This window comes from Leptidea sinapis, chromosome 42 (genome assembly GCF_905404315.1).
Source record: "Leptidea sinapis chromosome 42, ilLepSina1.1, whole genome shotgun sequence".
Classification (NCBI taxonomy): domain Eukaryota; kingdom Metazoa; phylum Arthropoda; class Insecta; order Lepidoptera; family Pieridae; genus Leptidea; species Leptidea sinapis.
The window spans coordinates 1,237,956-1,361,446 of NC_066306.1; the positions used below are offsets into that span (position 1 = coordinate 1,237,956).

At 35.6% G+C, this 123,491-nt stretch overlaps 7 protein-coding genes across 13 annotated transcripts; 5 read left to right on the forward strand and 2 right to left on the reverse strand.

The window, feature by feature from the left end:
• The first annotated feature begins 2,011 nt into the window (after positions 1–2,011).
• On the forward strand, positions 2,012–17,043 carry LOC126976689 (dynactin subunit 4). 2 transcript variants are annotated; one of them, XM_050825188.1, is made up of 8 exons: positions 2,012–2,247; positions 2,724–2,988; positions 6,886–7,040; positions 7,976–8,141; positions 10,744–10,927; positions 13,193–13,397; positions 14,866–15,008; positions 16,248–17,043. In XM_050825188.1, the coding sequence occupies exons 1-8, from the start codon at positions 2,119–2,121 to the stop codon at positions 16,459–16,461; spliced, it is 1,461 nt and encodes a 486-aa protein (XP_050681145.1). In that variant the 5' UTR covers positions 2,012–2,118; the 3' UTR covers positions 16,462–17,043. The 2 variants fall into 2 exon arrangements, with proteins under 2 accessions (XP_050681145.1, XP_050681146.1); XM_050825189.1 differs by having other exon boundaries at positions 6,892–7,040.
• A 4,828-nt stretch (positions 17,044–21,871) lies between these two features.
• On the reverse strand, positions 21,872–23,695 carry LOC126976690 (protoporphyrinogen oxidase). The gene has a single exon (XM_050825190.1). It carries the CDS (start codon positions 23,536–23,538, stop codon positions 22,117–22,119), a length of 1,422 nt encoding a protein of 473 aa, XP_050681147.1. The 5' UTR covers positions 23,539–23,695; the 3' UTR covers positions 21,872–22,116.
• Positions 23,696–23,789: 94 nt separating this feature from the next.
• LOC126976698 (uncharacterized) lies at positions 23,790–35,046 on the forward strand. 3 transcript variants are annotated; one of them, XM_050825208.1, is made up of 7 exons: positions 23,790–23,990; positions 28,162–28,211; positions 28,711–28,902; positions 29,807–29,940; positions 30,873–31,044; positions 33,075–33,219; positions 34,632–35,046. In XM_050825208.1, the coding sequence occupies exons 3-7, from the start codon at positions 28,774–28,776 to the stop codon at positions 34,715–34,717; spliced, it is 666 nt and encodes a 221-aa protein (XP_050681165.1). In that variant the 5' UTR covers positions 23,790–23,990; positions 28,162–28,211; positions 28,711–28,773; the 3' UTR covers positions 34,718–35,046. The 3 variants fall into 3 exon arrangements, with proteins under 3 accessions (XP_050681165.1, XP_050681164.1, XP_050681163.1); XM_050825207.1 differs by lacking the exon at positions 28,162–28,211; XM_050825206.1 differs by lacking the exon at positions 23,790–23,990 and having other exon boundaries at positions 27,961–28,211; positions 33,090–33,219.
• Positions 35,047–37,586: 2,540 nt separating this feature from the next.
• Positions 37,587–40,215, forward strand: LOC126976700 (uncharacterized). Its single transcript, XM_050825210.1, has 2 exons — positions 37,587–37,985; positions 39,773–40,215. Exons 1-2 carry the CDS (start codon positions 37,647–37,649, stop codon positions 40,187–40,189), a joined length of 756 nt encoding a protein of 251 aa, XP_050681167.1. The 5' UTR covers positions 37,587–37,646; the 3' UTR covers positions 40,190–40,215.
• Positions 40,216–41,194: 979 nt separating this feature from the next.
• On the reverse strand, positions 41,195–88,453 carry LOC126976681 (V-type proton ATPase 116 kDa subunit a 1). Of its 4 annotated transcripts, XM_050825157.1 has the most exons (19): positions 88,141–88,453; positions 85,997–86,176; positions 83,820–83,948; positions 82,124–82,212; positions 81,271–81,309; positions 62,632–62,758; positions 59,427–59,603; positions 58,713–58,925; positions 58,463–58,613; positions 57,313–57,452; positions 56,356–56,592; positions 55,374–55,486; positions 52,616–52,764; positions 51,429–51,565; positions 50,036–50,122; positions 48,301–48,417; positions 46,126–46,252; positions 44,459–44,591; positions 41,195–42,934 (listed from the first exon to the last, which is right to left on the reverse strand). In XM_050825157.1, exons 1-19 carry the CDS (start codon positions 88,255–88,257, stop codon positions 42,835–42,837), a joined length of 2,562 nt encoding a protein of 853 aa, XP_050681114.1. In that variant the 5' UTR covers positions 88,258–88,453; the 3' UTR covers positions 41,195–42,834. The 4 variants fall into 4 exon arrangements, with proteins under 4 accessions (XP_050681114.1, XP_050681115.1, XP_050681117.1 ...); XM_050825158.1 differs by lacking the exon at positions 81,271–81,309; XM_050825160.1 differs by lacking the exons at positions 81,271–81,309; positions 82,124–82,212 and adding an exon at positions 82,774–82,820.
• Positions 88,454–91,175: 2,722 nt separating this feature from the next.
• On the forward strand, positions 91,176–103,174 carry LOC126976691 (transmembrane protein 161B). Its single transcript, XM_050825192.1, has 9 exons — positions 91,176–91,335; positions 91,407–91,769; positions 92,473–92,552; positions 93,412–93,627; positions 94,697–94,813; positions 96,312–96,452; positions 98,823–98,997; positions 99,860–100,063; positions 100,291–103,174. The coding sequence occupies exons 1-9, from the start codon at positions 91,333–91,335 to the stop codon at positions 100,408–100,410; spliced, it is 1,419 nt and encodes a 472-aa protein (XP_050681149.1). The 5' UTR covers positions 91,176–91,332; the 3' UTR covers positions 100,411–103,174.
• A 6,152-nt stretch (positions 103,175–109,326) lies between these two features.
• On the forward strand, positions 109,327–112,723 carry LOC126976686 (heat shock 70 kDa protein cognate 4). Its single transcript, XM_050825184.1, has 3 exons — positions 109,327–109,492; positions 110,291–110,495; positions 110,887–112,723. The coding sequence occupies exons 2-3, from the start codon at positions 110,291–110,293 to the stop codon at positions 112,647–112,649; spliced, it is 1,968 nt and encodes a 655-aa protein (XP_050681141.1). The 5' UTR covers positions 109,327–109,492; the 3' UTR covers positions 112,650–112,723.
• Positions 112,724–123,491: the final 10,768 nt, after the last annotated feature.

Here is a 123,491-nt window from a genome sequence, read left to right on the forward strand (position 1 = left end):
AATAATATTAATAATGTTTTACTCATGTGTCAATAATAAACAAATCAAATGAAAGATCAAAAAATTTCTATTGAGCATGTTAATAAACTTACCTTGCTGCAATAAAGCAGTGCTATACAGGGTGAGCCCGACTAAAGTTCCCTTTTCCCTGGCAAATAGATTGTTGATGGCGAGGAGTATGTGAAATGTGAATATGTGATCGGATCGCCGCGCACGTCTCTTGCAATTTTAGTCGCCATATCCCATGAGTCAGTTCACGGAAGAGCATCGCGCGTTAGGTGTTCGGGAGTTTTCTAAAATGCTAAATCTTACATTACTGTGCGGCTTATGTTCAGAGATAAATTTAATTTACGGAGCATCCAGCAGTTTCCTATCAGTCAGTAAATTAAAAAATAGATACGATGAAACTGGTTCTACGCTACCAATAGTAGGTACCAAGATCGACTCCGTACCTACTTCACGTACACAGCAAGCGATTCAGTAGGTTAATCGATGTATTCAAGAATATCCGGAAATCTCAGAACGCGACGTTCGGCGGCTTTGTAGATTTCACGATGCAGTTTAAGACGAATTTTGATTTGAAGCTTCACCCTTATAAGATCCAGTTGGTCTAAAAACTTTATCATGATCACCTTACAAAAAAGACGTCATTTGCCACCTCAATGTTAGAGAGATTTTCCAACTTTGGGAACATCCTTTTCTCAGACGAAGTGTATTTTCATCTCAACGACAAATCTGTCAATTGAAAAATCTGTCAATAAACAGAATTGTCGTTATTGGAGCGCTGAACAGCCTTCGCGCAAGTATCGATAGCCAAAGAAAGTGACGGTGTTTTTTCGAAAATTCTCGAAGCTATGCAGTAACAGTTAATACAAATCGATATGTGGAAATGCTTTAAGAGTTTTTAAAGCCAACCCTTTCTGGGCTGCAAGAGTACAACTCCCTGACCTGGTTCCAGCAGGTTAGCGCTGCCTGCCACATCTAATGCCTGCATGGCCGTCGTATAGGAGATGTTCCCTGGTAAAGTCATCTCAAAAAGAGGTAACATCGAGTGGCCACCACGAAGCCCAGATCTGTCCCCACCAGCTTTCTTTTTATAGGGATTCCTCTCGGTATGGGTATACCACACAGGTCTATTCTTGAACCAATTCCTATTCCTTATTAACGTTAATGATCTTCCTAATCTTAAAAAAAATATGTTAGTATATTGTTTGCAGATAACACTTTACCTACTCTTAATCAAGGTGAAATGAAACAAGTTTCGTATGACGACAAAACAATGCTACTCGTATACCTACCATTGTGTATTAAGAAAACCAAAAACATAGAATTTCCTCGCATACCTTACATGGATATGACATTGAAACGATGGAAGCTATTGTATTCTTGATTCCCTTACTCGCATTCCACATGATTATATAGTTAAAAATATAAGACATATAACTGACATTTGTGTGAAAATTATAATGTTGAATCAGAAACGAACACAAACTTGTTATGCCTACTACATGGTTGAGTTGAATAAGTACTCGTATGTATTTTGTTGGGAGATGGATATGCTTTACAACATGTTTTCAGAATGATAATCTACAAAACAAATATGTTCTGAAATAGATAAAAACATTGTTAAAAAACCTTTGTATCGTAAAGTATTACAACGCTAAAGACTTTCTAAAAATCTAAATGATACAATGGCAATCGAGCGTCCAGCCAAATTATATTAGATCATTTAAACGTCTAAATTATCTAATCCTCTAAATAAATAGAAAAAATATTTACATTAAGAGATATATCAAAAGGGGGAGTATGAAATCATTTTAAGAACCACGAATTATAAAATATAAACCTATAAAACATTTTTTCAATAGTTTCTACTTTTATAAACACTGAGCAAAGCTACAAAGGATTGGTCTCCTAACCATTTTGAAGAAAAATTTTGACATTCACTCATTGTCAAATCAAACATCAAAGTCAAAAATGGTCTAAACTCTAAACTCAAAAATTCAAAACTTCTCAGTTCTCACCATTCTTCAATTTGTTATTTAGGAAAACTCAAATTTAAAATTAATATAATTTTTTATGGTGAAGGTTTAAGTTCTTCAGTATATTATTTACATCATGGCTTATCTAGTTCAGCCAGATTATGTTAAATACATATGTACATGTGGGCAACAAAAACCAATAACAAATTTGTACTTTTGTCGTCATTGCTTGAAAATTCGGTGCAGTTTTTGTATTTCTCATGAGGTAAACTCGGACTTAAATCACTATGTAGCTATCAAATTGTGCAACTAACCAGATCTAAAAACATAAAAGGTCTCTCTTAGCTTGGCTACAGGGATCTATTTGACTAGTAATTCAAGTAGTTTCAGTGTCTTTAAACCATATCATAGTAGTGTTTTTATTTAAATAAGTTGCAGCATAATATTTTGAAATAATTTAACACAAAACCTTACAGCTGTAATGAATTTAAAATAAATAACTCACTATGTTTGAAAAGTTCTAATTTGATATGTCTGCTTATATTTAAAAGATTGGTACTGTACACATATGTGTCACATTGGTATATACCAATGTTATGTATATTTGATTAATTGTATCTATACATAAATACCAGCTTATTAAAGTAATTATGTAGTACTCATTCAAATTACTCAAAATAGGATTGAAAATCACTAATTGAATGTCTAAAAACCACCATAAAGTACATTTTTACATTTTAGGTTGATTCTCATTATTGTGCCAACTGCTTAGAGAATATGCCATCATCAGAAGCTAGACTAAAAAAGAACAGATGTGGTAGTTGTTTTGACTGCCCCAGCTGTTTTCATACACTATCCACTCGGGCAACTGTTGCCCAGCCGAGACAGGATCCCGCAGCAGGTGATGCCAAAGTGGAGAATAAACAGTCCAAGAAAATGTACTATTTGTTATGTTTTAATTGCCGGTGGACATCTAGAGATGTTGGAATACCAGATCAGCCAGTTGGTAAGTTATTAACAGTTTGAATGCATAAATAGTTATTATAATTTTTTTAATCTCTTTTAAGTCAATTGTGAAATAATATTTAAAAAATCTTACGGTTCTATTGAAGCATAATATAGATATATATTGTATTGTGCCTATTCAAAATATTCAACAATTCATAAACAAACAAAAAGAAACTAAACATATCAAAAAATTTCTTAATTTGTAATACAGCAGAAACATATTTTTAAAGTACCCTTTCACCCTGTTTTGTTTAGGATGCTGAAACCTATTTGACCTCAAAAACTCATGATCTTTAAAGCTGTTTTGGTCAGTTGGAGATAAGTAATTCATGTGCAAGTTTGTTCAGGTAGACTTCTAAGTGAGTACTTTATTTTGATTGTTATATCTTTCTTCCGATCAGAGTACTTGGCATACTGGTTGTTGGTAATGAACCATGGTGCTTTTACAATCCATTCAGAGTTGAGATATTTGGAGTATTTCAATATTTATTTTGTCTTTATTTATTTAATAATCATTTATTTAAATATGTCATTTGATTAAATCCATTTTCTTGGCTGGTTAATGGCCACTGTCTCAGAACAATATTATACTTAAACAGTAGTTATGCAATGTGTTTAATATTATTCAAACAACTACTGCTATAATTGAAAAACTTACCACAGAAACAACTTTCTGGACTCTCGTTTAAATGGTTATTAATGACAATTTTTTTTAATGTGTTGAGGATTACTACAATAGATTTAAGATCTGTAATGTGTACTGTATTCAACACGATAAATAAATTTCATTTTATGCTTAGCTGTGATGTGTGTCCTCCTATTTAGTTGATAGTCCAGGTGACTGAGTCCACTTGTGCAAAAGGCAGTAAGCCTCTAGCTAGGGTTAAAGTTGCCCTGTCCTCAATTAACACACATATAGTACTTCAGAAGAATAAGTCTGGGTGTTTAGGAGAAATTCTGTGAAATACATATTATTCAGCAAAATTATATACTTAAAAACGAAGAGAAAAAACCAATAAGTATTTTATAGTTTAAACTAATTAAAGTGATTGTTTAGGTACAATGATGTGAATTGTTAATAATTCCCACAGCTTAACCATTGAATATTGATAATTGAATTAATAGTATTATAACTTTCAGCTGACTTGGCCTATTGTTAGGTAACCATATTGTAATACCTTATTACAAAAATATCTATTGTTACTACTACCAGTAAGGAGGCTGGGTAGGTTGGGCGTGGTAACTACAATTTTTTAATCATTGTTAAGCAACCTTGAACACTATGAACAGTATTCGTTTTTGTAGGCATTGTTATCTAGGAGAGCAAATATTTCTGTTGTAACAACTGCATTGCAGAATATGTGGTATAACTTAAATGATGAGGAAATGATAGTATTAGGAGTGATAACTTGCCAGAATGCAACAAGTAGCCCAATAATTTTTAGGCTTCATTTAGTGCTCGACCGACAGTCAGCGCTGACGTCGATCGAGCGTAGCTTTAAGTGATTAACTGACAGCAAACTTGATGGCATGTGTACAATAGCAAAGAAAAATGAATCCATTTTAAATCTCTTTAATATGTGCGTAATACTTACGCAAACGATTACAGGATGAAATACGGAGAGGATGATATGTTTACCAAATTATTATAGAGCGGCAAATTGAAGGAGAAATTTATACAATACAACGTGAACCAGAAAGGGTATAACATCCCTTCAATGGTACGTTATTTGGGTCATATGCAATAGTATGGTGATGTTTAAGTTTTAATAAATAAATAAAAAAAAAGAAGAAGACTTCCCTACGAAATAAAAATATTATTTTTCAATTTCTTTTCTTAGACAACCCTAAATTTAAAGAGACTGCCAGTTTTAGGCGGGGCCTTTGTTTATAAACAGAATGAGATCACCTACTATTGGACTTAAACATGAACAATAATCTATGATTAAGGAGTATGCACACTACATGAAATGTGGCTTGTGTCTATGTTATTATTCATTCATTTTTTACTTCCTGTTATTGAAACAAATAAACAAAATAAGAAATTACATAACATTACACAGTTTCACGTCTGTATTCCTGAAGGGTTAGAGGTGTATTTTTTCCACCCACGTTTCACTATGTTTAATTCCCACGTAATACGGGGCGAGCATCTACATTTCGGAACTATGGGCTGCTAGTGAGAAATTTCCTACGAAAAACTCAATAACTGCCCCATTCCATACCCAGGCCGGGTACAAAACCCGGTCGATATCCATATTTGACAAAAAAAATCCGTGTAGAACAATTTCTTAATAGGAGTCTAATAGAATTATCTTTATTGGATAAAACATTTTTGAATTAAAATGTCAATACTCATTTGCCCAGTAATAAGAACAGCTACAGTGCCATTCAGACCAAACCATAATAATGCTTACACATTTTTGCTTCACGGCAGAAAAAGGTGCCGTTGTGGTACCCATAATCTACAATTACAAATTTGGAATTATTTTCAATGTAACTTGAAGAAAACTTCAAATAATTCTACATTGAAGTATGTGTATATGCCTTTAGAATAGACATTTACACACACACAGAGCAGTAAATATCGTGTTTCAAAGCACAATTCAAAGAGTATTAACGCAGACAGGCCGATCTTTTCAACCTAACATATTTAAAAAAACACAAAATATAAAAACACAGTTACAATTACACTAGATTTTATCTTTTAAACGTGTTTTATTTAAATTTGTAACACTCGCGGAAATCAGAGTACATACTAACATAACATAGTTTCATAATAAGATTAGAATTAAAAAAATCTTTATTGGGTAATACAAAACTACAGTAAATACAAATTTAGAAGTATTTTCAATGTCAGCTAAAGCAAATGCACATACAAAATAACTTTGTCTTCATGGCAAAATGAGAACACAAATTGCTTCACAGCTGCAATGAATCGTAGGCATTTTACTATTATCTGATATTATGTCACATCTACGTTTTTCATCTGTTTAAGGTCAAAGAGAGTTCAAAAAAACAGCTGATTAGGGTTGAGGGAATCATACTTTTTGCGAAAACTTAGCACTTTAAAAAATATTATAGTATTAAATTATAATGCTAATTAATTTCTGACTTCACATAGTCATTAGAGATGACCTAAGGAATGTCTGGTTCAAAGCATAGTATACCCATTTAGTTTCACCTTGTATATTCGAACATTCTAGAACACGAATTTTTGTTTACGATTTTTGATGACGATGTTACACACGCGCGTAGGGTCGGTCCCTCGGTCAGCATGGCATTGAACGCACTATATCGCAATAGGGCGTCAGCAGACCGACGAGCTCGACTGCGTTCATATGTTTTCATAGTTATAGCTACACTTGACCGACGTCAGCGCTGATCGTCGGTCGAGCACTAAATGCAGCCTTACTTGGAATAACTTATTCCTACCTAAACAATTGTTAATTTTTTAAAGTGATACCAACCACAAATTAAATTTGAAAACAAAATTTACGAACGTTGCGGGACTCGAACCCTCTTTCCACTGAGCCAACCGTTCGAGTGACGTATCGTTGATAAATATTGTATGTCTTGTTCAACTCTCAGGTTATAGCTTCTATGCCTATCTTCTACACAAAAGTCACAATGAACATTTTATGACAACAATACATGTGAGTGAAACAGCTTTATATTATACTCACTTTTAGTTCTTTTTCAATTTCTCAAGATTAATGTTGTTGTCATATGGACAATGCAGTGGATTTTTTTATTTTTATGATATAGAGCCCTAGCTGAGTACACATTGCATATTGTTTGTATAATTTGTTTGGTAGAGTAACCTTTTTACAGAATGTTCTCGCCCTTTGAACTTTTTTAATAAGGAATAATGCAAAATTTTAACTCTGTTCAGCAACAGGTGGATGGCCAGAGAGAGTGAATCCATTCAATAGCCGAGTGAACCAACTTCTGGATTTCTATAAGGCTGTGGTGCAACAGGAGAAGCAAGAGAAACTCGACAAGGAGAGGAAAAAGTATGCTATCAGAGGGAAATACATCACTCTCACGGTACTGCAGAATATCAGTTTATTGCTTATATTATTATTATTAAAGTCTTTATTGTTCAAACCCACATCTATTCTTAAAGATATACTAACCACACATATCCCTGGAGAGGAACCTTTAATTAATAAATATGGCAAGTAAAACCCATTTTCTATTTAATTCAGGGCTTCTTGGTGTTGGTACCGACTAATTTTGGACCATTCGGAGGTACTTCATCCTACAAACATACTACAAAGCTGTTGAATGAGCTTCCTTGTGCGGTGTTTCCGGGACAATATGACATGGGTACCTTGAAAAATGCGCGTACACCTTCCTTAAAGGCCGGCAACCTCCTGTGATACCTCTGGTGTTGCAAGATAATGTGGGTGATCACTTAACACCAGGTGACCAGTATGCTTGTTTGTCCTCCTTTTCCATAAAAAAGTGGGTTCACGATACATACCTGCACCTCATGGAATGGTTTTTGCATACATAGAATGGTGAAGAAAGTACATCCCTATGGGTGGCTTTCTTTTTTTTTATGAAAATAAGGGAATAGACGAGCAGGACGTTCAGCTGATGGTAATTGATACGCCTTGCCCATTACAATGCAGTGCCGCTCAGGATTCTTGAAAAATCCAAATTTTCTGAGCAGCACCTTAAGACATAAGATGTTAAGTCTCATTTGCCCAGTAATTTCACTATCTAACGCGCTCTTCAGACCTAAACACAGTAATGTTTACACATTACTGCTTCATGGCAGAAATAGGCGCACTTTTGGTAACTAAAATCTAGCCGGCATCCTGTGCAAAGGAGCCTCCCGCTAGTAAAATTAATGGTAAAAATTTCTGACATAGCTGCTTCAATGCCTCCCATCCATCCAAAAGCGACGCTATTGGACTCACTAAAAAGATTGATTGCCAATGTAAGCTTTTACTGAAATATATATTATTTGTTAGGATAAAACAGGTCTAACAATGGCAATGGCACGAAACATAGCTGGCCTGCCATCCAGTGAGGGTGCGCCATCCTCAGCCATAGCAAACTTTGTGCCCAGCCAGGCCAGTGCTGAGGTGGAAGGCCTGCCCGATGATTTCCACACTAGAGAAGTTAACCTGAATCTAAGTAAGTTATGAACACTTCTGGTCTGGCTTGACCTAGCTGGCTATATACCCCCTTATTCATAATGGTCCGCTAACTTTAAACAGCCGCTAAGGAGTGCTTTTTCTCATTCTGACTTAGGTCAATAGAAGAAGACAGAGTGAGAATTAGCAATGCTTTAAGTTAGCAGATTATTATGAATAAGGGGGTTAGTATATACAGTATGTATTTTAATTTTATACATAAATCCCCATCTTTTACACTTATTATTTATCTGGCCATAAAAAACATGCGGATAGAGCTAATTAACCGTAATGATAAAAATGTAAATTCTAAAATAAAAATACATTATTCGTCTAAATAAAAAAAAAATTCATATTATCATTTCGGAACATCCTGTAAGTAATCTAGTAGCCGCGTGCTAGCGCAAGAGGTGACACCTACTTAGTGCCTCTTTTTAGGACAATGAGGGATGAGACGAGCAGGACGTTCTGCTGATGGTAATTCATATGCCCTGCACATAACAATGCAGTGCCACCTTGATACGTCATAAGATGTTAAGTCTCATTTGCCCAGCAATACCAGGCTGAAAAATACTTACTTGCGACCACGTAACGGTGATAAAAAATTTATTCCTAAATAGATAACTTGTTTGAAATTTTCAATATCTCAACTGTTTTCTTTAATATTTAGATTTGGTTTCGTAGTACCTAAATGTTTGGTTCGCGTAACTTATAAAATAAGAGAATGATAAAACTAAAAATATATATGATGTACCTACATTAATTACCATGCAAACTTCCATCGAAAATTGGTTTGAACGAGATCTTGTTAGTATTTTTTTTAATACGTCTAAAATCGTATACCGCAATTTACCTTTCATTCAATCAAGTCAAATCTTAATATATATAAATTACGTGACACGTTGTTTGTCCGCGATGGACTCCTAAACTAATGAACGGATTTAAATGGGGATTACTTCATGGAGTGCAGTTTGGTCCAACTTGAGAGATAGGATAGTTTTTATTTAGATTTGGGACCCATAATTTTTTTTATTTTCAATATTTGTTTTGTATGGTCATTTTTTTGTAAATTTAGTGACGCACGGTTTGACAGTTCCGCTGTGAAACAACTTCATTATAACAACAGGGAGCATTTTTTACGAAATAATAATAATAATAATATTGACACACTTTTCACACAAATTATCTTGCCCCAAGTTAAGCGTATATCATTGTCTTGTAACCCATTACACAGGCTATATATAGCCTGTGTAATGGGTTATGGGTTACAAGACAATGATATATTTAATACAATATGCTTACTTAAACATACATCAATTCATATAAACATACATATAAATATAAGTACATAAATACATTTAAACATACATGACTCGGAAACAAACATCCTTATTCATCATATAAATGCTTGCACCTACCGGGATTCGAACCCGGGACCTCTAGCTTAGTAGGTAGGATCGCTAACCACTCGGCTATACAGGTCGTCAAATAATAAATAATTGATGTTTTGAAAAATTGGCAAATTCTTATAAAAAAGTATTTTTTTATTATCTACAGAACAACGTCTGTCGGGTCAGCTAGTATTATTATAATTTAAAGAACTTTCATTTTGTCTTACTTGCTGCTACGGAACCCTTCATGGTCGAGTCCGACCCGCACTTGGCCGCTTTTTCAGCCATCGCCTCCTCCCTGTTGTTGAGTGGGAGTGGATGTATTATGGCTCCCCGGTTATCTACTTGAGCAATCTCTTTTATTGAATATAATATTTTAAAAAGTGTTGTTATTAAGTAAGTTATTGAGATGTGGTAACGTAACCCGCGACATTAGGGTTGACTAATATATTCGTAATAGGCAGACGTCACAGGTACACAGATCGCATCACATTTTAGGTAATATGAATAATACTATGTTATTCAGTAATAGTCAAATAATAGTGAGCGAGCTTCTGCAATCTGCATGCAACTGCAACTATGAGATACATACACACAAGCAAACAAAACTAAAGATGAAAACTTAATCAACGTTCCACTTCTGTAATGGGCATACGTGAATAAAATAATGAAAGTATATAATATTTCATACTATGGAGATCAATATTGATACACATATTAATCGGCTCACTAATATTTTTGTCTAATATCCAGAAATAGGTACGGTATCATAATATGCGTAAACTAATATATTCAATAATATGATTAATATCACTGACGAGTTACAAAAGAAGGACTCCGCGCCGTGATATTAACAAGTGAAGCACCTTTATGCTAGTGTGTGCGGTTACGGGGGATACCAGGTACACAATTTTTTCTCCCTTAAATAATCATATATGGCCACAAATACTTTTATAGTATTGTTTTTACACTTTTTCACAACGCACGACGGCATTTTTAAAATATTTTATTGCGACGCTAACTGATCTGTCACAGAAGATGGAAAATCTCATAATGGCGGCCGATCGGCTTGTATTCGTGTAAGTGTGTGCATGGGGCTATGTATTTACACGTTTACCGGATTGTTTTTGTGCTTCACTGTTATGTAAGGTGACACGGAGTCCTTCTTTTTTTACTCGTCCGTGCCTAATATAACACCTGTATCCGCGACAGTAACCACCATGCCCCAACGTCTGGCGGCGCCGGAGTGGCAACCGGCGGATGTGGCGCGGCTGTATCCTCTGGCTCGGCCGCTCAGCGTCAAGAGGAGTCAGCGCTGCCGGCTGTGCGACCACAACCTGACCAAGCCCGAGTACAGCCCGAGCTCCATTAAGTTCAAGATTGAACTGCTGGCATAGTAAGTTGTCCATCTAAGGCCTTGCCTTGGTTTTCTTGCAAGGTAGGCATTGTAGATCTAACTAGTTGTAGTTGAGCTTTGAACTATGCAAAGAATTTGTTATGTTTTTAAAGTGATAACCCTTACTTCGGCGTTCCGTGCCGGAGCTCTAACCAACTGAGCTAACCGTTCGAGTGACGCATCGTCATAAAATCTTGCATGCTTTGTTCAACTCTCAGGTTGTGGCTTCATCTACAGCATAGTTTCTCAACTGGGTAGATTAAAAAATATAGTAAAAAGGCAAAAAAATACACGAAAATACTCTAGAAAAAAACATATTCTCAAAGTGGCAAAATAAGGTTGGGAAACTATAATCAACAGGATCTACGTTACAGTTGATAACCTGCTCAACCCCAATATTTGCATATTAGGAAATGGACTTGAGATGTCGCTCTTGTAAATGTCAACAATTTGTAATGTTAGATTTTAGTCGTGGGTTCGAGTCCCGCATTGTTCATAAAATTTTGTTTTTCAAATTTTATTTGTATGCAAAGAATGCTTACCGTAAGTATATAGTATCTAGCGTAAGGAAAAAAATTTATGAGTGGGTGCAGTTCAAAAGAAGTTTTGTTATAAAATAACGGAACCAAATTAAACTAAATTAACTTCAACACTAGTTCTATATTTATTTAGGTTTACAACGAGGTAGGTAGGTTATCTAGCAAGTGTCATAGATTAGTTTAGAAACTTAAGTAAATAAATATCTTTACTATAAAACCAATATACATATATCTACCCCTAAGTGCAACCCTTTTCACACTGCCTAATTGCCTATATAACATGCACGCCCCTGATCTAAGGCTAAAAAAGCATAAAAGGGATTTATTTTTCTCAAAATTTATTACTTTAGAATTCTTATTGATGTCATTTCTAACACTACCGACGATTAGGAAACAAATGACACTCTGTGAGAGAAGAAGTGGCTCAAGAACCTCTCCCAGCATTCTTTTTTGCGCTAGTAAAATGTACAATATTGTACTGACATTGTTATTGCTATAAAAAATCATAATCTAGTCCCAGGCTGTCCGATTACTTAGGTATTCAGCTATCGAGTACTGTAGGATTTATTACAGAGCCATTTTTTTTTATAAAACATTTAAATTTATTTATAGGTAATGCCTGAACAGTGGCTTGGACTTTATTATAAAAGTGTATACATTTACCCTTAAAGCTATTATGTATCTTAGGCCGCACTACGGTTTTTTTCCGAGAGCGGTCAACCGCCGAAGACGCACACACCACGATTATAAACCACGAACGACCCGCGATTTTTTCAATGTACAATTGCTCTTATACTGTATGTATCAGAAAAAAAAGAAAATTTTGCAAATATTGGATCCATGCACTAACAACTGTCGCAAAAAAGTATCGTATACAGCTCGTATTTTCTGTTTCGGTCAACTATGATTTTCTGGGGTAAACTTTCGTACTCTCGTTTGACCCTAGTGCGGCCTAGGCCTTATTCATTTTTTTTTCAAACTAAAATATTTTTATTCAAAATAGTATTTTAAAATCACTTATTAAACGTCAAAATATGAGAACCGCCACCACCTGAGAAGAACAAGTGCAAGAGACTCAACGGGCCTTTTTTTAATAAAATTGCTTTACAAACTAATTTGTTGATTAAGTACCTTGGCGAGGCGATTGCTCCATTCCCGATATTTGATATCATTTAGAAAGACATTTTTGCTATTAGTTAGCTTAATCACACGAACGTTTTTAACAATTGTTATGAATTTCTTTTGTTTTTTTTGGTATGATTTTTTAAATGCAATCTTTAGTGTTAATACTGCTAAGTTTTGTAAGTCTACACGCATAATGCAAATAAATTTTATTTAAAATTTGATCATGCTGCGAAAGAACATGTTGTTCTAGCAATTTATTTAGAATAATGATTAAGAACGTCAAGATAGTTACACAATTTTGTTAATTTAAAGGGGCACTTGTCTGAAATACGACACTCCGCCCTTTTTAAGGCTGGATATGCTGTTATAGAAACAGATTTTCACTGAACTCTTTGAATTGCGTGGCGTTGTATTCAAAGCGCGGTCAAAGCACAACTGAACGATAACACTGCCTAATAGAGGCATAAGCAGAGTTTTCCTTCAGACTATTTTCGAGAGTGATTGTGAGTCTAGCTGTTTGTTGTACGTTAATGCTTTCAATCGAACCGTCTCAGTGTGCAAAATTAGTGCCCTGAAACATAACCATATCTCTATTATGCAGTTACCATGTGCCAGAAGTGAAGATAATCTCGTGCGAGACGCTCAAGCCGGGCGCCACGTGTGCGCTACTGCTGAAGCTAAGCAACCCCACGGCGCACGAGATGCAGATCACTCTGGTGGACCCTGCGGAGGTACCGGAACACCAGGAGCGGGAGGAAGGGAGGACCATCGAGAAGTCCTTGGAAAAGTCGCTGTGTTTAGAAAAGGTGAGATGGTACATGATTTATTTGTTATGTATGATCACGCGATATTCCGCAACTATAACAAGTATCAAAAAACTTATTGATTTCGAAAGACATAGAGACAAGATATAGTACATTAAGATTCGCCTTAGCCACCGGGGTAAAATTAGCTACGGCGCTTTCAAACCGAAAAACGATAATGCTTGACTTGGTAGAGTTCATTAATTCATATCGAAGTCTGCGTATTCGTTTACATCCAACAACTATTTGTTTGCACCACAAAGCACCACTTAAGGCGAAGGGTAAACAGAAAACATGCAAACAAGGTGTTTTTAGACAAGTTTTGTGGTGAAAATATAGGATTTGGAGCTATGAACACTACTTTATCCTGTTACACATACCCTTAAGTCTTACTTGTAGGTTGCTAATGCTTGCTGTTAGTTAAAGTTACCACTCCAGAGCTATTATGAACTACCAGTTTTCTTTGCAGTTAAACATGTTTTTTCTTGGCATCATGCATTTGTTTAGTATACTACTATCATAAAAGTTGTTCTTATAGATTTTACTTTTTTATGTAGGTACATTTATTCAGATTAGTAATCAATAATGAGGATTGTAAGCAATTAAGCAGTTTGCGCCTGTTAAAATGTTACATTTTCGACCCAAGAATTTTGAAAATATTGGCTTTGTTACATAGGAGCCGTGAACTCATATCGATCAAGGTCGCCGGCATTTAGTGTCGCCTTAACAATTTATCTTTATGGAACTACAGGATTAAATTAAGAATGCTTTGTATACAAGATGTAATCGTTAAGTGTGACCAGGCGATTATTCCGTAACTATTGTTTGTGCGATACAATGACCGTTGAACTAATCTCATTCTAAATGTATGTGTGGGAGTGTTTAATATAAAAACTTTGGATACTTCTCGTTTGATTTAAAAAAAAAGTTATTGATGTTATTTTACGGATAATGTAATGTACTTTCGATATCAGTTTAAAGTTTTTTTGTTAGGTATCTGAAATCGTTTGGGAATAATCACCTGGTCACAATTAACTATTACATCCTGTATACAAAGATTTCTTAAATTTATCCTGCAGTTTCATAAAGAAAATATTGTTAATTGCACAAAAATTTGACTTCAATCAAGATTCCTTACTTAGATAGGTAATTTATACGTTTAGATAGTCTCTTGCTGTTCGAGCACCGATAAAAACAGGCCATGAATATTAGTTTAGTGTGCGTGACAAGGACTACGTCTTACAATCGCGATTTGTATGACACTTTGTGTTAGTGTGCGGGAATTGCTCACAATAAACGTTTAAACAACGTTTTTCGTAACGTCTAACGTCCTCTTTACGTTTTGTCATTCAAAATAAAACATAAAGAGAGAATAGAGTGGATAAATAAGATTAATTTAAGATAAGAAACATAGTAGTTAAAATATTGTATTGATGCAGTTCAACAATGTTCCTATTGCTTCAACACACAGGACATGTCGTGGCTGGAAGCCGTGTCACGTAAGGTAGACGTGACGTCACCGCTCAGCGTGACGCGACCCGACGTCACGCTCACGTTGGCTCAGCGGGACGACGCCGCCGAGTACGACGACGATGCACACACGCACTCAGACGAGTGAGTACACTCAGGGTTACTCTCGTTATTGTAGATTATGTTTCCTGTATGTATAAATATATAAATTAAATTTGTAACCAACATTTAAGAACGATGTGGGACTCGAATCAGCGCCTTTTAGGTTCCGTCCGGGCGTTCTTACTAACTGAGCCAACCGTTCGAGTGTACTTATAATGTATGAGGCGCGGGATCGGGTCCCGCATCGTTCATTAATTTTGATTACAAATTTAATTTATACAATTAATCCCAGAAGTGGGGTATTAAAAATAACAAGTTCTATACATACACACACACATAAAAATACAAATTTCTCTTTTGAACTTACCTCAGAACACTTCTGACCTTATATCCTTCTACCCCCCTTCTTTGAATCATTCTTCTTTTTCGTCAGTTAACTTTTATAAATATACAGGATGTCCCAAAGTTATGGGACATGAAGGGAAAGTACCTTAAATATCGAAGATAGGCTATTTTACTGAAAGAAGACTTTATGTTATTTTTAAAAGTTAGTAATCTTTGAATGGAGTCAAAGATTTTCTAAGAATTACTTGCCTCGTCGGGGAATCGAACCGACTTAAATTTAAAAAAAAACACCCCTACTCTTATGATGCCAATCGAAAGAATGGCCAAAAACTAATAACTCTTCTTAAGTAACATAGTATTTTAAAACTGAGACACCCTATATATATGGTATTTTGTCATAAATAAAGGTAAAAGAACGGTGCCTCTTAACACAGGCGATAAGCTTAATGGGAGACACCTGCTCTTAGTTGTAGTTATCTATTTCAAAAATGGAGGAGGTTTTCAATTCGTTGGTATTTAAGCTGGTGCGTCCCATTGTAATTTGGTCCAGATCTGACAATGGCATCCATGAGAAAAATATAAGTCTTAAATTTGCTATACATATGTATAGCAAAGTGGATGAACCGATTTCGATGATTCTTTTTTTATTGGAAAGGATATACTTCAAAGATATTTTGGTAAGGTTGTGATAACGGAATCCATGGCAAAGTAACGGAACTCTTCAATTAAGCGCTTACGTTCATTGCTGCATTGAAAAATTTAGTATATCTACATATTTAGACAAGTTGTTAGTTAGTGTGCTTCAAATTCACTAAAAATCAAAAATTAACAAAAAAACAACCGGCTTCAAAAACACTAAAACTTATAATACTTTCTTTAGGTGATTTTTGTTATATAAATAAACAAATTTTATTTAAATGTTTTTGTGACTTGCAGCGTGATACTGTGGCGCAAGTCCAACAAGCTGGCGCTGCGGCTGCAGGTGCAGGTAGCAGAGGGTGCAGTCGAGGGCCCGGGAGCTCGTCTGCCGCTGGCACTGCGCTACTCGTACCGGAACACCGTGCCGCCCGCCAGCGCCGCACCGCTCGTGCGAGACCACGTGCTGTACGTCACCGTGCTGCTCGACCTCGGACAAGTATACGCGGAGTAGAACACTGCCGCCCGTGTACATACCTCGTACATAGTTATAGCACACTACATATAGCAGCTAAGGTAGTATTGAAGCTACATACAGACGTTCCAAACAACGCACGCACACAGACGCTGTCTCAACAAGGTTAAGCGGACATTGCAGTGCTGTCATCATCGCGCGAGTCCTACCCGTGCCGCGTTGTCTGATTTGGTCCGGCCGAACCATCGCATTCGGTCCAGTACCGAATCATATTCGATAGTATGTTGCATTTTCCATCGCACTAAATTATTATTATTACCAATACCGTCCAATTGTCGACCGTACCAAATGCGACCATGTGTTTAAGGTATTACACTAATATTGAGACATCTACAATCATTTGTGGATTTTAAAATATTGGACAACCACCCAGTAATCCTTGAAATTAGTAATAATCCCGTTATATTTAAAATGTGGGATTAGCGCTTCCGGTTACTCGTAGCAATAACAACTTCGACTGACTGGTTCTCAGCAGCATTGATATGTATGTATAATACCTTATGTATGGTAAACAACTGCTTAATTGTATTTAATATATGGTTATTGAAGATCTCTCATAGTTGTAAAGTTTTTTATTGCAATGAAGTTCTTTATTGATTTTTTGTGAAGTTAAACAGTAATCCACCAGTTCCAGAAAACACAATTAAAGTTAATGTTTCGTTATATCACATACTATCTTTGACTGTCAAAATGAAAAAAGAAACTGACGGTATTATATGTAATGTAACATTAACTTTATAGATGGTTTCTGCAACTGGCGGTAAGTCACAAAAAATTGCAACAATAGCTGCAGTACATTCCAGAATCATTATATTAATTTGGTGATCAATACCTGAACACGAATTTATTGTGTCCATCCCTTTAATTGTAAGAAGTGACGAGAGGATCAATATGTATACCTCATGACACGCCCCGCCCATTATAATATGGTTGCACTAAAATGTTATAGTCTAAACACATACTCGGATTTGGTACGGCAGGACCATCGGACTTTCTGTTGGGCGACTCGCACCAATTGGTCTGGTGTCGTACTCGGTACGGCCCGGACGGTAATAATAATAATTTTGTGCGATGGTCAATGCGACATACTATCGAATATGAACCGCCTCCGATGGTTCGTCCGGACATGAGTCTCAGTAACCTTGTAATTTGATATTTAGTATTTGTTACGTGGGCCATCCATATATTACGACATAGGTTTATAACGGGGGGGAATCCACAACATGCATAACACAATTTATGGATGGCATAATAGATCGAATATAATCATAGGTATTATTAAACGTGTATGAATTTCACCGGCTCTGATTCTATTATTCAGAATGTCTGTAATCCGTATCCATTACATTTTTTTTTATAATGGAAAGGCATCACAGTGCAGTATAGCTGTGGATGTCTAAACAGGACCAGTCGCACAAACAGATTAAAATTAATAATTGCTACTTTTGAGTCATTTTCATTGGATGAAATAAAAATAAACAGAATTATTTCTCAGTTAATAAGACGTCGCAAGCCACGCGAAACGCTGTGACCTGACGACGGTAGGTATTGAAATTTCATTTCATGTACAGACAACAAATTATCCGATATATTATGCGACAAATTAATCCAAGGAAATATGCCAGTTTCATTTATTTAATTTAAATTATGAAATTATGTTATTTATAGTGTTTTTACCATAAGTATTACGAATTCAATTCTAATTTGTTATAAAAATATAAAGATTATTTATATTTTAAAAATGAAAATCATACTTTTATTATCTTTATGTCACGTGGCCGAAAACGCCAATCACCATTTTGTGACGTCACTATAGCATAAGCAATATTTTGATTAGGAACACACCAACGAAATGGACTATGAAAAGTCATTTCTACTTTTATAAAAATCATTATGGATTGCACTGCACATTTGACGTTTCTTTGTTTATGTTATTAGAACTTCACGATGATGGCGGCTCCCTTTTTGGCGCGACTATTTAGCGTTGAAATTTTAAACAGTTTTTCTTAGCATAAAGTGGAATTATTTTGAGGAAATAAAAATATTAGTTGGCTATCGAATCTTTACGATCATTTTAGAATATATTTTAAAAACATCGAAGAATAGCCTACTATTACTTTACCGCGCTCAACTGAAAATCTATTTTTAAAATACTCTCGATATTCAAGATAACGTGGTACCATTATAAAACTTAAACGGAGCACGCCGCACGAGTGGCGCAGCAGTCGCTTTAGACGATCATATTATCGCTCCGAATATTACTTATAGCCTAAACACATGCTCGGATTTGAAACGGCTGAACCAATCCGATGGGGTCGTTTAGCGGACCATATTCGATGGTATGTCGCATTGTCCATCGAACAAAACCATTACCATCCGGACCGTACCGAGTACGACGCTGGACCAATTGGTGCGAGGCTCCCACAGGTCCGTCCGATGGCGGTACCAAACCCGACCATGTGTTTAGGCTATAACAAAGACCGAATGCGGAGGGTAGCAGATGCGACGTAATAAAATGTAACGTATTGTAATGTGCGCAACCCATGGCAAACAAGGAAATTTTTCTCAGTAGAAACTTGTTGTGATGAACTGATAATGGAAATAAATGAGCAGTGTGCCTTAACCGTATGGGTACATGGTATAATATGTTATTTATTTAAAAAAATATTGTATTTTTTTTAATTTTGCATTTTTAGAATTTATCATATCTTAGTCAAATCATAGTAAAAATAGATTATCATTATATCTCTACTTATATGAATTCATCTGCTCAACCCCGCAGCATGATGTCATTACTCACAGAGCTGGTTTCTTCCACCAAACAGACCGATTTACTATCGACATTTTTTTTATGTCGGTAAAAAATGTAATCTAGTATGCTGACGCTACTGAAAGCTAGAGGCCAAGGAGAGGTGCCGCGCGGGGTGAGGGGAGAAGGCTTACTTTCCAACGAAGTACAAAAATATGGCGCTCGTGCTAAGTGTAATGCTGCTTTTTAACGTTTACGCTTCAATATAAAAATAACTTTTACGTATAATAAATTATCATAAGTAGTACTTAACGTGAACTGATGTTTAATATAAGTTTTTAGATTAACACAATAAGGTGCTCTCTGCTTATATATATGTAATAACTCCAATATTGAGCTCATTTGGCTGATATTTAATAATAATTAAGGTTGTTAGTCTAATAGGCCGCTAAATGAATCCAGTAATTGTATGAATACATTGGGTTAGAACTAGAGATGAAACAGTTATCCGGTAAATATCGGGTATCCAGCCTTGTTTGCGCTATCCGGCATGATACCGGATTGTAAAATTCAAAAACTACTCATTAGTTTACACAGGGCAAATCATACCACACAAGTTAAGGACACCGTTTTTTTATAATTGCCCGTAACAATGTTTGATTTATTAGATAATTAGTTTAGTACCTACTCAAAAATAACAAGTGGCAAATAGTGGTGAATGTATACCAAATTTTCCGCATTTCTTGACAAGATGCGACTCCGAATGGCTTCGTATACAAGACGAGCTTCTAAAAATAGCCTTTCGCTGTAGGCACATACTGCCAGGTGATGAAAGATAAATTCTAGGAAACTTTGACAATGCGGATACTGACTTAAATTAACTGACCACCAAATCTATAAGTCTTATGGCGATCGATTCGAGATGTCTTTAAGAAGTCAATTTCCTTAGCAATTGGATTGTGTTTTTTGTGATCGCGAAGATCACTACCAATATTATCATTTGCCACTTCATTCTAAAAATCCCAAAAAGTGACTTGAGCTTCACATGTGAAGTTGTATCTACTTTCATCATCTTTCATTCACTTAGCAACTGGCCAACTGGTGTTGAAGAAGTTCCTGAAGTCGTTACACTATAAAGAGCCGAATATCTGGCCAAATTACTATGTGTTTCATCTCTAGTTAGATCATCATTTTCTAACCTCGAACCAGTAATCGATTCTTGGCATTCACATTTAATGTTTCATAGGTATTGAATATGTTTAGGTAACCTTAATTTTTGGTGAGAGTATCTAGACCTAATTGCTTTTTTTTAGATATTTATGTGACCTATTGTGTCCCTTATCAAATAATAGTTATATTTTGTGCTTAAGGAATAATTTATATAAGGAATATTTATTTGTAGGTTAATAAAATAATCACGTTGCTTAAACTAAATTAAAGTTTCTTATTTTTGTTATAAGTCCTCCCATGTGCTCCCGTGTACAAGTGGGCACGGTAAGTGTATTTAGTTCCTATGCTACCGTGTCCACCGCAAGGCAGCCGCAAAAACCGCATAATGATACCTCGGCTAATATAAACACAAGTGGCTATAGCATCTCAAGTGGCCGCGCAGGGTTTGGCGCTAAAACAGCTGAGCTGGTGGCGTCATCTTTCTCATATTATAAAAGAGTGTAACATGAACTACCCCTTAGTTCATATTATAAGTACTTCTTAATAGAAGTGTGTCGGTGGCTCAAAGGTAAGTGTCATTGCCTCTAATCCGGGAGGTACCGGTTTGATCCCTGCCCACCACGAAGAAACCAATGTGTTTTTGTTTTTCTGAAATGCGTATGTTTATTCTATATACTTACAATATATATACAAAAAAAGCGTGCAAGAAAGAACCTCTGTAACGGGATCCAGTAAGACAGAAAAGGTAAGCGAATATATGTTATTATAACCGATTTTTTCGACAGGTTAACAGTCAGCCACACTTGGCATTAGCTTCTTAGTATATTATGTATTCTTTTACATGGCTGTCAGGTCTATACACTAGTATAATGTAAGTCTATGGTTTATTCCATGGTCTTTAAATGGTAAAAGAAACATGGTGAGTAAACCTAATAATAAGTGTGAAATTGACCAGCTGGCACTGGGCTTGAACCCAGGGTGTTCACGCGAAATAGGGGCATAGAAATCGAGTTGAAGGAGATAAGGAAGCCCCCTAAAATAGACCCCTTCATCTATATATACATATACTGGATCACAGAATCAGTTTACAACACTACCACAGTCACCTGGATTTTCTTTATATCATCTTTACTTCCAAACACTGTGTTAGCTAGTAAACTTTACCAACATTGAGTGGTCTGTTGTATTGAACAATGTTACAGTTGATAACCTGCTTAACCCCAATATTTGCAAATCTAAACAATTTTTTTAAGTGATAACCCTCACTACTGGGTTCAATTATTACACAAATAAAATTAGAAAACAAAATTTATGAATGATGTGGGACACCAACCCGCCACATGATGTTTTGTTTTCAAATTTAATTTGTGAAAGTGGTTTTGTTAAAAATACCACACAGAAGTTTAACAGTGTTTTCAGTTGGGCACTTTGATATCATGCTGAGAAAACATCAACCTAGCTAAACCAAACTTCTGCAATGTAAATTATTTATATTTTGTACATAATTATAATTTTACACTGTTTTCTATGTGGGGTATTATGATTAATAATGTAACAATGTAAAAAATTTATTACACTAAAACAGATCACAGTAGTAACATATGGCCCTTAAATATATATTATAATTTATGTCAAATAAACATTGATGTGTAAAACACAAATATATTCCAATCACCATAACACAGCCAGTCATACCTACTTAACAATGGCACATTTCATGTTGTACATACTTCACCAACTTGTGTTTTGGCAGAAAAAATAACATCATTAACACCAACACCATCATAACTGCTGCCAACCAGTGAAATGGGCAAGTTATTGTTCTCAATGTATTCTCTTATACTATCAACTCTGTCATAATGACCCACCACATACTGCGGGATGCATCTCTTCAAGATACTTACATTGTATGCAGTCGGTTTCTCATCTATTTTTAATATTGCTTTTATTTCTCTTAAAGCAACCTCTAATAACTTACTTTCAGCTGGATTTTCTCCAAATTTTTCATGGAACCATCTCCCGCCTAACATAACTGTCAGTACAGTACCCTTTTGATCTGGAATGCAACAAGAATCGAACACAACACCCAATATAGACCTATTCTCTATTGGTGGTACTAAGAACCCAAATGCTGGTGTTATAAGAGATTTGTCAGTATCAAAATATAAATTAACAATTCCAACAGTTACAAATGGAATTTCATTTAAATAAGTTGACAGTTTAGGGTGTTGTTTTTCAACCAATCTTGCTAATACATGAGCAGGCACTGTTGAGTATATGTGGTTTGCAGTTAGTACTTCTCCATTATCTTTCTTTAAGTTCACCACACTGGAATCAATAAATTCTATTTCTTTAACTGAAGTGTTAAAATGCATGGCCACATTATTATCAGTCAAATAATTCTTAAGTGTTAGTGGGAATGTCTCGAGTCCACCCTTTATAGTGTAGACACTCCACTTCTCTTCTTTAGCAGATTTAGCTAACTCTGTGAGTTCAAGCTCTTCAGTTAAATTACCTGTAAACATTGACTTCATCAATCCTTTCATGACTCCACCATGATTTTGTTCATGTTCAAATAAAGTTTTCATTAGAAATTTAACTGAAATCTCTTTTGCATCTCCAGCACAAATGCCACATATCATGGGAGATATGGCATAATCTGCCAATTCTTTACCAAATCTGCGCTCAACAAAATTGTAAATTGAATCATCTTTCATCTCTTTTTGTGGCTGTTTCCAGTCATTGAATGCTGCATAAATAAGTGGTTTAGAGAATGGTTCATTTCTCTGAAAGATACCTCTGAAGCTTGATGGAAGCATGTGTAAAGTATTATTAACATAAATCATTCTATTTTTAGCGGCAGGATGATCTGATCTGATAGGAGCTATGTGCTCACTAAGGCCTAGATCCTGCATCATATTCAAAGTATTAAGACCTGGCATACCTTTGGGACGAATAGTTCTAGGTCCCTGTTCAAATAAATAATCTTTAGTTCTTATTGTTTTAACCCATCCTCCACATTGGTTTGTAGCTTCTAATAAAAACAGTTTCACATTATTATTGTTACAGACATTATTTTTCAACAAATAATATCCAGTAGAAAGTCCCCCTAGACCACCACCTAATATTGCAGCCATTGCCGCTATGACAGACTCAAAAAAAGAACACTACCCTATTTATCGAAAGGCACAATTTTATAAAATATAAGTATGTTACATATTTGGTTCAATAATTGTCCATAAAATTCTAAAATCTAATTCATGATTTTTATAGCTTATTTCTTATCAATCAATCTAAATTCTAAGTTGATATTGTTTGACATTGACAGGGACAGCTACAGATGACAGAACACTTTCTCGGACAGTGGGGACAGCGTGAGACTGAGCTGCCTTAGACCACACGCGATATTACAAAAAATTGAATTGAATTGAGCTGTCTTAGCAGTTAGCAGTTTATCGCATTAAGTACATATTACATTACACAATCTGCAGAAAATCTGCCGCACGAAAATTGTAACAGTGAAGTTGGAAGCTCGTGATCACACATGACTAAATTGGATTCAATCTGAACGACGTCTTTAAGTGTTGAGGTAGAATTACAATGGTTCACACGTTTCGATCAGCTCATAGATGGCTTTAATCACCAATAATATTGTATGCTCTCTTTCATAGATATAATTAGTATTTTAATGCATATTTTATTTTTATTTATAAACAAAAATAGATCATAATGTTAAGTTACTAACATAATTTAATAGTAATTAATTTAACTACAGTTTTATAGGTTATATAGCCTCAAATTGTATTTGTTCTAACATTAGAACATAACTGCCCTTATGTCCCAAGGTTGGCGTAAATAGGCTCTGCGACACAATTTATACTAATGATGCTACTTACGAACTTACTATTTTTGAATATGTATGTTATTATGTTCTATAAAAATCTTTAAACTCTTTATATTATCCTCTATGTTAATACCTAAGTGTAATTGGTCAAAGGCCATTTTTATCAGCAATAAATGAATAAATATAATTTAATTAATCTTAATTAAATCTCGATAACTTTCTCGGAATAGGTTGGTTGAGCTTCCGGCTGATACGATGATGCAGATTTTCTTGATATGCTAGAAAGGTGAAACTGTTATGCATTTTTTCAACATACTAAAATATAATATATTATAAATCAGTCCTATTTCCAATCCTTAGTACGTATTTTAACATAAAAGTAGCTAACGTAATTAAGTAGATACTATATTACTTTGGGTGACAGGAAACATGAAATGTGAAGTTTAGGTGACATGTTAGAACCGTAATTAAAATTGAATTAATGGTAGGTAACCGTTTTATAATTTAAATTTATACTAATTGTACCTAAAAAAATAATCGTTATATATATAAGTAATAATAATTTATTTCTTTATATTAAGTATTTTTCAAATATTAAAACATAGCGCACTGGGTAATAAACTACCGCTTGAATAAATAACGATGAGATATTAAAAATATATTTTGGTAGGTACCGTTTACCGTACCTGCGTTATTTTTAAAATAAAATATAGTCTTCCAAACGGTCATTCCATATCGAAAACTAATTATTATCAGACTTTTTTTTATAGACAGGACATTTTTTACATTTCAATCAATTGCATTAAAACTTCTTTTCGCAAACTGCCACCTCTGCTAAATTTGTGTGTTCAATGTTGCGTACTCCGTGTCCTAGACATTACCTATTTGTACCTGTTATAGTGTACTCCGTAGACGTCCGTCCCGAACAAGGCGTGGTCGCCAACTTTGATCTAAATTGAAGCGGAGCGATTACCCATTTCCTAAGTAGATTCAATTTAGGAAAAAGTTCGGTCGGAGCCTACCAACATTACTAAATTGGAGCCAACATATTCTAACTTCAATTACATCTTTCGATTTCCTAAATAGATTTTCTGCAGATTGAATAATGTAATAATAATAAATTTTTATTTAAGGTAACAAGCATACATATTTAAAATTATAACGTTGACATCCGCATTAGTTTCTCGGACTGTGTCGAAGTTATCAGCGCCCAGACTCCAGACAATTTTGATTATGCTTATGCTATAATAAATGAAATACAATAAAAAAAGAATACTAAAACTAAGCGTGGGTGTGTGTGTGTGATGTGTGTTATGTGTGTGATGTGGCCAGGTGTAATCCAAGACTTTACCCTACGTTTTCTACTTGATACCATAATAGTACGAGAATTTAAGGAAATAACAGATGTTAGAATTTCCACTTGATCACTTGCAGATTTCTCAGCGTCCTCACTACATAATACTGCCGAGAAATCAGTATATTCTAGTGCTGTTACACAAGCAGGGATGTTAATGAACTTAGATAGTCGTGAAGAGTTTTTTTGAGTTTTCTGATGCCCAATACATAGAATAACAGGAGCATGATCAGTTATAAGAGAATTTAGTACTAAAGTAGTAGCCTTTACACTGTTCTAAAAACTAAAAGTAAAAACTACATCTTAAGAACAGTTTTAGCATAACATGGAAGATAATAATAATAATAATGTATTATGTTCTTTACACCTACCACCTGCAGGGCTGTTCCACTAAAAAACTGCAACGTGATGCCAAAAAAAGGTCTAGATAATATATTATCACAGAACACTTTGACTCTAACTTAATATCGGTATTCCACTAAGCAGACCTGTTGTAGTTATTTTGCAGGACCGCCAATAATAGATAAACTTTTTTGTACTTAGTTTACGTCTTCTTTTGTACTTACGCAAACTTAACAACTTTTTAAGTTGGTATTTCATAAATTACCTATAATATATAATTAACACATCTTGATCAGCAACATGTATACACATTACGGTAACTTTAAATAAACCTAATTTTATTTTCCGGTACGTACCTAATACAGTTTCTTCATGTTAAATCTCAGCAGTCTTTTCAAATAATCCTTCCATCTTGGAAATAGTTAGAAATATTGGGAGCTAGGTCGGGTGAATGTGGAAGAACGCTACTATCATTTCGAATTACAGCCATAGCAATGGCCTGCACCTGTGATGGAACAAAACAATTGTGCAAGTTTGTCTCGCCGTTTGTCACGATTTTCGTAACGTAGATTTTTATATTTGTTCTGTTCATCGAGCACTGGGTCCCCGACAATTCAAGCAGCTCTGTGTTGCGCCAGACCAGAGATGACAGCAATACTCCTTATGTGGCTAGACCTGCGCATATTAGAGCGCTAGAATGTGAGCCGGCTTGAAGTATAGGCTAGCTTCTTCACAGACAATTTGGCTTTGCCTTCCAGATGACCGCGGAGTTGGCAATCGCTTGAGATTTCGAGACCCAGTGTTCCGATACTAGGCAAGACTAAGGAAAGTGTTGTTGAAGTTTTTTTTCTTGGTAAACGCGCGGGTTTGAGTCCCGCAGACGAAGTAATCCCAGAAGTGTTATCACTATAAAAAAATATAACAAATTGTTTATAATGATACTTATAATGTATGTAATTCAAAAAATTCTTATGTTCATATTCAAGAATTTTAACTTTGAATAAAATTAATATATTTTTTAATATTATAATAATAGATTTTAATAATATATAACCGTTCCTTACATTTTCTTATTAATATACATAAGCTAAGCTATAGCTTTTCTCAGTTTAAAAAATTAAGATATTAAATAGTTCAACTTAAATTACTTTAAGTTATCACTTCTGTCAGGCGTACACGTTCTTTATTTTAATGAAAGAAAACAATAAAAAATCTATTTTCCTTTTTTTATCTTTAGATTTAATCTTCACATTTACTGACCAGTTTTCGAAATATAATAAAAATTTAACAGCAGGGGGTTCACCTACCTAGAATGTTTCCATGTGGAAGGAAGTGTAAAATAGGGTCGCAGTTGCGTTGTCGCGGGCTGATAATGAATTTCAATTTCATACCAATTGCACTCTCGCGTGTTCCACCCCTTTATCCGAAGATAAACCTATCGCACAGGAAAGACATGGAGCTGTCTGTATATTTTTAGATATTTGGAGCGTAAGCCAGGTACATCTATAAATGCAACAATATTGTCCTTATATAAAATGATAAATAATTATTATTTTTAATCAGATGCTGCTGTTACATTTTTAATATTAATAAAATAAAAGAATATATCACTATTTTGAATAACCGTTAATGTAAAAATAGTATTTCAAAATAAACACATTGGACAAAGTACATTCCCAAAGTACATTTCGTTTTGTACACTCTATTCTATATGAACAATTTATTTTTGAGAATGGAGCCTAGTATTTTGGGCGGGAGCTCAAGTTAACTTTAAAGTTGAAAAATTAACCTTCATCTAATGCATGAATAGAAATACCTTATAAATAGAGGATACTTATAAACCTACTTGTACCTACATTTTTTTAACAATGAAGTTTGTGTTTTGTAGGTATTACCTACAAAACAAAATTAATATTTATAATGTTTTCAGCTCTACATATTTTGTCTCCGCAAATTTTTACTGGGTATAAATAGAATGACAAAGCTTTTAGTCCTTTCAAACATTTGTCAGCTTAACCGAGATGACCGCGGAACGGTCTAAGCCTTGTGAACAAAGATGCAAAATAGTTGAGCAAAAAGTAAAACAAATTATGTGTAAAATCGAGCGTTTACAATTAGATAATAGCTACGTATCACAACTCAAACTCCCGAATAAAAAACTTTCAAATAATACGAAGAAAACTTTTAATCAGTTTTATTTTAAATCTTTACTTGTTTTAGTGGTTGCCATCAGTATACCTTGGATTTACCAACTAATACATTATAATGAAGTAAGTATAGTTGCTCTATAAAAATAAAAAATAAATTTAGAACTTTTAGTGTTAAAATGTGAAATTTCATAATGTTCAAAAACTAATAAATTTTTTTTTTTTTTTTTGAATATTTTCAATAATATAGTAATAAAACAAAAACACTATTTTAATAATGCTCAGTATATTGAACATTGAACTACTCACTAAATCCATTAAATTTCACTTACAAGATACACATCACTAATGTTGCACAATATGTCAGCTGTATAAGCATTTTGGTGACCGGAACTCACGAGATTTTACCCATCCAAAAAGTTTCCAACTATTTATTTTTATTTTTCAATTATTTATTTATCGCATGCGCCAGTCAATAGCATGTCGGTGACGCGAACCTAAAAAAAGGTGCCCAACGCGGCGCGAGTTTTCATTTCAAAACACCTGGACTGTATGGCCTAGCCTGACTAAGGCGCAATAATTTTATTGCCTATATTATTAATTTTCCTCGAATATGTTTCAGAAATGCCTAATTGAGTTGCCACCCTCAACCAAGTCCTTATTCCGACCTCCTGAAGACTGCAACATGTGTACGGGCGTCACCAACGTGACGCGACTTCAGAGTATCTCCCCTGAAGAGTTCGAGGAATACTTCGCGTATTCCACACAACCAGTCATCGTCACGGATGCTACTGCGGGATGGAAGGCGCTACAGGTCACATCCAAACTCCTTAGTTGACAAATCAACGCTTGAGTTATAGAAACTATGTTATAGTAGGGAATTTCCAAAGCAATTAAAATTGTTCTTAAGGTAGGTATGTCTAGATGTGTGTGACAGCTGTAAAGAAAAGGATTGTGTGGTATTATGGAACCACGGTAAAAGTGAAACTTTTTTTTTTTCACATTATAGACATTTAACTAAAAATTTTTGGAATAATATTCCATTAAGGGTATAAAAATCGCTTTATCAATCTTGATTTTATACTTTGAAAATTGGAATGTTAATGGGAAATAATAAAAGTAGACTAAGTCTCCAACTAATATTTTTATTGAACACTGTGTCTTAGCCCTGGTTAAAAATATTGATTGAAAATGATGAAATTTGAATACTGTTGAATACTTTCAATTCTTTTTCATGTATATATTGATATACAGTTTACATGACTGATTCCGAATACTTTTCAATCAATATTTTTAATCAGGGAGAGTAGGTACCACATACATAATACTTAACAAATTATTTAGATTATATACACATATTAATAAATAACTTCATTTACATTAAGCACTGACAAAAACAAACAAAATATCGTGGAGCACTGGCACAAATGAGTAATAGTCTGTATATACACTACACGGTCAGCTGCTGCGAACAATAGGCGCCGTCCGACCGTCACGCGACATGCAACACAGACGAAAAAGTTAGAGACGATGTAATAAAAGTTTCACTTTAAAACGTCAAATAATTGAGGTACACTGTTGACCTTGACAATCGTTGTCAACATTCTCATATAACTTAAACCTTAATCCAATTACCTAATTGGTGTAATAAAATCAATGAATAAAAAAATATGAAGATCCATTTATTCATTAAAATTATTTAAATATTATTATGACAGGAGTTCAGTTTCAAATTCTTCGTGGATTTCTACAGCAACGTGTCGTCGGGGCGAAGAATCAACGAGTGTTTCTACTTCCCTTACAAATCAGGTCTCAACTCTCTCGCTGAGGTTTTTTCCATGGATGAAGCGCGGTACGTAGGTACTCATAGCCCATGGCTAACCATACGACCACGAGTGTGATATATACAAGATAATTACTTATTTAACTATTATATATAATAATAGTTATTAAAACATTTATTTAATAGTGGAAGCACTAATCGCGAAGGTTGCTACTGAAAATCAGTGTTGGGTTGTAGGTAAGTATTTACTATGCTGAGTAGCAAACCTTTTTGGGAAAAAACACTGCAAACACCAGCTTATTATGTTGATTTTGAGTAAGCCTTACTTATTTAGATAGGTTTTTCAAATATTGCTTGCATTATATGTTGTTGTATTTTGTAAATATTTTCATATTAGTTGTAGGTATTTATAGTTTTTACCAAAAAATGATATACAAATTCAAATTAAAAAGACGACCAAGATTTCACCTGTTGGTAAGCGATACGCTCTGAACATTGTAATGCAGTGGCGCTCAGATTTCTTGATGAAACCCAAAATTCTTTGTGCAACCCAAAGTGGCATTGCAATTGCGCACGTCACTTTGAGACATAAGATGTTAAGTTAGCCAGTAATTTCACTAGCTGCGGCGCCCTTCAGACCAAAACACATTAATAAATACACATTACTGCTTCATGGCAGATAATTCGCTGTGATGCCCATCAATCCGGCCTTCTTTACTGGTAAAAGGGTCTTGGGCTCCAGAATTATTATCTTGAAAAGGCTATCCATTGCTTCAGTTCGTTATTTTTATGACAATATAGGACGAAGCGAGCAGGACGATCAGCTGATGGTAATTGATACGCTCTGCCCATTACAATGCAGTGCCACTCAGGATTTTTGAAAAACCCAAAAATCGTAACCTCGTAACCTTGAGACATAAGATATTCAGTCTCATTTGCTCATTTATTTCACTAGCTACGACGCCGAGCGAAACACAATAATGCTTACACATTACGTATAGAGCGAACCTGTCTGGTGAGCCGTGGTACGTCGGCTGGAGCTCCTGCTACGAGGAGGAGGTGCGGCGGCTGCGTCAGTTCTACAGCCGGCCGTACTTCCTGCCGCGCACCGCCGAGAGCGACATCGTGGACTGGATCTTCATGGGCGGCCCGGGCCAGGGCGCTCACATGCACGTACGTCCACATTCCGCGATGGGCGGCCGCTATGGGGACCTGTGCCTGAGTAGAGTTAGAGAAACACGGTTTAGCCAAAATCTTCAGTTTACTCAGAAATTAGAGTTAGGTTCTCGGCAATTTTCTACTGCAAAAATTAACCAATCGTAGCAGAATTTTCGAAACAAGATGAGAAGGAAATATTGTGTGTCAAACTGTTTTGATTTTTTCGCTTAGGTATTTTTGTCGGATTTGTACACAAGGCAATGCCGGATTAGCCACATAACAATTGTAGCAATTGCTACGGGCCCCGCGCAAAAGAGGGCCCCGCATGTCCCAATCATCTCACAATTTTTTGAGAGAAACTTATTAAGATATTGAATTTCTACATGTGGCAAAAACGTGAAACGTTACAACTTATCCTACTGAGACAAACCACGTCAGACACGCGGTAACTGACTAGTTCCAGTATAGATCAAGGGCTGATTGAAAGAATTTGCTACGAATATGTGATAAAGTCGTTTTAAGCACTTAACGTAACTACAGCGAGAGGATAATGGATATTATTTGAAAATAATTTTGCTCTAGGGTTAAAAACCAAGGATAAAAGACTCGAGAACGTTTGTATGGAAAAATGGCCGCTAGTATTTTCCACACACATTTTTTTATTATAAACGGGCAAGTGGCTCTTTTGATAAAAAGTGAAAACCAGCGGCCCATGGAATGGCATAGCAGGGTACAACAGAAGCGTCGCCAGCCTTTCATATCGCAGTAGGCTTAAGTTTCTCTCTATTAATAATAATAATAATCATTTATTTCAGGCATAACCCATAGAAAATACAATTAAAATTAAAATTAAATTACCACTAAATCAAATTATCTAACCATACAAAAAAATAAATTAAATTAATTACAATTACTAACTTATATTAAATAGCTTATTTTCTATTTTTATCAAGATGCATATCCATCCATCTTTTGAAAATATCGTTATTAAATATATACATTGTTAGAGACATTCATCAGAATTCCGTTGCTGAAGCGTCTCATTCGATCCCAAAAAGAAGCAATTCTTGTGCGAAATATTGCGAAGAAGTCGGGTACTCTCGCTCTCGCAAACATACTTGCAGCACTGCAATACCTTGGAAGTTTCATAAGAGCTCGATAGGAATCATTATATTGCACTCTTAGTGAACTTAAGGTCTTGTTTGAATAATTACACCTTAGTTGCCAGGTGTACATACACAGGCAATAAGTTTTAAATAGTGTTGTTTTCACGTCATTACTGCACTTTGCAAACCTTCGTGCTATCATGTTGCTACGTACCGAGAGCGCCCTTTGCTCCCTCTCAAAATATCGCAGTCGTCCTTCAGATATTCCGTTAAAATATGACCTAAATATTTAAATTGATTTACAATTTTTAAACTTTTCTCATTCAGATATACCTCCGGAATATTTTCTGGTCCCTTTCCAGATCTAAATACCATCAAACCGGTTTAGTAACATTATACTTCAATCCATGACTGTTAGCATAATTTTCACATATTGATATTAATTTACGTAACCCTTTGATCGACGGACTCAGCAAGACCATATCATTAGCATAACTTAAATTATTGATGCATACATTTCCCATGTGACAGCCTATTCTGGCCCACCTGAGTTTGACGATCAAATCGTTGATGTAAAGATTGAACAGATCAGGAGAAGTCAACCCTCCTTGTCGCACACCGCAATCTAGTCTGTAGCCACCAGATAGGGTGTCGCCCCATTTAACGTAGTTTATTTGGTTTCCGTACCAAAATTTTAATAAATTTATGATCTCTGTTGGAGCTTTCGTAGCAGAAAGCTTTTTCCAAAGAATGTCATAATTGACCAAGTCAAAGGCTTTACTTAGGTCAACAAAGCATGCATATACGTTCTGTATAATAGCTCACACAACTCTTTAGTGTAACGACAGCTGAATCCGTTGATCAATATTGATGAATCTTTGCAATTCCGGGTAAATTAGACGCTCCAGAACTTTACGTCTCTAAGTTGAATGGTAGCAGTGTATGTGTACCCAGGTGGACTCTGTGCGACACATGTCGTGGCAGGCCCAGGTGCGCGGCACCAAACAGTGGGAGCTGGCTCCGCCACCAGAGTGCCTGTATTCCTGTAGCTGGATCAAGTTTGTGGTGCAGCCCGGCGAAATATGTACGTATGACATCCAACTAATTGATACATTCTTTTTATCTTATAATCCTTTCAAAATTGTTTCATATTCGTCTGAATAGGAGGGTATAAAAATGGCATTGTTTACGATGTTTTAAGAGTCATATTTTCTTGTGTCGTTAGTTGATTGAAAAAAAGAAAACGTAGGGAGTAGGGATATAGCTTTAGCATAGCTAGATTTTGTGACAATAAATTACTGCTCTAGAAGCATTATTCGGGGAGAAAAAGGGAGAATATGTTTGTATGGAATAACGCTGTTAGCGTAGGTACCCTCTTAAATAATGAATTTCTACAATTACAAACTTTTATTAAAATTGGAAGCAATTGAGCTTCCTTTTGTCTCTGCATTGCACGCGGTTAAATGGTAGGCACCACAATAGATGTAAGATATACATACATATCTAGCGTATTATAAGTATTGTCGCGATCTGTGGCCTCTACTACTTACCTACTATGTTTAAACACTTGCAATATTGCGTAAATTACAAAAAAAAATCAAAATTTAAGACTTACTATCGTATAGACGGCCAGATAGCCAGTGACCAATATATTCAAAATACTAAGGAGCAACTTTCAAGTGTGGCTGACTGTTTAAGACTTCTGAATCAAAATCAATCACAGTGTATTCACTTTACTTTTCTATCTCTGTTATAGATCTCTTGCACGCATTGTTTGTCTATAAGCTAGTATATTTATTTTAATACTGTGGTTAAAAGCATTCACTCTCGCATAATTTAGAGTTCACGACCATAAGCTAGATATGTACCTACAAAGTACTATTTTCGCGCCTCAATAGGGCTTCTGGTAACCCAAGCGGCAGCTATTTCTATCAACGAATCAGCTATCCAACGCGGAAATGCTGCCAGTATTTTTTGTTTACGCTTTCCCGTAATGATAATTATGATTTAATGTAATTATAGCTAGATATTATATGAATCTAATCGGAGGAAGGATTTCCTCCGATTTATATGTTTCATCATCATCATCAGCCGGACGACGTCCACTGCTGGACAAAGGCCTCCATGACGATCGCTCCCATCGCGCTGCCCTCATCCAACGTATTCCGTCGATCTTGACCAGATTGTCGGTCCATCTTGCCTACCAAGACTACGTCTTACGGTACGTGCTCGCCATTCGAGGACTTTTCTGTCCCACCGGCCATCTGTCCATCGAACTATGTGCCCTGCCTGCCCTGACTGCCACTTCAGTTTCGTTATCATTATTTTTATATGTTTTATCTTTATACATAACTTATAATATAATTAAATTAGTCTGTATAGAACAGAACCGCTTTAAAACAAACAAAATCATATCTTAGTATAAAAAAATATGTGGACATTTTTACTGATAATACTGAAAACTATAATATGGTAATGGTTTCACCTATATTTCAGTGGTGGTGGATACCAACTGGTGGTACCACAAGACGAGCGTGCTGCCCGGAGACATCAGCATCACCATCGGAGCCGAGTACGACTGATTCCTGAACCACCACATTATAATGTGATTCATATAAGACTAATGACACATCGCGACACTATAATAGTCTGATTTCTAGCTGCAGCAGAGGGTTATTCGCGCTTTTTATAACGGTCCTAAAGAATAATTAAGAAATATTTTTTAATAAATAAACATCTTGACTGTTGCCTCTCCATATATTCTTGATAGTGTTATGTATTTTCATTGGCACATAAGTGAATTTGCTAGAAACCGTCATAACCATAATGTTAAAACCAGGAACAAACATAAACTTACTGTACTGTACAATTAGTATACTTACCTACTTGAAAATATAATATTAAATTAGAACCATTTGTTTTTATCCCTCCCCAAGCAAATGTCTTTTACAAAGATTTATTTAGCCGTTAGCTCGTTCCAGAACAGTTTCAAAATCGCGGAGGGGCCGCGCGGGCATATTTATACAAGTTACTGAGGGCTGCCATCTCTGAAATCTGGCAACCAGGACAAGTAGCGTGAAAACCCCGGATTTAACAGCTTAAAATCCGGACATGTCAACTGTATTTTGTTAAGTTATACCGTAAAATTAAAATAGTGTGAATTGTTGTAAATCTCTGCTATATTATATCAGCTAATTAATCAAAATGTTTTGTGGTATGTGTATTAGCTAGTAAGTAAATTTATGTTTTGTTAACTGTAATAAAGGCTTTATTATTAATATATTATTATTGTATATTTTCGAATTGACGTTTCACGTTACTCACCATTAGCTATTTCCACACTTTTCAACTTTCGTTTGGTAGGTACTTTCAATAATTGAATACTTACGTAACTAACGCTACGCTAATATAACCATACTTATATATTAGGTCCTTACATATGAAATTGGCGTTTTGTATGGGAGGAACAAAAAGTCGAATATTTTTAAATATAATATATTTAATTAATCAAAGTATGAACCAGTGTTTTCTATGCACTTTTGCCATCTCATAGGTAGTTCATTGATCCCTTTACTAAAAAAACCAGTCGGACGGGAATCAATAAAATCTGTGAAGGCGATTTGGACTGCCCCATCAGAGTTAATTTCTTTCCCTTGCAAGAAGTTATCCAAATTTCGAAAAAAATGGTAATCTGTTGGAGTAAGGTCCGGGGAGTACGGAGGATGTCTTAGACATTCCAATTGAAGCTCTTCTAATTTGGTAGCCGTCTGTTGTGCAGTGTGTGGTCTAGCGTTGTCGTGAAGTAGCAGTGGCGTGGAGCGATTGACCAGCCTAGGTTGTTTAGCCGCTAGCTTTTCCATCATGGTTTGCAATTGCTGACAATAGACATCAGCCGTAATAGTCTGGCCAGATTTGAGAAAACTGCAATGAACAATGCCGGCACTAGTCCACCAAACGCTAACAAGTAACTTTTTTGGGGTTAATTTTCGCTTGGGGCAGGATTTGGCTGGCTGGCCATGATCCAACAATTGCCCTGAGCGCTTCCGATTATCGTAAAGAACCCATTTTTCATCACAGGTAATGATTCGGTTTAAAATACCTTCATTATTGTGCCGGTTCAGTAATGTAACGCAGCAGTCGACGCGCGTTTGCCGGTTTGCTTCAGTCAATTCATGAGGTACCCACCTTTCAAACTTTTAAATCTTCCCGATTTGCTTCAAGTGAATAAAAACAGTTTTATCACTAACACCGCAGCCTGCAGCTAGCTCGGACGTGGTTTGCGATGGATCCGCTTCCACAATAGCCTTCAATACTTCATTATCAACTTGGGTCTCAGGCCGTCCACGGGGCTTGTTCTGCAGGTCGAAATTTCCATAACGAAAACGTTGGAACCAAAAACGAACTGTGTTTTCTTTTGCAACATGACCGCCATACACATCATTCACCCTTCGAGTCGCTTCCGCAGCACTAGTGCCACGGCGGAACTCGTACTCGTAAATAATGCGATACTTTAAGTTTTCCATTTTGTAAAATGAGTGACGCAAACAGAAAAAAACAGAAGAAAAAAACAAATGAATGACGGTCATCGAAGCACAAATACATGAGTAAATAGCTGTACAAATTTGAATTTGGAATTCCTTACCAAAGAGGAGACCATCGTGATTAAAGTGGCCAGTACGAAATACGCCAATTTCATATGTAAGGACCTAATATTTATTTCCGTAGTTATTGTTTATTTATTTATTTACAATTATATAAACTTGTAAACTAAGAATTTTACCCAAAGCGTTGTAAACGCGAGTCCCAGAAATTCAAATAAAATAAAATAAATAGATTTTAAATCAAAGGTAAAAAAACAATGATTAAATAAATAAATGTCAAGTTATAAGAAAATCAAATTATGTCCATAGCGCCAATACCAAATAAAAAATACCTAAGTCCAAAGTTTTTAGTCAAGTAATAAAATAAAACGTTAATAACATTAATGAATAATTCAAGTACTTACCATCTAACATCATATGCATGTTAACTATAAACTTTAGATCATTTAAACTATGAAAGTTGTGAAAACGTCGAAAAAAATAGACTTTAGAACTAACCTCTATTTTAAGCATTTCACACACACTAACACAAAGTGATGCAAAACACGAGAGTCGTAGTAGATAAACTAATATTCCTGGCATTTTTTTATCGGTTGTCTAACAGTAAGAGACTCTTTCTAGACGTATATATCAAGTTATTAACAATCGTTTCAAATTGTCAGCACGCTTGACGGGCGACGTGGTATAACGGATACTTACCTATATAGATATTACATACATTAGCTGTGTCGCTGTCGATACTGTGCCTTTTTGTGCTCATCAAGGGCATGCGTCATAGCGCAGTATACAGAACACGTGATGACGTGAGGCATGTCATTAGCGCATGCGCCATGACAGTCGAAAGCGAAGCGCGCGCTGTGATACCCGTTATCTGTGTCGATTTCTGTGCCACAAAGCGTTCAACAACAAGATGTCGGATACAGAGAAATATACAACATTAAAGTTTATTGAAGATTACAAAAGCTTTCCACAGCTTTGGGATCAAAAGAATAAACTTTACACAATTAAAGCAACGAGGCACGAATGTTTGCAGGCTCTGGCTAGTACATATAATATGGATATCGATGGAGTTAAAAAAAAGATTAAAAGTCTTCGCTCATATTTTTCCAAAGAGCATCAAAAAGTTATCAAGAAAAAAAGCGGCGCTGGATCCGATGAGATATATGTTTCACCCTGGTTTGCTTATAAACATCTCTTATTCACTGCTGACTCAGTGGCGCCAAGGGAATCTAGCTTTGAGGATGAAAAGGTATTTAAAAACACAATATATTTTGTCAAATCAATTTATTTCATTTTCCACACATTAAATGATATAAGTTATAAGTATTGGCTTTGAAACGGTATAGATGACTGTAACTTTGTTTGTTACGCTTTTACGCCGGAGCTACTCAACCGATTTTGATGAAATTTGGTACAGCGATAGACTAGAGCTTGGGAAAAGACATACTTAAGTCATTTTTACCCGGAAAAATCCATGGTTCCCGCGGGATTTGTGATGAGCTATAGCTATACCAATAGTATGTTTAGTATCCCATAACAATCTTCCTCGAAATAAGATTCATATAATATGTTCGGAACGGGAACCGGAACTGGATTAGGACATGAGATAATATCAAATTCCAGACTTGCTTATAATTTTTAAAAATCCTTTATCTACGCGGAAGAAGCAGCGTTCATAATTTTCTCTCGTATTTGGTTCGATGTATTGGTGACCTACAGAAAATCTTTGTGCCCTGTAACGACTGTCATCTGCCGTTATTGTTCTTCATTACTCGGTAATAATTTCTCCAGAGCTTACATCCTTATTATCAAAACAAACTGGAGGGAAATAATCACGTGTAGAATCTACCTGCATTAGTAGAATATTGTGTTTGTAATCACAACTCAAAACAATATCAATTACAGTAGGTACTGTCGACATTTAATTCAATGAGCTTACAAAATATTCTATCGCTACATATATTATAAAACAAAGTCCTCCGCTACGTCTGTCTGTTCGCGATAAACTCAAAAACTACTACATCGATTTTCATGCTGTTTTTTACCAGAGTAGTCCTCGAGGAAGGTTTTTAATTTTTTGTTGTAAGTATCTAAAAAAAAAATAAGCCATCTGGGAGGTTTTAACGAAAATGCTATCTCTACCCTCTGAGTTAAAACAAACAATGTTTGGTTGAATTGTCTTGAAATCATATATTGGTGAACAGAAAAGTCCGCAATGGCATATGCGTATTTCTTAAGGATGACATGCTATATCCATTTTAATACTTTAAAAAATTGGCACTAATAAAGTGGTATACAAATATCGTATTAGCTTTTAGGTAATACTAATAGCATATCATTGAATTCAATAATAATCGCATATCATTGCTATTATAATAAAATGATTCAGAAATATGTAAAAGGAAAATTTTCGAAACGAAGCGGAACTCGAGCTCGCGAACCTCCAGTGAGTTCCGAGTCCCGCATCGTTAAAAAAAATTGTTTTCAGTTTTATTTGTGTATTAATCCCAGAAGTGAGGGTTATCACTTTAGAACATAACAAATTGTTTATAAATATGTTGTGTATGTGTGTTTGACAAATAAACCCTTCTGAAGTTCAAACTTAATAATTAAATGAATTAGCTATGGTCTAATTTGGAGCACTTGGCGACCACTACTTTTATGTGGATAGTACGTGGATGCATCGTCAGCAACTAATACGTAAGACACAGACATCGTTCTACGCAATCGCTCAATATATGGTTAATTGTATTCGTTTTTCAATTTTCTTTGTTCGAATTAGATTAAAATACATTACCATCTTAAAAAAGGCCACGACAACCTCAAACATAATAATTAAAAAAAATTGCATCAATGATTGCGGACAATACCACGCTATGAGTGCCTTTGTAGGAAATTCGCCCACTGTATTTTCTGGTCTTTGAATGACAAAATAAGTTCCGTCGCTTGTCAAAATCATTCGCAATCACTTTCCATTGCTGCTCGTTTGCTGGTAACTGTAAAAACAAAACAAAAAACATTTATGTTGCGTTTCAGGAAGCGCAAACAGAAATATTCAATAGAGAAAGCTCAGCGACTTCGCAGTCTCCGTGTGTGTCTGAAGATGAGCATGGATATATCCTTACACCAATAAGGAACAAGAGAAATATTAAAAGTACAACGAATGACAATACAGAGGAGGAAGCTCACAAAATTATGAAGAAACCTAATGAAGAATTAACTCAAAAAGATGAATTCACTATTTATGGAGAATTGATAGCTCATAAAATCCGAAACCTTAACACACTAAATCGGCTATTAGCTCAACAGCGCATTAATAATATACTCTTTGATCTGGAAATGCAACAAATGACTACTTCAGCCACAGCGCAGAATGTTAATGCGATATTCAGTGATACCAAGATGCATAATGACTCACCGGCTAAGACAGAAATATTAGATATTTCTGAATAGATTTTAGTTAAAAAATATTATTGTTGTGCTGCTGTTATGTAATTATGTAATAAATAAAACTCTTACTTACTTTAATATAATCTTTTAGAACATTAATTATGGCTACATTCGGTGGACTGTATTCATTCCATTGGACTAACAGATGTATTAGATAGTTAGTGATCTCCTCTCCATCCAGCCTAGTGAGCAGGCGGTCCGAGGTTCGAGTCTCCTTCCGAGACGCTCCGCACTGATGAGCTACATTTTCGGCCTCCAAGGCCCCGCCCTGCTTCCCTGTAAAAGCCTTTAGAGCTATCAGCACAGAGGAGGTTTTTAATCGGTAGGGGTAAGTGATAAATGAAAATGATAAATTATGTCAAACAGTGGCCATGGAATAGAATTATGGAGTAAAATATATAATAAACAGACCACTGGACTGAATGGACCTGAAAATTTATTTGACTTTTATGTAACGTCATTTTGGGTAAATTTGAATTATTGCGGTTTAACTTTGAACAATGTTGTGAATGAAAAGTTGTGTTAAACGTAGAAGGGATCGCCGTAGCTACGATATTTAAACAGCAAAAGGTTGCCATGTATAAAATTAATAAATGATTTTAAAACTTTGTTCAAAGATAAACCGCAATTCAAATTAACCTAAACCACGCTAATTAATCTATCCATATGTACGGTAACAGTAATGCCATTTTCAAACTCTATAAGTTCTTTATTAATGCCCAAACATGCGTTAATATTACTGTTAATATAAAACTTTCGACGCCATATCTCTATAACACATTTTTTACATTTTTGCTTCCATACAAGGCTAGATAATTAAAGGCATTTTCTCAAAATTGATTTCTTAAGAATTCTTTTTGATGTTATTTCTAATATACTAGATACTCCTACTACTACCGCTTCGGAAACATATATAATGAGACAAGTTATTATTTATTCATCTTAAACGTACACCTTACGTCTGTATGAAAGAAAGTCCGTCTAATAAAGGTGTAAATAAAACAACAATGATCTACAAATAACCATATATTTCATCTGATTCTTATCTACACAGCGGGAACAAGGAACATTCACTGAATCTCTACTGGAACATCGTCTAACTGCATCAAGAGAGCTCGGTTATTTCAAATCAGATTAAGTACATTTCAACTTATAAAAATGTTATACAAAACAAATACAAATTAACTCTTTACATACTAGCCGCGCCTGTCTGAACCTGTCTTCACAACATCATTTTATTTTACTTTGTAACTTGAGTTTAGTCATTCAATTCAAATCAAGGTATTTTTCTATAATATAAGATGGCATTATAATAGCCTAGACACATGGTCGGATTTGGTGCGGCCGTACCATCGCACTATCCGGTGGGTGCCTCGCACCAATTGGTCCGGCGTCGTACTTCATACGGTCTGGGTGATAATATTAATTATAATAATAATGTTTATTTCAGACACATATCCATATTGCATAATTTTACAAAGTCACAATTACAATCAGTCAAAATTATTAAGAATTACAATTATTTATGAATATAATTTGAAATTATAATAAGAATAAGATATTAATTTGAAATTGATTTAAAAAAATAAATAAACATTCGATATCTACAGCTATTTATGGTTGTTATTCTGATGCATATCTAACCAATATTAAAAAATGGGATTGTTCAAGTACTCAGACAAAGTAGAAATCATTTTATTGCTAGAGGAGCGCATACGCGACCAAAAGGATTCTATCCGTAATCTAATAATTTTGTGAGATGGACAATGCGTCATACCATCAAATATGGTCCACTACCAGACCACGTCAGATGGTAAGGCCGTAACCAAATCCGATCATGTGTTTAGGCTATAATGAACAACATCACTGATAAATATTCCTTTCTCAAATTTATTAAAGTAGTTGTTAGTACAAAACCTTGAAAATATATCATACATCGTTGTCCTGAATATTATTCACACACTGTCTCCTGTAATGGCGGAAAACTTATTAAAGTAAAACAAATTATCAAGAATAAATCTACAAAATCTTCGAAATTTCAAAACTTAGAAAACTTAATAAATATTTAAATAAAATAAATTATACATCATATAAGTCTATAGAAAGATACAAGCTTTGACAAGATTCTTTAATATACAATATGTAGAACTGCTACGCTTTGTAAGATTACATTAACATCTACTACAATATTGATTATATTCTCTATAATTATTTAAGATTATCGACAGAAATATATTTATTTGTATCTAATTTCTAACGGCAACATTACAATACTTCTTAAACAGTAGAAAGCAGAATCGAGTAATTCATAAAGGAGTTTCAAACATCTAAATAGAAGAGGAATCTATATGTTATAATTCATAAATATTTTATAACCGACATCCGAACAAGTGATGAACTATCATGAAAAGTAATTTCCAAGATTTAGACTTGATTTTTTTGTTGATTTACCAGATTTACAGTTTTGGCAACACTTCATATCAAACATACAGCCGCCATGATGCTCTACAAAACAAATAACAGTAATGTGATGACCATATAACAATTATTGTGAATAAACATGTATCTATTTATACGAAGTTATAGTTCGAGCATAAGCTACTCAAAAGCGAAGTGTGTAAATGACAGACAGACAGATATGCACAAGTTTACTCGTCGGTCTGCGAGGCTGTGTCGAGGATGACCTCGAACGAGAACGGTTGGAACAGGTAACCTTCGCCGGCATAGAACTTGCTCTGGAACTCGACCCTGTTACAATATTTAACTTTAGTATCACATCTTATACCTGACCTAAGAGGGCTGGAAGGTATTTGTCAGTTACAACTCGGGCGAATCAACATGACACCTGGCTTAAATGTCGTTTATGCAAGTACAGTGTGCAAAAAAGTTTTTGTTTCCATTTAACTATCTAAACGTCTTATGCATATGCATAATATTAAAATACATAGATTTATCGGTTATATGTAGTAACTTGTAATTGTGATTTGATTTATATGGAAATAAAATATAAAATAAAATTCAAAAGTAATATTTTTACTATCACGCTGAATCGTAACTTTCGTCAATTTCGACTATTCCAGATACTATATCGAATAGCTATTTCAAGAAAAATCGTCCAAACGTAACAATGACAATTTTTTTTAAAAGTACTATTACACGCGTTGTAATCCTTTAAAAAGTATTTTATTTAAACAAAAACTTGTCATTATATCTAATAACAATAACATATAACACGAATAACTTAGTGTGTTAAAAATTAAACCGTTAAAATAAACTGTTACCCAGAAAATAATATTAACCATGTTAATATTAAATGCTAAAAAAGGAGTAAATTTCGCTTCAAATTTAATTATAATTATTTAAGTTAAGTGTGATCTGTGATCAGTGACATCTATTAAAAACCGATATCTCCTAGTAATATACTCGATAGAATGAGTGTTCGATTTGGAAATACTAAATATTTTATGAAAGTGACACTAGACACTTTAGTGATAAAATAGTACTTTATCTTCATTCTCCAAAGCCCAAATCAACGCACGCACAAATACACATATACATAATTTACATGTATACGATAGTTTATAACACGTTGTAGCTACATAGAGACTTGTCCAAAGATATTAGGTCCCAGGTATCGCTCGATAAACACGAAAAAACACCTAATAGACTGTAGTTACTAACATGTTGTGCTAATGTTAAAATAACAAATGGTGATATATAAGCGCATGCCTCGTGCATCCAATGCGTTCGGTGAAAGAACAACAGCTTACATAATGCCTAGACTGATTAATAAACTGCCACGTGACTTGACCGAGGCGTTGATTGAGACAAATTTAAAGAAGAATTTAAAAAAAAACTGTTTAAGACTGACCACCGATCAACTTATCATGCTACAATACTAACAATTATTTGTAACAGTTACTTTTACTTCTATATGTAAAATTTTAAGAAATCTGTATAGCTAAGTATGAATTCTAATGATTGTGAACTATTTTTTCCTTTGTTAATTTAACTCTGTTGGTGTAGACTAATTCAGCAATAATACAAACCTCAGTGGTTTTAATTGCTTTGAAACCTCCATGTAAATTTGTTTTTTAATAATAAATAAATTTAAAAAAACATCGCTGCAGTTATTTTCACTGCCAACAGTGTTATAATAGTTAACGTTTAAAGTTAATAATTTTAACGACAAACGGATCTCTTAGATTCGTAAAGTATACTTTACGAGAAGAGATGAGTAGTAGTAGCAGTATATATAAAGTGAGCATTTACCAGTGCAGACGCAACGTGTGCAGGAACGCGGAGAGTCCCTCCATGAGCACCAGGATGGACACGGAGATGGCTGCCCAGCCCGCGAACACCACGTACAGGAAGATGCCGCCCTGGTAGCCCCCGGACATCAGACCTGGTGGGAACAGCAGTCCAATTATGATACACCTTGTTGTATTGACAATTGACTGTATCCTATATCCTTATGCTATTCCTCGCTCGGCCAAAACCAAAAGCATATTAGTAATAATAATTCAAAAAAAATAATTATTTAGCGTTTCTTCGAGCCGTTTTCCCATATTGCGAGTTAAAAAATGTATTATCAAAATTGACTAATGATCAACAGATTTTCGAAAAGTTTATCATGTGCCTACTTGTAAGCAAGTCCATATTTGGACCTAGAAACAAATCAATATACATCGTTCTAATTATTAAAACATTATATATATTCTGTCGCCAGTCGCCATCCTAACTGAGCACTGTATTGTCGTCGCAATCATTTAATACGGAAAATTATATTACAATATATATCTCAATTGCATTTCGTTTACCAACCACATAGATAGGCAAATTCATAAAATATCAGAAACAAGTATAAACTCGTTAAGCCTACTTTTCGTTTGAGTCGATTCAGTCAGTTTTGTTGCATTAAGTATAAACCCCACAAAGATATACAATAAAAGGATTTGCAAATTTTAAAGACATAATAAGAATATTCGTATAGTAAAAATAATTGAAATAAATTACTTTACTGATACAAATTTAATTGTATTACATTTTGGCTGTTAAAGTTCCGCTAAATATCTTACGCCTGTTCAATTCAGGCTTAAGATATTTTGCTCAACCTTCAATTTAAATAAAAGTAAAGAAAAAGATACACGTCTCTTGAAAGGCTCGGTGGAGCAAAGACTATAAGCCAAAGACATTAATTTCCACTCGTTCCTGTCGCTCCATTTCTTATTCCTGCCTGCCTCGATTTCGTTTCCAATTCATTCCTGTACTTACCTATACCATCGCCTGTTCGATACCAATGTGTTTTCATGCTGAGTATTGAATTCATATATGTACGTTTATTCGACTATCTAACGGTAAAGAAATACATCGTGCGGAAATTCATAACTAATAATATGTGTGAATTTGACAACTGGCACTGGGCCAGTGTCATCCACTAAAACTGTATGCTCAAACGCCTTTTTCACGCAAAATAGGCGCGCAGTAGGCGAAAAATAGTCGGGTGAGTAGTTTTATTTTTGGTTTCTCACATCTGTGAGTATATATATATTCCAAATTTATTTGTGCTAAGTTGGTTAACGGCCGTTCCCAATATACTATCTACAGACAGAGGTAAATTACTACCTTCTACTGTCAGTAATTAGCTGTCAATAATCTGCAGCTGTCCCAATATACCCGATAAGTCATTCCTATCGCCTTATATTGGGACGCGTGAATTGCAATTTCCATACATACTTCTATCGCTGGTAAGCTATTCGTCCTCCCATTGACAGACAGCGTGTACGGTGATAAGGTGAGTTACCGTCGATAAGTTTATTGGGGCAGAAAAGTCAACAATAGTTACGATTTTTATCTCAAGTAGGCCACAACCGGAGATAGACTGAATATTGGGAACATTGGGGCCAAGAGTTTTGTCACAGTTTAAGAACGACACCCACCTTTCCTCAGCAGCATGTTCCAGGCGACCTCAGCGAGCTGCGCGTGCGCCAGTGACAGTGCCCACAGCCGCAGGTAGGAGGCCGTGTGGGACACACTGCCCAGCACGTACTCGATCGTGTGGATGGCCTGCGACAACACGAGCGTTACTGATGATGACACCTCACACGTATTTTGTGTTGAATACCAGTGAGAGGCTCCTTAGCACAGGATGCCGGCTAGATTATGGGTATGACACAGTAATTGGTCATTACTGTGTTTGAAGGGCACCGTAGCTGGTGAAATTACTGGGCAAATAAAAAAAATCCTTATTGGTTTTACCAAATTCTCCATAATAAACAGTGGCAAGAACCTCCTTTTAAGCATTTAAAGAATGCTTATGCCAGGAGGCTTCGCTCTTTCTTAGCCTTAAAATAGCATGCTTAGAGAACATAATAATATTATGAAAAGCGCGCGCATGTGTGTCTGTGTGTGTGATAGCGTATGTGTCGTAAGAGCAACTCAGTAAGTAAGCTAATCACTGAGTAAAGTCAATAGTAACATAACATGCGAATTTCACGACCATAAAGTAACACTAATCTTACGATTAACTGTCCCGTAACTAACTTGCCGCATCTTCCGCCAATTAGCACGGTTACTTGACAGTTGCATTATACATATTATGTGCCTACTATTATTATCAGTTGTTGTATTATGCATCTTTCAACGAATTTCAGAGGTGGCATAAAAATAAATTATTAGATATGGATTTATTCGATTTAATTGATCATCAATTGGACGAGTTAGATTATTCTTCCATGGAACAAATACCATGTATGCGTATATTTAAATTCGAAGATATCACCATATTTCTATTTAATAATACCAAAATATCTCTCTATATCCTCTCGTGTAAAGTATGCATGATATTCACACATTTACATGTTTAGTGGTTACTTACCACTAAATAACAAAAACTGTATTATATTATTTCCAGATGCTTTCTAGTTTCAAAGGTAAACAAACATCTGGAGCTAAACCGAGAAATGAACGCTCAACATTCAACAAAATCATAAATGACAATCTGCAATGACGTTTGACAAGTGATATTTGACGTAAAATTGAAAGAATATGACGTATGATAGATTCATTACTCACTTAACCAAACAGTAGTTACTCAAGACATAATTTTCGCTTGTGAAATTGGCAAAAGATACTCATAACATGTAGCTTCCAATTAACGTTAATTGAGAAGTTACTAATCACTGCTTTACTTGGACATGGTGAACGAGGCCCTTAACATCGTATGTCTCAAGTTGACTAGCGTAAAAGCAATGCCACTCACAATTTTGGGTTTTTCAAGGTTCCTGAGCGACACTGTATTGTAATGGACAGGGCGTACCAATTGCCATCAGCTGAATGTCCTGCTCGTCTCGTCCCTTATTGTCATTATAAAACATAACGAACAACCGCCAAAGAACAGTAATAAACGAAAGAGATACTCCAGACACGAGCTCCACACAAATACTAGCTGTTAAAAATGTAACACTAATGTACTGTTTTAAGATCTTTTGTGAGGAGAAAACAAATAGATATATTATTATTATTGTTATGATAATGCCTTCTCTGGGCACATTGTCAATTTAACCAAAGCACCACGTCTGAATGTGATGCTGCAGAGTGGATGGACAAGGATGAAACAAAACAATGAACATAATCATAATCTACTATTAATCTTAATAGTGATTTTCATTATTATAACACTAGAAATAAGGGATTGCTTGTAACTAATTCTAGTAGGTTTCATAAGATACACAATAGCTTTAACGGTAAATGTATACACTTTTATAATAAAGTCCCAGCCACTGTTCAGGCATTATCTATAAATATATTTAAATGTTTTATAAAAAAAATTGCTCTGTCGTAATTCCTATTACTCCACAGCTGAAAATCTGAAGTGATCGGACAGCCTGGGATTAGATTATGATTATTTTATAGCGATAGAAATGACTGTACAATATTGTACATTTTTATTGAAAAGAGCGAAAAAAAAAAGAATGCTGGCGGAGTTTCTTGCGCCGCTTCTTCTCTCTCAGAGCGCCATTTGTTTCCGAAGCGGTAGTAGTATCTTGTATATTAGAAATGACATCAAAAAGAATTCTAAAGGAATCAAGTTTGAGATAATAAATGCCTTTTACCTGATGTATGAACACCTCTGTGATCTCCTCGTCCTGGTGACCACCTGCGGGCACCACCGCTCCTCCAGCAGTGCCGTTCTCCGCCGCGCCTTCCAACGGCTGCTGGTGACCTTGAGCCTACAGAATCGATTAGTTATTAATATTACATTTCACATGGCAATATACATGGTCAGCTATTTGAGGTTATTTTTAAATTTAACAATAGAAATATCAATATTTATTTTACCATACGGTAAGCAAGTTATCAATTTACCAGCAGCATGCTATGATGGCCATTATTGTAGAAACAATTTCCCATACTGATCTCAAACTTACTGAATATCAGTTTTTGACACTTTGGAAGTGAAGTATTGATATTTTTGGGGTCTGCATTAGAAATTAGCATTCTTAATTAATGGTTGAGGGATGGAGGAGGGGGAAGGGGGAGGTATTTAAAGCCCCTCTTCAACCGTCAAAGTGCGGAAAGTAGTTATATCTTAATTGAACTTTTATTAATTTGACGTTATCATTATGTAAGTTACTTTAGAAAAGGGCGTGCAAGGTATTTGTGGATTGCCTTTGAACAATGATCATAATATTATATATAACAAGTTTTGAGACTAGTTCGGGTCTGTGAGTCTCCGGCGCTGCGGAAAGGGCATTTGGACGTTATTCCAGAAAAACGTTCCAAACCACAATCATGTCGAAATTGAGTTAAGAACACAAAACTGGTCACGTGATTCATATTAACGGACTGACCAAAAAAAAATGGCGGCCCTACTGTCACACTTTAAATGACGTCATGGCTTAGTAGCCCAGCCCACATGTATGGAATACACTAATACTTATTAAACTTTAAACACGAATTAAAATTTGATTTTTGTGACTTGGAACGTTTTTCACTTGGAACTACGTCCAATTGAAAGGGGGGGAAAACCTCCATAAAATAAAACCCTTACTAACTCCAAATTCGTGATGCGAATTTTTAGTGCTACCCTAGTATTGTTAATAGAGTGACATCTGAACTAAACATCATCTAGCTGTTAGTATAATAGTTATTTATGCAACTGTTGTGTAATAAGGGGTATTAAAACACGAATGTGGGTGATAATAGTATCACATGAGTGTTTTAATACCTAATTATCCACAGTTGCATACAAGACTAATATGAATATAGTATATTCATATTATAATATGAATCCTCTAAAAGATTCTGAAACAGGTTACTGCTAACAATAAAACAGCCAGCCCTAGTAGTAACCTAATATCATCCCTTACTGACTATATGCAAATAAACTAAGTATTAATGAAATAATTATTAATTTTAGTAGCAATTTACATTTTGTATAGTGCAATTATTAAAATTCACTTGAATATTATGTTATTTTGCAGTGTTTAGAATATCCGGCGGTGTGCTGTCAAAACTTGAATCGCTCATTTTTTCAAGAAAAATGGCGGAGACCTACTTTTTTTTACAGCGCGCCATGTTCTGGTAGTGTGGAACACGCGTAAACGAAAATGTTCTTTTTTTGAAATTCGTACAGATAGCACGCATCGAGCAATAAGAACGTGGCTGTTTGTTGAAACTTTTTATGCATGAAGGGATCGAAAAAAAAAACCAAGGAGTGTTGTTATGAAATTCAGTACAACATTACAACACTCATTTGGATGATGTTATGGTTAAACTGTTTCAGAATCTTTAATAGAGGATTTAAAGCATGGGTGTAGATAAAAGTTATAGTAAAAGTTGACTTACGGCGCGCTTCTTCTGTTCCTTCATCACGAAGTACGGCTTACCGAACAACATGACCGGCACGCAACACAGCGCCAGCAGCACGAATAACTGAAACAATCGGAAATATTATCATTTTAAATATAACTTTTATAAAGTTACAACTTTTAAGTTAAGGGGCAGTGCTACTACCCGGTACTAATACCGTCTTTGTGCTGCAGAAAGGGCTATTCCCGCTATTTATATCCTAGATCCTAGAGAATCATTAAGAAAAAAATTTAAAGAAATAAATATTTTGACAGTTGCATGACAATATATTCTTGAATTTTCTTTATGTTCAAAAGCACATTAAAGAGTTTGCTAGAAACTGCGACAGTCATAATGCCAACACGAGGAAGAAACCTAACCTAGTTATGCCTACTATTTGGTTAAGTCGAGTCAGTAAGTCTTGTATTGGGCGATGTATATGCTTTTACAACAAATTCGTAGAAAATGTACAAAACAAATGTGTTACGAAATTTAAAAGAATCGTTAAAAAACTTTTGTGTGGTAAACGCTACTATAAAATGATTTTCTTAATAATTATAATACACACTGGGAACGGAGCGAACGCCCTTAAGCTATTTCATTATAAATTTTATTATACACAAATTTTTATTTAAATAGCAATAGATACATCACGCTTAGCTAAGCGTAATGTACCTATAATTTATGAATCTTAATATATTTGTCCAACTAAATCTGGGCGGAGCTCTACGGTTGGTACATACAAAAAGATGACGTACTACGCAGCTAATTTAACTCAAACAGCGACCAGTCTCGTGGCACTCGATAGTTTTGTCTCTCCAAGATTGCTTAGCGACAGTGGATGTATGTGCGTCGATTCGAGCGTTTAAAAAATATTCAGCAATCCAAATACTTTGACTTTTGAGCACGAGACTCGGGCCTCAGTTTGGCGAGACAATATCTCTTGAGGATGCCTCTACACGAGAGTTGAAACACGTGTCAAATTATTTGAAGACAAATATTTGGGGAATTGATTCTAAAGAAAACTCAAAACATTTGAATAATTATGATTGATTTCCGCAAAGCAACGTCTGCTTCAATAAATTTTCAATATTCAGCAATATAGACTGGCTTAGAAAGCAACTTGGGTTAAAAATAAATTAAAGGAAGTTTTTATTAAAGACTTTTTCATTGATTCATTATTGTTAATTATTAGTTTATTTTTTCTAGACTTTTTCCGTGTTCTTTCTTTTCCATAATTGTAATAAGGTGCATAACAGTTAAATATTGTGTATAAGAGTGCCAGCTCGCCATCAAACTGGCTGTCCAGTAGAATTAATAAATAAAAAGAGTTAAAGTACTGTTATGTTACTGTATTGTGGTTGATATATCTATTTAGTTGTGTGTGTACCTTCTGTAGCCCCATCTGACCGGCGTACATGGTCTCGTCGCACTGCGGCCGCGAGTTCTCGTCCTTCTTGAACAGCATCATGTTGATGAAGGTGATAAGGATCGACGGCGCACAGAACGCGCTCGACTTGACGATCTCTGTGGACGACACATGATTAGGCTTGGGCTGCATAAAAGTCGCGACTTCGATATAGTTCGCAGCTCCTTAACGAACGAATTAGGTCGGTATTTTAGTTCGCTAGTTCCTTTCTCAATTCCAATACTAATCTTTCGCACCATCCGCCTTTTCCGGTAGTTTTTAAGAACGTCCCCAGGAGCCCTATTACGAAAATCGAAATACGAAGTTTCGGTTGACGGATCGTACGTTTTCCTATTACGAAAGTGTTTCGGATCCGAAGATTGATACGAAGTTCGCAATCAGACATTTTGTCTTTTGTTTACCTTATTCCCAAATTCACTTGACATTTACTTTTTCGTTGTTTGAGATTAATAAGGTAACTACAACTTCACTTTTATGGTTATGTCAATGGTTCCATATCGAAATCTGTCCGCATTTCGAATCCGAAGTGCTTTGGTAATACGATTTAATTTGAACTTAGTCGTTCTTTCGTTTCGGACGAAACTTCGCCTTTCGATTTTGGTAATAGACCTCCAGATGCGAACAAAAACTATTATAGTTAGTGAACATAATTAGATACCTACTGACTATGCCCAGAATATTTTGTATATCGAGCCTGTGCAAGATAATAATAAGCAGTATTGGAATTCGAAATAGGACGTAGCACAGACTACTAATATTATGTAGCATCCGTGAGATTGATAATGAACTAAAGAACTAAGGTCCGAGGGATTTGTGAACTAGTTATCGTAGTTCGCCTATGGGAGCGCTCTTTCGAACTAGTTCGTTCGCGAACTTCAAAAGTCTACACACGATACATGAATTTATACGTCTAGATAGTCTCTTGCTGTTACACAACCGATAAAAACAGGCCAGGTTTATTACTTCAGTATGCGTGACATCTTACACTCGCGATTTGTATGAAACTAAGTAGGCTTCTTTTTTTAATAAAAATATGAATACAATGTAAAATCTTACAATAAAGTTTTTATGTTACAAAAAAAAACATGGCAGAAGAAAGAAAACAAGATGAATCTTTATAGGGAGTAAGTAATGTTAAAGTGTCGTACCAGGATCCTGGCTGCCGAAAAAAGGTGGGGTTGAGCCGTAGGAGGTCCACTTGATGAACATAAGCAGCACCATGTAAAAGAACAGTAGTGTGAGGAACATGATCTGCGGGATGAACTCCACGTAGATGTTGATGCGGCGCTTGTAGTAGCTGGAAGACAAACGAACAAACCATTACATCTAATATATAAAATTCTCGTGTCATAATAATAATAATATTGACACACTTTTTACACAAATTATCTTGCCCCAAGTTAAGCATATATAGCCTGTGTTATGGGTTACAAGACAACGATATATTTAATACAATATACTTACTTAAACTTATATAAATTCATATAACATACATATAAACATACATAAATACATTTAAACATCCATGACTCGGAAACAAACATCCATATTCATCATATAAATGCTTGCACCTACCGGGTAGGTGCTTGTAGGTAGGATCGTTAACCACTCGGCTATACAGTTCGTCCATGGTGTTAAACTTTGAGTGCATATTGGGTAGGTTTTTTGACATTTTTTTTTAAATTTGTTTTATTATGAGTCAGCATTAAAAAATACAAACAACTTCAAATTTTCACCCATCTACGATCAACAGTTACTTTTGTATCGCTATTTTAATATCGGCAATACAACGTTTGCTGGGTCAGTTAGTCTTATATATAAAATTCTCGAGTCCCGGTGTTTGATACCAAACTCCTCCGAAACGGCTAAACTAATTTGCTCGAAAAATTGTATGTATATCGGGTAGGTCTGAGAATCGGCCAACATCTATTTTTCATACCCTTAAATGATATGGATCACCGACCCCTAAATATATTTTTAACAATTTTTTATTTTTATTTTATTATTCGGCACTGAAAAAATACATACAACTTCAAATTTTCACCCCTCTACGATCAACTCCTATTTTTGTATCGCGATTTTAAAATTATTCTATTCCATCCACAGATACGCAATAGAGTTGCAAGATGGCAATCGAATATAATGATTATTGTAGTACGATAAAATTTATGTACGATATATTTGGTAGGTCTGAGAATCTGGCTTCATCTATTTTTTATACCATAATATTTTAATTATTGATTTTTTTTTATTACTTTATTTGACAATACAACGTTTGCTGGATCAGCCAGTCTATATATACTATTGTGACGGGACCAAAATGAATTTGTATACTTAATCCCACGAATGAGGGATATCACTTAAAAATAACAAAATGTAATTTATGTACAACTTAAACAGACAACAGTCGTTTCACAGGGAATTAGTACTTATAACATTTAATCTATCTTCTTTTGAGATTTTATTATGATAGAAAGTAGAAACATCATAAGTGCCGAAATGAGAATAAAAAATTTTTTGTTAAAAAACACCCAAGCCGACGTCCCGGTGACGGTTACCGTTTTACGTTTTAATGCTAAACAGCGCAGTCATATTTTTAAACTAAGAAGTATTTTATTATGATAGAAACATTATAAGTGAGGAAATGTGACAATTTTTTTTTTTATTAAAATCACCCAAGCCGACGTCCCGGTGACGGTTACCGTTTTACGTTTTAATGCTAAACAGCGCAGTCATATTTTTAAACTAAGAAGTATTTTATTATGATAGAAACATTATAAGTGAGGAAATGTGACAATTTTTTTTTTTATTAAAATCACCCAAGCCGACGTCCCGGTGACGGTTACCGTTTTACGTTTTACTGCTAAACAGCGCAGTCATATTTTTAAACTTAGGAGTATTTTATTATGATAGAAACATTATAAGTGAGGAAATGTGACAATTTTTTTTTTATTAAATACACCCAAGCCGACGTCCCGGTGACGGTTACCGTTTTACGTTTTACTGCTAAACAGCGCAGTCATATTTTTAAACTAAGAAGTATTTTATTATGATAGAAACATTATAAGTGAGGAAATGTGACAATTTTTTTTTTATTAAAATCACCCAAGCCGACGTCCCGGTGACGGTTACCGTTTTACGTTTTACTGCTAAACAGCGCAGTCATATTTTTAAACTAAGAAGTATTTTATTATGATAGAAACATTATAAGTGAGGAAATGTGACAATTTTTTTTTTTATTAAAATCACCCAAGCCGACGTCCCGGTGACGGTTACCGTTTTACTGCTTAACAGCGCAGTCACATTATTATACTTAGAAGTAAATAGTTTCAACGATTTAATTAATATTATCACTGCTTATACTTTCTTATAACTGGTATTACGATGCGGTTAGGCCATGCCTCCTATGTCTATATTTTTAACAAGTGCGTATTGCCAGTGATGACAGATGGAACACAGACATGGTCGATAACTATGGGCCTTATGAGGAAGCTCATGGTCGCTCAGAGGACAATGGGCTATGCTCGGAGTTTTCTGCGAAATCGAATCAGAAATGAGGCGATCCGTTGGAGAACCAATTTCACCGACATAGCCCAGGTTACGAAACTTAATTGGCAGTGGGCAGGGCACATAGCTCGACGTTCAGGTGGCCGGTGGGGCAGTAAAGTCCTTGAATAGTGACCACGTACTGGAAGACGTAGTGTTGGTAGTCCGACGATCTGGTCGGAGATCGTGATCTGGAGAGAAGATCGCCGGAGTAGGTTGGATGAGGGCAACGCAGGACAAATCGTCATTGCGATTTTGGGGAAGGCCTATCAGCAGTGGACGTCTTCCGGCTGAAATGGAGGCCACGCAAGTGCAGTTCCAATCTATTTTGAACGCCTGTCCTATTCAAATGAAACTCACATATGGTTCCAGAGCGACAGGGAGACTCCGAACAACATATGGAACACTCCAATGATGATTGAAATCTTCATCTTGTACGCGTTCATGAATATTATCTTGTTCGCCTCCGCCAACTGTAACAATATTTCTTTTATTATTTTCGATTTATTACGGGCCCATCCATAATTAATTACGTCACGCGTTAAGGGGGATGTAGGGGGTCAATGAAGTGTGATATTGTGTGACGAGACGCATATGTTTTTGCCAGTAGGAAGGCTCCTTTGCACAGGATGCCGGCTAGATTATGGGTACCACAACGGCGCCTATTTCTGCCGTGAAGCAGTAATGTGTAAGCATTATTATCTTTTGGTCTGTAGGGCGCCGTAGCTAGTGTGAAGTTAGTGAAATTATTGGGCAAATGAGACATAACATTCTATGTATCAATTGCTATTGTAGTGCCGTTCAGAATTTTTTATTTTTTCAAGAATCCTGATCGGCCCCGCATTGTAATGGGCAGTATCAATTACCATCAGCTAAACCAGCTCGAAGAATAAACCAATCATAAGCAAAATGTCTATTTGTAAACATTTTGCACATTTTTGGTTTATACTCAGGTATAACTTTATACCAATTTTATTTGTAAGGCGGCTATACTATAAATTACTTTCTCTCGATAATAGAAGATATGACATTGACATGTCGGTGTTAAGGAAACCATGCGTAAGTGATATAAACTGTCCTCGATTGCTCTCGTAAGTCAGGTTTCTGATACCACGCCTCTTATTGCATCATGTATTTTCATCACCATCATCACACACCAACTTGGGTCGAGGAGTGGCACTAACTAATATGTCAATTCTCTGGCATTGATCTCTTCTTTCTTAATGATAGTACTGTTTGTCAATGTAGACGTATTAATTATCTAAGAATAATATAATATAAAATATACACAGTAACGATAAGGTATAGACGCCTCAAATACGGGCGTTACATGATTACTTACCTGCCAAACGGGATCAATGCCGAACGGATATGGTTTTTGTATGTAGTCCATGGAGTCCGGGTTGAGTTGCAGCAGCTTGTTCTCTTGCAGCGTGCTGACGTTGTAATTGTTGCGCCACGACGACCCGAATATGTTGAGGCTCTTGGAGAAGATGTCGTTGTAAATGAGGCCGGTGTACATGGAGAATAGGCCCATGAGCAGAATTATGTAGCGACCACCGAAGAATATGTTCCAGATCTGAAATATAAGCAAAATTGTGTTCACGAAACTAGCCCCACACACACACACACACGCCTGTTTCCCTTCGGGGTATGCAGAGACAACAGAATGCTAACTTCTATCCTTACAAATCTCGCGCGCTTCTTCTATATTCATTACTCTTTTCATACATGCTCGACGGTTCCTGTTGCTTCAGACCTTTCCTTTTTTCAAGACGTCCCCAATTTGGTCTACGAATGTCCTACGAGGTCTACCGCGACCGACTTGCTCGAACACACTTGCTTTATATATTTGATTTATCATTCTTTACTCATTCGTTCACTTAGAGACATCATAAATGTAAAGCTTCGGATACACTAGGGGAAAACGCAGAGACATGTGGCAGAACATGTTCCTCAACAACTATGTTGAATGTCCCGAGATAAATTGCAAAAAGAAAAGCAACGTTGCAGCGTCACGTAGATTTAAGCCATGTATTCACTAATGAACAATATCGTTAGACATGTCGCGGCCTATCGCGGGATATTTACGTGCGACTGTCTGGTGACTTGTCGACTCGCATTTCGCTCGTCCACAGTTGTGGTCCAAATGTCTGGTGCGGGCGACAAGGTTGTAGTATAAATATCGTCTAATGAAAACGGGGCTAAAGTGTTGCGGATCATGTTGAGGGACATTTTATCCCCTAGTGTGTTCCGGGCTTAAACGAGACAGTCAAAATTATTCAAACTTATGGCTCACCTCGCTGTCAATCTTCTTGGCCTGCAGCGGCTTCTCCTTGTAGCACATCCAGAAGCCGAAGACGGCCATGAGCGCGCCGTGGCCCAGGTCTCCGAACATCACGGCGAACAGGAACGGGAACGTGATTATTGTGTACGGCGCTGGAACACACGACCGTTATGTGCTGTGTACAGTATATCGGAGGTGCGTGACGTCACAACAGGTAGTGACGTGGCAAGCGGTACTTTGTGATTTTGAAAAATATGCAGCTTCGATTCAAACTAAACTTGTCTCTAAGGTTGAGATCTATAGAGTGTACTTAGACTTTGCTCAAGCTTTACTCAAGTAAACCTTAGCTGGGTGTAAGCTTGGCATAATCCGTGAGTTCATTTTTATAGAATTAGGAGAAAATTGACAGCTCAAATTATGGTAAGCTTAAGCTAAGACAGTCCAATGCATAAGTCAAGTTCGCGTTATCACAGTCGGTATTCTTCTTCTTCACATGCCTCTCCATTACCGGAGGTCAGTAGTCATTTTTTAAACTTCTCCGTATCTATGGCTAGGCGGAATAGTTCTTGGACTGTCTTGATGCCAGGCCACTCCCTCAAGTTTCTGAGCCAAGAATTCTTTCTTACACGGTCAGCATAGTTTTACGTAAGTAAAGTCTGAGCAAGGTTTAATTACGCTCTGTAGATCTTAGCCTATGACAGTGCCTATCCCTATCAACCTTGCGGGCATTATAAGGTGAAAATTACGAATCGGTTTCCCCTAATTGTTACCGCCGAATCCGTTGATTAAATACGTATTTTTTTATGAAAATATCAACACGAGCAGGACGTTCAGCTGATTGGTAATTGATATGCCGTGCCCATTACAATGCAGTGCCGCTCAGGATTCTTGAAAAACCCCAAAAATTCTGAGCGGCGCTACAACTGCGCTTGAGACCTTGAGACATAAGATGTTAAGTCTCATTTGCCCAGTAATTTCACTAGCTACGGCGCCCTTCAGACCGAAACACAGTAATGCTTCCATATTACTGCTTCACGGCAGAAATAGGCACCGTTCTGGTACTCATAATATAGCCGGCATCCTGTGCAATGGAGCTTCCTACTGGTAGTACTCCCAATTCCACGTATTAATACAGGGGAATCAAATGATGTATTAAACATACCTGGGTTAACCTCTCGGTAGGTGGCCACGCCGTACGCGTAGATGAGGTTCTGGAAGGCGACGGTGAACTTGTTGGTGCGGTTATAGGTGGGCGGGTCCTCCAGGGTCTCCATGCGGTTGAGGATCGGCGGCACGGAACTACCGCTACGTTCCTGGTCATCATAACATACGTCACATCAAATCCCGTTCCTCTCCGTTCTGAGGCATAGTATTTTTAATCCTATTTTGTATAAAATTATTTGAATACTCACGGTTCCCCTTCTTAAAGCCAGCTGTATGGTCTCCATGTCGAGCGCGGGAACCCAGCACTCCGCGATCAGACACTTCTGGGTGACGTCCAGGTTGAACAGGTTGAGCGTGTGGTAGATGGCCTTGATCTTGCGCACCTTCACGAACCAGTTCTTGATGTTCTTCGCAGCCGCCACCAGCACGCGGTGTCGGTGGTCCTGGGTCTGTCCAAGAACCTAACGGCAAAATACAATTAAATTAATTTGCATCGTTTCATTCATTTTTTTATGGCAATAAGGGACGAGACGAGCAGGACGTTCAGCTGATGGTAATTGAACACCCTGCCCATTACAATGCTGCTATTGATATTGATACTCGTCACATTGAGAGATGTTAAGTCTCATTTGCCCAGTAATTTCACTAGCTACGACGCCCTTCAGACCGAAACAATAATTCTTACACATTACAGCTTCACGGCAGTTGCCCTGGAGAAGCACAGCTCCAATTATTAATGGGCGATTTATTATTTTATACAACACCTTGTCGAAAGGTGCCATTCTATTGATGCAACAACTGGGTGAAGTAATATTACATAAACAACTGCGCGACGCCTGTCCCTTGACGTCACGCAGATGTTAATGTGACAAAGTTCTATCGCTGTGTCAACGCACCGGGATTACTTTTCAGTACGGGTACGTTTGCGTTATCGCCGATATATCAGAAAATAATCATCATACCGTGTTCAAGTCTTCAATTCTGGTCATAACGCCCATGGCCATCTCTCGCCTGTCAGCGGGTGCCTCCGGGCAAGGGTAGAGGGTTGCGCGGAAACCCTCGCATATCTTCTTAACTCTGGTCTTGAGCTGGTCTCCTTGGAAGAAGATTATGAACACCGACTTGTACACTTGATCAGACTGAAAAAGAGAATTGTACAGGGCTATTAATTTCCTTTTGCGTAGCACAAAACTAATCGCCGGAACAGTTAAATTTTAAGCACTGTTTTATTGCTATAAATATAAGGAGCTAAACATACACTCACACAACCTTATGAATGATAATAATGCTCCCATCTTCTCGAACGTTACGTCCTTTGTTACGTAGACTTACTGGTTTGATCTTTGAGGTCCTTTAGCTGCGAATTTGGTGCAATTACCTGTATCCAGGGTATAAGTATATAATGATAATCAAATTCACATCTATAGTTAAAATGTGACATGTGCTATTGTATAGCTCATAGTAAGGAAAGCTAAAATATATCGACGATATATGAAATATAATCGTCATTAAGGACAGATATTATGAATACCCAAAGACTTCAGAGGAAATCGTATGTCGGGCATTAGCCTACTTTGGGCTCTCTACGCAGAGCGAACTACAACGTTAACTTCCATTTCAGCCGGAAGACGCCCACTGCTGGACAAAGGCCTTCCTCAAAGATCGCCACGACAATTATTCCTGCACTGCCCTCGCCCAACTTACTCTGGCGATCTTGACTAGATCGTCAGTCAATCTTGTGGCCTCCTACAGCGTCAGCCTACCCACACTACATCTTCCGGTACGTGGTTGCCATTGGAGGACTTCACTGCCCCAACGGCCATCTGTCTGTGGAGCTATATGCCCTGACTACTGCCACTTCAGTTTCGCAACCATTTGGGCTATGTGGGTGACTTTGGCTCTCTTACGGACCTCCTAATTTCTGATTCGATCTCGCAGAGAAACTCCCGAGCATAGCCCTATAGGGCGTAGTAGGGGAAAGTTTGTATGTTTGGAAAGAGGAGTGTGAATCGAACGATTCAATGATGCAAAACAGGAGAGGTATATTAGAGAGTCAGGTTCTTCTATACCTTCAACTTGCCCATATTACCTATTCACGGCAGTATGGGATGAGAGTATTATGCAAGGGATAGTATGTGAGACGATCAAATATGCATGGCAAACCATTGGGCTTAAAAAAGGGCGCATAAAAAGAATTCTGGGAGAGATTCTTGCGCCGTCTCTTCTCTGCCAGAGCGCCGTTTATTTCCGAAGTGGTAAAAGTGAAAAAAAGAAATCTAAAGGAATCAATTTTGAAAGAACAAATGCCTTTATGGTTGTCCTTTGTTTAAGGGGTGTTTATTATGAATCATATGTGGACTTCTGTTAATGTGTTTCATTGTTTTTTGATCACAAGAACACTTACTTTCACCAGTTGTCGGCAAGACTGATAAAATTAATGTCAGATGTCGACGGCATGCTCACTCTTCAGATAAAGTTATACGTTTAATATTTAATACTGCATTACAATTATATAACAGTCGACTGAAATGAATTAATCACTTTATGTACTCGTGTACTTCAAATACAAGATAGTAACAATTATTTAGTGCGTGTCCGTTGACAATGGAGGATGACGCGCGTTGACGAAACAGTTACTTATAATGTTTAATCTTTTGTTTCGCTTTACTGTGACAATCAAATATTTTTGCTGTCACGTCGCCTTATTTCAACCGATTCAAAAAAAGGCGTGTAATTTATAACGCTACAAATATTATTTTATGCTTACATTAAGGATTGGTCCCCGCTGCGCTCCAACTAGAATACGGCACTACCTAAGACCAATAGCTTTTTTATTACGGCAACTATTAGATGCCGTTTGCGTGGCATCTTGACACTCAATGGCATCTTTCAAATTTTGTAACATACGCTTCGTGTTATTTTACATTGAAATTAATAAAATACAAAATACCTACTGATGATATTTGATCCCAGTGTCTTTCTTATTTCTTGTAGTATTATTTTTACAAAGTTTTACTACGCAACACGGCATTTTAGTTTCAATTATTAGCATACTGTAACAGAACATGTGTCACGTCAACCTCACACATTGTTCGAGACTGGCTCGAGTACGCCAACTTTGGCGTAGTATTAGTAGCCGCACTTTGCGACTACGCCTGCGGTGTCTAGTCGGAGCGCAGCGGAGACTAATCCTTATATGCAAATTATTGAGATATTAATCCACTGTTGAAAAGCAATATTGTTTATGTTATGAATATATTTATAAAAATCATTAATAAAAAAACATTCTCAGATGTTTCTTTTACTAATGATTTTTTAATATGAAACTCAATTAATATATATTTTTTAAATTATTATTCTAATTTTGAATAAAAAAGTTAATATCAAGGTCGATTTTCAACTATTATCTAATTGTATTGGCTCAATTATATTTATTCTTCAACAACAGACAATTACTTACTCATTAGAGATTTATTTTAAAATTTTATTTATTTATTTATTTATTTATATATAAGTTAATAATATATTTTATGCGCTTATTTTAACATAACATATTAGTTGCTATGTCTTTCTAGTGCGGCCGATCAACAACACACTTTCGTGTTATGTGTGATTGTACGTTGAACAGTCATGAGGAATTCTGCTTTTTTGTAGTATTCTATAGGTAATTTCTAATGATTACTTCTTCTAACAGTAACAATTGAACAATTTCAAAAAAATATCTAAACTTATTTTTTGAAAGCATTGTCACTATAATGTTAATGATTTTACAGCTTTTGAATGAATTTTTTTATGAAAATAAGGGACGAGACGAGCCGGACGTTCAGCTGATGGTAGTTCATACGCCCAGCCCATTGCAAAGCAGTGCCGCTCAGGATTCTTGAAAAACCCAAAAATTCTGAGCGGAACTACAATTGCGCTCGTCACCTTGAGACATACGATGTTAAGTCTCATTTGCCCAGTAATTTCTTGCTTACACATAACTTCTTCAGGGCAGAAGACACCGTTGTGGTACCTATAATCTAGCCGGCATCCTGTGCAAAGGAGCCTCCAACTGGTAGGAGTGGAATAATGTGAACGATATGATCCAGTCCAGCACAGGACTGGATTAACTCGTTGGATCACTGGACTAAATGAATGACTAAATGTGAGGTGGGCTTTACATACCGAGGAGGGGTCTTCGAGCGGCGTGTCGATCTCTGCCTGTCGTAGGAACACGTTGCCGCGGCACGCTCGCCACAGCATGCGTTCAAACGCGGGGATGCGCTCGCGCAGGATCACGCCCGCCACGAAGCTACACAAACACTAGTCTTAGAACACGCACTGCACGTTCTATTTATATGTATGTTATAATCCCCGCGCGTTAATAGCCTGCACACATGGGCGGATTTGGTCCTGATGAACCATCGGACGCGGTTTGGTAAGCGGACCATATTAGATGGGGCCAAGCCACAACACTTTTACAAAAATTTCATCAATACGCTAACCAACGTTTCAGTTTCTTCTTAGACATGGACCGAACTGCGCGTGTTCTACTTCAGCTAGCGTTAAGACGCATTAAAAACAAGAAACAGAAAAGAAGGTACTGGGTGCACCCATTACTGTAGATTTTACGCACCGCAATGTTGTGGCATGGTAAATTGCATTGTCCATTATATAAAACTATTATTATTACCGTCCGGCCCGTACCGAGTCCGACGCCGGACCAATTGGTGCGAAGTGCCCACCGCAACGCCCGATGGCCGGGCCGTACCAAATCCGTACAAGTGTTTCGGCTATATAAGTGACGTCAGATTCAGACAGACAATAGGCTTACAATATACCCGCGTATATACGACCGATCATGCGTGACCAATTTTAATTTGTCAATGTCAAACTCAATCAAAATTAGTTACAGTCATAATAGAATTGTTAACCGTTTGTGTCTTGCTGTTTATCTGTTAGAGAGCTTCTTCTCTCTTGCACGCTTCGCTCGTGTATACGCTAGTATTATAATTAAGTCTATGAGACAGACACTACAAAAATCACTAATCAAAAGTACCGTTCGCAAATAGAAGACTGTCTCCTGACGTCACGCAGCCGTTAGTGTGATAAGTTCGAAATAAAGTACCAACGCGAGAGGATTAGTCTTAGCAAAAGATTTAATTCGTAGTCCATAATATTATGATAATACTTCTTATGGACTATGGAGTTTCGTAATCTATAGAAACGTATTAATTGTCCTAATAGACTTTTATCATATTATGGGCTGCAAATTAACGCTTTTGATTTTTGCTAACCGTACACTGTAACAAGTAACAACAAATTTGAAGTATTAAAAAATATAGACAAATTGTTACTATTGTTAGTGTGAATATTCTAGTTTCGAGCACAACAGAACAAAGATTTATTAATATATAGTTTAACTTACGACAAATTTTGAAACATCTCGATTAATGAATTAACATTGTGCATTTGAGAAAAAAGAATAAATAGAATATAAAAAAGCATTATTTAAATCTCAACGTTAAGACTCCACTTGAGAAATATTTCTTTCGCACATTTCCAGCGAGCTACTGCAAACTATATACTGAAACACAATAAAAAAAAAAACAAATGTATCTAGTTTTGTATAAAAAAAAGAACAAAGCCGCGGTAAAAGTAGTTTAATTATTAAAATTACTTTGCTTCAAATAAGTTATAACTGTACGTATTTATAAGTAATTAATATTTGATGAAAATTTCGAATATTAATTAAATTCAATTTGAAAGTCCTATTGTAATCCAAGAATAAAATGAATGATCAAGAAGTAGTTAAATGAAATATGGAATGCTTTTTTTGTTTTTTTCCTAAATACATAAATAATTAATTTCAAGTAAATAATTTTAGTATATACAGACATACACAATCCATCATAATATATCCATTTAATCATAATATCAAACCACTTTTGTACGTTTGATCTGGTACGTAAGATATGCTCAGAAACCGCTTTACCAGAAACCTGACATAGGACACCATTAGCAATATTATTAGATATTAATTTTATTAACTACTAGCTGACCCATCAAACGTGGTATTTCCATATAAAGTAAAAAAAAAAACAATAATTAAAATGTATATAAAAAAAAGTAGATGACGACCCATTGTCAAACCTACCAAATATATCGTACTTACATAAAATTATCTTACAATTCTATTGAATAATATTAAAATCGCGATACAAAAATAGGTGTTGATTGTAGGAAATTTGACGTTGTATGTATTTTTTAAAGCTGAATCATAAAAAGAAATTAAAAAAAATATATTAAGGGCTGTGTAACCTTATCATTTTGGGGTATGGAAAATAGATGTTGGCCGATTTTCAGACCTACCCAACACAAATTTAAAAAAAAAATGGGACTAGCCCTTTCGGATGAGTTTGGGAACAAACTATTAAAAAAAGATATTGTATTGTTTATATTTCTACCTTTTATGGGTTAGTATTTTTCTTCGCCAAATCTTTCGTCATGTTTACGAATAGGGTCATTGTTTTAGTCGAATCACGTCTTCACGCTTGCACATTTCGTATTCAAAACCGAAAGTAAGTTGTGCAAGGTGTCGTACATATAGACTTTCGTATTGCTCATTTGCCGACCGACATCGTAGAGGCCATTTTGAGTTTCGCGCGCTCGAATTTAAAAACTAGCAGTTGAGGATGTAGTGTAAATTATTATATTATAACAAACACATAATAGTATAATAAACACCTACCCCCTTATTCATAATAGTCGGCTAACATAAAGCATTGCTAATTCTCACTCTGTCTTCTTCTATTGACCCTAAGTCAGAATGAGAAATAACACTCCTTAGTGGCTGTTTTAACCCTAGCCGTGTTAAACAGGTATGTATTTTATTTTACAAAATATGGCCATTTTACTCGTCGTTTCGACGAATGGTTAGGGTTTGTGTTATATTGGGATTAAAATATGTGCAATTTATTTTGCAGTTCATATGCTATGGCTGTAAGAGATGTACTATCTGATGAGGAAATGACGCGTTTGTTGCTAGAAAGATATTTCGGAAGATATTAGTATTACTGACAGTGAAGTAGAAGATAATTTGGAACATGATGATATGCAAAGTGACCTCCAAGACGACCCATCCGATTATGAAGAAGAAGAGTCTTCTGCAGCTGGTCAGTTGGATCAGGTCGTGTCAGAGCCAGAGTCACTGCCCGTTTCAGAAGTAACTTCCACTTAAGGAGGTTTCATGCTAACATTATCGCAAATTAACATCCGCAGCCGGAACCGTCATGTTTGGGCCACAAGCAAAGGGCGTACGTCAAGAAGAGCATTGGCAATGAATAAATAAAATGAAATTATTCGAGTTGGATAAACCACTATGACTCGTCGTGATATTATGAAGAAGTTACATTCACAACTTGTAGAACCCTGGCTGAAAATTAGATTGGAAATACGTACAATGCCAACGCACATATAGTAAAATGTTGAAGATTTGCTGGGTGCCAACAAGGTAGAAACCTCAACTGCAGCCCCATCTACATCTAGTACTCATCTTCTACCATCAAAACCACTAGAAATGAAGAGAAGGAAAAGTTTGTGGGCTTTGTTCTTATAAAAAAAGGCGTACGACCAAGAGCTACTGTTCTAATTGTAATACCGCAATTTGCTGAGAAGATAAAGTTGAATTTTGCGTAACTTGCAATGAAAAATTTAAGTGTTTTTTTTTAATAAAATAAAGACTTGATAATAATATGATTATAAATTTTTATTAAAGGCAACTGCGAAAATGCCATTTCTGTGAAAAATTCGCGTTTAACCAAAAAACTAATTGCCCACATTTTTTCTTAAAACTTAATACCTAATAATAAATAACTTTTAATACGATATACATATAAAAAACGACCATATATATTATTATAGGACATAACGGCAAAATTATTGGCACAATGAAAATTTTACACTTCAGAACTGATTATTCTCGAAATACCCACAAAGTCCGAGATAAACATGTTTCACATAAAACCAATTCATTGACTCATCACAGTAACACGATTATCGTAAAATTTACAGCAATTCAAACTCTATTAGAGCAATGATTCCACAAAAGCCTACATATTACTTAAACAAACACGCGTATTTATCACCAGCAAATAAAGACAAGTGTGTGTACTCGTGTTGCCGGGTGACATTGTCGCTCACTCCAACATTTTTGAGTAAAATAATGCAAATGGTTGCATTATAAAATGGTAAAGCGCGAGTCGGATTCTTGCCGGATAGATTTCGGTCTATCATACATTCGGTCTATTATTTTTAAATGAAACAGAATATTTTTTATAATTTACGATGCAGTTGTTTTCTAACTCGGCTCTGGGCTTATAATAATTATTATTATACTTGTCATTAGAATTTCATTTTATTTCCTACATTGATGTAGATATATAACATGTATTTATATAAAACTATATTATTAATATAAATATAAAAAATAGAGTCCGACTGGCATTTGTTCACGACAATTCCTCTGGCGGTTAGGACCGACTGAGGAACTTTCTTACGATGCTTGCCATTCCCAAAATACCTGCCTTCTGTGTCTAACCCTTAATCCAGTTATTTAGAGAGCCACTTGTGATAATGGTCGAGATTTTATTCTAGTATACCGTAGTGTCTGTGAGTAGAAGAAACAGTTACTTATTGTATTATATCCTCCCCATGTCCAGTAGCAGTTACTTATTGTATTATATCGTCCCTCTTTCCAGTCTTTTATACTGCGTTCAACGTGAATGCCGTCACTATAAACTCGCTCATGACTTTGATATCATCGTGTTAATTTAGCAATGCCAATCAATATGGTGTATGGCGGCAAGCAATAGCTCTAACGCTACTTTCTACATCAAGAAAACCAATGTAACCACATCACTTCCTGAGGTATGAGAGTATCAAGAGGTATGGTATGGTAAAATCGGGCTATTTTCCGCAACTCGACGACTGCGCGCCTTTTTTGCGTGTGTGGGAATATATTTGTTATTCCTGCCACCCCAATTCCTCCAGAAACCTTAGCAACCTCCTCTCCTTCCTAAAGACTTCTGGGAGTGTGTTTGGGGTACCAAGATGTTGAGCCCGGTAAATTTCAACACCTGGACAATGCAGAAGTTCATGTGCAGCAGTTTCCTCTGCCACCACGCAGTCCCTGCACAGGGGGCTGTCAGTTATGCCCATATTAAAAAGATGTTTATTATAGGGACCGTGCCCGGTAAGGGCCGCCGTTATCCGTCTAAGTTGGATTCATTGAGCTTAATAAGGCGATTTTCCATACTGGCATCAATGTTGGGGTATTCAATTCAAGAGGTAATTAATACAATAATAGTTTCGGTAACAAGACGACATACGATAAAGTAGCCGTAGTATAGCTAGCAACTTGTTTCCCGTCGGAGTGTAGTTCCCATAACACGGAAACATCTATATTTAGAGACTTGCCTTACGCACGTAGTGTCGACCTCGTAACCGTTCTATAATAGTAGTTATAGATAATCTTTTCAGGATGTTAACTACTCAAGTGCCAATCTAAAAGTGATAAAATCGCTTACAAGTGCTATCCGTTATGAAGTAATTTTCTTACGGTGGACAATCTTGAATTATGTCAGAACCTTGTCACAATAAGCCGGTCGTAAGCGGTACGGCATTACGAAAGACTGTAATAAAGGTTATAAGTATAGTAAGGTTCCACACAGTTATATTCGGATAAGGGTTCAATTTTTGCTTCTTTTACTATTAGTAGATAGAACACATGTTAAGGGAAAAGCAAGGAAAATGGACAAGGAAAATAACAGATTGGTATCCGAAGGATGGTAGTAGGAGAGGGCGACAAATAAAACGTTGAGGAGATGAAGTCAAATAGACGCCGGGCCTAAATGTATCCAAATAGCGAAAACAAAGAGGCAAACTGTTGAACGGAACGTCGATAATTTAGATTAAAGTTTGTATTTACTAAAATATATCGAATTTTATAATATTAAGCTTCTGGCTAACTTTATTTTAAGTTGAATAAAGATTAATGTGTACACTGTATAGACAACCCAGGTCATATAAGGCCACTGTAGTCCAAAGAAATGATCCAGATAATATCGAGCGTACATATATACAACGATTAGTAATCGAGTCTAAGGCTGAGACCTACATAGGGTACCAAGACTGCTCAAACTTTACTTACGTAAAACTTCGCTAAGTCTAAGCTTAGCATAATATTAAATTTCGTTTTATAATCATTTGACAGCTGTTAATATGCTGAGCTTAAGTGAATACAGCCCAATGCAAAAGTCAAGTTTGCGTTTTATCACAATCAGCTAAGTTTTGCGTAAGTAGAGTCTAAGCAAAGTCTTAAAACGCTCTATAGATCTAATCCTTAATCCATGATCAAGCTTTTTTGTCTCTTTTATAGACACATATGAAGAACGCGACAAAGCAAAATACTTGGTTACAGGTTACGAACTGAGACTTAAGTGCTACTAAATGTTACTACCACCGTTATTTTATTTTTCTGGCACAAATATAAGTCAAACACTCCACATAAATTAGGACCATCCAATTTCGCCCGATAGTAAAACTACATATTATGAAAACAGAACTAGGTTTGAAAAATCAATCATACTACATGGATAACAAAGAGTAGATACAATAATTTGGGCGCCTACCTATTCTAAAGAAGAATATATCATTGCTTTAAAAAATAAATTAAATAAAAAAATTAAACGACTGCTTTACATAACATTATGAAAATATATAGCTCTGTTCAAAATGAGACGAATAACGCGCGGGACGCATTTTAGAGTAATTCGCTCGCTCGCTTAGCCTCTCAAACTGACGCGACTTCCCGCCGCGTGTCATTTTTGGTTCTTCAGTGGAGAAACAGTGGACTACTCGCGTCAATTAGAACACGTCCATACAAGTTAGCTGACACAAACGGCGCGAGCGACTTCCGTCCCGAATCCCGCGCGTTATTCGCCTCAGTTTGAACAGAGCTTATAACGGCAGTCGGCAGATACTGGCAATACCAATAAACAATCAAATTTTATTTTTAAACATGAAGCTTACAACAAACTGATAGTTGGACTATTTGTAATTTTATTCTACTTAACATTTTTCCATTTGAACGGATTCTCATTTTTTTTTTAATTTTTGATGGTTGTATCCGTTGATTAAACAAGTGTACCAAATATATTATGATTATTATATTTAGATAAGCCAAATACCTTTAAACTAAATTCGAATAATCTTATCTGGACAACGTTAATGCGAAATCAGGGACGAAATTTTTCCATTTCAATTGGATATGATAAGCGTTAACACTAGTAATGAGAATGATATCTTTTACATTCAAAATATTTTGCTATTCTTACGAGGATGTAATAATTATTAACTAGTAGGTGAGGCGTAGGCGAAGTCGAGTTGCCTTACATGGGGCACACTAAAAGTTTTGCACTTCTAGCTAATCGAAACGTTTTAATCGGATTTTTTTAAAACGATGCAACCTCCGAAATATATAAAAAAAACAATTTGCGGGAAATAATTTGTCAATTGTTTTTTTATCACACATCAAATTCCATTTTACGTACGTTGCTGTTCTACCTACGCAACGAAAATGGAATTAAGACGAAAAGATTATAGAGCGATGATTTTTTATGATCTGAAAAGTTCTCGCCCTCCGCATGATTGTGCCGCTCGTCTTTAAAATGCTGTTGTGAGAGAAGCACCTTGCTTGAGCACTGTGAGGCGATTGTTTGCTGAATTTGAGAGAGGTCGGGATTCTTTACATGACGAATATCGTGACGGGCAGCCTTCAACTGCTGTCAACGACAATAATGTGGCTATGAGACATTTCGAGGACTAATGGGGATTGGAATGAGCCAAATTCAGAAAATACGCAAACCTTTAAGTGTGACCTACGTAATACACAGTAGTGGAGTTGCACTATATTTTAATTTATGGTGTAGCTTGTGGACACCACGGTGACGCAACCAGTCGCCGGTTAGAGTTACTCGCCTGGTGTCCGTGTCTGTATGGTCTCTAGTTTTCTAGCTTACGGACACCATTGTAGCGCGAATGGTTGCCCTTTCGTGGTGTCCCAGTGTAATATTTAGCCTTTATAGTCAGAATATAATAATAAAACATTACAAACCCAACAACCTTCCGCTGGAAAATACAATGAAAAAGGCGATTCTTATTAGATCACACACAATTAACGCTCGACATCAAAAATATAAAAAAACAAATTCATGGAAAACTTTATGCACGGACGCAAGCAAATACTATAGTTAATTGTAACCTTGATTTTTTACCTACGCTAGTGACATTTGTTTTGGTAGCGAACGATAAGGCTGTAGTTATTGGCCATCTTGTTATAACCAACCAAAAAAGGTGGCATTATTAAAAGGATTCCAAGGATACAATTAACATGCTGTTAAGGCTAACATCGTCAATTTGTTCTACTACTTAAAACGAAGAATTCTATCAAATAGTAGTAGGAATGCAAAAGAGGCCTTTAGGGAGTTACACAGAATCTATTATCCAGTACTTTTGTGAACATAAAAACGGTTGAACAGCTCATACAACAGACTGCTATGTTGCAATATAATAAAAGTCAGCGGCACTGTACAGATTTTCATAATTTAAGAATTTTTGAAGCCTCGCTAGCGAAATTGATAGGAGATTACTTAGTGCTGTTTTGTCTTATGGCTTTCTATGTTTAATAGCAAACTGGCGATCCGAGATTGATGTTCATCTAATTCCTGCTTTTGCTATTTTAATGCTCAATCTATGGATATTTCTGATCCCTTTTTCAATCTATCAACCATTCTAAAGTACAGAACGTTTTCTATATTGTATAGATGGAAATCAAGCTAGAGATATTGAAACGCATATTGATTATGGGCTGAAGGGTCTCAGGGTCTCTTAAAACGGTGCCATTAAAATTGACTTTCACAAGCGCACGAAGAAGCGAAGATAGTCTCGAAAGACTGGTTGTGAAGGTAGATGGTAAAAGACCGAAAGGCCGAGGTCCGAAGAGATGGTCGGATCAGATCCGAACATATGGATATCCCTGTCACCAGGCCACCGACCGTAACCGATGGAAGCGTGCTGTAGACAGTCTACGAAGTCATGATCCTCAGCAGTGAGGGGACGACGAAGAAGAAGAAAATAATTCTTAATAATCTTAAATAATAGAACGTTGCAATTGGTCGTTAGCAACCAACCAGTGCAACTTTATGCCAAAACCAAATACTCAACCTTAGATTAAGGATTGGTCTCCGCTGCGCTTCAAAAAGAGCAACTAGGCGTAGTCGTAAGTGCGGCAACTAATAGTACGATCAAGTGGGCGTACTAGAGCCAGTCTCGAACAATGTGTGATGTTGACGTGCCACATGTTCTGTTTAACTTTGCTAATATTGCGTAGTAAAGCAGCGGAGACCAATCGTTAATCAAAGTACTCAACATGACGACCTTAAACATTTACCACTTTTGAACGTTCATAAAATAGTGTATTTTATCAGTAACCATAAAACTATGACAGACAACGGAGTCATATACTTATCTATGTATTTAAAATCTTTTTGCGAAACGTTCAGTTGTTGCAAGCAAAACTCGACCGTGTGTCAATGAATAAACTAATACAATGGCGTACAGTAAAACGTTTACGTCTGTTTCTAATCACTCTACCTTGGGAATGAGTAAGCATTTTAAATATATAAAAAAAACGAGGAGAATCTGCTCTTCGATATGTATCTATACAATTAAGTACGTAGGTATCTATACTATTATTATAAGAAACTTTGATGTTTGTTAATCAATAGGTTAAGTGACAGCAAATAGGCAGGTTTTCCCAGTTTCCTGGATTTCCCCCCACAAACCATATGTATTAGTTTTAAGCATAATAAAGTTTTATCCCTCAACACGTAGATAGGGTTGTATTAATGTGTAGACAACGAATTTCAAGAAGTGTAGAGAATAAACTAGAAACAATTTTATAGTTTACATTAGTCATGGACAAACAGGAAAAACGAGGTTACTTGGATGTAAGGGTAGATGGCCGTAGATGGGAGAAAATTGGAAGTTGTATGTATTTTTAATGAATGATAATAAAATAAAATGCCAAAAAAAAATATTTAGATGTGCGTATTATCATTTAGGGATATAAAAAATAAATGTTGGCCGATTCTCAGGCCTACCCGATATACACACAAATTTTCAAACAAATTAGTTTAGCCGTTTCGGAGGAGTTTGGTAACAAACAACGGGACACGAGAATTTTATATAATATAAGACTAGCTGACCCAGCAAACGTTGTATTGCCATATAAAGTAATTAAAAAAAAATGCAACCGATTCTCAGACCTACCAAATATATCGTACTACAATTATTGTATTCGATTGCCATCTTGCAACCCTATTGCGGATCTGTGGATGGAATAGAATATTATAAAAATCGCGATACAAAAATAGGTGTTGATCGTAGAGGGTTGAAAATATAGGATTGTATGTATTTTTTTATGCTGTATCATAAAAAAATAAAAACAAAAAATTTAGTCCAATAATTAAAAAAAATGTTAAGGGTCAACAACCCTTATCACTTAGGGGTATGAAAAATAGATAGTAGCCGATTCTCAGACCTACTGAATATGCATATGAAGTTTGGTAAAAATCAGTAAAGCCGTTTCGGAGGAGTAAGGTAACTAACATTGTGACACGAGAATTTTATATATAAGAAGATTTTACCAGACAAGTCTCGTGCGCTCATGTTAGTATGATGGTTATGCTTCTTGGCTCTCTACCAATACCGTAACACACGTGAGACGTTTAAAACATGAATTAGTAATTTTTGTAAGTTTCAGTCCCGGTCGGTTGCGGTGTTCAGATAATATTAGAATATTTACGTAACATGACGTTATTATATGACACGGATGCTGATAACACATTTATTTGTTTACTAGCTGATGCCCGCGACTACGTCCGCGTAGATTAAGGGGTTTAAAAAATAATCAGCAAGTTTGGTATTGAAGATTATCTCATGTCCTATTCCGGTGCCACTTCCCGTTTTCACTCCCGATCCCAACATATTATATGGATCTTATTTCGAGGAAGATTGGTATGGGAAACTAAACCTACTATTGGTATATTTATAGCTCATCGAATTGAATTTCAGTTTTTCAGAAATCCCGCGGGAACAATTGATTTATGCCTATGGGCAGGACATACATTTTATCCCGGACATATCCTTTCCCACGCTCTAGTCTATCGCTGTACCAAATTTCATCGAAATCAGTTCAGTAGCTCCAGCGTAAAAGCGTAACAAACAAACTTACATTCACATTTATAATATTAGTAGAGATTGACTGGTTTTACCGTTGCCGTTACTATTGTGATATTCAAAGAAGCTCGAGATATCTAATTTGTTAATACCAATAGTTTCAATTTCATTAATTATAATGACATCACTGCAAAAAATTATAATATAGTTATTTTTCATATGGTTAATATCAATAAAATTTAAAACCGACTTCATTGAAATGTTAAGATCTTAGTTATGTTAGTTAAATATTAGAAGTAAATTATTAGAGTGAAACTTTTATTACATCGTCTCAAACTTTTTCGTCTGTGTGTTGCATGTCGCGTGACGGTCGGACGGCGCCTATAGTTCGCAGCAGCTAACCGTGTAGTGTATATATAGACTATTAGGTACGCATTTGTGCCAGTGCTCCACGTTATTTTGTTTTTATCAGTGTTTAATGTAAATATTCTTCCAAATTTTTTTAGATAAATGTGTATAATGTGAAAAAAAGTTTCACTTTTACCGTGGTTTCATAAAACCACACAATCTATTTTGTATTATTGTATAATTATATTTATAAATCTTTTTTTTAAATATAGAAATGTAATTGAGTCAATTTTCATCACCATTTTTGTTTAACTCTTTATTTCTTTAATTTTTAATTATGTTTAATTGTTCACCATTGTTATTCTTATCGCACTATTGTAAAGGTTGTTTACACCTGTAAAGACATGTCGTATTGTACTATCCCTTGTGTACTTGCTAAAATTTAAATTGTATAATGATGTGTTGCTGGTGTAACTATCTAAATAAAAAATGAAAATCCTTCAGTTTCCACAAACTCCGTCATACATTTTGTAAATACTAAAAACCCACGTTTGTTTTGGGAACAGATTGAAAAGGAAATTAATTTTGATAGGAGTGATAAAAAAAATATGCACACAAAAACTACCTATAAAAATTTTACTTCAGAGAGTAAATATTATAACAGTTAGAAACTAGAAATATTTTGCTCACTAAAGAATAATGCTAAACACCAACGGCCGCTTTCTAAATTTGATTTCAAATGAATTTGAATTTTTTTTAGAATCCAGATTATATGGCCCTCAGTCGATCCTGAATTTCAAAATAATTGCCTAGTCGATTCCATATTATATTCAAATAATTTTGAAGTGAAAACTTCTTTATTGGGGGCGTTGTACACTTTTCTTACGATGGGTATAAAACTTTAAACTCGCATCAGGGCACGTGATCTTATCGAATTTTCGTAGGACTGTCGTTGAAATTATGGATGAAAGTTGATTTTTCTGAGAGATAAACTTTTTAATCTAAGGCAATTGTAATAGTTCTGAAGTGTTAATTTTTTTCTGTAATATAAATTGTCACTTATGTGTACGATAGCGCAATAAATGAATATTGTGTTTCACCACATAATTGCTTAAAGTACTTTATACTGATAAATTGACCAACCAACCAACCGATTCGAAAAAGAATGCTTCAGACCTGAAAAAACGGGCGCGAAAAACTCAGCGGGCTTCTTTTTGTTATAGAATAGAAAGCACTAAATGCTCAATATGTTAAGTTCATATAAATAAGTACGTAATCTTATATATGGATTTAAAGAGTTCAAAATCCAGTCTTCTAGACTTCTAAAAACAAACGTATCACTGTTTTATAAACTGGTGAATAAAAACTTTTTATTATAATTATAGCGTACGAAGAACGAAGCTGATTTGTATCGGTTTCTGAGAATATCGGCACCGACTAAACAGAGGTGATGATGTCATATATATATTCCTTTAAAATAGTATCTTTAAGAAAAGACACAAAAAACATTCCATATTTCTATTAATATTATGCTGTAGTGCTATTCATTCGGATATTTATAATATCTAGTATACGTTAAACATCGTTGACTGAAACGTTAACAATTAAAAACCGGTCTTTTATTAGGCTGCATTTACGGCCATTCCCAATATTCAGTCTATCTCCGGTTTTACGGCCTACTTGAGATAAAAAATCGTAACTATCGCTTTTCTCTCCCCATAAACTTATCGACGGTAATTCATCCGTACACGCTGTCTGTGAATGGGACGACGTATAGCTTACCAGAGATAGAAGTTTGTATGGAAATTGACACAGTGAACTGCGATAAGAATGACTTATCGGGTATATTGGGACAGCTTTCATATTATTGACAGCAAATTACTGACAGTAGAAGGTAGTAATTTATCTCTATCTGTAGATAGTATATTGGGCGCGGCCGTTAGTGCTCGACCGACGGTCGCTAAGGTACGGCACATTTTAAGTTCTTTTCATATTAATTAAAATAGTGCAGATATTTTACTTTTTTCTGTGCCGAATGTTCGGCATTTCAACCTAAATCGGCCGAATTCCGAGATGTAAATGTTAAAAGTTCGGCATATCCCTTTTTATTAATGGATGATAATTATAAATGATGATACTTTGTATAGGACATACTCCTTATTGTGTAGTTATTAGTTAAAGTATACTTTAACAGCTACAAACCATCTAATTACCTACTACATTGTAGTATCTTAAGTGACAACAGAAGCGTGATCCCCTAAGTACGGTAACCATAACAATATTTTAAAGGCCGGCTTCACACTCGACCGCCCGGCGCGAAAGTTGCGAACTGCGAGGACGGAGGGTTTCACGGATTCACGCTCGCGCTTCGCGACGTTCCCGCGCGTTTCCAAGTACAAAGCGTTCTAACCTTCGCTAAAATAATATGCACTACTAAGGTAACGGTCTTAAAAGCGGCAAGAGAATTTGGGCCACGAAGTTATACTACACAAAAAAGAACGGATATTCATTTTAAAAATACCAATAAATTGTGATTGTGAATATTCAGTAGATACATTATCGTATCTTTTTATGTATTAGTTTATTTAAACAAAACATTCACATCGTTAAAGCAGCTTTCGTAAGAAACGTTTTCGTTCGACCGGTTTTTTTTTCTGAATTTGCACCTCGATCAGCCACGAAAATTATTCATTCTCTTGTCACTCACAAATAATTTGGCTTTTTATTGATCAAAATCGATTCAGTAGATCCAGAGATTAGTCCTCCTTCAGCCTCACAAATTTTACCTCTTTACAATATCGATATAGATAGAGAAGAGTTTGAAACATAACATTCGCATGGAATTGGTTGTTAGGTTGCGAAAACGTAGCTAATGCGATTATTTTCGCAAAAAGTTCACGCCTGAATCGTGGCCGTGATTCACGGACAAGTGTAGAACCGGCATAACACAAACAGCTAGACGAGACGTCATTCCAATTTCCTGCTAGTTGGTGAGAGTTTCTCGTTGAGTCATCATTCTTTCCATTAGCATCAATTGCTCTCATTGTACTAATGATTTCAACGGAGTTTTAATTGAATTTGGATTTTTGAAATGAAAAGAAAAACAGGTGCAGCGGACGGACTGTTTCGCTAACATGTTTTTTTTTATATTGGCGCAGCAGACCCGGCTTAAGATGCCGGTAGAACTTGTAAGCCTCGAGGTTATTGTATGCAATCGACTAGGTTCTAAAAGACTCGCCCGGTGCAGATTCAGTGTTGAGACTTTTGTTTAGCATTTCTTTACAGGGCTAGACGGCAAAAGTGATACTAGCCATTAGCACAACACAAGTAAGAGAACAGTGGTCTCCTTGAAATTGACGACGCAGACGGCGCGGCGCAGCTAAGCTGACGTCACTAAGATGGCGTCCTGTCCCCATGCCAACGCGCGTTCGTATATTAAAAGCAGTTATGAGCAGATAATACCGTATACGCTAAATCAAAATATACTGGTTCAATTACTAATACTCATATTATAATTGAATGATAATGGACGCACTGGAAGATATGTTTTTATTCTTAGAGATATTTTTGACATTCATAAGTGTCATTTGCGTGACCTACTTGAATAAACTGATTTTGATTTGATTTGAGATAAAATTCAACAATTATTTTTTAATTCAGCCCCCGATACAAACCCCGGGGATCAAACGTAGTGCTACGTTACGTTCACTATAAGGATTCTTTTACACTAGTGATCTGTTGGTATCTTTATGAAACCATTATCCTTTATTGTTATCATAATACAAGTTCAGTAGAATCGGTCCGTATTTGTTTACAAACTAGTCCCGTTACACTGCGTACGTTTACCTCGGTCACGTTCAACGTGTTGTCAAATTTGCAACTGTCATTTCGTGCCAAACGATCTTTCAAGGTTGTGGCACATCAAAATTTGAAATGAGTTCGATTCACTCAAATCAAATAATTTAGATCCTTCATTCAATACTTCGTTTAAATCGTTAATTTATATTGATAACATAATAATGACAATTATTGCTTATATTGAGGCCAAAACAATGATATCGAGAGAATTTTCAAATTCAAATTTCTTTATTTCTAGAATTCCCTCGAAAGAACTATGGCGTACATGTTGGTATTGACGTGTTACTTATAAGCTGCCTGCACCATAGATCAGGATTACGAACGAACGGGAAAAAAGCCTGTATAATTCACGTTTAATCAAAATGGTACGTGTCTTAGGAACAGTTCACAGTACTTTGAAATTAAAAGTACTCGAGCAAGGCCACTCTTATCAAGGACGATCTTGATAAGTAAAAAAGAACACACCCCATACTTTTTCCTATTCAAGCTTTTTTTTCTCACGCACTCGTCTTAAGGCGAGGTCCAGCTTTAGGTCGGTCAATTTTGGTGTGAAATATCACTTCTATATATACGTGTTTCATCAAAGAGATTTAAACAAAACACTTTTAAAGAATTAAAACGCGTGTAATTGTAACTGTTTTTATATTAGATTATTGCATAAAAGTAACATTTTTGTTTTAATTAACCCGACGTTTCAAGACTTTTCATAGTTGTCATTATCAAGTTTAGCGCCATTTATTGTCTGGGAAGTGGTATTTGCTGTAGACAGATGGTTTTTGGTAAAAAGTGTTTTATTTAATTGTGTAACACTCGTGTAATCAAAGAAAATACTAGCATCATAGATATTTATAAAACAAACACGGTTTCAGGACAGCAGCACGTTGTCGCTTCATAAATCCGAGTGTCGTCTGTTTATCAAGAGCTGATACAACAACAAACAAGTCTTTAATATATTACTATAATCTCGCTCACGTTATCTGCCGCTCTATACCGAGTCTATAATCTGCTAACATAAATGAGTCATCGTGCTAAATCACTGCGATGTATTTGGCGCATCTCCTCTGCATCGTAGACTTCGTTTTTTGAAGTTAAACTTCTTTAGGCGCGTTATGAAAAAATGATGAGACTGAAATTTTAAGATGCGCGCGCATCACTGTAACATAAAAGTTTCTGACGTTTGCGTCATTCGTTTTTTTTTTTTGGTGTCTTCGTCCATTATAAGAACAGGCAAAGGGTTCAAGTCCATACAGCCGTATTCATATTATTTAATAATTAATTGTCAAAGCCATCTTTGCAAGATTTTTACAATATTGTTCCTTCTAAAAACGTACAATAGCACGAGGAATAAATCATTTTAATGATTATTGCTTCGTTAGGCCAAAGAAGTATAGCTTCTTGCGTGCATACACACACACTTATTTTTGTTAGTTTTTCTTAATGCAGACTGTACCATCGGAATGTTGGTTACGTTTCCATTAACATACTGATGTGTTTGAAGTTATTTACATACGACATTTATAAAATAGTGTGCGTGGAAATGAGCTTCTAAGTTCGTGACTCTTAGTCTGAGATGTATAGAGCGTACTTAGACTTTGCTCAGACTTTACTTACGTAATACTTAGCTGAGTGTGATAATGCGCGAACGAACAAACGAATTTTGCATTGGGCTGTCTTAGCTTTAGCTCAACATAACTATAGCTGTCAAATGCCTATGAAAACGAAATCTAAGATTATGGTTAGGTTACACTCGGCTAAGTTTTACGTAAGTAAAGTCTGAGCAAAGCCTTAGTACGCTCTATAGATACGGATACCACACGACTGACGTAGATCTATAACGTGAACTGATGGTAAGGGTCATGCTATAAATATTAAGTAGATAATATTTAAATTAAATATTTTCAAAATAAATCTTTACTTGATGTGCTCAAAATAATGCATTAAATTAGGAATTTAATTATAAGTAGAGGAATGTATACTGTATAATCTGTGTTAAAGTCTCAACCAATTTTCAATTTATTATGTAAAACACAAAATTGTTTTCATTCAATATACCTAATACAATTAACCTTTTACGAAGTAATTTTCTTATGTTATAAGTTACACCACGATTCAATTTATTCGAAAACTAACCAGTAAAAACCAGTTATGTCTTACGAGGATAACGGCTAGTTAAATAACAAACTGCACTTTAAATTTTTTGAAGTATCTCGCATACAATAAGTACTAATATACTCTTGAAACTTCACAGTTTGGAAGTGCCCGAAACTGGAAAATTTAAATCCGAATTCGATTCGCTGCTAGTCAGTATCGAGTGAATCGATTTCGATGACGGCGACGTCGTCGTTACGAATGATACAAATAAGGCTATTGTCTCTAACAATGCCGCGACGATCCACCTATAATACAATAATGAAGTGAAAACCATTATCAACTGTATACACGATCGATCCAAGGTTGGAATGTAAACGTTTCAGCCATTCTGCACAACGGAACAATTCGTTCTGGTCAGCGCGCGGATATCGATATACCCGTAAACCGAATGAATAGCACAATATAGATAGTAATAATTATACGAAAGATAGAAGATCTGATCACAATTTAGGAGAACTTACCTCATAACCAATCGACACATCTAATAACACCAAAGGAGTAATAAGAGCATTGTCGTCTTCTAAGGAAGAGGCTTCGACTTTAAAGCTTGTTAATAAGAAACACGTGAATACTGTAAAGCTAAGTTAATTTTGATCAGATCTACATCCACGTGGATACATATATTAATCTAATTCACTCGTACCAAGACGCTGTTAGAATCGATTCTGTAATATCCGTAATCACAACATTCTTTATAAACAATGCCTAGATAGCTCGCGTTGCATTGGAAATAATTAAAATCGGATTCAGCCACAGTATAAAGAATGTTGGAGTACGTAAGGAGTAAAGTCCAGCATTTACAAAGATTGCACCTATTCCAGTATCTATTCTTGAAGTCCAAACAACCTTTATGATACACATTAACCAACGTATCCAATAAACATTGAGATGAGAGAGTTAGTAAGCGCAATGCATCCTTTTTTAAATCAATAGTATTAAATCTACGTTAGTAATCTTATAATACTTGAGCATAGGCCAAAACTTAGTTTCAATATGTCATTCCTTAAAGTCATTAAGGAGATATTGGTAAACCAAGACAGGGCCAGTAGCTACAGTCGTCTAAGAATAAGGAACGAAACAGATGATAAACTCTTACAAGTACAAGCAATGTCACAGAACCAAAACCCATAAACCCAACTACATTAAAATACTATGTACACTACTAACCAGGGCAGGAATTCCAAGGACTCTTGTTTGTCCCGATAACTAGGGAATAAATCAAGCACATTTAGTTTCAGCTTTAATGTTACAGATAAGTACTATAATCTATCAATATTAGTGTATTGTAAATTGGCATTTATTCATGGCATGCGATTTCTTTACTTTATGAATACAAAAGTCAATTTCTTAAATTTGAAGTTAAAGCTAGTTTATATCACTGAAGATTGTGTCCATGGTTGTAATTTTGACGCACGTAAGTCTAATCCGTTACGCCAATTTGTTTGTTTAGCGCGTGTAACAACTGTGTTTACATATCCGATAGCAAATAATAAAGAAGTCAAATGTGCTAACACCACATGATGGATATTTTCGTGACGAGGCGGACGTGCGTCTAAATCAATACCTTCGGACGTCAGATATAGATTAGTTTGACTAGTTATCTGTGCATTACAACTGAAATGTGTCTTCGATACTCCCAGGCCTTATTTATATCAAAGTTGATCACATTTTCGCAACATTATTTCGCTTTAAGAAGGAAATCAGTAATACTAAAACCGATAATGGAGTGAATAATGGAGTAGATTTACGCAAATATATACCAAAGTCCGATAATTTTCTATCTCAGGTGGGACAACAAAAACTAGTTTGAAACCGGGTTCCCGAATGGGCTTAAATATATCCCTCCAGTATCAGCAATGATGACACTATACAGCACAACAAATTAGGGCAGTTAATTACTCTAACGCATCACAAATTACGTAAGACAGAGCAAACAGAGTTCAGTTGTAAGCAGCGAGTGGATATCTCAGTAGGTCAATGGCACGTAGCTGAAGGAGTACTGTCTGTACACCATACATACCCTAGCTGCACTTGTCCCATGTGCTTACTCGGATCGTCGGATATGAGCGCGCGCGTCATCGACTCTGTCGTATTCGAACTGCCCTCGTGCTAGCGGACAAACAAACATGTAGACAGACATACATCACCCAAGAGACACGTGAAAGCAACACGACAAACATCCAACATTTTATGGCATTTAATGCTTGTTGTAGGAAAAAATAGCTCCGACACGTCTGCAATTGTCTTGTGGTTAGAACGGGGTTATGTGAAGCGTGTTCTCTCGTGATATGTTCGACGGCGTGTAACAAACTTTATCTAACCCTCTGTGTACTGTGTTACTAAACTAAAAACATAATATGAATAGAAGAAATCATAAAGCATGCACATGAAAATACTGAAAGCGTGATGAATGCGGAACCTACTGAAGACAGAGTCCTCATTTGGCGCGTGACGTGGACTTCAAAAATAAATTATGTTCGGAATATTTGGTTAGTCAAACTCACTCAGGCAGCAATTGATTAGCATTCGATAGGACGGCTATGTAAGCCTTGGGTATTAGATTTTTCTAGGTATCTCCTGTTTCTACTTGAAGCTATCATAAATCCATCACACAAAAGTTAAAGTGTTATGCTATTGGTATACTATAAACCGGCTGTCTCCAATGCTTGCCTGAGTGGTGAGCGGTAGACTCCCGAATCAGCGTCACAGTACAAGCGCTGCAAAAATAATATATCTCATGGACTTGCGTTGACCTCTCGATTGAAGTCGACGAGTCAAGGCAGATCGGAGATGTCAGAATTAATCGGCATACCCCAATTTGAGCGCTTGCCCTCCCGCCATGAGACCCTCCTCCCCAAGCAGTGTCACCTGTTCCTCCTCCCGCGACGGGTCCGCCATCTTGTGGACACAGCCGCCAAAATGGCGACAACATCAGAATGCGTCCACAACCATTGTCACATTTACAGTTCATGGCTACACGTGCTTATTGTATTCAAGCTTTCAATTCAGTAACCAATCGAATGCTCAAGGTCTGCAGTAAATGTGACAACGGCATGGAATTAACATCTTAATAAGAGCATGGTAACCAATTAGCTTTTCTGAATGATAGAACGATTACAGAGTATAGACCCACGACCTTCATAGTAATAGGGGTGTTATCAATCACTGTGCAAATTTTAGTACACAATTAGAACTCTCCTGACAAACATCTTCATTCGAATACAAGTAAAATACAATCAGTTACAGATAAGGTAAGCATGAAACATCGATTGAAAGAAATATTTATTAAAAAAAAAAAAAACGATGAGGAAAACAAAAAACAAAGTATTACAACTGTATTGGGGCTAGTTTTTTCTACAACAACCATTCACACAGCACGATCATCCATTTGATGCAATGCAAGGCCAATTATGGCAGAATTTTACGTAATCCAATCGGCAAACACTAATATGACATGATGTTAATTTTTGTTTGATTACTTGATGACGTTGAAACGAGTAAAACCACCATAATTAATTGGTTTAGCTTTGCGTCTTACGACAGCGATCACAAGATCATCGTTAGCGGATAGCCTTATCGCAACAACAAATAAATTTATAAGTGCACTTACAGTTGTTAAGTAAGTACACGCAATACAATCATTAATTCGGATTATCATTAAATGCCAAGATGATTCATATATCGGAGCATTATGTGTGAGTGGTGAGCTGACTTACCTCGTCGAAGAACACTTGTGTTTTTCTCAGGATATGTTTCAACTCGGTCAGCTCCAGGAAGTTTCTTTTCAACGCCTCCGCATTCTGGTTGACTTCGCGGAGTTCATTCTCGAGTTTCTCGAACGTAGCCTAAACACGTTACTTATGGAATCAAACAATTTAGCTAATGGTTTACTTATACTGTATACGCATCACATGGATCTATAATCTTCCCCAGAAGCAGTATTTTTTAGTGAATTAAGGGAAGAGACGAGCAGGACGTTCAGTTGATGGTAATTCAGACGCCCTGCCCATTACAATGCCGCTCAGGATTCTTGATAAACCCACAAATTCTGAGCGGTGCTACAATTGCGCTCGTCACCTTGAGACATAGGATGTTGTCTCATTTGCCCAGTAATTTCACTAGCTATGGCGCCCGTCAGACCGAAACACAGTAATATTTACACATTACTGCATCACGGCAGAAATAGCCGCCGTTATGGTACCCATTATCTAGCCGGCCTGTACAAAGGAGCCTCCCACTGGTATGAGTTATTGTCAAGGATTTAGGATAATTCTTGATGATATTAAAACGGAGCTATATTAAATTTAATGAATCTTCTAAATCTCTTTATTATCTAGTATTTTAAAGTAAAACTTTTATTAGATCACCTTAAATTATTTCGTCGATCTATCGCATGTCACATTACAGCCGCGGAGTTGGGGTGAAGTTGAATCATTAATTTACCTTACATTCAAGTTAGGTTGGTCGAGTGGTCTAACGCGTTAGATTTAAGCTCGGAAGGACGTGGGTTCGTTTTTTATTACATTAAATTTTTATTTTATGATTAAGTAAAAATTAATATTATTTTTTTTTCTTACGATTATTATAATGCTATTAAAGTTATTTTGATAAAAAAAGTTTAACTTGTCGTGGTTTCATCAAATCACACATGGTGGTGATCACTTGCCATATGGTAACCCGTATGCTCGTTAAAAAATAAAGCATTTTCGGCCCGGCTGTTACCTCAATATACATATATGCAATTTCTGATAAGGTTTGGTAAGTCCGTAAGTTACGCTCCAGAAAACTCTATTAGGTATATCTCATATTACGAAATATCACAATTGTGTCGTATTCTCGTGGGAGAAAGATAAGGGGCAACTGGAGGTTTCCATTTAATAAAAGCTCTTAATCTTTTATCTCAATTATCTTATTGAGTCAAAGTCTTGATGAGAGTATCAGATTCAGTTCATTGTGTAAGTAGGCCACTTAAATACCACTTTAACGTGTCTTACGTCCAAATACGAAACTGAACCATATGCGTGGCTCGATATAATGAGATTTAGATTATTATTTCACTATAATATAATAATATATAATATTGACACACTTTTCACACAAATTATTTTGCTCCAAGTTAAGCATAATATATTATAGCCTGGGTTATGGGTTATAAGATAATGATATATTTAATACAATATACTTACTTAAACATACATAAATACATTTAAACATTCATGACTCGGAAACAAACATCTATATTGATCATATAAATGCTTGCACCTACCAGGATTCGAACCCGGGACCTCTAGCTTAGTAGGTAGGATCGCTAACCACTCGGCTGTAAAGGTCGTCAAAACTATAGAACCCAAAGATACCGGACAGCATACTGCATTTCCTATACTCCACTAACAGTGTAACGTGTGTGTTAGTGAAATGTTGTCCATTTCGGAACACTTTCCGAAGAGCTGTTTGAGCATATGTTTGCCGCCGAATTCCACCACAACACGCCACAAATTAGGATACCATGCCCACCATCTAGAAGATGTCTGGCGTTCCTTCACAATGAGGTTATCCTGAAACTTTCTCCCACATGCAACCAAGCTGCAGAATGAGCTTCCTTGAGCTGGAAACACAGGACGATACGACTTAGGTACCTCCAAAAAAAGCACGTACACATTTCTAAAAGGCCCGCAACCCTCCTGTCGTTCCTCTGACGTTGCAGGGCTATGTGGAATTCCGACTTATAGTTATTAAGTATAAATGTACGTTTTAGAAGAAATATAATTGCGAAGTCTCGAAAAACAATTTGCCAAAGTATAACTAAGAGGAAGATACGCGCGTGTATCATCACTCACTCACCAAGGGAAACCAACCTTACATCTAATAGTTAAGTGATTTAGTTTCATCTCACCTCAAGATCTATCATCTCTCGGGGCTGTGGTGCTTCTGGACACTCCCCGGGTATCTCCAACATTGGGATGCCATCACGTCTGATCTCCTTCTCCAGATACCGCAGCTTCCTCTCCATTTCATCGCAGCGACGAACTTCGTTGACGAATTTGCGTTGGAATGCATTTACGTCGGGATTTAACTATTCAGAAAAAAAAATGTAAATTTTTGATACATTTTGATGCAGCTCAATGTTTATTGTGCACTTTATTTGTGGTGAAAACCACCTGTGTTCAAGCCCTTCAAAGCTTGGGCCATTGTGAGTTAAAAAGTTTAAAACACTAATAAGTTTGGAAATCTTTACAGGTGTGTCTAGGTTTTCTCACCATTCACCATAAGGATGTCAAATAAATATATGAATTGGAAAAGGAAGACCAAAAACACATTAGTATGTGCGGGGATAAAATCATTGCTGAAACAATAGGGCCCTTGAAATAATTGTTATGACAATATTGATATAACGGAATAATATTAAACAAAATATACTTTTTTACCTACTATAACTTTCTGAGGCTAGCAGTGAATGAGTTCATTTCAATAACAGCTTTCTACTATATCCTATACAAATTATTTTCAAGCTTTTTGGGCAGAATTGAGAAGATAGGGGTGAGCACATTACTCCATGTGTGTTATGTGTTTGTAATGTTTCACACACTGCTAGCCTTAGAAGGGTTGAATTTAATTCATTAACACTTATCTCTATATACCTGTTTTAACCCTACTCAACATGCATGGGGTACAGCCCTGATATACAATTAGCTAAGCTGTATTTGATCTTAAAATACATATGTTGTATTTTAGCAGGTAACATGTTAATTAAGTATGGAATGGTCAAACAGACCAATAAATCAGTTAAACATATTATACAATTACACCCTTCAAAGAACTGTTTATTCAGTTAAGGAGAAAAAGAAAAATGTTATATAACTCAGATTATCAAATAAGTGCTGATAAAAAATCAATCAATTATTGATTAAATAATATAATATGTGCAATCTTATCCTTAATTGTGATAATGAAACTGCTTAGCAATTCAAAATCATGTGATTCAATAGTATAATATTATAGTGTTAATTCCGCCAATATTTGTTTTTAAAACAGTTTGACACATGTTTCGCCTCTACACGAGGCATCCTCAGGACGTGTTGTCTCGCCAAAATCTCGTGCCAGATTTGAGTCGAATTGTTTTAAAAGAAATATTGGCGGAATTAACACTAAAGAAAACTTAAATCACTTGTATAATTATGGATTTCCGCAAAGTAACACCTAATTCAATAAATTTTGTACATTAAGCAAGTCATAATAAATTTGGTTTTCCTACATTTGAAATTAGAACAAGCTTCCTACATTTTAAATATTGTAACACAACCAAGTAAAACAAGTGTGCTTGAAATATCTAATTTACACCCAACTTTCTCTATCAATTTATTTTTTGAGAATAGCTTTAGCTTTATCTGTACAGAATAGTTAACATAATATATGGGTAAAATTATAGTACAACTTTTTCTAGTAAATAGGAGGTGTGTTATATTAATTGGACATAGTTAAGTAGAAAGGACTAAAACCACACAAAGGCACTTTAAGGAGTTATAGGCATTTTAAGTTTCAGCTCTAAATAATCTTCCATATAAATATCAAAAAAAAAACAGTTTGTGTGTTTCAGGAGTATGAAGGCAAACCTAACTCTATTTTGAGTAAAGTGTGGTTCGAGTCCTTTCTGAGTATTTCTATGTTGGGGAAACTATAAAAAAGGTACACCTCATGATTTAAAAGCAGGTGATTCTACCATCTAGTGAGGAGTATCCCTACCCTGCTCTTCTGTTGTTGGTTGGAGTCTATAGTTATTCCATACACTAACACCATTACTAATAAGGTACAATTGTAATTAAATTACATCAAGTGAAAGTAAGGGCTTTGGCTAAGAGTTATGAGAGATTATTACTTTATCATACATTAAAAGGTGCTATTTGATTTGAATTTCATATCTCATTACACAGATCAAATTATGTATAAAATTAATGCTTTGTGTGTGTTTAAAACGAAGCACATAGTAATCCTTATCAAATTTAGGTCGAGATAGTAAATGAAAAGGGGCGTTGTACTTACGTCGCGAAACTGAACAAGCCCTAGTTCTCCGAGTTCAGACACGCATGCATAGGCAGCTTCACTTTGCAAGAAGAGCTGACACAAAGTCATTTCCTCACTACGAAATAAGGAACCCATCTTCGACGGATTTAAGCAACACTTCACCTGATATTAAACTTATTGACGGCTGCTCCGTCGCATCCGTAATCGAACGGAATACAATGGAGGCGTAAGCCGTGACCGATTGACTATAAATCAATAACGTTACAGTAATCTCCGTGCGCGGCTATTGAAGAACACTACGACTTCTTTGAGCCTGCGCACTGCGATAAAAGTCGACTGTCGATAAGAATTTGACTTCTTCGTTTGTCAGTTGTCAACTTGTCAGCAACATTTTTTATTGGCACGGGATATAAGGCCATACACCAACATTTTACTAATAATAAAGTAACAACATTATTTTTCCTATAGAATTTGTATTTTGGTTCTAAAGTGAAACTTTTATTACATCGTCGCAAACTTTTTCGTCTGTGTGTTGCATGTCACGTGACGGTCAGGCGGCGCCTATTGTTCGTAGCAGCTGACCGTGTAGTGTATAGACTATCATTACTCATTTGTGCCAGTACTCCACGCTATTTTGTTTGTTTATTGATTAAAACATAATTTATTATATATAATTTCGATACATATGCTTATATTAGTAATTATGTGGAAATAAGTTTCACTTTCATCATGGTTTCATAAAACCACACAATTGCTATTTTTGATAAACCAAGTGTAAGTAAAATAATGAGAATGAATTTGAACAGTGCCCCAATGACGTTCTATACATATGGACATATCATTCGCAGTCTGATAACGAAACGGCAAAAGTGTGCTTAAAAACAATGTAAGCATACTTTTCTCCTTAGTCGTGACTCGTGTGTCAACTGTGTGTCAATCAACAAGCCTGCGTGTGCTATAAAAAGTGCTTAAATAATACATTAACGAATCAAAAAAAAGGTGGTGTGACTTATCTTCGGTAAGGTCATTTTATTTATATAAGACTGATATGCAAAAAGCGTAAGAAATTAATAAATAAATCGAATATTTTCATCAAATATGGTACAATTATTGACAAGTCCCCCAGTCAAGACCCGCTTGTCAGAATGGGACAGATGAAAGTATACAGTCAGAAATGAAAACAATAGAGTTGCTCTTTTTAACCTACTTCAAAAGGGGAGGATGTTCTCAATTCGTCGACATGTTTTTTTAAGTTTGTTACCTCAGAACTTTCTGATATGGGTGATGGGGTTTCTGGTAAGGGTGCGATCTGTGGCAGAACTGTCTGTTATAAAATTGCAATGCGCTTCCGTTCATTGCTGCATTGTAAAAGTTAGTAGATCGACACAAATTTAGACAAATTATTAGTTAGTGTAGTTCAGATTCACTAAAAATCTAGAATTAAAAAAAACAACCGATGTCAAAAACACTATTCCAAAACAATAAATATAATATGTAAATACTAAAAAGTATAAAAATATTTGCATATTTTTATACAATCTAATTAATAAATCTAATATATTGTTATTTTTGGAGTCCGTGTCAGCCAAGGTAGGTTTGTATATTAGTAATTACAAACATAGTTATCGGTGAGATGTGCTTGAGTCGCACACAGGACGTGAGGAGGCGAGAGGCCAGAGCGGCGGGAGGACACCGATTCAAAAATAACAATAATCGTTACTAGAATTTGATTTATTAATTAGATAAATACGCAATTATTCTTATACTTTTTAGTGCAGATTTTATCTATTGTTTTCGAATAGTATTTTTGGAAAGGGTTGTTTTTTTGTTAATTTAAAAGACTGATCAATGATTAGCAATATTGTATTTTGTGAAATGTGAACGGCTTACAAGAACATGAACACTCACATACTAGTGCTATTTACACATTATCATGGAAGTATGGTTACCTAGTTATAATTATTGATACTTATGTACATCGCAAATAATATGTTAAAGCTAATATTTTTCAGCTTTCCCGTTCACGAGACAATGAAAGAGAATTGGCGCCAGTTGGTAGCAATACAGAGATGTGAAGAAATTTACAAACCAAATAAGCATATTTATATTTCACAAGTAAAGGATTTTTTTTTTTTTGGATTTAAAATTATTTTATTATTTATTTACCTACATTTATAATTTGACAAAATCTTTCATACAAATATATTATGTTGATGTCCGCTTACACAGTACACTACACATACCAAAAACATACCCTTGAAAAGATATCTAAGTCTAAAAGGCAAATTTTATTTAATTCAAGGATAAGTTCCTTGTTACATTTAACCACTTTTACCTATTTATTTTATAGATATAAAAATATTATATTTGAGTATTAGTTTCTCTCATTATAGGTTAACTTAACTTATTAGATCGAAATCTCTTTAGAACGTAAATAAGTAACAAATATAAACACAAACCAATAAATAAACACTCAACCTTTCCCCTTTATATGTGTGATTTTTGATTAAAAACGTAAAAAACTTCCGACAGAACAGATCTTAATCGGAAAATAGGGACAGACTGAAGAACGTAAAACGTATAGCAAGTAGCAACCCTCTTTTTCGTCTAGGTTTAAAAAAAATCCTAACTGCTACTCCACTGATGTCACTGTCCAAATCGGGTTCTAAATTCAAAGTACGCAGCTGAAACTGAAATAGTGTTTACATTGCTGCCTATTGACCAATAATATTTTAAACAACTGGAGTAAACGCAGAAATGTATAAACATAGCTGTCGAAAGTTATGAAGGTGTCATTTGTGGCATGTGCCATATTTCAGCTTTGAATTTGTATGAGGTGCATTGTCTATATGTATAGAACGTCATTGCAGTGCCCACTTATTATTTTACTGGGCTTATTATTTTTATTTATTTATCAAGCATAGAATACTATTATACAATACCTTGCGTACCGAGACAAAAGACGGAAAATACTTGACTCAGTTACCACTCACTTACGAGATCATAAAATTAAAAAAAAAACGACTTATCTTTAGATTTCTGACTTTTCAAGTTTTGAGCTTTTTTTAAGTAATAGTTAATATAAAGTAACTATAAAATGTTACTGTTCTGTGATATAAATAATAAAAAGATGACATTGGGACTAGAATGAAAAATTCTTAAATATATGATATGTTTTGAAATATTAAATATAATTTTAACACTAGAGTCATGGTATGTTTAGTTATCTCAGTTTATAAATAACCTTACTGTTTTACGATATTTATAAATACCAATATTTTCAGGCGCTTCTTGGAGCTCAATTAGTTATTACACTTATTATGGTATCGTTAATACAAAAATTAAGCAGTTATTCATTTGCAAGATGGCTATTGTGCTCTCAGGGTCTTTACAGATATTTATACCCAGTCAATAGTGAATTAAAAACATTAGCCGGAGTTCCTAAAGATCGTCCAAAAAGCAAGAAAGGTGGCAAAAACGAGGTCAACGGTAAACCAGAAACATTTCACATACCACGAAACTTGGATATTCAGTTGGAAACTGCTCCAGTCACTGCCTTGGATGTGGTGCATCTTAGATTTTATACAGAATACATATGGATAGTTGATTTTTCTCTATACACATGCATTGTTTATATTATGTCAGAGGTAATGGACTATTATTATTTGCATGGTCTTATAATTTGTTTCAATAGCTTTCTGTTACATTCACTCAAATCATTGTAATTATAAACAATCTATTAATACACATTGACAGAATGCTGTGCAAGCGCCAATATCATGTCTATCTGAGGCAAACTATGCAATTAGAGTTTCCCAGAACAGATAGGTGAATCGGTAAATTAAATTTTGTACAGAACAGAACCAGTGTAGGTAGATGGTACCATCATGATTTTAAGTATTGTACTTGTTAGAAAAAGAACAGATTCAATACAGAGAAGACAAATATTGTATGACTGTAAGGTACAAATAATTGATTAGACACAGTTTTAGATTTAATATCATTCATAATTTTTCTATTTTGGAATGTAGTAATAAAAGCATGTGTGTTTTAGTAGGTTAGGGGGACCAGTGGGAAGCTGTGTGTGTGTAAACATTACTGTGTTTGAACTGAAGGGTGCCAAAGCTAGTGAAATTACTGGGCAAATGAGACTTAACATCTTATGTCTCAAGGTGACAAGCGCAATTTTTTGGGTTTTTCAAGAATCCTGAGCGGCACTGCATTGTACTGGGTGGAGAGTATCAATCAAACCATCAGCTGAAAAAACAATACTTAAAAACACTTAGTGTGATGGGCTCATTATAAAACCATTGTTAATATAAGAAATATATATATATATATTAATTTCAGCTCTATACATATGTATTTCCACTGAAGGATGAGTTCAATTTGAGCATGGTCTGGTGTCTACTAGTGGTGCTATTTTCATTGTATCCTTTTCAACAGCTTTGCCATATGGTACAGACAACATCAGTGTTCGCAACCTAAGGCCAGGCAGCTATTATACCAGGGCCATAAAATAATCATAGATTTGCATATATGGATTAAAATTATTGTACCCACCAGGAAAATGACTTTAATACAATAAAAATCATATAATGTGATATATAATGAGAATAATCGAAGCAAATTACATTGAAATACAATATATTTAAATTTTTACTATAAGTACTCTGTGGATGATATCGATATCAATCGATTATTGGCAGACAGTAACAGCAACCAATAGAAGGATTACGCCATAAAGCAGCATCGTTTGGACGCAACATGTGTTATTGATATAGCATTTGATAGAGTTCAACACAAAACTGCTCGAATTGTTGGTGTCTAGTGCTATTTCGATGGCTAGATGACTTGGCATTGCATAGAGACATTATTTAAATGTGTATCTTCTACCACATTTATCATAAGGAGTGTATCAAAGAGCTATGTAACCTGATTCCTTCCACCAAATTCCACCTTCCCATGACACATCACAAATAAAGATTTCAAATCTTTAGAGTTGATTCAGAGATACACAAAATATAGCTGTACTATCGGTAATATAATATACTTACTTAAACATACACTTAAACATCTATGGTTCGGAAACAAACATCTATATTCATCATATAATTGTTACACTCTACAGTTCATCAAATAATATAATTTAATATTGAATAGTTTTAGATAACTTGTACATGCACAATTTTGCCTTCATATTAAAAATAACAATATTTTCAAATGGATGCAATCAACAGCTCCATAATAATCCCAGAGAATTCAAATAACTCCTTAACTTATATACAGTAAGATATTGTTATCATTAACAAAGCAGTATTTTATAAGTGAAGAGTCAATTGGAGAGAGGTCGACATGTATTGTGTCATTCTGTGTATTCCTGCTCATCGCCATGATGGTGCTTATTGTAGATGATAAAAATTTGGAGTTGGGAGTTGATCCAGCATATGATAGCTTCTATGAGAATGCTTCAAAGTTTTTGGAGAATCAAGGATTGAGCTCCGTGTAAGTTTGATCTTTATTATGTCATGATTGCTTGATAGTTGTAAATAATGCATGTTAAGCTGGATTCTATTACAAATACCCTAGCCATTTGTGAAAAAATTTAGTCGCCATGAGCTTCACCAAGTTGTAAGAAGAATAAGAACATCCCAGCGCAATGGATGTTGTAAATGTGACTTAGAGCCTTATTTATGTGGAGGAGTGATGCTGCCGTCTTATGATGACAGAAAAATGGCACAAATTTAACCAGATTAGCACCAGACTCGCACCAAAAACAGCCGTGAAGTAATGGTTCAGTGCCACAATTTCATAAAAGCTAACATCAAGATCCTGCGCCCACACCCCCCTTCCCTCCACTACAATAAGACAGTGGTCCACTCAGAATTTTTACCCCAGGAGGGTACTAACTACCTGTGCTGACTTCAGATCCCCAAAGTCACCAAGTGACTTTAAATTTTTTTCGGATCCTACCCCCCAGGGTGCATAATTTGTTTCTCTTCTAAAACTCCTCATGATTGTGTCGTTTTATTGGCTGATGAGATACTACAGGGCATGGATATATTAATTCCAAGCTCTGTAGTACCGAAACTAATGTCAAATGAATGTATAAATAATATAAGCAGCAGAAGTTGATTAATCTTTCATAAACACAGTTAAATATATTCAAATATTTCTTAGTATGTAATTTCATAGAGCTGTTACTACTTTTACCAGTTTTTAGGTTTAAAAATATTATTATGTAGTGGATACTTAAGAATACCACTCTTATATATCTACTACATAATAGTCAGCAAAAAATATATTATAGTCAATGAAGATTGGATATGTCCATAGCATACAGTCCACAATCAGATATAGGCAGGTTATTAACAGTACCATGAATAAATGATCTTGTATGACGGGGTTACGTAATGAGAGTGGAAGAAGCCAGTAAAGTATATCAGAAATATGGCAGATAGAGTTCAGTGATCTTAACTGTAGAAGACAGGGAATTAATGTTGGTGATGTTGATAAGATTAAGGGTTTTTCAGTGTTTCACAGCTTTTGCAGCCATATTTTATTATTGTTTTAGTGGACCAGCATCAAAGCTAATAATAAAATTATCATTGGCGGTATGGGCTGCTCTTATTGGAACACTATTTACATTTCCTGGATTCAGAGTAGCTCGTATGCATTGGGACTCTCTCAGGTGATTATTTTTAGCATATTTATAAAATTGCTGGTGTTTATTATATTTATGACTACCATAAAGCATTCGTGTAAGACCTCTCATCCAATTTATGGACGATGTGGGATCCGAATCCACGCCCCAGTGCTTTGACACTTAGTCAATTTATCTCTGTGATCTTCTATATGACAATACTATACTATACTATACTTCTCAATGACAATAATTGAATAATAGGAAATTGACTTGAGTTTCGATTATATAAGTACATATATAGAGTTGTTACTACTCTTCTTACTTATTAGTAAATTAATTTAAAAAATGGGAGTAAAGCTGCTCTTGCCACTGGCATGACAGATATTGTTAGCGTATTTATATTTGTATTTTTTATAAGATTAAGTGCGTTTAAGAAAGAAAATAATGGTTATTTTCAAAAAGTCCATAAAACACGTTTATGTGTTCCAGTCGTAACTTTAAAAAATATCTTGGATAGTTAAAAATAACGTGTGCACACGAAGTGAAACCTTCAAAAATTTTGGCTTCAAGATAATGAGACGAATGTAAAATTTCGGGAAGATGATAATTGGCAATTTTAGTAATGATCATAGTGATATAAAGTTTTACATTTTATTCGTATACTTATATTACAAAGATTTATTAAGTCTCAGAGCTGATATTTTCGATAAATGATACAAGAGGCATGGTAAGTAGGGTATGAAATAAATACTTTGGTCTTAATATGATCCATATACCTTTGGAATACTGCGTCAATTACTGTTTTTGATCTTGATGTTCATACAGTGCGACTGCAGCACATTTTCAATTTAAATTTGGCGTCCAAAAACTTAATCATCGCAATGGCTGTATCCAATGCAAAATTTACATTAAACCTCTAAACTACATATGAAGTCCTGGTATATGTTGCTAGGATGACACATGATTTCAAACGCTATGAAAGAGATTATTATTACCGCTACCATATTTATGTTCTGGTGTCTATGTAGTAATACGGCGAACGCATGACGTATAATAATATAATATATTAATGTATACTCGCGTCATACATAAGAAAATCTCTTCTTTAACCATGTTCGCCTGGTATCAATACACTGTATAATGCTTCCTATCTCATTCTCTCGCCGACTGAATCCTTTACATTTAACCTGCTTTAAAGTTACAACGAAAAAGAAGTTATACTTTAATAAAAAAGGCAATTTATTACGAAGAATGTAGAATCATTGTTTATGTTGGCAATGAAAAAGGTTTTTTTCCAGCGGCACTGATTAAGCGAGCCATTAGAAAATAGAAGCAAAATGCTTGGATTTTCTTAAGCACATATCACAGAGCAAGGACTTTTGAATAACAATTAAAAAACCTAATTAACACTTGAAATAAATTTTAATTTTGCAATTGCATGATTTTGTGCATTTAATTAATATAGGGGCACACGTAGAAATTGTGATTGTACCTAGTTCCACCAGATACTGATATTTTATTTGAATTTTGTGCAATGTTGCAGATATTATGGTGAAAACAAATTGAAGTATGTTTTGTTGAATGCCAATTTTGCAATGCCATTCGTTCTGGCTCTAATGTGGGTTCGTCCCGTCACAAGGCACTACCTGACTGTGCGAGTGTTTAGCGGAATGGAGGGACCTATGTGAGTTGCCTTTTTATGTTACTTCTGTAACCTCTATCAGTGACTCAGGACTTACTAGTTTATTATATTTTTTTTAAATGAAAATTGACACGCCCTGCCAATTACAATGCAGTGCCGCTCAGGATTCTTGAAAAACCCCAAAAATTCTGAGCGGCACTACAACTGCGATCGTCACCTTGAGACATTTACATTACATGTTAAGTGTCATTTGTCCAGTAATTTCACTAGCTACGGCGCCATTCAGACCGAAACACAATAATGCTTACACATTACTGCTTCACGGCCGAAATAGGCGCCGTTGTGGTACCCATAATCTAGCCGGCATCCTGTACAAAGGAGCCTCCCACTGGTGAATATTAGATATAAGAAAGTAGATTTGAGAACTGTCTAGTCTTTAAGTAGAAGGAAAATCTTTTCGTTTATTTGGTAAGTATATAACAATAATGTTTCTTTAATGGAAAAGAGGAACAAACGAGCGTACGGGTCACCTGATGTTAAGGGATCACTACCACCCACATTCTCTTGCAACACCAGAGGGATCACGAAGAGCGAGCTTTGAGGATGGTATACGCGCTTTTTTGAAGGTACCTATGTCGTATCATCCCGGAAGCACCGCACAAGGAAGTTCATTCCGCAGCTTTGTAGTACGTGGAAGAGAGCTCCTTGAAAATCTCACTGTGGGGGACACTCACAGATGTCGGGGATGACATCCTAATTTGTGGCGTGTCGTGCGCAGTTGGAATTCGGCGGCAGGAATCAAGTGAAAAAGCTCTTCGGAACACTCCCCGTGATGACCACGAATGCGGTGGAAGACACACAATGAATCGAAGTCTCTACGCAACGCCAAGTGATCCAGCTGTTCACAGAGCACTTATATATTATATTTATATTACACCCCAGAGTATTCCCTCGTATTGATGTGAATATAGGACAAGAATTACTTCATTTATTATGTACCATTATGCTGGCTAAAGAGTTTTATGAAAATAAAAATATAAATAAATATTAAATTCCTCACACATTAAAAATATACTACTTGTTTCTTTATGGTTTGATTTGTTAAATATTATTACGGACACAATATTTTCCAGCTACAATTTATTTACAAATTATGTAACAGCTTTTGAAATTATTTTAAATTTTAATAATTTTGGACCAAAATATAAGCAATAATTATTGTTTACTCATTTTTTCAATAATAAAGTAGAAAATAAGACATATGGTTCCATTAGAGGCCGATTTACAGCTGATGCAGAAGTAGTTAGTTCAGTTTCTGCCTGGGAAGAATCTATGAATGCATTAAGAGTTTTTTGTGACTTATCAATGGCGTTTGACTGTGTCGATCATGATAATCTTTAAAATAATTCAAATCACCATGATGTTCAAGATAAAGATTTGAATGTTATGTCATCATACTTAGAGAACAGAAGATAATCAGTTAATTTTTACGAAATGATAAGCACTGAAACAGCTATGCCTATGCGTACCACAGGGTTAAGTTTTAGGCCTTCTTCTATTCGTCATTTCTATAAAATATCTAACATATTACGTCATCAAAAACATGCGTTAATTGTTTTGTTTCTTCGTTTATTATTTAGTACTTACCAAAAAATGGATAACATATTATCAATAATGTGGTGAATAGAAATTAAATTAAATTCGTCATTTATGTCCCTCCAAATAAAATCAACGTAACCTCCAAATGTGGCAATAACTAAATGGGAGTGATCACTTGTCGACAACAGAGGTCACGCCTTTGGCGATTGATCTTGTAAAAAACAGATAAAGCTGATAACGAGGAAGAGAATGAAATTTTGAGATTAAAAGACTAAGTCCTCATTTTGCCAAAAAAAAAAGAAGACTGTTAACGTTGGAACATCAACCGTCCTGAAATTATAAATATCGGGACCCTCGGGTAAACTGTAACCCGCGTTATGTTAAGAGCGCAGACTAGAATCCTCTATTAAAGATTCTAAATCAGTTAGCTTATTGCCAACATTAAAACACCGAATGTGCTAATAACCATTACATCATCGAATCAAGTGTTGCAATGAAATTCAGTACAACATTATATCATCCGTTTTCATAATAACACTCCTTTGGATGATATTATGGTTACTAGGACTGTCTTTTTAATGTAAGCAGTAAGCTAACTTTTACAGAATCTTTTATAGAGGATTCATATTATGGGTGTAGATAAAGTCTTGTATGCACTGTTGATTATTAGGTATAAAAACACTCATGTGATACTATTATCACACTCGGCTTCGGCTCGTGTGATAAACCCACATTCGTGTTTTAATACCCCTTATTACACAACAGTTGCATAAATTACTATTAGTATATGGATATGTGAAAATATGTTTACAGAATGACATCCGACCAGTATGACTCTTTCCGTCTCATTCTGATAGTGGCGGCCATGGTACTGCGACTGGCACTGATGCCCCAACAGCTGCAGGCCTACCTCGACATGGCTCAGAGGAGGCTTGAGGAACAGAAGAAAGAGGCGGGCAGGATCACCAATGTTGAATTGCAGAAGAAGGTAAGGCTCTTGCTACATATTTCTCTCAGAGCTTGAAACAATCTTGTTATTTCTCTGGTCACTTCTCACAGAAGACAACTCATGATTAAGAAATATGGTTACAATAGAAATATTAAAACAAAACTGTTTAACTGTAAATCTAAATTAATTACAAATTAAATTCACAATTATTTTAACTTTATATTCTTTATTTCTATATTCAAATTCAAATATTTTTATTCAAAATAGGATATAAAATCACTTATTGAATACCAAAAACTACCACCCATTCAAAAAGCCATGCCTCAGACCTGAGAAGAATGGGCGCAACAAACTCAGTGGGCTACTTTTTTATATAAAAAGTAGCTGACCCGACAGACGTTGTTCTGTAAATAATAAAAAAAATGCTGTATTATAGGAATTTGCCAATAATATTTCAAAATATCAAGAATTATTTCGTAAAAAATGCTCCCTGATGTTATTATTAAATTGTTTCACAGCGGAACTGTCAAACCGTGCGTCACTAAATTCTTTCATAGAAAATATGTCCATACAAAACAAATATTGAAAATAAAAATAATTATGGGTCCCATATCGAAATAAAAGCTATCCTATCTCTTAAATTGGACCAAACTGCACTCCATGAAGTAATCCCCATTAAAATCCGTTCATAACAATATAAAATCGTACAATAAATTTTATTATTTAATAGCCTGTGGGCGGTTGCTGTATTCACAATCGGTGGTATCATTCAGAACAAATGATGATGAAGAATGAGAAATTAGTTTTTTAGTTTGTAGATCCTAAGCCCTGGGAGATTTGAGATTATTAAAAGAAGAAGCGATTATGAAATGTAGTATTGTAGTGAGTTTCACAATTTCAGATAGCATCAGTTTTCTACTACTTATGCGTGGTGGCGCTGCAGTACGTGTGCCCTGTGGTGATGCTGCTGTGTCTGGCGCTGATGTACAAGTCACTAGGCGGCTACAGCTGGGCGGGCGCTGCAGGCGACGTGTCGCAAGATGAACCCGCAGACATCTCCGACAATATGGAGCAGTTCGAGATGGCTTTGGAGAATCTAAAGATGGTGAGGTGTTTGCTTTTCATATATAGTGCATGTTCCCAAATAAAGATATACTTATATAAAGTTTACTTGACATACCAAGATTTATGAAGGTGTAGGTACAGTAGCCGTTGGGTTAGAGTATTGGAGGCGTATTCTCCAAAACGGCGTCTCGAATCTATATCGTCCATATATTTTGGTTGAAAAACTTATCTTAACTAAAATATACTCATACATGTGTGATCTGTTAGATTTTCAGCCGGGTGGTTTATCGTGGCGTGTTCGGCTTCGCAACCTGGTGGTGCTGCTGGTGCCAGTTCCTCACAACCTCGCTTGGCACCATGTACCAGACCTACTTCCGGCTGTCATGATCTGGAACTGAAACATATGTACCATAGCTTGACCGATACCGCTGCACCGGCATTCGAGGCAAGGCGGGGATTGGTAAGGAAAGAGCGTGAACTTACATAAGATTCATAGTGGCGGACATATCTTAAGATATTGATGTACGACATTTTGATGCTAAATAGATATCAAATTTTGTTATTGCTACAATAATAAGTGAATAAGTATGTAATGTTCTTCATATTAAAGTTCTGTTTCTTAAAATAATTTTGTGCAATGATATGGACATTTGACTCATCTCTGGGTATTCTCTCTTGTGTGTCAGACAGTCATACAATGAGCTTTGACTGCAGACTGACAGAACCCCCGCCTCACATATCTAAAGCTCGGTACAGCGGTTTCGGTCATAATTTAATTGACATTTATAAGACAGACACTAGATAGACAATGAGGAATATTAGAGAAGAATTAAAATTAATAAATAATAATATGAATGATTATTTTGGTCAATAACATATAAACTTATAAGGACAATATATATTGACTGGAGTAAATGCGGTAATGTATAGATATAGCGGTCAAAGCTTATTATCGTTATTTTTGTCATGTTCCATATTTTGAACTTGTTTTAAAATGATGTGTATTGTCTATATGTATAGAAAATCATTGATTTTGGTACTTTGGTTAATTGATTTAATAGTAAGACATTTTTATTTGAATTCATAGGTTCGAGGATCTTTGAAGTTTTTTCCCGATAATATAATTTATATCTTCCAATCACTCGTTAATGACTTAATCGCCCCGTGATCACGACGCGTGAAACAACTTGAATGATATATTCATTCAAAAATCCTTGAGTTTTTATTTCAATAGTGAAGTAATTATTAACTCAAATAATTCCATCAATGTTATGTAAGCCTGAAAATGTACTTGATTCGTTGAAGTAGTTTTAAAGTTCAAATACAATTGTTTACTGTTGTCTGTTTTGGTTTGTAAAATTTGTTTGTTGTTTGAAGTAGGTAGGTATCCCAGTGTGAATACTTACAATAATATTAATATATTTATTTTGACGACCCATATCATTTATATGATGAATATGGATGTTTGTTTCCGAGTCATGGACGTTTATATAATATATTTATGTATGCTTAAGTATATTGTATTAAATACATCGTTCTCTTGTACCCATAGTACAGGCTATGCCTAGTTTGGAGCAAGATAATTTGTGTTACAGTGTGTCAATATTATTACAGCTAGGATAGTGGCCAAATTTTAATTATATTCATGCCATATTTATATTTATTATATATAACTTGTTAACCTAACAATGTCAATATAGTTCCATAAGTTAAAATGCTTTAGATGAACGCTTTATTAAATATGAATTCTAGCAACAGGAACCAATCGAGCAAAATTATTTCCAGTTGCTGTAGGATTTGTATTGGCAAAAATATTTACTGAGCGTGTATGTAAGCATGTTTTGAAGTACAAACTTTAAAACATCGTGTTAGATTGGGGGCCACTATGTTTAATATTAAAGTAAAGCCGGCCCACATTCTAGAGATCTACAAAGCGCAGGTCCGACCACACATGAAGTATTGCTGTCATCTCTTGCCTGGCGCACCTCAGTATCAGCTCGATTCATTTGACCGCGTGCACCGCAGAACATCTCGAATTGTCGGGGACTCAATCCTCTGTGAACGGCTGGATCACTTGGCCTTGCGTAGAGACGTCGCTTCATTGTGTGTCTTCTACCGCATTTATCACGGGGTGTATACCAAAGAGCTGTTTCACCTGATTCCGCCGCCGAATTCCACCTTCGTACGACACGCCCCAAATTAGAGTATCATCCCCACCATCTAGATGTATGGCGGTGCTCCACAGTGTGGTTTTCAAAGAACTTACTTCCACGTACAACCAAGCTATGGAATGAGCTTTCTTGTGCGGTGTTTCTGATAACGCTCCGGTGATTCCTCTGGTGTTACAAGATAATGTGGGAGGTGATCACTTAACATTGCGTAGGCTTTAAAGCTATAATAAAGTACCTATATCGTGACATTCATTATTTTGAGTTGTGCCTGTTTAGGGTTACTAAGCAGTCAGTCTATATGCATGCCAATGTTGAAATGTATATTAAAATATTACTTACTTGTTAATTATTACCCTGTGAACAATGTAATGTTTGTTTTTTTGTGAACCCATGCTTATTTTTTTTGTTGATAGTTTTTTTAGGAGTTTATATTGTATTGAAATATTTAAATAGGTAGATCTGAATCAGTTTTATTATTATAAGTGTAGGTTCGAATTAGTTTTGTAGTAATATTTTTTTTTTGCAAATGATTAACCTAAAATATATGGAAATTTTCTGTGCTAATACATCATAGTATCTTAGATAATTTATACGTCTAGATAGAGCCTCTCGCTGATAGACAGCCAGTGAAAACAGGCCAGGATTATTACTCTAGTGTGCGTGACAAGCGTCTTACACCCGCGATTTGTATGTCACAGTCAACCTCAATTTTTTTTCGACATTTTCGCAGCTGTGACAGTCTAATATATATAAAGAAGAATTATTATAAATCAAGACAATTAATATAATATCATGTATTTATTTTGTACTTTAGGTGTGTGTGTGTGTGTTTTTATTTTAATAAAATAATGAGGAATAATTTTATTCACTTTTATTGCTGGCATGGCAGAATAAGCTGAGTCCTTATATTTATGCAGTGTTATATTATTATTATTAGAGAATTTCGTAATGATCTTGCTTGAAGCATATTATTCTTCGAAAATATTCCAAAATATTTTAGTTTCCAAAAACTAAAAAATTCATAGTTCATAATTTTATACAATTTGACAGCTGACAGTATCTGAGCAAGCCAAGCCAAATGTTTAACGGCCGTTCCCAATATACAGTCTATCTCTTACTTGAGATAAAAATCGTAACTATCGTTCACCATTCTGTCCCGATAAACTTATCGACGGCAACTCACCTTATCCGTCGTACATACTGTCTGTCAATGTACGACGTATGGCTTACCAGCGATAGAAATTTGTATGGATTTGCAATTCACGCGTCCCAATATAAGGCTATAAGAATGACTTATCGGGACAGCTTTAGATTATTGACAGCTAATTACTGACAGTAGAAAATAGTAATTTATCTCTATCTGTAGATAGTATATTGGGAACGGCCGTAAATAAAACCTTTACCTATATGTGTTTGACTTAATAAAATCTGTTGTGATTTCTGTATGATTGATCTAAGATTATTTGTTACTATTGGACTGTTCAATAAATTTTTATAGTTTTGGGCTTTTTATTATTGCCTACTGTATGAAGTTTTAGTACCTAACCTACCTACTACATATTTTTACAGGCACAGGCAGAAGTTTGGAGTGGGTTTTAACAAAATGATGGAAAATATTATTAAATACAACACATTTTGATACAAGTATGGGTTGTCAGTATGTGACCTGTAACCTGAATGTAGTCATGAATAATAATTTATATATATATATATTTCACCCGGTTCACAAAATAGTGCCCCATATGGCACTGATATAGTCACATCTATGTGACAGTAGTATTGCTCTCATCACTGGGTTGTGATTTAAAACTGGCAATATATTTATTCTTTCTTGTCATTTCACATGCTCAATTTTTCTGATGTGGTGGTAGGAATGTACAAAAACATTAATAAGTTATTTTTATAGAAACATGATTGTGCCAGTAATATATATTAATTCCATAGTGCTGTGTAGACTGTATCTATGCTTTAAAATATAGAATGATAAGTGCATCATTATGATGTCCTGAAGTTGACCTGACTGCTATGGTCTACACTCTACTCACTCAAACAGAAGGTAGGTAGCACATTTAACTACATATTTGGATCGGCTGCATGATCTACAGAGCGTTTTTCAAGAAACTTTCCTCAAAATGTATCTATATGTTGTGTTTTGTTCCAACCTTTTGGGTCAATACGAGATAGATAGGACAAGAGTCCATTAGCGGTGGTGATAGGTACGTAATTTACCTTTAGTTAGTCGTTTGTATTCCTCATCTAAAAAAATAGGTAGGTACGAAAAGTCTTGGTCTAAAGTTATGTAAGTATGACCTTTCTTAGGCCCGATTTCCACCAAAGAGGAGAGGAGTAGATTTCGTTGTTTCCACATCTCTCCGCTTAGTGTCGGTGGAAATGGATCCAGCGGAGAGGAGGTGTCTCATTTTTCAAAAAGTTCAGAATTTTGTGCCGCGAGTGAGCAAGCGGCCCGGCAGAACGTAGATGAGAGATATTGGTAGCTGGGTGGCCTTGCACGCCCCTTTTCCCGTACCTCCCACTCGATAGCGACTAGCGTCATTTATTTGATTGACTAATCATGAATGCAAAAGGCGTTCTTTGCGTATTTTTAACTGACGTTAGTAGTTTAGCGTCGTATTTTAACTCGAATAAAAGGAGGAGGCTACAAAATATAGAATTGAATTAACTCTTGTTATGTAGGTACATATTAATATAGTCGGTAATAGAGTAAATTAGTATTTTTTCACTAGTGTTTGTTGTTATTGAAGTCGGTTTTTTGAAGTAAACCTTCTTTAAGCGCGACTTGGGGGAAACTCAGAATTTTTTCTGACGGATGTAACGCTCAGTACAAAAGTCAATTGAAAGAATTTTTTGAGCCGTTATAATTTAATGGTTTTAAAAAATATTATAAATTGCTCAGTAATATTTTTTAAAAATGTCCAAGTGATTTTATTGTTTATTTATTACTACAATAAATATTAAAATATATATTTCAGAAATTTTCTGGCATCGTTAGTTTTTCGTTTCCATTATTAGGATAGGCAAAGGTTTCGAGACCATACAGCCATATTTGTTAATATTCAATAACAACGTAATATTTATATGTGCTAATAATAATATAACCTTCAATTTCTTACTATCAATTATTTAATTAACAGTGAAAATTTTAAAATATGCGAATGTTATTAATGAATTAAAAATAGAATATGTAATGAAAATAATAATCAGTCAAATAAAATGGCGGAAACCCAGGAACATTTTACTCTTTCATCAATAAGAATAAAAGAGAAAATTAAGAACCTGATAATGACTTGACCTGTAAAGTAAGTGTTTATTTTCTGATGAATAATAATATCGAAACATAACATTAGAGCATTCTTTGTAAAATATATAATTTCTCACTTAATAAAATAATATTAATATATATTAATAAAGGCATTACTTTTTACTTTAGGTAGAGAAAATGCCAACTTTGCTCGAAGATGTAGTTATATCGGCAGCGTTTCCGAGAAAAAAATCTAACAATGTTCCGAGCTCTTCAGTAATATGTGAATGCTTAGTTGGTAACCCTAACACGGCTTCGTTTACGGCCGTTTTCAATAACGTATCTATCCTTAGTTTAACTTACTAGTGGTAGACAAATATACCCTTTAACTCTTACTCACATTTCAATAATCTATCGACATAAAGCATTGGACATAACTGTGGATAGATAACGTCTTGTCATAAAACGGTGACAGCAATGTATCCGTAACTAGAGATACGTTATTGAAAACGGCCGTTAATGTATATATAATTTAATATATTTATGTATCTGTTAATTATTCGTAAAGATAATTATTATTACCTAAGTTATACTGCAATCGCGCGTGGATAAAAAAAAGGATACACACACATACGTTTTTTTTAAATATCTTTAGTTAAGTTTGCAAAATGGACGACGAATATATTTCCGTCGATAGTATAAATATTGAAGAATTAATTCTGTTTCTTCAACCTCTAATTCCTCTTCATCAAGAAAATAAACTTTTAACTTTACAACGACATGACGTCTTCCTTTCGTAGACATCAGTTGACCACAGAACACTTTTACTCTAACGAGCAGTTGACTGAGTTCAAGCTCTCACATCTCCCCCCTGGGCCCCTACGCATCTCCTCTCCGCTTTGGTGGAAATGCTACATACGCGCTATGCGGCTAGCCGCAAGGAGGATCATCTGTGTATATGAAAAAGTGTCGGTCAAAAGTTAAAACTCGTAAAATCAGGGTAAATCTTAAAAGAAGCGCCAAATTTAGATAATATTAATCACTGGGTGCACGTTTTCTCATAAAAATTCTTTAAGGTTATATCAGAGAGTTAAACTTACTACATTATTTTGTACAGCGTAAGTTGTTGAAATTTTCACTAAGTATTTAACTTCTTTAGTCGACATTAATATTATTTTTTTTATCTCAGCATGCTTCAATTCGTTTAAATTTATTGCTTCATTCGCCATACTTCATACCAAACCCTGTGCCTACACCAGCGCCATTGTGGAAGGTTTTTGAACTGTTATTTACTACATAAGCTGGACACTTTTTCAACTTTTCTCCCATTAGAGATGATACTCGTCGCCTCTACCCTCCATAGTCTTAAATTATTAAGTAAACGTGTTATCAGACAGTTCATTTTTGCCTTTTATTCGGGATCTTTCACTCAAAATGAAATGTCAGAACACAAAATGAATCCAAAGTGACAAATGAATTCATTAGTGAATCGATCCAACAATGTCGGATTTAGACAATCTGCATCATTCAATATCACTTTGAATGAACCAAAAATGAACAGTCCAAACCTGAAAGAGAACATTTATTCGCATTCGGCCATTTTATTTAGAGTCCGATAGATAGCAGACGAACTTTAATATTAATGAATGCCTTTGGAACCATAAACAAGGCGAATACAAAAACAAAACATTACGAAGTGATATGAACTTAGAAGTTAAGATGATATTAAGCATAAAATAAAGACGATTAAGTTCCGTTTTACAACAGAATTAACCAAAAGAAAGCAAACTACCAAAAGTGGATGCTCATCCGACGACGTGTATGTACCTACTGACTCTATACTGGTTTTAAACATGCATGAATTTGTGAGCAGTGTATGTGTAATATTCCACGAGAGACTACGTCAAACCTTATTAAACTAATTCCAGGATGCACGACTTTAGTCAACGACGTAATGAAATAAAAGAGCGGTCAGCGGATGAATCTTGGATGAATGTTCTTTTCTGTATCATTCTATAAATGCCGTGTGCACATGGAATGAAAAAGAAGGTTATTCACTCGAGTGATCCGTCTGAATAGCACCTTAATCAGCTAACCTAGCAACTTATTATACTGACTATAAATTATGAATATTTAAAAAAAATGTTTTATTTAAATAGAGTGACTTGGCCATCGTACTAGCAATCTTACCACATACATTTTGTCACGCTTATAATTGCCTACAGCCACACAACGCACCCCATATTCAGGAGAAAGGTTCTATCAAAGTTCTATGTCGAATATATTTTAATTAAATTAAAATAAATATTATAGAATGGTCTAGGACTTGTCTAAGTATACCTATTCTATACTCTTTGTTTAATTTCAACTAAACGTATTGGCTCTTCTATTTTGTTCTCAGCGTTCAAGTGATGTCATTATCATAAATATTTTGATCGACATCGATAAATTATTTTGAAATTGTAGATAGGTATTATTATGATTAGACTTCATTTTTGTAAATTATAAACACAGTAAAAATAAGATAAAAAAATAAAAAATGAAATGAGTTTTGCAATATCTATTGAATATTGATAAATTATGACTGTGATGATGGGTTATTAGAGTTATTACTGAAATTTAATAATTCTTAATCATTTATCATGTAATGAGTTGAAATATAAGGCTTGTCCACATACAGTAAACGAAAATCAGCGAAAAAACTCCCTCTTCTTTCACTCGCCTTAACAAACACACTTTGATTTCATTCTATTTCTATATTCCAAATAAATATCGATGGATAATTGTGTATTAATTTGTTCTTCTAGTGGATCTCCCTTAGGCTCAGTGCTACGCATGCCTAAAGAGTTTATCACTTCATTCAACATTTCTCTAATAAATTGTTCTATTTACGTCTCTTACTCTTGAGATCTTATAAACATTGATTGGATTATTGTTATTTAATAACTAATTCAGGAACTACTACACGTACACTCAACGTTTTACATGTCATTAAGAATTAAAATTATTTCTTCTTACTTGTAATAATACTAACCCTAGGCTGTCTAAGACATTTAATGTCGCTTGTTTACCGGGCGCTTTTGGCGTGCACGAGCGCGTATCTATGCGTATTATTTTACATGTAGCAAAGAATGTTTATAATTACGGTGATTTCAGAAGAATAATTGAATTTATCTGAAATATAGTGAATTAATGTATTATAATTTGTGCGAATTATTTGATTTGTAGTGTTATTTTATTTCAAACAGACCTTTCTTTTCAACGAAACTAAGATTTTCAATGAAAACAATTGGTTTTGTTTTTAAGTCTTTATTTTTTATAATCAACTTTATTTGTTCTTTCTTTTCATTTATCTAAAATTTACAAGCTTCATGGTAACAATTTGAGATAATCATGCTGAAAAACACCCATGAAATTGACGATGAACAGAGATTGCATGCGTAAGTGACCGTACTTTCATGATCGTTTTATGATAGAGATGATTTTAATTTTAATACTTAATTTTAAAATGCTAACGTTTAACTTTAAATAATATCTTTTTAGGAAACAGATGAAGCAGGAGCACAAACGACGGCCATGGTCATCGCAGCTGAAGAAGAAAAAGACTGAATTAGCGCCATAAAACATACTACAAGAGGAGGGACTTTTATTAAATTATATTATACTATAAATTAAAATAAATACTTTTATTTATTTCATTGACAAGTTATAAATATTATCATTATCGATATTGCATTAAGCTGAGGCACGTCACTAGTCCTTATTACGCTTCCAGAAATATTTTTTCTTAATGTTGGCTAAAATGGAACAACGCACGATTCCAACCAATAACAGGGCTCTGCGGAATCCTTGGCGCAAGCTTATTGGCGGATAAAATGGAAGATTCCAGAAGGTCCTAGTGACGTCTAGTAATTATGCGCGGGTTATAAAACCTTGGTCTCGAATGACGCCATTTTATTTCCTGAAAAGAGGCCGGCAATCGCGCACCTTAGCTGAGTGAACTACTAGATAAGTCTTAAGAAGTGAAAAATTAAATACAGTAAGTTTTTTGACTATTTTATACTAGCATGTAGACTAATTCCATATTCTGATGAGTGTTTTATAATTGTGATTTTTATTTTGTTTCTTTAACGCCTTGATAAATCCCTTGTCTGACGGAATATTCTTCAAGCCCTCCATTTTTTAAATTTATATTTTATGAGTCATGAGTCATTTTTGGTATGTTGAGTCGTTTTTGGTTTTCTAGTAATAGTGGATATTTCTCGCTATTCATACATGCCTGTGGTCTTCGTACAGCCATTTAATTGGTTGGGGTTATTTCTGGTGTGCATGTGCACGTGTTTTAAAATATGATTTCACGTCTACAATACGTCTAAAATCTTAATCACTCATTTGACGTTCTCTTAAAGTAATATGTAATGTAAAAAAGGGTCGCGCGATGATCCGTTAAATTATCGATTTCAAGTATGCAATGGCCTCCAGCTTGCATCATTCACACGAAGTACGAAAACGTTTTTATTGTTGCTAGATTTTTCAAGACTGGGCATATTTAAATACTTCAATATTATATACTTTATAACGGTTTAGTAGAAAACTAAATCACCTGCCTTTGTCACTGGTAAATACTCGGTTCGCGTGGGTTTTTTCGCGCGCACGTGTTCCTCTTTTAAGTTTAAAAAATCAGGTTTTAATAACTGACTCGTTCGAAAATCGCGAATTTTAAATTTACCTACGGGAGGGTTTCTTAGATTATAGATTACAAGTATGCAATGGCCTCCACATTTAGCTTTATTGAAGAAGATATTATATCATACTGACATTGGTACTTGTTTTGCAGATGGCTAAAGCACCTGCGGTGGGTATTGACTTGGGTACTACATACTCGTGTGTGGGAGTATTCCAGCACGGGAAGGTGGAGATCATCGCCAATGACCAGGGCAACAGAACCACACCCTCTTACGTTGCCTTCACAGACACCGAACGTCTGATTGGTGATGCCGCTAAGAACCAGGTGGCCCTGAACCCCAACAACACTATTTTCGGTAAGCATTCCATCTTTCACTGTCTATATTTTGGTGTCTAAATTTAGTGGTTGAAATATTCTGGTTTCTAACAAAGCAAAGTGGAACCTACTTTTTTATTGTGAGTGCTACAATAGCTTATTGAAATTTTAAGATATTTGAATGGACAGTATTTGAATTGAATTTTGATTTTTATGCATAGGTTTAAGCCATTAACACGGTATTTATTTTTTATGCATTAATAATACAACAATATTCTTGAAATATGTATATATAAAATGATGATAACTAATATACTAGACTAGAGTCTCTGAACATATTGAATGATAAAAGTATTCTGAAGAAATTTATGTAAAATACCAGTAGTTATGATAGTAAACTAGAATTTTAACATAGCATTATCTTGTTACAGATGCTAAACGTCTTATTGGCCGCAAGTTTGAAGATGCCACAGTGCAAGCGGACATGAAACACTGGCCATTTGAAGTCATCAGTGATGGTGGCAAACCAAAGATAAAGGTAGCATATAAGGGTGAAGACAAGACCTTCTTCCCTGAAGAAGTTAGTTCAATGGTACTTACTAAGATGAAGGAAACAGCTGAGGCATACCTTGGCAAAACGGTGCAGAATGCAGTAATTACGGTTCCAGCGTACTTCAATGACTCGCAAAGACAAGCCACTAAAGATGCAGGTACCATCTCTGGCATGAACGTTCTCCGAATCATCAATGAACCAACTGCTGCTGCGATTGCATATGGTCTAGACAAGAAAGGAGGTGGAGAACGTAACGTCCTTATTTTCGACCTTGGTGGTGGTACTTTTGATGTATCTATCCTGACCATCGAGGATGGTATTTTTGAAGTAAAATCCACTGCTGGGGATACTCACTTGGGAGGCGAAGATTTCGATAATAGAATGGTGAACCACTTTGTCCAAGAATTCAAGAGGAAGTACAAGAAAGATCTCGCTTCCAATAAGAGGGCTCTTCGTAGACTGAGAACTGCCTGTGAAAGAGCAAAGAGAACTTTATCTTCATCTACTCAGGCGAGCATTGAGATTGATTCTCTCTTTGAGGGTATTGATTTCTACACATCAATTACAAGGGCGCGTTTTGAAGAACTGAATGCTGATCTGTTCAGATCAACAATGGAGCCCGTAGAAAAGTCTATTCGCGATGCAAAGATGGACAAAGCCCAAATTCACGACATTGTGCTTGTGGGTGGTTCAACTCGTATTCCCAGGGTACAGAAGCTTCTACAAGACTTTTTCAATGGAAAGGAGCTTAACAAATCCATTAACCCTGATGAGGCTGTTGCATATGGAGCAGCTGTCCAGGCAGCCATTCTGCACGGAGATAAATCTGAAGAGGTACAAGACCTGCTTCTATTGGATGTGACTCCTCTGTCACTTGGTATTGAGACTGCTGGTGGAGTCATGACAACACTCATCAAACGTAACACAACCATTCCAACCAAACAAACTCAAACTTTCACAACATACTCTGACAACCAACCTGGTGTGCTCATCCAAGTGTTTGAGGGTGAGCGTGCTATGACAAGAGACAACAACCTCCTTGGTAAATTTGAGCTCACTGGCATCCCACCTGCACCCCGAGGTGTTCCTCAGATTGAGGTCACCTTTGATATTGATGCTAATGGTATCCTCAATGTATCTGCTGTTGAAAAATCAACAAACAAGGAGAACAAGATCACCATCACTAATGACAAGGGCCGTTTGTCTAAGGAGGAGATTGAACGCATGGTCAATGAGGCAGAGAAATACAGAAATGAGGATGAGAAGCAAAAGGAGACCATTCAAGCCAAGAATGCTCTAGAATCATATTGCTTCAACATGAAATCCACCATGGAAGATGAGAAATTGAAGGAAAAGATCACAGATGCTGACAAGCAGGTTATCCTGGACAAATGTAATGACACTATCAAATGGTTGGACTCAAACCAACTGGCTGATAAGGAAGAATATGAGCACAAGCAAAAGGAGCTGGAGGGTATCTGCAATCCAATAATTACTAAGCTATATCAAGGGGCTGGTGGTGCACCTGGAGGCATGCCTGGTGGTATGCCAGGTGGTATGCCGGGCTTCCCTGGTGGAGCACCCGGTGCTGGTGGAGCCCCAGGTGGCGGTGCAGGTCCCACCATAGAAGAGGTTGATTAAATACATTCCAATCTTAACATCTTCCCTTATGGTGTTAAACATGAGCAGATTACAAATAAATTGAATTGATAAAACTTATATCCTTTCATTTAATTCTATTGTAATGCCTAGGTTAATTAAATTTAATTTCGAGAGCGACCATTAGCAAATAGGAAGTAAAACGAGTGTACGGGTCACTTGGTGTTAACTGATCACCGCTGGGCACATTATCTTGCAACACCAGAGGAATCACAGGAGCGTTGTTGGCCTTTAAGGAAGGTGTACGTGCTTTTATTGAATGTACCCATGTCATATCGTCACGGACAAAGTTCATTCAACAGCTTAGTAGTACGTGGTAGAAAGCTAACGTCTTGTGTCGTGTGAAGGTGGAATTCGGTGAACCAGCTCTTCGGAACACTCATGATAAATGCGGTAGAGGACGCAATGAAGCGATGTCTACGCAATGCCAAGACGTGATCCAGCCGTTCACAGAGCACTGGGTTCCCAACAATTCTAGCTGCTCTGCGTTGCACGCGGTCAAGTGGGTCGGCTTAGTATGACGCCCATGAGTCTTCTGGTGGTTAAATTGGACAAGGTTCAATTTACCCCATTCCGCGACCTTCTCGGAGAGGACTCTTTAGAAGACACAAGTTTCTCCCGGCACTGGTTGACAATTTCCCTAGAGACCTGCATGGCCCGTGTATACGGCATCGCCCGTGCTGTCGTCTGCATAGCAATGTATATTGGAGGATTATCAAGCTAAACCACGTTTCAAACCCTATGATCACGAGGTGGTGGCAGGAGTGCTAGCTCTACATCTACACTCCTGATTCATGCAGTTATCGACTATGTAGTTGCTTCATACACGCTAGCTATAATTAATAGGTCTTCATACACGGTAGCTATAATTAATAGGTGGGTAGGTATTACATTTTCGGATGTAAAGCTTTAAATTATTATCTTACGGCCATTCCCAATATTCAGTCGAATCTCTGGTAGTGGCCTACTTGAGATAAAAAATCGTAACTATCGTTGATTAAACTTATCGATGGTGACTCATCTCTACACGCTATCAATGGGACGACGTATAGCTAACCAGTGATAGAAGTTCTTTCGAAGAATCTTTCCCTTCATTCCATTTGTATACGACTGGACTTTGTATTGAGATTTGTAAAGATGTATTGAAATACATATAATAATTGTATATTTTCGTATCGCTCTGTATCTTGATAATATGAAAATGTTCTCTAGGTAAAGCTGTCGTGTGGTTTTCTGTTGATTTCTATGGAAAGATGTATAGAGATGTATCGTGCTATAATGTACATCTTTTAACAAAGCGATTCACTAGATTGTTTGAAACGTGCCTGCTATAATCTAGAAAAATACCGGAGACAGCCGAAATCCACTACGTTTAAATAGGTGCTAGTAATAAGGACTAGGCATATAAAAATACTATATTATCTAATCTACTTTAATTTTCTACTGTCCGCGGCTGTGGAGTCTATTAATGGTGAGATTGTATTGCGTGGGAGGCAGTCAACGTTAGTGTTTCTATTTGTATGTAAGAAGTTTCGCCCACGTTAAGTTTCTATTTTAGTCTTTCTAATATAATATTCCTATAAGTCTTCAACTAATTGCTCCTTTGTTACAAGAGAGAATCTATGATTTCCAGTGGGAGGCTCAAAGCACAGTTGCCGGCTACATTATGGGTACCACAACGGCGTCTTTTTCTGCCGTGAAACAGTATATGTAACATTTCGGACCGAAACACAATAATGATTAATAAATAAGATAATTAATTAGTGAAATTACTGGGCAAATGAGACTTAACATCTTATCTCAAGGTGACGAGCGCAATTGTCGTGTCGCTAAAAAATTTTTTGGTTTTTCAAGAATCCTGAGGGGCACTGCTTTGAAATGGGCAGGAAGGACGTATTAATTATCATCAGCTGAAAGTCCTAGTGTTCTCATCCCTTATTGTCAAAAAATAATAACGTCGAAAGTTGATAGGATTACCGTCCGGACCATACAGAGTACGACGGCGGTCGATCTAGGCAACTAGTACTAGAGGACGCCCGCTTGGAACTAAGAAAATTACTCCATGTGAGGCCGAAATTGGGGAAAGGGAGACTTTAGCGGTGAAAGCACAAACTTGTCTTCCTTAATTAAAAAGTTATATTTTCTTGGTCGCGTTCTTCATTTCTGAAGGTCGTGTCCGTAATTCAATGTTCTCGTAACGTTGGTCAGAAAGCCTTTCCACTCCGTTCGGTCCTCGGCCTTCCTTATTGCGATCGTAAGTGGTTGGCCAGTGAGTGTCTTAATCTGGTCTGACCAGCTGCTCGTTCTCGTGGTCTTTTGCGTTCCACCTTGTGTCAGACTGTCTAAATTACTGGGAAGGCGTCGGGCAATGTGCCCAAAATACCCGAAGGTCTTTTAATAATACATTATGGACAATCTAATGCCAATGCGAAGGTGCGCGTAAAAAGTAATATAAGGTAGGTAATCAAATAAAACGAACTTCAATAATGTACCATTTTATTCGCAGCAATTTAGTCAAACATCGGAGTAACGACTACGACAAACGACACACGAAATTGTTGTTTTGATATAAATACTAGCCGTTCCCTTCTAGAGGTTGTTTTATACGTTGTTCTAGTTTTTTTTTTCTGATTTTTGAAGATATACTTCTTTAGGCGCGTTATGATAAAATGATGAGAGTGAAAGTAACAGGATGAAGTTTGTTCCTAAAATTTTCTGACTTTTGAAAGAAAGAAATATATTTATTTGTAACAAACACAATATTTACATAATATATTAGAAAATAACAATTTGGAGAGTTTGTCACAAATTGGTCACACTTAAGCATAATGCTGATTACTGTCGCAACTAGATCCAGCGCTGATCTTCCAGTGGGATCACTAAATGACGCCACACATGAATGCCATAAGTAGCGCACGCCTTTCTAATTACACTTCTTACACGTCATATCTTCGTTAGCAGGTAAGTACTTTCTTCGTTAACCTTACCTCATGTAACTATAGTTCAAACTAGATATTATACATTCAAAAATTTCAACAAGAAAACTAGATTGCACTGGTCTATAGTTAGCAGTTCCTCTTTATTTGGTGCTCAAAAATAAATTTCTTTAATTTAGCTTTAAAACTATGTAAACTACATGTTTGCGACATTCGTTATATTTTTTTGGTTTCTTCGTCCATTATTAGGACAGGCAAAGGGTTCAAGTTTTAGTAATTAATTATCAAAGCCATCTTTGCAAGATTTTTACAATATTGTTCTTTCTATAAACGTAGAATAGCAGGAGGAATAAATAATTTTAAGGATTTTTGCTTTGTTACGCCAAAGAAGTATAACTTCTTGCATGGATACATAAGTACACACTCGCTTGTTTTGAAACCATCGTAAACGTACAAACACGTTTTAGGTACTAAAATTAAAACAGGTATTCTGCCAAGAAGACTACTACTGTTGACTGTTACTTAATTATTCTTCATCGGTTTATAAATATAGATTTATAACATAGTTTACCGCGAATTTAACGCGAACAAAGCTCGGGCACAAGCAAGTTTATTATAAATAGAGCTTTATTATTTCGAATGAGTTTATTCGAAAAATGGAGTGCCTTAAGAATAAACTATTTATTTAATTCACAATAAGCAGTTAAAATGCAGGCGAGTCGTCTTATTCATTCGATTCGAGCTAAATTGACAGTTTATAGAAAAACACAACACCATTGATCTCCTAATGAACGAATTTTAATGTGGATAACTTCATGGAGTGCAGTTTAGTCCAACTTGAGATATAGGATAGTTTTTATTTCGATTAGGGACCTATAATTATTTTTATTTCCAATATTTGTTTTGTATGGACATATTTTCTGAGAGAATTTATTGACGCACGGTTTGACAGTTCTGCTGTGAATCAATTTAATTATAACAACAGGGAGCATATTTTACGAAATAATTCTTCATGTTATGAAATATTATTGACAAATTCATTAAAAACAGTATTTTATTTATTATGTACAGAACAACGTCTGTCGGGTCAGCTAGTATAATATAAATATCTTATCTGTCTGTGTTTATCGTTTGTCGTGTCGTATCTCGACCGCATCCCTATCATCAAATAAAACGGCTCTAATTAAACGCATTCTTGTGCTGCTATCGCATTGTCTATAACTTCCTATAACGCTGTACAAAATAACATTAATAATTATTATACCTACTTACAAATTAGTATTGATAATGTTTGACAAGGCAGCATTCGTTCAATATGATATTACATATTACAATTTAGAGGTTATATTTAGGGAATTGATTCGATAACTTCAAAACTATATTTCCCAAGTTCTTTATAAATTATACATGAAAGAACAACCTAGAATATGCATTTAAAGTATGTTTAAAATAATATAAAGCAATATATATTTAAAAAAAAACTCTTACATCTGTATCTAAGGCTGAGATGTAACGAGCGCATTTAGACTTTGCTCAGACATTACTTATATAAGACATAGAGCTAAGTGTAAGCTTAGTTTAATCTTTTATTTCGTTGTTGCATTTGACAGTTAAAATTGTACAGCCGAATATAAAAGTCATGTTGTATCACAACAGCAAAGTTTTATGTAACTAAAGTCTGTCTAAGTCTAAGTTTGCTCTATAGATCTCAGCACAAGTAATTTGTTATTATAAAGTGATTTCTTTCAATAAATGATTATACATATAAACATTTTTATTTGAACCAAAATTTATGGACAGGGGGTGATTTTACCAGCAGCTTCGGAGTTAAAGTACGGGTATTTGCGATGTTCTTGTCAACGTGTTCGCCTGTTTTCTGTTTTACGGCCGGCGTAGGTATTCTTGATATTTAAAATGGAGGAAGTTGTACTGTATGTAGGTAAATTACTATTTCTAATAATTGTACGAGTATTATTTTTAAATAATCGGACCAAAGTCTGGACTGCAACTGCTGCAGCGAAGTGTTGCCACGCAAGCGAATATTGTCGCGATAAAATCCTTTGATGCGCGCGAATTTACCGATAGTGCCGCGATAAGTATTCGTACCAAACTACGCGGCCATATTGTCGCGATTACGCCAATATTAATTATATAGTTATAACGTGAATATGTATATTAATAGTCGAAACACATGGTCAGATTTGGAATGGCCAAACCATCAGACGCGGTCCGGTACCGGACCATATTCGATGGTATGTCGCATTGTCGATTACACAAAATTATTAATATTACGATCGTACCGAGTACGACACCGGACCAAATGGTGCGAGGCGCCCACCGGACAACCCGATGGTCCGGCCGTACGAAATGCGTCCGATACCTGTACCGTTAATAAATCTATTTGTCAATAGAATTCCGTACCGTTCATAATTTTTGGTAAAGTAAAAATTTGTACATCTGTTTATTGCAACATTTGCGTAACTGAGGGTTTTGTTAAAGTTAATCCCAAGATATTTACCATGGAAGGTATATGTACCTACTTGCATACAAGTACCATACATTCTCAATTTCTAAAATCTTTCGATTTCGATAGATTTTCTCTCGTGTTATGAGACTGATAAGCTGCCTTGTAGAAAGTGTTCATCTCGCGTTCTTACCGACTTTTAGGATTCTGCGAAAGCCTTATTAATCTTATCGTTAAAAATTTCTTTTTGTAATTCGGATACTCAACGGGATCACCTTGGTTTGATCAATTTTGCAGATAAAATGAGATATTTTGAACAAGACCATTTTTCCACCACAAAAAGCTAGATACCCTACTTATCGTAGTAAATATCTTTAGGGCACATTCCAGAAAAATCCTCTTTATACTAGTTATAATGTAATAACAATAATTTGGCAATAAACAATAAATCTTAATTAAAAAAATAAGTTATTAACATCAAAAGCTCCCATACACAAATATACTGTCTAAATTCTAGCTAAGTATTTATTATTATAAAATAGAGACGACATGTTTCTTATTTACAATCACACATCAATATAAACATCATTTGATAACTTAAACAACAAAACAATGAAACAATAGTAATTTAGATTATCATTTTGTAAGTACTAACTAATTCTTTGCAAATACCTACCTATCTATAACATTAACAGGGTTTCATTTTACTGGACGTAAGACGGATAACATTAAATTAACATTACAAGTAATGTAACACATTAGAATCTCTTCAAGATGAAACCTTGGTATGGAAATGCCACAAAAATATAACAAAGCGTCCCTTGATGAATGAAAACCGAATTTAAATATGAATCTTTGCAGAGAATTCAAACTAAAAATTGAAGTAACTGAAGGTTGGGTTAAATAAATAATAAAAATTAAACTTTTATCCGTAAACATCTTTTGTGAGAATTCAGTAAAAATTATACGCGCTTTAATACTATAAAGTATTTTATGGTGGTGTGTTAGTCAAAGATAATTGGATGATATTTTAGGATAATCCTCAGAATACAGAATAAACTTTTGTATTCTGAAAGTTATTGGTAGGTCTCCGTGCGAGGGCTATAAGTACTTGATGCTGCGGTATCTAATACTAACATCAGCTACATGAACGCGTAATGCTTAAATCTGATACTTATGCGCGTCTTTCTTATTAAAGTGAAACTTTTATTACATCGTCTCAAACATTTTCGTCTGTGTGTTGTCGCGTGACGGTCGGGCGGCGCCTATAGATCGCAGCAGCTGACCGTGTAGTGTATAGACTATTACTCATTTGTGCCAGTGCTCCACGTTATTTTGTTTGTTTTTGTCAGTGTTTAAAGTAAATGTGGTTTGTCAGTGTTTACACTGATGTAATCCTTTTCGAAAATGTAATCCTTTTCAATCAATATTTTTAACCAGGGCTAAGACACTAGAGTTCAATAAAAATATTAGCTGGAGACTTAGTCTACTTTTATTATTTCACATCATCATTCCAATTTTCCAAGTATAAAATTAACATTGATAAAGCGATTTTTATACCCTTAATGGAATATTATTCCAAAAATATTTAGTTAAATGTCTATAATGTGATTTTTTTTTATTAAAAAGCTAGAATTAATTTAAATATTAACAATAAAGCGATTTTTATACCCTTAGTGGAATATTATTTCAAAAATTTTTAGTAAAATGTCTATAATGTGAAAAAAGTTTCACTTTTACCGTGGCTTCAAAAAACCGCACAATCCTTTTTTCTAATAGCATTTACATATTTCACAGTTTCACTACGCAAACTGACATTTAACTAGTTTTATTATGACTGAAATTTAATAAAACACTCGACAAGCCCAATTTGCAGTATACTTGTAACCAGACTTGTTCGTGTATGCCGATCTCAGCGTAGTATTGTTACGGCTTTTTATCGAAATTCGGCGGCGGTATCTAGGCGATGTGCGCGTGGTGAGACTTATCAGTAATCCAAGCATAAAATGAATCTAAATTCCTGAAGTTCGAATTATTACTTACAAAAACAAATTTTCTCCCGTTTACCTTGAGGTCTTAATCAAGCGGTGGCTAGATATCGAATGAAAGAGGAAGAATGAGTGCAGCCGGTTCGCCGAAGGCGGAAAAAAAGGGGGCATGTGGACACAGGTTCACTGTTTTTCTTTTTATGTTGACAATGCCTTACAGAGGTTCTAATGTGCATAATATTACTATACAGCGCGGCGTTAGAACCCCTGCATAATATGTATTAATAGTAATATTTACCAGTGGGAGGCTCCTTTGCACAGGATGCAGGCTAGATTATGGTTACCACAACGGCGCCTATTTCTGCCGGAAAGCAGTAATGTGTATGCATTACTGTGTTTCGGTTTGAAGGGCGCAATTGCTAGTGAAATTACTGGGCAAATGAAACTTAACATGTTATGTCTCAAGGTGACGAGCGCAGTTGTAGTGCCGCTCATAATTTTTGGGTCTTTCAGGAATCCTGAGCGGCACTGCATTGTAATCGGCAGGGCGTTTCAATTGCCATCAGCTGAATGTCCTACTCACTCGTCCCTTATTTTTATTTAAAAAAAAATATTGCAGGAGACAAATGTCGTTGTGTGGATAATGATACCACTCATCATAAGATCCAGGTCATCGAAAACGACATCAAAAACTAACAAAAATGCCTGCTCAGCGATAAAATTTTGGATATATGTTTCCTCTATCACAGGTGGTTACCAAAATCAGTGTCTAATATTACTCTAATACAGGGCTCGGCAATAATATTGAGCGGTTAAATAAATGCAGAGAAGTTAAGAAAATAGATCGTTTTAAAAAAAGCATTGACACTCATATTACTGACACTTACTAACACTAGAAATAAACATAATCTTGTTCTGATTCACACAAGTTTAACGAAAATAGATAAAACATTTAGGGCACAATGTGTCCGTTTTTATAATAAAATGAAGAAATATGCAAATTACCATTAAAAAAGTTCAAAATATTTGACTTCGAAAAGTCATCCTATTTTGAGAAAATAAATAAACAATTTAAATTTAAAAAATAAATTTAGGGTGTCATTGGTGACAGGAGGCAGGAGGGGGGAAACGGGCAGATCGCAAACAGCACACAAACATTTAGCGCACAATACCAATGATGTATTCGATAGTAATCTTGTGCTGGGGCTGAACAACACGATACTAGGTTACTAGGTTGAAGCGCCACGCTGTATGTTGAGTTGGTTTGATTTAAAATTTGTTTTTTTTTTCAATTTCCAACAATATTCATCCTTGTAAAAAATATAAAGTTATTCAACTTATACGGGCTGCCTATCAGACCAAAACAGGTATTTTAAAGAGCTTTTTCGTCTTAGATAATTATGTATGGGTGTTGCAAGAGGCGATAAATTGGATACGAAATGAGACTCCATCTGAAATAAGGACCCCTTTCCCCAAAACACTACTTTAGCGACCATGTATTCTTTACTATTATTGCCTGTTGTTGCTGGGTTCCTGGTACATGATAGTCGTCATTCGTATATTTATTACCTCTCGCCAATCCAATTACCATAGACAACCTGTATAACTTAATATTTCGTATTTCTGACACTTTCAGTTAATTCCAGACTTCACACATTCCTTAAAATATTTTATAATAACAAATTATTTACATTTCGCCTACTTATATAATATACTTATCTACAACAGCTCAAATGTGTAGTTTAAGTATTTAATTGAGACTTGTGTCTTGTGATGCAGATGCAGAAACTGCTAGACGATGTAAAGATTTTCAGAATAATTAATACTGTGTATGTTCCATGTTTGTTCAAAAATCAATGCTACTTACTATACGTACAAGATTATTTAAAAGAACATAAGGTCTAGTCATCTTAAAATATTCCTATGTCTTTTTGAGAATTGAAGAAGTAGGTACATAACTATGAAAACAAAGTAAATTTATAAAAGCCTCAAAAAATTTATTTCTATTTGTTGTGATTAAAAAAGAGACAGAGCCTGTCAGACAATTTGAAATCGTTTCTGAGTGGTGGTAACCTATCAGTTAAAAAGTTTTACTTTTATTCTATATATATATTATTATTTTAATAGCATCAGTGACAACGCGATGGTAGATGTGATAAAATTATTTATATGCGTCATAGTTTCGACATTCATTTCAGCCGGAAGACTTCTACTGCTGGATGATGGTCTACCCCAAAGATCCATCTCCACGACGATCGGTCCTGCACTGCCCTCATCATGGCCATCTGTTCGTTGAGCTATTTGCCCTGCGCACTGCCACTTCAGTTTCACAATCATCTGAGCTAGGTTGATGACGTTGGGTCTCCTACGGATTTCCTCATTATCTACCGATCTCTTCATTCAATTACTCTCGCGACCATGAGCTTCCTTATAAGGCCCATAATTAGCGACGATAGTGCGACATTCAGTAGAACGAATTATATCATCGTTTATAGCAAAACAAAACACAAGACTCAACTTGTAATTATATTATTATTATTGTAACATTAAATCTGGTGTTTCTGGCAGGGGTTTAACAATGCATTGTGCTTAACTAATATCTACTAGCATCACAAAGGCCTTACAACCTCGACTATATACACATCTAGAGGACCACGTAGACCCAAGGATGTTGTTGACTCTCTGTGGCAACACAATAGTACATATCGTCATGGAATCCAGAAAGAGATTATATAGTATATAAATATAGTTAAGAATTAAAAACTTAGAATCATGTTCATTACTATCGTAATTAAAATAATATTTCCACACAATCTTGTCTTTGATTGCCGATTTTCCATGACAGTACAAACAGTCATAGTTTTGGGTAGCGCGTTTTTGCATGCAAGGTAAACCAAAATGATTGATTATAACAATAGAATCAGCTTAGAATAGATATAAATAATACAGATAGTGCAGTATATTTCATAGAGATAGAATACATCGTACGTTGTTGCCTTTCGAGGCCTTTTCCATTTTATCTCGTTTCCTTGGCCGTGAATTGGTGGCGTGGCTCCATCTAGACTTTCATACTTCAATGATTACAACGTAGGGTAGGGTAGTCTTCATTCTCTTTGAACGCACAATCGAGCAGTCAATCATTCGTTTCTTTGACACTTAACAGTGAGTCACTCCGTGTGATAGTTCCATCACCTACATCCATGCAACGGCTGGTGAGCCATCAGAAGACAGGGAGTCCATGGATCTGATGACGGAAGTCTTCTGCTGTCAGTAAAGCGATGTGCTGGAGCAGGGGCCGTCCACACCCTGCAACTGTTGATCCGGATTTGTTACGAGCTGCAATATACAATCGGACTTTAGAATTGGATAGGAATTCCTCTGGAGGGTATATAGCCTGAGGGCAGTCATTCCATTCCCAATCTGTGTTATCAATAAG

Coding starts and splice junctions, on each gene's coding strand:
- LOC126976691 (XM_050825192.1), top strand. Junction 92,553..93,411: donor CTAGTGGTGCTATTTTCATT/GTATCCTTTTCA, acceptor ACTTATATACAG/TAAGATATTGTTATCATTAA. Junction 98,998..99,859: donor ATGTTGAATTGCAGAAGAAG/GTAAGGCTCTTG, acceptor TCACAATTTCAG/ATAGCATCAGTTTTCTACTA.
- LOC126976698 (XM_050825206.1), top strand. CDS start 27,963: ATGACCGCGGAACGGTCTAAGCCTTGTGAACAAAGATGCAAAATAGTT. Junction 28,903..29,806: donor CGGGATGGAAGGCGCTACAG/GTCACATCCAAA, acceptor TTATTATGACAG/GAGTTCAGTTTCAAATTCTT. Junction 31,045..33,089: donor GCCAGGGCGCTCACATGCAC/GTACGTCCACAT, acceptor ATGTGTACCCAG/GTGGACTCTGTGCGACACAT.
- LOC126976690 (XM_050825190.1), bottom strand. CDS start 23,538: ATGGCTGCAATATTAGGTGGTGGTCTAGGGGGACTTTCTACTGGATAT.
- LOC126976700 (XM_050825210.1), top strand. CDS start 37,647: ATGTCGGATACAGAGAAATATACAACATTAAAGTTTATTGAAGATTAC. Junction 37,986..39,772: donor CTAGCTTTGAGGATGAAAAG/GTATTTAAAAAC, acceptor GTTGCGTTTCAG/GAAGCGCAAACAGAAATATT.
- LOC126976686 (XM_050825184.1), top strand. CDS start 110,291: ATGGCTAAAGCACCTGCGGTGGGTATTGACTTGGGTACTACATACTCG. Junction 110,496..110,886: donor CCCCAACAACACTATTTTCG/GTAAGCATTCCA, acceptor ATCTTGTTACAG/ATGCTAAACGTCTTATTGGC.
- LOC126976689 (XM_050825188.1), top strand. CDS start 2,119: ATGGCTTATCTAGTTCAGCCAGATTATGTTAAATACATATGTACATGT. Junction 8,142..10,743: donor AGAAGTTAACCTGAATCTAA/GTAAGTTATGAA, acceptor TATCCGCGACAG/TAACCACCATGCCCCAACGT. Junction 10,928..13,192: donor AAGATTGAACTGCTGGCATA/GTAAGTTGTCCA, acceptor TCTATTATGCAG/TTACCATGTGCCAGAAGTGA.
- LOC126976681 (XM_050825157.1), bottom strand. CDS start 88,257: ATGGGTTCCTTATTTCGTAGTGAGGAAATGACTTTGTGTCAGCTCTTC. Junction 59,604..62,631: donor CGCTCGAAGACCCCTCCTCG/GTATGTAAAGCC, acceptor TCTCTTTTTCAG/TCTGATCAAGTGTACAAGTC. Junction 44,592..46,125: donor GAACATGCTGCTGAGGAAAG/GTGGGTGTCGTT, acceptor TGTTCCCACCAG/GTCTGATGTCCGGGGGCTAC.